The sequence below is a fragment of the Leucopleurus acutus genome (genome assembly GCF_964270905.1).
Source record: "Leucopleurus acutus genome assembly, chromosome: 1".
NCBI classification, from domain to species: Eukaryota; Metazoa; Chordata; class Mammalia; order Artiodactyla; family Delphinidae; genus Leucopleurus; species Leucopleurus acutus.
This window is the reverse complement of record NC_139142.1, coordinates 166768309-166896196: the sequence shown is the minus strand read 5'-3', so window position 1 is coordinate 166896196 and position 127888 is coordinate 166768309. Positions and strand designations below refer to the sequence as shown.

At 44.0% G+C, this 127888-nt stretch overlaps 2 protein-coding genes across 2 annotated transcripts; both read left to right on the top strand.

Annotated features, from left to right (window-relative positions):
• The first annotated feature begins 6980 nt into the window (after positions 1-6980).
• On the top strand, positions 6981-106830 carry CRTC3 (CREB regulated transcription coactivator 3). Its single transcript, XM_082839621.1, has 15 exons — positions 6981-7246; positions 14753-14851; positions 67018-67137; positions 74650-74711; positions 76055-76117; positions 78221-78321; positions 85676-85711; positions 88617-88702; positions 90632-90681; positions 96121-96338; positions 96804-97102; positions 101036-101236; positions 101324-101404; positions 102842-102944; positions 103384-106830. Exons 1-15 carry the CDS (start codon positions 7115-7117, stop codon positions 103590-103592), a joined length of 1860 nt encoding a protein of 619 aa, XP_082695747.1. The 5' UTR covers positions 6981-7114; the 3' UTR covers positions 103593-106830.
• LOC309960538 (cytochrome c oxidase subunit 7C, mitochondrial-like) lies at positions 31518-57216 on the top strand (the record flags this gene model as incomplete). Its single annotated transcript, XM_082837390.1, has 2 exons — positions 31518-31528; positions 56876-57216. The coding sequence occupies 2 exons, from the start codon at positions 31518-31520 to the stop codon at positions 57099-57101; spliced, it is 237 nt and encodes a 78-aa protein (XP_082693516.1). The 3' UTR covers positions 57102-57216.
• Positions 106831-127888: the final 21058 nt, after the last annotated feature.

Below are 127888 nucleotides of genomic sequence, written 5' to 3'. Positions count from 1 at the left end.
GTGGAGATACTACCATCTTGTATCATGAAGGTGAGGGTGTGAATGGCAGAGCAACAGGATAGTACCTTGACTTTTACACAAGAGAGAAATAAATTTTCTTATTGTCTAAGGTTACTTTTTGGGAGGTTTTCTGTTACAGCTAAATCTAATTCTAAATGATATAGGTATTCAGATTGAAATATACTGAGTTCCAAACAAGATAAACAAAAAATCCATATCTTGACATATTGTTACAAAACTGCAAAGTAACCAAGGAGAGGAGACAGATTGTCTACAAAGGAACAGAAATTAAGCTAAGAGCAACAGCAACAAAAGAGACCAGAAGACCAAAAAAAAACCAACAACTCTAAGTTCTGAGTTTGACCTGAAAATAACTGATACAGATAACGAGCAATTCTCTTACAATCTTTATTTTTTTATTTTATTTTATTTTTTGGTTGCGTTGGGTCTTTGTTGCTGCACACAGGCTTTCCCTAGTTGCGGTGAGCAGGGGCTACCGTTTGTTGCGGTGCGCAGCCTTCTCATTGCAGTAGCTTCTCTTGTTGCGGAGCATGGCCTCTACAAGCATGGGCTTCAGTAGTTGCAGCACGCAGGCTCAGTAGTTGCGGCACGCAGGACCTAGGGCATGTGGGCTTCAGTAGTTGTGGTGTGTGGGCTCAGTAGTTGTGGTGCACAGACTTAGTTGCTCCATGGCATGTGGGATCTTCCCAGACCAGGGATCGAAACTGTGTCCCCTGCATTGGCAGGCGGATTCTTAACCACTGCGCCACCAGGGAAGTCCTACAATCTCTATGAAAAATGAAGAGGTATGAGAACAACTTAGACAACTAGGGGTCAGAAAACTATAGTCAATGGGCCAAATCTGTCCCACTGTTAAATAAAGTTTCATTAGAATTCAGCCATGTCCAATTATTTATGTGTTGTCTGTGGCTGCTTTCATGATATGATGGCAAAGGTGAGTAGTTACAAGGGGACAAGACCAGATGACCTGCAAAACCTAAAATGTTTACTATCTGGCCCTTTACAGCAAAAAGTTTACCAATCCCTGACTTAGACAAATTATACCTCTCAGTGAGTGTGGATTCCCAGTTTCCCTTCTATTCCTCTTAGGGGATGCTCAGCTGGCGGTAGCAATGGTCAACAGGCCTGAGGAGCTTCAATTTAAAGCTCCCAGTTTTAAATTCTACACCTGCCAGAGCTGCCATATCAGCACTTGGAAACAACTTAGGTTACGGTAGCACATAGGGAAATAATTTTGCCACTCTGCAAGCCAGGTCACTTGGGTCCTGATTCTGGGTCCAGGTTCATGGTCCTGAAATTCTTAGTGTGTCCAAATTATGCAATCTCTCCTTGCCTGTGCCTTTACTTTTAATTTTTTTTTTAACCCTCCCAGCACTTCTATGTATAACTTTTAAGTTTTGTCCAGCTAGGGGCTTTCCCATAGCAGGCCTAGCCATGCTCCCCTCCCCCCATCCCATGGACCAATGGTAATTGACAAAGCAGAACATAAAAAGCTGAAACCAAAGTGCCTGAGAACCAGGGGAAAGGGGAAAAACTAATAAGAAGCAAGATGATTTACACCAAAGAACTTCAGAAAGAGGACTAGAGGCACCAGAAGAGGGGAAGGATAGAGCTGAAAATACAAATGTTGGTCAAAAGCGTATACGAGGAGCAGTTAGACACACAGATCTCCTCCCCAACTGCTCAAAGCAACCTGATGACTCCTTTCCACCAGGAGTGTAAACAGGAGGTTAACTCTGGGGAAGCAGAGCTAGAGATGTTCTGGACTCAGGGTGAGGCAAAGAAAAAGCTAGAGTGAGGTGCTGTCTGAAAACAGAGAGAGTAACAGCAAGTCAACACATCAAATGGTGAGACCCTTAGCTCTTCTTTTTTCCCACATGACTCTCAGAAAGCCAGCAGTTTATTTATACTCCTGGATAGTCAACTGGAAGATTCTTTAGGCGGGAGAAACTGACCTGCCCAAGAGAAAAAACAAAACAAACAAATTTTAAAAACTCCCCAGGGACTTCCCTGGTGGCGAAGTGGTTAAGAATCCGCCTGCCAATGCAGGAGACACGGGTTCATGCCCTGATCTGGGAAGATCCCACATGCCACAGAGCAACCAAGCCTATGCACCACAGCTGCTGAGCCTGTGCTCTAGAGCCTGCAAGCCACAACTACTGAGCCCACATGCCACAACTACTGAAGCCTACGCGCCTGGAGCCCATGCTCCGCAACAAGAGAAGCCACCACAGTGAGAAGCCCGCACACTGCAATAAAGAGTGGCCCCTGCTTGCCGCACCTAGAAAAAGCCCATGTACAGCAATGAAGACCCAAAGCAGCCAAAAATAAAGATTTTTTTAAAAATAAAAATAATTGATATTTGTACCATCTTTCTTTTTTCTGATTTTACTAGTAATACACACTTGTCTTTAGAATTGCATATAATTTAGAAATGTGTAAAGTAGAAGGTAAGTTTCCCAGTAGTCCCTACATCCCCAAAGACAACTGTTGTTAACCATATCTTGATATGTTTACAAAATTTTTTCTATTTAAGTATAACAGGTACTGGTTTGGTTGCTGTAACAAAGACCAAAATAACAGGGCTTTAAACAAAACCAATGGTTATCTCTCAGTGATGTTATAGTCTAGAAACAGTTTAGAGCTAACATTGTGGTTCCCCAGGGCTGGGAACCCAGGTGCCTTTGCTACCATCATTCTGTCATTCTCAACACATAGTTTTCATCTAATGGTCTAAGATAGCTGCCCTTGATCTAGTTACCACAACCATATTCCAGCCAGTGAGAAGAAGAGGAAAAAGGCCATTCTCCTTTACATTTAAGGGCATGATCCCAAAGTTGCCTATATTTCTTCTGCTAACAGCTGTTGGGTGGAACACAGTCACATGACCATACCTAGCTGCAAGGGAGAATGGGAAATGTAGTCTTTAGCTGACTTTTGCTGGGCAGTGAAGCACCCAGCTAAAGCTCAGTATTTCTTTTAATAAAGGAAGGAGGGAAGAATGAATATTGGGAGACAATCAGCAATCTCTGCTACAGAATATATAAAAATATTTATTTTAAAACATTTTAATTTCCAGAAACAAGGAATCTATACATATTTAGTGTCTCTGTCTTAATTATGAATGGAGTCAGGATCACCAGAGGTTTGAGGAAAACCTCTAGATGGAGACCAAAATGAACAAACTGAAAAATAAACTCAGACAAAACAGGGACAGACAATACAAGGAGTAGAAGAAAATGTAAAAACAGAAATAACCTATAATTAATAGCACACCCATGAAATGAGTACAGGATGCTATTTTTTTTAATTTCAGAAATCAGGAAAGAGCATTCAGAAATTAAAAATACACTAACAGAAATAAAAGTTTAACAGAAGGGTTGAAAGACAAAGTTGAGAAAACTTATCAGGAAATAGAACAACAACAACAAAAGACAGAAATAGGAAATAGGAGAGAAAAGATGAGAAAATTAGAAGAGCAATCTAGGAGATCCATTAACTGACCAACAGAATTTCCAGAAAGAAAGAACATAAAGAAAATAAAGAGAAGAAAATTATCAAAAAGATAAGACAATTTCCCAGAACTAAAGGGCATGAGTGTCCAGGTTCCACACACATACCAAATGCCAGTGCAATGAACAACAAACAACAAAATCCTCACACCAAGGCACGGCATCATAAAATATCAGAACACAAAGTCTTCAGAGAATGGGGGGCGGGGGGAATGAAAATAAATAAACAATAACAGCCCTCAAAAAAAAAAAAACCGAAACAAACAGGTCATCTACAAAGGAAAGGGAAACAGAATGTGAGTGGCCTTCCCAATAGCAACACTGGACATGAGAAAACAGTGAAGCAACGCATTCAAAGAACTAAATGAAAAGGATTTCCGATGAAGAAGAGTATTCTTAGCCAAAATATCAATTAAGTCTGAGGGAAAAATAAAAACATCTGCATACACACAAATTCTCAAGGATTTTATCTTTTATGTATTCTTTCTTTCTCAGGAAACTATTGGAGAATGTCCTCCACTAACATGAAGCAGTACACGGAGCAAGAGGACAACTTGGGACGCAGGAGGCAGAAGTCAGAAGACAGGAGATGAAGGGAGCCCTCAGGATGATGGTGAGGTCAGCCAGCAGATAGCAGTGCAGCAGGCCTGGAGAGCAACCAGTCCAGGATGCAGCAGGAAGGCAAAGTGCTCTAGGAGAGAAGTTCCCCCCCAAAACTGATCATTCATGGGTTCAGTAATGTCTTTCACAGTTCTGGGAACTTTTTAGAAAGAAGACCAGAGGCACCAGAAGAGGGGAGGGACAGGGCTGAAAATCCAAATACTATAAATCAGAGTTTGGGAAAGCATTTCTAATGAGTTGAGAGAAATCTAAGCAAATAAAAAACAAAGGCAGTACTCAGAAAAGTTGTATAAAAATGGAACTATAGTACACTGTGTAAACACTTAATATTGACTTACCAAGAATTATCATATAACTACATTGAAAGAATGGGAGCAGGGAAAATCATATTTTTGTTGGGGGGCACAAAAGAGCCAGAGCATCCTTTCCCATAATAGAAAATGAATAGTCAACATCTAAAACTGAAAAATAATCACAAAACAGCAGGAAAAACTTATTACAGTGGGATTGGGCATTACTTCTTTTTAAAATTGTATGTCTTGTAAAACAATTGTTAAAAAAATCCACATGGGGCTTCCCTGGTGGCGCAGTGGTTGAGAGTCCGCCTGCCGATGCAGGGGACATGGGTTCATGTCCCAGTCCAGGAAGATCCCACATGCCGTGGAGCGGCTAGGCCCGTGAGCCATGGCCGCTGAGCCTGCGCGTCCGGAGCCTGTGCTCCGCAACGGGAGAGGCCGCAACAGTGAGAGGCCCGCCTACCGCAAAAAAAAAAAAAAAAAAATCCACATGTATTTATTTGATTAAAAAATTAAATAGAAAAAGATTAGATTAACCATAATAAGAATAGAAGTAGGATGACTATCTTCCAAATTAGATAACAGAAACATGGAAATAAAAAACAGTCATTCAGTGCAATAGAATTCGATATGATAGATCCTTGCATTGGTGAATTGGTGGATGAAAATGGAGGATTTAGCTCAACACCCATTCCAGTGTCCTCCTGTGCCTACCTATATTTCAGAAGCTGAAAAGCTACATTTCCTAGATGTTATTGCAGCTAGAATTCTGGATGCAGTTTTGGCACTTCCAAGCCAATTTTCTCTCTTATTGGATTTGTAAGGTGGCAGTGAAGCTGAGACTGTGTATGTGCTGTTTCTATTGGTGAGGACTGTCAGACTTTTCTACAGTGGCTTCTTCTCATATGGTTCAGGTGGTGGCAAGTGTAGTGACAGCTCTCCAATTCAGTAGGTGGCTTCCAGATTTTAGAAGAGGCAGTGGCTCTTTTGGTGCCCTGGTTCTGCAGCATGTCTCTCAAGGTCATTTCTGAACCTTTCAACCTGGAGTCTGCTTCCTCAGCCCTCCAAACAAGTCCTTAAGCCATTTTATACCCTATACCCTTTTATACTTAAACTATCTAGAATGAATTCTGTTCTCTGAAACTGAACCCAATGTAACAGGAAAGCAGAAAATAAAATATAAAGAAAAAGGATGGTAGATGGCACAAAATAAAACAGAAGAAATAAATCCTATTATGCTTAATAAAACAAGCTAACCTCTAGCTAATAGAGATATGTTCTCATATTAAATTTTCTAAAAAAAATCTCAGACATATGAAAACTACAATGAAATACTACACAGTAATTAAAACAAATGAATCAATGCAAATGAATTTCAAAAAGAATAGTAAATGAAAAAGGTTGCAAAAGGTTATTCAGCATGATGTTGTTTTTGTAAATTTTAAAGCCAAATTTGGTATTTCATATGCAGTTGGTGGAGCCGTACATCGTATGTAGTAAAAGTGTAAAAACATGAATATGAGTGATACGTACCAACTTGAGCCCAGTGACAATCTCTAGGGAGGAAGGAGAAAGAACAAGGGTCGGGTTTTACTTCTGTCTAATTTTCTATTTCTTTAACAAATACCAAGTAACTGAAGCAAAATGTTTTGATACATTTAATCTTGATAGTGGAGGGAGTAGGTGTCGCTAACATCATTTTCTGCACTCTTCTGCGTGTCCCTAATAGTTCCTAATTTACAAAACGCAGACACACTCTTAGAGCCGTCCAGGACATCTTTACACACAGCCACATCTATACGGAGAGGAGCTCCTGGGCTGCAGGAGAGGGAGAAAACCGTTGAGGCTGAGAAGCTAGTTATAAACGGGGAGTTGACGTCTGACGAGCTGGAGTCTGCAGAGCCCACGGATGCTCAGAAAGAGCCTGGAAAAAGGGCCGGGGCCGAGGAGCGAGGAGGGTGCCCACGGCTCAAGTTCGGGCAACTCGGGAGATGGTTTTAGAAACTGAGATCCAGATTTAGTAACTTTTTTCTTGGGTGGGCCTGAGCGGACTGTCAACGACACAAATCGAGGGAGGAAGCGGGCTGGGAGGCGGAGGACGGAGGGCAGACGTTAGGCCCCAGAGTGTGGGAACTGAGGGAGAGGATTGCTCAAGCGTAGGTCGCCCCGTTTTCACCCCCTGAAGGAAATCAGCATAACTGGAGGGAAGCCGGGCGAGAAGGATGTTAAAACTGTTCTAAAGTTGTAACGTAAATCCAAAGGCCAGGACGTCCCTACGAGGGAGCGTTTTGGAAAAATGGTACCCTAGCTGCTCCCTCACGTCGGATGCGTTTTGCTCTGCTGACGGGGTTTCCTCAGTGTCTGCGTGGCGGGTCGCGAGCCCGGCTCGGGACGCCGGGGAAAGCCCTCCGGTGGCTGGCGCCGAGCCGGGTCGGGGCCGGGCGGCGGGCGGGCCGCGCCGAGGGCGGGGCCGGGCGCGCGGGGGCGGACCTCGGCGCGCTCCCGGCCGCTCGCTGGCTGTGGGGCCGCGGCGGCTCCTCTGCCGGGTCGCGCCGGAGGACGGGCTTCGGGCGGCGGCCGGGGCGGCCTGCGGACGGACGGGTGGGCCGAGGCGCAGGGCCCGCGCCCGCCGTCTCCCCCTCCTGCCTGCGCCGGGCCCGCGCCATGGCCGCCTCGCCGGGCTCGGGCAGCGCCAACCCGCGGAAGTTCAGTGAGAAGATCGCGCTGCACACGCAGCGGCAGGCCGAGGAGACGCGGGCCTTCGAGCAGCTCATGACCGACCTCACCCTGTCGCGGGTGAGGGCCCGGGCCGGTGCGGGCGGGCGGCCACGGCCGCGGGCGGGCCTCGCGCGGCGGGTGAGAGGTCGCGGGGCCGAGGCGATGGCGGGGCCGGGCGGGGTCGCGCCCGCGGAGTGGAACCCGGGAGCGGGGCCGGCGCGGCCGCGGCCTCGGCGCTTGCCTGCCTTCCGACACCCGCTGGAGGTTTGCTGTCGCCGCGGAGGTGGGAGGGTCGCGGGGCAGTGTGTACGGGGAGATGGGAAGGGGCCGAGCCCGGGAAGGCGGGCCGCCGAGTGAGGGCGGCCTAAGGGGGAGGGTGACCGGGAGCGCGGGGAGGAAATCACAAACAGCTCGGAGGCGGGCGGTGCGGCTTCTCACTGCTCCGAACATCCACCACCCGCGAGTCCTCCCGGACTGCTCGGCGTGGAGGGCCCGAGGCACCCACCCGCTCCTTCGGGAGAGCTCCGCGCACCAGTGAATCCAGGGTCGGCCCCGGGCTGGTTTGGGGTCTGTCTGGGTATCGAGATGTGATTCCATGTCGAGTGTGGGACTTCGCTACTCTTCCTCCATGGAGGTGCTGTATCGGTCCGGTTTACTGACTTCAGCCCCGATGGTTCATGAGAACTGGGAAGGTGTACCGCGTTGCTGGTGACGGAGGAGGGTCCAGGAGGAATAAGGCGCCAGCCTGGACAAACACTCGGCGAGGTTAGGTAACTGTCGAGGGAGGCAGTGGAGGATGGAGAGCCAACAGGAGTGTCCGCGCAGAACTGCAGAGAACGAGGGTCAGCATGAGCGGGGCAGGCAGGCCTTGAGGATCCTGAATGCTGACCTTGAAGGACCATCAGGAGGATGGGGGAGGATGTACAGAAGCGGGGGCGGGGTTGTGGGCATCCTGAAGGAGAATTGAGAGCCGAGTCGCAAACTGGTGGTCCCTGGCTCGCTGAGCTGCAGACGCGATATTTTTTGGCCATTGGTGCTTGGGAAAACTTCTGGAATCTGTCGCCAGAATTGGGAGATTTTTCATAGAAATCAAAGTTGGAGATTTTAATGTACAGTCAAAATTTCGTTCTTTCTCTCTATTTTAAATATATATATTTATATACATTTAAAATTGGGAGACCCGATAACACTCATCCTGATTTCCCATGTGACAGCTAGCTGGCTGGAGCTGGGTGATGGCTGCCCCCTCAAATGGAGCATGTATTCTCTGGTTGGCCACAGTTCACCCCACAGCCTGTCATGTCCCCCACTCCTGAGGCTAGGTGTCACTTGCCATTTATCATATTTTTGATGGTGTTTTCTTTTAGCGAGGTTAAGGAGAAAGTGAAATATCTCTTGTACTTACACTTCTATCATGATGAGAAGAAATATATATAGATAGTGCTAAACCCTGTAGCTCAGATTCTCTTGAGTTTAGCAAGCCTGACCAACTCTGCCCCATATGATAACTCAATTCAGCCACCACTTTTCTCTATTCTAATTGCTATAAAATTATGATGTCATTTTGTCCTTCACCTTGTACAGGGCATTATTTACATGTTAATTCTGCCTGTGTTCTTTTCTACTCTCTACCAATTGCAAGTAAAATAATAAATACTGCTTGGCTCCACTGTGTTCATACACACAAAGGCAAACGATAACACTGAATTTGCCTAGTAATCTTTGCTTGTTTAAAATTTTAAGGGTAACTTTCATAATGAAATTATAAAACTGAAACACTTCTTGTAGAGAACTCGTAGATCCCCAAGCAATTGTTCCAAGGGTCCAAAGATCTCAGATGGAGAAGAATCTATCCAGTTCATTATTGATAACCAGATGGCAGACATACTGATTTTCCATTACTGGCCCATGGTGGGCATGCTTATAAATGGAACAGACATCGCTAATCAATCTAGGTACTCTTTCCTTTCTGAGTCTGTTGGGCTTCGACTTTTTCTCCATATAATCAGAGTCAGCCCTTCAGAGTTGGAGTTAAATCCTATTTGTTTAGTTGGTGGGATAGATTAGATTATGGAGAATTTTTCACTCTAGCTTTAGGGGTGCAGCCTTACCTGGAAGCAATGGAAATTTTTTGAGAAGAGAATGCTAGGAGGATCAGTTCAATGGTGGTACCTGGGATGATAAGGAGAGGGAAAAAAATGGAGGCAGATATGCCTGGAAAGAGGCTGGTCCTTTGTTCATTCATTAATTTGTTGGTACTTGAGTCCCCAGTGGGGGTGTAGGGGTGGGGGGAGGTGAAGACGTGGTACCTTGCTTCAAAGATCGTATTAATTTGTTTAGCAAATACTTTTTGAGTCTCTAGTGCGTGCTGGGGGTTCGGATGGACACTGGGGATATAGTAGTGTCTCGTCATAGATTTTAGGGTTTAATGGGGAAGACATTCATTTGACAAGTCAGGACACATTTTGATGAATAGTACGAAAGGGGAACAGTTGGGAGTGTATGGTAGGGAATCCTCACCTATTCTAGTGGCGTAAAGGGTTAGTAGGAGTGGGGAAGGCATGTGAGGGTATATGCTCGTGTGTTGAGGGAGGGGAGAGTGTTTTAGGCACAGGGGACAGAGGTTCAGCAAGGGGATGAGGAGGGTAATTTGAGATGAGGCATTCATGGGGATTTGGGACTTGATCCTAAGGACAATGGAAAGTCATTGAAGGGGTTGAACCAGGGGAGATTTGCATTTTGAAAGAATGCCTCTAGCTCCAGAACGTAGGATAGATCAGAGGAAGAGGTAGCAGGGAAATGCTTTGGAGTCTAGGAGATGTGATGGTGGTGGCATTGGCAAGGGTGGTAGCCACAGGGAGGCAGAGAGGTGAACAGATTGATACTTAGGAAGTAGAAAGGACCAGACTTGGTGAATGGATGAGGGAGGTGAGGGAGAGGGAGGACTCAAGGATGATCCCCAGCTTTCGGACTTGAGCCATTCCAGGGTATCCTCTGCTAAGAGAGGGAGCGCTGGCAGGAGCAAGGCGGGAGCTGACTCAGTGTCAGGAGATGCTGAGTTTGAGGTGCCTGTGAGGCATTTAAGTAGAGATGGGCCAGCAGATAGTTGTATATGTGGTCCTGGAGCTCAGGAGAGAAGTCTAGGCTAGTGGGAATCTTTGGTGTGTAGCAGCAGGAGTAGATTCTGCTGCCTAGGAAGAATTTCTAGAAAAGATCTTAGAAATTGGTGGCCTAAATTCTAATTTGGCCCTCTGATTTTTTTTTTTCTTCAATTAGGGCCAACAGTGAATATTGTGATTTTACATTAAAATCTGGACTCTGGCTTCTTTTGAAAAAAGAGATCATCTAACAACACTTCCCTACATTTCCGCATGGCAGCGATTGCCTGGAGTTGAATAGCTGCTGCCCCCCTTAGACAGGGCACAGTGTGTCCTTCAGTTTGCCACAGTCCCCGTCACTCCCTATGGTTTCCTCACAGTGATTCTAGGCTGCTTCGCTTACTTATCTTCCATACCTGGCACCCATAGGCTTTTGAGTTTGTAACCCCTGCTATACACAGAGTGAAACATGGAAAGGGCCTAGGAGAAGCCCAAGGAGCTCCACCATTTAAAGGGGAGGTAGAGGAGGAGGAGCCAGCAAAGAAGACTGAAGAGCAACCAGAGAGGTAGGAGGAGAGCCAGGAGGATTATGGTTAAGAGGAGGGGATGTGGACCAGCAGCCGAACCCCGTGCTGCTGACTTGGTCTGATGTGATAAGGACTTGTTCTTTGGTCCAGTCATGTGGAGGTCGTTGGTAACCTTGGTGGGAGCCACCACGTCCACAGTGTGCTGGGTGGAAGGGAGGTTGTGAGGCACTGAGGCCTTGAATGGAGGAAGTGGGACAGGGTTGGGAACTTGTTCAAGAAGTTTGGCTTTAAAGGACAACTGGTAGTGTGGAGAAACCACACGATCAATAATAGCACATCAACCTGGAGTGTTAATTTTGCTGGAATATTTGGGAAAAACTATTACTTTTATATTAAAACAAACAATAGATATGTTATGGCATAGTGAGGCCTCAGAGAGGAATAGAGGAGACTAGAAAGATTAGATTTGGGCTGAATATGGAGCGTTCTCTCTTTGCCAGCCACTGTGCTGATCACTTTACGTTCATTATCTCATGTAGTTCTCACAGTAACCCTGTGGACTGTGTATCTGGAGCGATCCTCATTTTGCGGGAGAGCAAACAGACTTGAGACATAAGGTTGCGTGGCTGGTAAGAGGCAGAGCTGGGGTTTGATTATGGTTGTCTCACTGAATGTCTATATGCTGAACTGCTTTTTCTCCCCCATTAGGATATCTAATTGTACCAGCGGCATTTGTTGAAAACGGTTTTCTTTCTCCATTGAATTGCTCTGACACTTTTGTCAAAAATCAACTGGCCATGTATACATCGGTCTATTTTTGGACTCTCTCCTGTTCTATTGATCTGTTCATCTCTCTTTTGAACAACAGCACATTGCCTGGATTACGATAGCTTTATAGTCAGTCTTGAAACAAGGTAACTTAAGTCTTCCACCTTTACCGTTCTTAAAAATTGCTTTGGCTACTCAAGGTCATTTGCACATCTACAGATTTTAGAATTATCAATTTCTGTGAAAAGGGCTGCTGGGATTGTGCTGACTACTACAACACTTCTTCAAAAAGGAATTAGTGAGACTTAGATCTCATTTCATATAGACATTGGAGAAAATTCCACTAAAAGTGTGTGACTATAGGCTAAAAGTTGCTAACTCAAGGTACTGGGTGAGGCAGGTCAGGAAAATGAGTGGAGGGGCGCGGAATGAGATGGTAAATGGTAGCTGATCTTGGGCCATAGTGGAGGAGTAACAGGGTACAGTGAGGACACGGGCAAACTGGAGAACCCAAGCCCTGTCTAAGGGGGCAGGCATTTCTCAGCTCCACGCACTGTTGCCATGAAGAATATGGGTTCAGTGTCATTAGATCTTTCAATCAAGACAAGATGGAAATCCAGATGTTTGTGGCTTCTTGCAATTTAAAAATTTAAAACATTGAGTGGGTCAGTAGCATGTGGGTCAGACAGAACTCTGTAGGCTAACCATGTCCTGTCGCCTGCCAGTCCATGACCTCTGCCTCAGGCTAATCAGCCTTTTGTCCTCATTTTCCTCATCAGTAAGCATGACGGTATTGAAGACAGTCTCTAAGGTTCTTTCTAGCTCAATGGCTCTAAATTTCAAAAGAGAAAAGTGTCAGAATTACTCAAGGGTTTAGGAGGTAGTTGAGGTTATCAACAATAATGATAATATTTTGAGCAGTTGTCCAGACCTGTACACTTTACACACCACTGTCATGTCTGTTCTCTGTTTTAATCCTTCCACCGTCTTTGTGAAGTAGGCAGCAGAATAATCTGTGCAACCACATGGGAGCTCCGGTTTACAAAGTCAGGTCTTCCTGTTCCAAATCCAGTGCTCTTTTTACTGTAGCACAACCGTCTCTGAAGACTCCAGAAATGGGCAGTTTGGTAGGGACAGCAGATATGGACGACCGCTAAGAGAGCCTCAAGCTCAGTTGAAGGCAAATCTCTAGCTAGATTTAGAACTTAGCTTGGTTGAAGTGTCAAGGCTTTTGGGTAAGAGTTGAAGCCTTTGTGAGAACTCCCTGCAGGTAGGGAACTTTGGCACGTATTCATCTTAGTAAGCTGGCGTCTGGCACAGTACCTGACACACAGTTAAACGTTTTTATGTAAGTGACTAAGTGGATGGATTGATGCAAGAAGGAATCAAAGCCTTTAGATCAAGGGGGCTGAGAATTTTGTCGAGAGACTTTCAAGGATAGAGAGTCAAATGCTTCTGGTTGAGAATGTCAAGATCAAAAGCTGAGACTTTATAACTTAGCTGATAGATGGGAAAAGCTCATCATGGCTTCCTTCTCATATTTGGCTCTCAGATCTGGGTTTTGATTAATAGAGTTTTACTGTGCAGTATGTTTGAGAAATCAAGTACAGTGGGTATAAGGAAGTTAAGGCTGCCAAAGGGTTTTATATGCCTTTAAAACTTCCAAACAGATACAAGTCCTTATCTTTGGAGATGCATATTGAAATATGGAATGCTAGGATGCCTGGATTTCTTTCAGGGGAGTGCAGTGGGTGATGGAGGAGGTAAAGATGAATCAAGATTGGATGTAAGTTGATCATTGTTGGAGCTGGAAGATGAAGAGATGGGGTTTCATTTTACTTGTCTCTATTTTGTACGTATTTGAAAATTTTCATAATAAATGTAAAAACAAAAAATCAGAGCGCTTCATAGGTGCAGCGATGCTTTTGGTCAATCAAACTTCACTTTTCTCTGAGCTTGTGAATAGTATGATCATTGAGGGAGAAATGGAACAAAGGAAAGGTACATGGCAGAAATAAGAATGTGGGTTTTGAGTTAGCCATAGCTCAGCCTCCTCTAGCTGTGTGACCTTGGGCAGGTGTCTGAACTTCCCTGAGTCTGGGTCTCCATGTTCGTAAAAGCAGGATCATGTGGTCTCCCTTGGTGATTGCTGAGAGGGTTAGGGATAAAGTGGGCAGAGCGTCTGAGGACAGCATCTGGCTCATCTTAGGGGCTCATATCTGGTAGTTTTTATTATTATTAGACAAAGACAGAGAGTAATGAAAGGGTAAAAACCTGCCTCGGAGTTCCTATCTACCCTTTCTTCCCTACATGAATTACAAGTGCCAAGGGTTACATAACCACAGAGGTAATTTATTATTTTAGAAGCAGAACTCTTAAAGACCAAATTGGACCACTCTGGGGTTTACAAGAACTGTAACCAGTTTACTGCCTTTTGAAAAATGAAGCAAGGAAGAACTTACAGAAGAAAAGCATATTAAAACAGTGGGATACCATTTTATACCTGTTCAGTTGACCTCCTTCTTTTCCCCAATTAATGATAATTTCCAGTGTTAGTGAGTTTTTGGTCAAACTGTTTTCTCATATATACATTGGTATACCCTCTGGGAAAACATTTTGGCAGTGTGTATGGAGAGCCATCAAAAGGCCCAAACCCAGAGACTTAGTAATCACTCTTTGCAGTGTGTTCTAAGGAAATAATTCAGAAGAAGAAATGTCATATAGCCATTAAAAATGCTTATGTAATATCATAGAAAAGAGTTATGATGTAAGCATGCAAGATTGTACCTATGTTGTGGTCACCACTGTGTAGTTATTACACATAAATGTAAAAGGAGACTGGAAAAGAGCATGGAGAAGGGAAGATAGTCAGTGTGTTAGAGTCATGGACAGTGGCTTAGTTTTTTTTAAGAAATTCTTTTGTTGCTGTGCCTCCACACACATACACTCAAAGACCATGCAAGAGTACCTCACTGTCATGGCTGAGACATTTAGCACAGGGGTAAATTCTTTCCAAAAATAGACTAATCAAAACCCAGAAAGCACTGGAAACCTGAAGGTTTTAAATAGAGAAGAAACTGAAGCCAGGACTTTCACTCTTGAACCATTTCGCTACACAACACCATACTTTGATGCTTCTTTCAGATCTTTGCTGTCATCTCTCAACAACTTTCAAATGTCTTTGTTCCCAGGTTCAATTTCAGAAGCTTCAGCAACTGCGCCTTACACAGTACCATGGAGGATCCTTACCCAATGTGAGCCAGCTGCGGAGCAGTGCCTCCGAGTTTCAGGTACCTGAGATACTTACTTTCTTTGAGCTGAGTGGAGTGTAAAAAGAGAAGCAAAAATTTTCCTTGAAAAGATTAGATCTTGGCTTCCCTGGTGGCGCAGTGGTCGGGAGTCCGCCTGCCAGTGCAGGGGACATGGGTTCGAGCCCTGGTCCGGGAGGATCCCACATGCCACGGAGCAGCTGAGTCCATGCGCCACAGCTGCTGAGCCTGCGCTGTGGATCCCACGAGCCACGACTACTGAAGCCCGCGTGCTTAGAGCCTGTGCTCCGCGGCAAGAGAGGCCAGCACCATGAGGGGCCTGTGCACTCGCCACAACTAGAGAAAAGCCTGCATGTAGCAACGAAGACCCAATGCAGCCAAAAATAAAAGAAAAAAAGAGATTAGATCTTGAAGATAAACTGGGCTTAGATACAGTTCAGTGTTCTTCTGGGAAGTCCATTGTTATTCTTTTTCCTAGTTACTGCAGCATAAGATAGTGTTATTTCATAAATGGTCTAAGGCAGCACTGTCCATTGGAAATATAATGTGAGTCACATATGTCATTTAAACATTTCTAGTAGCCACATTAAAGAAAAAGAAACCAGTATAATTAATTTTAATATTTAAATGATTTAAATAATTATTTGACCCAATCTATCCAAAATATTATTGTTTAAACGTAGAATCAATATTAAAAAACATTAGTGAGATATTTCACATTCTTTTTTTTCTTTTTTTTAAATTAAGTCTTTGAAATCTGGTGTGTATTTTGCACTTAAAGCACATCTTAATTTGTACCAGCCATGTTTCACTACCTTCATGTGGCTAGTTTCTACCATGCTGGACAGGACAAATCTACAGCATAGATAAGTGGTCTGTACTGCACTTATTTTTAAATTAAAAAAAATTTTTTTTTTGGCTGTGTTGGGTCTTCGTTGCTGCGCGTGGGCTTTCTCTAGCTGCGGTGAGCAGGGGCTACTCTTTGTCGAGGTGCGTGGTCTTCTCATTGCAGCAGCTTCTCTTGTTGTGGAGCACAGGCTCTAGATGCATGACCTTCAGTAGTTGCAGTATGTGGGCTCAGTAGTTGTGGTACATGGGCTCAGTAGTTGTGGCTTGCAGGCTCTAGAGCACAGGGTCAGTAGTTGTGGCACACGGGCTTAGTTGCTCCGTGGCATGTGGGATCTTCCCAGACCAGGGATCAAACCCCTGTCCCCTACATTGGCAGGCGGATCCTTAACCATTGCACCACCAGGGAAGTCCCTATATTGCATTTAGATTAGTGCAGTGTCATAGGGTGCTTTAATCATTCATATTAGTGAAGAGCCTTGTTCAAAACAATGTGGAATTGGTGATTTAGACAGTGGTATATGGTACTGTTTTTAAGATCTGAATTAGATTTAGATATCCTAGTCTTTGAATAATTAGGAGGCTGACAGTCTAATTATACAATTTAAGATTCAGTGTTAAATTTCTTTGTTGTGAAATCTGGTTCACTTGTTTGATGATGTCCCGTAAAGCAGAAATATTATTTAAATGGATACTTCCATTTGGGAGTGCTAATAGGAACTCTTAAATGTAATGTGATTAGAAAAAGTACTATATGAACATATTTGTACCTTAGTACACTGGAATCTTGTCTTTAATGAGTTTGAAATCTCACTATAATACTGCCTATATTAGAAACCTACCTCTATAGATCAAACTATCTTACATGTTGGCCATTGGGTCATTCAGTATCCAAATAAAGTAGATCTCTGCTTTATGCTGGATTTCATGCTTCAGAAGATAGAACTTTGTCAAGATATGCTGTGTTTGAAATCCCGATTTTGTGGTACTTTCCTGTCAACTTTAGAGGAATATAGAATGTATTGTAGTGTCCTTTTCCTTGTGTATTGGGGGATGGGATGAAGTGACAGACCCAGGGCTTCCCGGGATTCTTTCTCTGAGTAATTTTTAAACTTTGAAACAATCACAAACTTACAGAAAAGTTGGATGTACAGTAAAAATAACTGTATTTTTACCCTTGAGAATAAGTTGCTGACCTAATGCCCTATCAACCCAAAATACTTCACCGTGTATTTCCTACAAGCAAGGCCGTTGTTCTACATAACCTGAATAGAACCATCAAAATCAGGAAATTAACAGTGATGCATTATTACCATTTGATCCTGAGACCCCATTCAGGTTTCACCAGATGTCCCATTACTGTCCTGTACAGCAAAAGGATCCAGTTCAGAGCACACACATTGTCTTTAGTCTCCTTCAGTCTAGAACAATTTTTCAGTCTTTTATTTTTGACATTAAAGAAATTATTTTTGACTTTTGTGACCTTGCCACTTCTGAAGATCACAGGCCAGTTCTTTTTTAGAATATCTCTCTGTTGGGGTTTGTCTGATGTTTCTTCATGATTGGATTCAGATTACACATCTTTGGCAGGAATAGCCAAAGGTGGTTCTGTTATTGTATCCCATTAAGTGGGTGATTTTTCATTTTCATGATGTTCACTTTTCTCACGTAGTTAAGGTGGTGTCTGTCAGTCTTCTCCACTCTGAAGTTACTCTTCTCCTTTGTAATTAATAGGTATTTTGTGAGGAGATACTTTATCCTGATTCTCATCAAACTTTCAATTTATACATTTATTTATTTATTTCTATATTTGTGGTTTTGTGATTTCTTATTTTTTTCCATGGTTTATAATCTATAACTATTATTGTTATTTTGATCCTCACATTATCCCTGATTAGGCCAATAGGAGCTCCTTCCCAGGATTCTTGTCAAACAGAAAAAAAGGGAATCCCAGAAGCATAAATTTTTTTTAAGCAAACATTTTTGAAGTGTAATTTATATGTAATACAATTGACCTTCTTTAGATTTACAGGTTATGTTGTATAATTACCACCACAATCAAGATACAGAACAGTTTCATCATCCCCCAGAAGTTCCCTTAATATCCCTTTGTAATCTATTCCCATCCCCTACCTCCAGCCTCTGGAACCACTGATATGTAGTTTTGCCTTTTCCAATGTATCCTATAAACAGAATCAGAAGTAGAGTTCTTCTTTCACTTAGCAATTGCATTTGAGACTCATCCATGTTGTGGCATGTATGAGTTTCCTAGAGCTGCCATAACAAAGTACCACAAACTGGGTGGTGTACATTTTGAACAGCAGAAATTTATTCTCTCACAGTTCTGAGGCTGGAATTGTGAAATCAAGGTGTCCGTAGGGCCATGCTCTCTGGGGACTCTAGGGAAGAATCCTTCCTCGTCTCTTCCTAGCTTCTCTTGGTTGCCTCCAGTCCTTGGTGTCCCTTGGCTTGTAGCTCCATCATTCTGCTCTCTGCCTCCATTCCATATGACCTTCTTCCCTGTTTGTGTCCAAATCTCCCTCTTCCTTCTCTTATAAAGACACCAGTCATTGGATTTAGGGCCCACCCTAATCCAGTATGACCTCATCTTAACTTGTTTACATCTGCAAAGATTCTCTTCCCAAATAAAGTCACATTCATGGGTACTTGGGGTTAGGACTTGAACAAATCTTTTTTGGGGAACATGATTCAACCCACTACGTTGCAGTTATCAGTAGTTGACTCTTTTTATTGCTGAGTAGTATTCCATTGTATGGAGGTACTATAATTGGTTTATCCATTCATCACTTGATGAGCATTTGGATTGTTTCCACCTTTTGACAATTGTGAGTAAAGATATTCACATTCAGTTTTTGTGTAAACACCTAGTAGTGGAACTGCTGGATCAAATGTAAGTGTATATTTAACTTTGTAAGAGACTGCCAAACTGTTTTACAAAGTGGCTATACCATTTCACATTCCAGCAATGTTCCAGTGACTCTGCATTCTCTCCAGCCCTTGGTATTTCATTTCTTTTTTTTAAAATTGTGGTTAAAAAAACACAACATAAAATTTATCATCTTAACCATTTTTTTGACTTTTTATTTTATTTTATTTTTTTCACAAACACACACTGTATTTTATTTTTATAAGAGATAAATAAACTGACACCAAGCATTGTAAATGGATGACCACAACAAAAACAACGATTGCAATCACCAAACACGAAACACACTCATACTATGTCATAATATTGACATTCAGTCCAGCAATCCTCCACTGTAACAGCGCCTTTACTTTGCAGTGAAAATTGATTTGTATATTTTTTGCCTCTGAGTCCTTGTGGGATTATTTTTTTTTTATTCAAACAGAAAGTCACAAATATTATAATCATCCTCATCAGTCCACTCAGTCCCATGTAATTAATTTTCTTTTTCATCTTGATCTTTTGTTAGCACTTTTATGAATTCATCAGTTTTCCATTAGAGTTCTGAAAATGCTTATTCATTCAGTTTAGCAATATAGTCAGTTACCAGAAACCTGTACTTGTCAGAGTCTTTTCCATGAATTCCTTGAAGATGAAACCCTTTTATAGAAACATTTTTGTGAAAGCTTCAGAGTACACCCAGAACTGTCTGTAAATGACAAAAGACTTAAAAATGACCATGGTTAAAGATTTGGTGAAAGTTCATAATAATGCAATTGACAAGGAAATTTAGTTATTTCTGAGATATACATTTTAAAGTAATAACTAGAATTATGACTTATAACATTATACCAGAACATATAAGATTTTTAGAAATTTCATGTAATGTCTGAAACATTTACATTAACATATTTCCATATAAATAACGCAAAGAAAGTTTAGCATTAGTTGTTTTTTTTGTTTGTTTTTTTATACTGCAGGTTCTTATTAGTCATCAATTTTATACACATCAGTGTATACATGTCAATCCCAATCGCCCAATTCAGCACATCACCATCCCCACCCCACCGCGGTTTTCCCCCCTTGGTGTGCATACGTTTGTTCTCTACATCTGTGTCTCAACTTCTGCCCTGCAAACCAGTTCATCTGTACCATTTTTCTAGGTTCCACATACATGCGTTAATATACGATATTTGTTTTTCTCTTTCTGACTTACTTACTCCGTATGACAGTCTCTAGATCCATCCACATCTCAACAAATGACTCAATTTCGTTCCTTTTTATGGCTGAGTAATATTCCATTGTGTATATGTACCACAACTTCTTTTTTCATTCATCTGTCGATGGGCATCTAGGTTGCTTCCATGACCTGGCTATTGTAAATAGTGCTGCAATGAACATTGGGGTGCATGTGTCTTTTTGAATTATGGTTTTCTCTGGGTATATGCCCAGTAGTGGGATTGCTGGGTCATATGGTAATTCTATTTTTAGTTTTTTAAGGAACCTCCATACTGTTCTCCATAGTGGCTGTATCAATTTACATTCCCACCAACAGTGCAAGAGGGTTCCCTTTTCTCCACACCCTCTCCAGCATTTGTTGCTTGTAGATTTTCTGATGATGCCCATTCTAACTGGTGTGAGGTGATACCTCATTGTAGTTTTGATTTGAATTTCTCTAATAATTAGCGATGTTGAGCGTCTTTTCATGTGTTTGTTGGCAATCTGTATATCTTCTTTGGAGAAATGTCTATTTAGGTCTTCTGCCCATTTTGGGATTGGGTTGTTTGTTTCTTTAATATTGAGCTACATGAGCTGTTTATATATTTTGGAGATTAATCCATTGTCCGTTGATTCATTTGTGAATATTTTCTCCCATTCTGAGGGTTGTCTTTTCGTCTTATTTATGGTTTCCTTTCCTGTGCAAAAGCTTTTAAGTTTCATTAGGCCCCATTTGTTTATTTTTGTTTTTATTTCCATTACTCTAGGAGGTGGATCAAAAAAGATCGTGCTGTGATTTATGTCAAAGAGTGTTCTTCCTATGTTTTCCTCTAAGAGTTTTAGAGTGTCTGGTCTTACATTTAGGTCTCTAATCCATTTTGAGTTTATTTTTGTGTATGGTGTTAGGGAGTGTTCTAATTTCATTCTTTTACATGTAGCTGTCCAGTTTTCCCAGCACCACCTATTGAAGAGACTGTCTTTTCTCCATTGTATATCTTTGCCTCCTTTGTCATAGATTAGTTGACCATAGGTGTGTGGGTTTATCTCTGGGCTTTCTATCTTGTTGCATTCATCTATGTTTCTGTTTTTGTGCCAGTACCATATTGTCTTGATTACTGTAGCTTTGTAGTATAGTCTGAAGTCAGGGAGTCTGATTCCTCCTGCTCTGTTTTTTTCCCTCAAGACTGCTTTGGCTATTGGGGGTCTTTTGGGTCTCCATACAAATTTTAAGATGATTTGTTCTAGTTCCGTAAAAAATGCCATTGGTAATTTGATAGGGATTGCATTGAATCTGTAGATTGCTTTGGGTAGTATAGTCATTTTCACAATATTGAGTCTTCCAATCCAAGAACATGGTATATCTCTCCATCTGTTGGTATCATCTTTAATTTCTTTCATCAGTGTCTTATAGTTTTCTGCATACAGGTCTTTTGTTTCCCTAGGTAGGTTTATTCCTAGGTATTTTATTCTTTTTGTTGCAGTGGTAAATGGGAATGTTTCCATAATTTCTCTTCAGATTTTTCATCATTAGTGTATAGGAATGCAAGAGATTTCTGTGCATTAATTTTGTATCCTGCAAATTTACCAAATTCATTGATTAGCTCTAGTAGTTTTCTGGTGGCATTTTTATGATTCTCTATGTATAGTATCATGTCATCTGTAAACAGTGACAGTTTGACATCTTCTTTTCCAATTTGTATTCCTTTTATTTCTTTTCCTTCTTTGATTGCTGTGGCTAGGACTTCCAAAACTGTGTTGAATAATAGTGGTGAGAGTGGACATCCTTGTGTCGTTCCTGATCTTAGAGGAAATGCTTTCAGTTTTTCACCATTGAGAATGATGTTTGCTGTGGGTTTGTCGTATATGGCCTTTATTAGGTTGAGGTAGGTTCCCTCTATGCCCACTTTCTGGAGAGTTTTTATCATAAATGGGTGTTGAATTTTGTCAAAAGCTTTTTCTGCATCTATTGAGATGATCATATGGGTTTTATTCTTCAATTTGTTAATATGGTGTATCACATTAATTGATTTGCATATATTGAAGAATCCTTGCATCCCTGGGATAAATCCCACTTGATCATGGTGTATGATCCTTTTAATGTTTTGCTGGATTCTATTTGCTAGTATTTTGTTGAGGATGTTTGCATCTATATTCATCAGTGATATTGGTCTGTAATTTTCTTTTTTTCTAGTATCTTTGTGTGGTTTTGGTATCAAGGTGATGGTGGCCTCATAGAATGAGTTTGGGAGTGTTCCTTCCTCTGCAATTTTTGGGAAGAGTTTGAGAAGGATGGGTGTTAGCTCTTCTCTAAATGTTTGATAGAATTCACCTGTGAAGCCATCTGGTCCTGTGCTTTTGTTTGTTGGAAGATTTTTAATCACAGTTTCAATTTCATTACTTGTGATTGGTCTGTCCATATTTTCTGTTTCTTCCTGGTTCAGTCTTGGAAGGTTATACCTTTCTAAGAATTTGTCCATTTCTTCCAGGTTGTCCATTTTGTTGGCATAGAGTTACTTGTGGTAGCCTCTTAGGATGCTTTGTATTTCTGTGGTATCTGTTGTAACTTCTCCTTTTTCATTTCTAATTTTATTGATTTTAGTCCTCTCCCTCTTTTTCTTGATGAGTCTGGCTAATGGTTTATCAATTTTGTCTATTTTCTCAAAGAACCAGCTTTTAGTTTTATTGATCTTTGCTGTTGTTTTCTTTGTTTCTATTTCATTTATTTCTGCTCTGATCTTTATGATTTCTTTCCTTCTGCTAACTTTGGGTTTTGTTTCTTCTTCTTTCTGTAGTTCCTTTAGGTGTAAGGTTAGATTGTTTACTTGAGATTTTTCTTGTTTCTTGAGGTAGGCTTGTAAACCTCCCTCTTAGAACTGCTTTTGCTGCATCCCATAGGTTTTGTTTTTATTTTATTTTATTTTATTTTTGCGGTACGCGGGCCTCTCACTGTTGTGGCCTCTCCCGTTGCGGAGCACAGGCTCTGGACACACAAGCTCAGTGGCCATGGCTCACGGGCCTAGCCACTCCGCGGCATGTGGGATCTTCCTGGACCGGGGCACGAACCCGTGTCCCCTGCATCGGCAGGTGGACTCTCAACCACTGCCCCACCAGGGAAGCCCGGAAGGCAGGTTCTTTACCACTGGACCACCAGGGAAGTCCCCTCCATAGATTTTTAGACTCAGCTTTTTGACTTCTACAAAAAGTCGTGTTGGGATTTTAAGTGGGATTTCACTGAATCAGGTTGGGGAGAACTGATGTTTTAATACTGAGTTTTCTAATCCATGAACATGGAACAGAAGCAGAGATTTTTGATTCAAGTTAAGTTGCTTATAATTAGTTATTTAAACACAGTCCACTTCCTTTTATGTTTATAGATCATTTTGGAGTTTACAGAATGTTTTCACAACTCTTATTCTACTTGATCCTTAATACATTAGTTGGTAAGCATAGCACTATATTAATATTGGTTAAAGACCAATTTTCTATCCTAATGGAGGATCTAAAAGTACATTCTTTTCACCTAACCCATTGGGCCCTTATTCAGAGAACACAAACTTACCAGATGAGTAAACCAAAGTAAGCTTTTCAGGCTAACTTCTGATAATCCTTAGCAACGGACAGGTCATTGGTCAGGGGTGGCTAAGGTTACAGCCCTCCTATTTCTAAGCAGGGCCTGGCCTGTGTACACTGAAGGCAGAGAGAGGAAGTGGCATTATCTTCTTCTCTGAGGGCTAGGGCTGTCTCTTCTGGTTAGGGGAGGGCCTGCCGTTCTCCAGTGCGTTGCAGCCTGCATAACAGCGAGGGCGCCTGTTGGCTGTGCAGCCTGATTGTCAGGCAGCTACAGAGAGAGGGACAGAGGGCATCTCTTTGTATAGTGCTATCTGGGTACAGTTGTAGCCTTTCACATCCTTCACATAACCTCCCTAGTTCTTTCAAATTATATCACTAAAAACTAATCACACTTTTTTACATTTCTGACTACTACATTTTTAAAAAATTGGGTCATCTTGTTTATAACTGAGAGTTTATAATTTAGGGAGCAGTCTGGCAGCCAAAGGGAGAAAGCCCTATTGCAAGCAGAAGGGCTTGGCCAGATGCAAAATGGTGATTTTTCTGAGACCCACCACCAATACAAGTGGGTATAGTGAGGCCCAGAGTTTGCATAGCAAGTATTGTTGGAGAAGCAGAACTTAAAAATCGAGTCTTTGACTCCTAGTTCAATTTTAGTGGCTTTCCTTTGCTGAATTTCCTTTAAAAGTTTTATAAGATTCTTTAAAAAATGACTGGCAGGGAATTCCCTGATGGTCCAGTGGTTAGGACTCCACGCTTTCACTGCCGAGGGTGCGGGTTCTGTCTCTGGTCAGGGAACTAAGATCCCGCAAGCTTCACAGTGCAGCCAAAAAAAAAAAAAAAAGATTGTCAAGGTACATTTGTTAAATTCAAACAAATGGAAAACAGAAGTAGCAATATTAACCTCAAAATACTGCTGCTAATAATAGCCAACATTTGTTGAGTATGAGCTATGTGTCAGACACTGCATTAAGCTCACTACATAGATTATTTAATTTTCACAAAAACCCATTCGGTATATGTATTTGGTAATTGTCATAGCATTATTTGAGTTGTATGTGATATAATAACATAGCAACAAATTGCAAAAAGCAAAAACTAGTAAAATTAGGAGAATGTGACAGCACAATTGTAGATTTTTAATTCACTATAACAGTTGAGTCAGTACCCAAAATATAGAGTGATATCATTAGCAAATGAGGATTACTATATACAAAATGATTTTTGATAAAAGTCCCTTTTATTTTCTACTCAATATAACATATGTAAAATCATATATCATTTCTTCAGCCTTCTGCCAGTGAAGCCCTGGTCCTTGAAATACTTTTTTATAATTTTTGTTGAAATACAGTTGATTTACAATGTTATGTTACTTTCAGGTATACAGCAAAGTGATTCATTTACCCATATATAAATATATATATATATATATATATATATATATATATATATATATATATTCTGTTTTTACATTCTCTTCCCTTATAGATTATTACAAGATATTGAGTATAGTTCCCTGTGCTCAAAAATTTATTCCTATAATTTTTTTCTCTAAAAAGGTAAGATAACCTTTTTTACATATTCATAGACAAATTTTAAAAACAACATTTTTTTTCCTGATTGTAAAAGTGATGCTTATTATAGAAAACAGGTAACATTCCTGTTCACATTTTGGCTGTTTTCTTTCAGTAGTTTTGTTTTGACTGTAAATATTTTTAACAAAATCAACATCATACTGCATGTATAGTTTTGTACCTTTTTGACGTCATGAACACTTTCTTATGTTTAAATGGTCTTCAGAAACATTATTTCTAGTGATTTATCATATTCTATCACATGGATGCACCACAATTTATTGAACTGCTCCCTTATTGTTGGACATTTGGGTTGTTTTCACTATTCATAGGATGTGTGTGTGTGTGTGTGTGTGTGTGTGTGTGTGTGTGTTATATGTATAAATCGATCATATACTAGGCCAAAGAATTTCTCAGTAAGTTAAAAAAATGTTCCACCGTGATAATCCCAAACTCCTCCAATTTCTGTAGTCGAAGTGCATCTCTCAGAGCTCCTCCAGGCCCTTGTCCTCCTCACTGTGGGCTATGGGGCCTGACAAGGGGGAAAGGGCAGCAGAAGCAGGTTTGGATGAAGGGTGGAGATCTGTGCACCCACCACACAGCACAGGGAACACTCTGAACTTCGAGGAACTGAATTCCAAGGTGGTGAGAAGCTTATGTAGTGAAACAAGAGAGGCTGATTCTCACTGAATATCCTTGCAGATTGTGCAGGGCAGAAAGATGAGATGACAGGGATCTGTCCATCTTGTACTTCTTTTTTTCTGAAGGAAGAGCTGAGGTTCCTGGATGCTACCTTGTCAGCTTGGAGTTAAATGACCGGCGGGCCTGCAGCCCATCCTCCTACTGAGCGTCCTCAGGCAAACCATGGAATTCTCTAAACCTCATCTGTGAATCATGATAATGACAGTCACTTGATGGGGTTGTTATGAGCATCTAGTGAATGCAGAATAAAATGCAGAAGAGCTTTGGAAACTGTCAAGTGTGAAACAACCATCAGTTATTAACACAAATAGTGCTCAGGAACAATTTTGAAGTCGGAAGTTTGTATTTATCACTTTCTACCTCTATTTTTCCTCTGCTCTTCCCATTCTCCCGACCCCACTGAAACCTGTGCTGTCCAGTATGGTAGTCACGAGCCAGATTTACATCTTTAATTAAGATGAAATAAAATTAGAGATTCAGTTTCTCACTCACGCTAGCCACACTTCAGGTCTCAGTAGGCGCCACGTGGTGGGTGGCTGCTCCTGCGGTTGGCCCTCTTTATGCTGTGCCCGAGTCCCCATTTCAGCCCTGGGTTAAGGCTTCACCTGGCCCTAAAAACCAGGTGCTTTCAGATGATCCTTCCCCTCCTTCCTTTCCTTCATCAGTCAGTGAGATTTTTGTGTCTTGGCTAAAGTGCTTGTTTGGATTACAAGAACAGTTTTCTGGGGGAATTCCCTGGCAGTCCAGTGGTTAGGACTCGATGCTTTCACTGCTGAGGGCCCGGGTTCAATCCCTGGTCTGGGAACTAAGATCCTACGAGCCACGCAGTGCGGCCAAAAAAAAAAAAAGAAAGAAAAGTATTCTGATTAAATTTCATATAAAAAATTTAAGGATGGACCTAGAGATTATCATATGAAGTGAAGTAAGTCAGACGGAGAAAGAAAAATACCATATGATATCACTTACATGTAGAATCGAAACTATGATACAAATGAACTATTTACAAAACAGAAACAGACTCACAGACTTAGAAAACAAACTTATGGTTACCAAAGGGGAGAGGGAGTGGGGAGGGATAAATTAGGAGTTTGGGATTAGCAGATACCAACTACTATATATAAAATACATAGGGACTTCCCTGGTGGCGCAGTGGTTAAGAATCCACCTGCCAATGCAGGGGACATGGGTTTGAGCCCTGGTCTGGGAAGGTCCCACATGCCTCGGAGCAACTAAGCCCGTGTACCACAACTCCTGAGCCTGTGCCCTAGAGCTTGTGAGCCACAACTACTGAGCCAACGTGCCACAACTAAGGAAGCCCGTGTGCCTAGAGCCCATGCTCCGCAGCAAGAGAAGCTGCTGCAACTAGAGAAAGCCCATGCGCAGCAACAAAGACCCAACGCAGCCAAAAATAAAAAGATAAATAAATAAATTTATTTTAAAAATAATAAATAAAATAGATAAACAACAAGGTCCTACTGTATAGCACAGGGAACTATATTCAGTATCCTGTAATAACCATAATGGAAAAGAATATGAAAAAAATATATATGTGCACATATGTATAACTGAATCACTTTGCTGTATACCAGAAACTAACACAACATTGTAAATCACTATATTTCAATAAAAAAAATAAAAAATTTTAGCTTCCACTTCACTACTCTGAAGCACATTTATCAATATTTCAAAAGAGGATGCCTGCAAAATCACATGTCTCCAGTTGGCAGAATTCCACACAATAAATGATGGAAGTTAATCTGAAAGGCTGTGAGGAAGGGCTTATCCTTAAATAACTGGATGCACACACACCACACACACACACAAACACACGTGTGTGTGCACACGCAGGTGGACATCTGAATCAGCATACTGACCCTGGGAGGGCTTTGTGTTCTCCTGTTCCTTACTTCATCTAAGAGAGGATTAGCTACTCTTTCACTTCTCATTAATTGATAGATAATCAAAAAATAAATTCAAAAATTTCTTGAGCACCTACTGTGGTGGCAGAAACATATTTCTGTATGAAGCAGAAGAAAGATGGAAATGAGTAAGTTGGCCCCTCCACAGAAGAAGATTGTGGCCCGGTTAGTCCTTGTTGAACACCCCTCAGCTGTGGTCCTGAAGTCTGGGCAGACTGCATTTGGCCACTGCCCCCATGGAAGTAGGGCTGCTCTGCCTTAAGCCAAGAGTGATCATCATGAAGAAAAAGAAATAAAAGGAATACAAATTGGAAAAGAAGAAGTCAAACTGTCACTTTTTGCAGATGACATGATACTATACATAGAGAATCCTAAAAATGCCACCAGAAAACTACTAGAGCTAATCAGTGAATTTGGTAAAGTTGCAGGATACAAAATTAATGCACAGAAATCTCTTGCATTCCTATGCACTAACAATGAAAGATCAGAAAGAGAAATTAAGGAAACACTCCCATTCACCACTGCAACAAAAAGAATAAAATACCTAGGAATAAACCTACCTAAGGAGGTAAAAGACCTGTACTCAGAAAACTATGAGGCACTGATGAAAGAAATTAAAGATGATACAAACAGTTGGAGCAATATACCATGTTCTTGGATTGGAAGAATCAATATTGTGAAAATAACTATACTACCCAAAGCAATCTACAGATTCAGTGCAATCACTATCAAATTACCAGTGGCATTTTTTACAGAACTAGAACAAAAATTCTTAAAGTTTGTATGGAGACACAAAAGACCCCAAATAGCCAAAGCAGTCTTGAGGGTAAAAAACAGAGCTGGAGGAATCAGACTCCCTGACTTCAGACTATACTACAAAGTTACAGTAATCAAGACAATATGATACTGGCATGAAAACACAGATATAGATCAATGGAATAGGATAGAAAGCCCAGAGATAAACCCACACACCTATGGTCAACTAATCTATGACAAAGGAGGCAAGGACATACAATGGAGAAAAGACAGTCTCTTCAATAAGTGGTGCTGGGAAAACTGGACAGCTACATGTAAAAGAATGAAATTAGAACACTCCCTAATACCATACACAAAAATAAACTCAAAATGGATTAGAGACCTAAATGTAAGACCAGACACTCTAAAACTCTTAGAGGAAAACATAGGAAGAACACTCTTTGACATAAATCACAGCAAGATCTTTTTTGACTCACCTCCTAGAGTAAGGGAAATTAAAACAAAAATAAACAAATGGGACCTAATGAAACTTAAAAGCTTTTGCAAAGCAAAGGAAACTACAATCAAGATGAAAAGACAACCCTCAGAATGGGAGAAAATATTTGCAAATGAATCAATGGACAAAGGATTAATCTCCAAAATATATAAACAGCTCATACAGCTCAATATTAAAAAAACAAGCAACCCAATCCCAAAATGGGCAGAAGACCTAAATAGACATTTCTCCAAAGAAGACATACAGATGGCCAAGAAGCACATGAAAAGCTGCTCAACATCACTAATTATTGGAGAAATGCAAATCAAAACTACAATGAGGTATCACCTCACACCAGTTAGCATGGGCATCATCAGAAAATCTACAAACAACAAATGCTGGAGAGGGTGTGGAGGGAAGGGAACCCTCTTGCACTGTTGGTGGGAATGTAAATTGATACAGCCACTATGGAGAACAGTATGGAGGTTCCTTAAAAAAACTAAAAATAGAATTACCATATGACCCAGCAATCCCACTCCTGGGCATATACCCAGAGAAAACCATAATTCAGAAAGACACATGCACCCCAATGTTCATTGCAGCACTATTTACAATAGCCAGGTCATGGAAGCAACCTAAATGCCCATCGATAGATGAACGGATAAAGAATATGTGATACATATACACAATGGAATATTACTCAGCCATAAAAATAGAATGAAATTGGGTCATTTGTTGAGATGTGGATGGATCTAGAGACTGTCATACAGAGTGAAGTAAGTCAGAAAGAGAAAAACAAATATCGTATATTAACGCATATATGTGGAACCTAGGAAAATGGTACAGATGAATCAGTTTGCAGGGGAGAAATGGACACACAGATGTAGAGAACAGACATATGGACACCAAGGAGGGAAAGTGGGGTGGTGGTGGTGATGGGGTGAATTGGGAGATTGGAATTGACCTATACACACTAATATGTATAAAATAGATAACTAATAAGAACCTGCTGTATAAAAAATAAATAAAATTCCAAAATTCCAGAAAAAAGAGTGATCCTGGAATCTCAGAGACCATCCCAAAATGGTTATGGCTTGGGTCACAGATGAAAGAGTCTCTGCAGAGACCTCAGAACAGCCTCTTGTGCCATCTATTGGTCTTCAGAAATTCCGTCTATCTCTACCTTCAGCTCCCTCCCAGCTCCTCATATTTCCTGACCATCTCTCCTCTAGTTCTCTCTCCTGGAATTTTGGCAGTGACTTGCAAGGTGAACTTGCCCTAAGCCTCTGCTTCCTCTGGGTACCACGCAGGAGGAGGCTGTGGTGTGATGAGGAGTATGGCTTGGGTGTCCGGCTGACCTAGGCTTGAGTCCTGGCTCTATCACTCTTTTGATCTGTGATCCTGGGCTTTCCCTCAACCTCTCTAAGCATTTTTTTGGTATATAAAATAGGGATAATAATAATTATCCATAAGATAAACTGAGATAATGGGAGGTATGGAAGCACTGACCAAGGGATTTGGGAGCTGGAGTGAGTTAAGAGAACTAGGGTGTAAAGATAACTGACTCCTTCCCAAGCCACTAACTAAATTCTGTTTATGTATGCTCCTTCATCAGAGTTTGTGGCATAGTCATCTGCTCAAAACTTAAAAGTGAGAGGGAATTTTGTTCCCAAGGTCATAAATCTTAGCCAGCCCTGCTCTTTGATACAGCATGGTCTCTGTCAGCCCCAAAACAATACCCTTTTATCCAAATACTATTAGGTAAAATGAGATAGGGCGTGACCTTGGGCTTCTGCGTGAGATGTAGAAGACCACATTTACTAGTTATTTTAGCGTGCGTTATTTCCAGGAAAGATTTTCACTGATTACTAATATCTATTTTATGTTATGGCTTAGTTTCTTTTTCAGCGAATGTTATTTTTCTGAATTTGTCCCTAAACTCTATTTAGGAGTCTGTACCTCCCAAACTATGTGCACTTTACAACTGTGATTTTTTTTTTTTTTTTTTTTACTATCATTCTCTGTGCTTGATTTGCTCCCTGGTTTACCTTTGGTTTTGACTTCCAATGAGATGTTCTTCTCTTCTGCCTAAGGAAACAGTGAGAAGCACAGAAAGTTAGGGGCTTACTTAATAGTTTTGGAATGTGCATCTGTCCCAAAATAGGAACTGTGACCAAGAATATGGTTGTCGTATTTTTAATACAGATTTGAGTAGTCCTTTTTTCCCCTTTTTATCTAACCATACGTGTTGAATAGAAAACTTAAGAGTGAACGAGTAAAGTAGACAACTCATGAATCTCTAGTCATCCAGAATAAAGGCCTTTGATATTATATAAGGGGCAAGGGCACATTGGCTCCACACACTGAATTAGGAACATCTGCATCCATGAGAACTTGAACAAGAGACCTGGAATATTGCCACTTTCATTCTGCCTTTCACGTGCTCCTAAGTGTTCATGTAATGGAGGGTCAGAAATAGCGTGGATACTCCAAATAGTGCTTTAAAGACTGAACTGTATTACATCAATTTAAATTTTTTATGCCGGAAAAGTAGGAAAAGATGGGAATTTCTCCTGAGAAGTCCATCTATTGGATAAAATCAGAGGTCTGTTGGAAAAGAAATACCACGAGGACTGAAGTGCCAATGGACATTTTGCTTTAGAGTAAAAGCTTTAGCGCAACACAGAGGCTGCGTGGTATGATGGCCGAAAGGTAGGACTCTGATTTCAAATCCAGCCTCTGCCACTTTCCAGCCTGGTGACCTGCGACAAGTCACTTACCATCTCAGCCTCAGTTTCCTCACCTGTAAAGTGAGGATGGCAGTAATGCTGATATCAGAGTTTTGTCGTGAGGAATAAGTGAGTTAATATATATAACACTCTTAGAGCAGTGTCTGGCACAAGGTGAGCACGTTGCACGTCTTCCCTCTTGTTATTGGTTTTGTTCCTACCGCACCCCCATCAGGCCGCTACCACCACTCTAATTACTTCTACCAACTCGTCTATGGCTACCTCTACGGCCATACTACCTCTCGGGTTTTGGCATCGGCTTGGGTTGAGTTCTAGCTCTGACTAGTTAAGTCTAAACGTCTCCGTGTCTGCATTTGTAAAATAGCAGTGTTAATAGTGTGCTTCCCAGGGTCCTGGTGAAGGTGACACCAGGATAGTGCGTGTGGGGCACTGTGCCCGTGCCTGGAGCCATCGGTGCTTGTTGCTGTCTTATCGTTACTGCGGTGTCTCGCAGCCAAGGTGTCACCCACAGAGCACTGGGCTCCGTGGTGAGTTGTGTCAAAAGCAATTTGTTTTTATTAATAAGCTGTCAGTGCTTGAGTATTATTTTTAAAAGGTAATTGGAACTAAGTCAAGGTTATCCCCACATAGCATTGCTGTTGGCTTCTGTATTGAGAAGTGGGCAAGCGCTTGGAGGGTGGGAACACCCCGGGTATACCTGCTGGAACACGGGTCCTGCATTTGAAAGTTGAGTGCTTTGTGTGAGGCAGAAAGCAAGCGTGAGAACCACTGGCCCGGGGGTGCTGGCCTTTCTGCCATAGAGGATACTGTTCACAGTCTTCCATGTTCATGGCAAACCTCTGTTCCTGTGCTTGTCAGACCAAAGCGCCACCCTCCCCAAACCCAACCATTTTTATCCTGTCCAAGCATATGTAGGTACCAAAGAAATACTTGTTTTTACTCTTAAAATCACTTTCCTTATACATTAAACAGCTACTGTGACTTGCCCTGACTTTACCCATTAATAAATATCTACCGAGTGCCTGTTAAGAGAAAGCTATTATTGGGCTTATGAAGATAACTCAGAGAATGTCCGTTTAAGAAGCTTATAATCAAGTTTGAGAGACAGGTTGTGTACACAGAACTGTAGCAGAAAAACATTGGTTCTAGTGTTCTTTTTCTTTTTTAGCTTCCATTTTTAAACTTTTACATTCAGGAAAAGTAATACATTGTTTATAGCTTGGTCCTTAATTCTTTGTTGTTCAGTGTAAAAGTAATACATACTCATTGTATAAAATTTAGAAAATATATAAAAATGAAAAAGGAACAGAAAACATTATCTATATTTCATCAACTAGAAATAACCATTTGAATGTTTTTAGTTATTTTTCATCTTTTATGTGGATGAAATCATTATCTGTATTTATATCCTTTAAAAAAAATTTAGCCATTATATAATCATTATTTCCCTAAGTTAAGATACTTTATAAGTATAATTTTAATAGTTTAATAATATTTCTTCACATATGACTTATAATTCATAACCACTCTCACTATATGTTGGATATTTTGGTTGATTCTGATTTTTCTTTATTATACATAATATAGTAATAAAATCTTGGTGTGTGAGTCATCTGTATTTCTGAAACATAGATTCCCATACGTAGAATTATTCAAAGAGTAGAAATATTTGTAATGTTATTAATACATGTGGCTTTGTTGCTTTTTGGCAAAGATATTTAACCTGACAAAAATTTTGACTCTGATTTGAATATTTATTGCCTTAGCCTGAATGTTTATTACCTTAGGTCCTTAGCCTTTGCAGATCTAACATCCCAAGTATTGACTATTCAAGAATGACTCCAAAGGAGGGGGGGGAAATATACATATGTGTGTGTGTGTGTGTGTGTGTGTGTGTGTGTGTGTGTGTGTGTGTCTGAATCACTTTGCTGTACACCAGAAACTAGCACAACATTGTAAATCAGCTATACTTTGGTTAAAAAAAAAACTAAAAAAAAAAAGAATGACTCCAAAGTTCATGACATAAGTAGTTTGCATATTTACTGAAGCACAAAATTTAATCACAGGGGCCTTGAGGCTGGTGTACACAGTTGAGTCCCTTGACTAGTGAGTGACCAAGGCTGCCTAGCACATTTCGCTGGGGCTTCATGGTTCTTTCTGCAATACCTCTCATATATTGCTTTAAAAATTAACTTTTTTAAACATAGAGAACTTTTGTGAACACTGAAAAAGCCATTAATTTATAGTATACAAACATGCATAGAAAATCCGTGACTGTCAGAGAAATGTGACTCAAGAAAAAACAAGTTTGTACAGATATTTTCATATTAGAAAATTGAAGATTTACTATCTAATTGTTTGATAGCTTGTATTAACCTGTCACTTCTAGAAAATAAATACAATTTCATTTTTAGTGCCAGCTGAAGAAATTATTGTCTTTATAATAAGTCATGTGAGGGTTATATATATCTTTATAATAAAATATGAAAATAAGTACATTAATGAAGTCATCAGACAATGAGCTGCAACAGATATTTCCCCACTTGCATTAATTTTAAAAGAAGCTCTTTGTATTTTGGTGGGAATGTCTTACTCTAGCTAGGAAGGAAAGTGTGTGGAAAACAGTTTAACCAGTGTCTAGGAAGGAGTCAGAGAACACACGAGACATTGCTTAGACCACTCACAAGTTAGTCTCTGCTTCATCTTGTACTTCTAAGTGGAACCACCCACCCTGCCAGCCCCCAGCATCACAGTCTAGAGCAGCCTCCCCGCCTACCCACTTTGTTTGAACTATTCCCCTTGAAGTTGCTTTTTCTTCTTTTGGTGACAGGGAGGTGGTGGTAGCTACAGTTGCTTCCTATCTGGCCCCCCAAATGTTTCTTTTATTTCACAGTCCCTTGGCAAACTGTCACCCCCAACTTTTCCGATCCTAGGACCTGCCTTTTCTTCCCTCCCCTGATAGGGTCTCAGACATATGCAAAATGGGGCCCCCTCTTTGTTGGGACTCATGTTTCTGCACCTTTCATATAGTGATCTGGCCTTGTGGCCCTGCACAGTATGTTAAAGGACTGGAATCAGTCTGTAACGTGCCGACATCTCCCTAATGATACAGCTGTGGACAGAAATGGAGTCACATCTGTCCGGTTTCTGGCTTCTGGTGTAGCCTTCTTCCCCAGGCTCTGGGGGCCACGTGACCTCTGGCTAGCCAGCCTCTTGCCGTCTCTAAGACCCAGCCGGAGCTGAGCAGAGGGACTGAGGCTGCCTCACACTCTGTAATTTGGCTTCAAGTCACCATTGTTGGCCTTGTGCCTCGGTTCTGATAACTGGACTCTTGTCTGGTTCCTGAGTGCCAGAATCCCATGGTAACCTGCCTTGTATCCCTGTGCCTTGTTTTTATCAGCTTCTCTCCCAGGGACTGAAGTCCTGCCCTGAAACAGTGACCGATGCACTTTCCTGATGTCAGCCACCCATTCTGCCTTTCTGGTTGGATTCCAGAGCGCCCTAGATTTCTCATTGTTCTACAGTGCCTACAGTCAGGAAGCCTCTGTTCTGGACACTTATCTCAGCAAATGGCAACTGTGTTCTTCCAGTCACTCAGGCCAAAACCTTGGACTCATCCTTAGCTCCTCCCGTTCTCTCACATCCCACATCTGAACCATCAGCAAATTCTTGGTTCTACATTAAAAATATAGCCAGACTCTGACTGCCCTGGTCTGAACCAGTGTCTTCTCTGCCCTGCATTCTTACAAAGAGCCTCCTGACTGGTGTGCTGGCTTCTGCCTGATCCCCTTTCAGTTATTCTCAACACTGCCATCTGAGTGATCCTTTAAAAAGATGAGCCAGATTATATCACTTCTCTTTTCAGAATCCTCCCGTGGCTTCCCATCTCACAGTGTAAAACCAAAGTGCAAACTGCGGTCACTGCCCCATAAGGCCCATTACCTCTCTGCTCTTACCTGCTGCACATCTGTCCAGCACCCTTTCTCATTCGCTCTGCTCTGGCCTTTTTCTCTGCTCCTTGGACCCTCCCTAGCATCTCGCTGCCAGGAATGCTCTCCCCCCAGAAATCTGAATGGCTTACTTCCTCACTTCTCTTAGCTCTTTATTCAAATATCTCCCTTCAGTGAGGCCTTCCCTCTTTAAAATCATAACCCCTCACCCTCTTTCCTGTTTTATTTTTTTCTCCTTCTCATTATCCAACATACTGTATATTTCTATTTATTTATCTTATTTGTATTCTGTTTCCTCCATTGGAATGTAAGCTCCATGAGGTCAGGGGCACTTTGGTTCACTGCTGTAATTCTAAAGTCTGGAACAGTGCCTGGCCATGGTATGAGTTCATTAAATATTTACTGAATGAATGAATCAGGTAGTTGAATATTTGCCGTGTGTAAGCGCTGTTCCAAGCATTTTATAAGCAGTATCTCATTTAATTCTCACAATAACCTTATGTGATGGTACTTTTGTGAATCCCATTTTGCTGATGAGAGAAGTGAGTCTAATTCGAGAGGTTAAGTGACTTGACCAAGAGGATGTGAGCACACACAAATAATTGGATAGGGCAGCATGTTAGAACAAACATAGACTTTTTTTACTAGACAAATCTGCATTCGAGTCCCAGCTCTGCCAATTATTGGTTGAGTTAAAACCTCTTCAAGCTTTTTTTCTCAGTTATAAAAAATGGACAATGATTCTACTTCTCAGGTAGAAGGACTGCATGAGATCATGGGTATGTTATTTTCAAACATATTTTCTTGATTGCAGGTAAGGTTGACACTTTTTTCATATATTTATTGGCCATTCAGATGTCTTCTGGGAATTTCCTGTTTATAACCTTTGCCCAGTTTTCCTTCTTTTCCCCTTATCAAGTTGCAGGAGTTCTTTGAATATTAGATATACACATTGTCCTATGTGTTACAAATAATTTTGCTCACACTGTCATTTGTCTTTTGATAATGTTTTTGGAATACTCTTTTATTCATATATAGGAATACGTCAGAGATATTGCAGGTTCAGTTCCAGACCACTGCCATAAAGCAAATATTAATAAAGCACTCACACAAATTGTTTGGTTTCCCAGTGCGTATACAAGTTATGTTTACACTATATTGTAGCCTATTAAGTATAATAGCGTTATGTCTAAAAAAACAATGTACATACCTTCATTAAAAATACTTTATTGCTAGGGCTTCCCTGGTGGCGCAGTGGTTGAGAGTCCGCCTGCCGATGCAGGGGACGCGGGTTTGTGCCCCGGTCCGGGAAGATCCCACATGCCGCGGAGCGGCTGGGCCCGTGAGCCATGGCTGCTCAGCCTGCGCGTCCGGAGCCTGTGCTCCGCAACGGGAGAGGCCACAACAGTGAGAGGCCCACATACCGCAAAAAAAAAAAAAAAAAAAAAAAGATCAAGGGATAAAAAAAAATACTTTATTGCTAAAAAATGCTAACCATCATCTGAGCCTTCAGCAAGTGGTGATCTTTTTGCTGGTGGAGGGTCTCTGTATTGATGGCTGCTGACTGATCAGGGTGGTGGCTGCTGAAGGCTGGGAGGCTGTGACAACTTCTAAGAGAAGACAGCAGTGAAGTTTGCTGCATCAGTTGACTATTCCTTTCCCGAATGATTTCTCTGTAGCAGGCAATGCTGTTTGATAGCGTTTTACCCACAGCAGAACTTTCAGAATTGGAGTCCATCCTCTCAAACTCTGCTGCTGTTTTATTAACTAAGTTTATGTAATATTCCAGATCTTTCATTGTTATTTCAATAATCTTCATAGCATCTTCACCAGGAGTAGATTCCACCTCAAGAAACCCCTTTCTTTGCTCATCCATAAGAAGCAACTTATGTTAAAGTTTTATCATGAGGTTGCAGCAATTCAGTTACATCTTCAAGCTCCACTTCTAATTCTGGTTCTCTTGCTATTTCCACCATATCTGCAGTTACTTCCTCCACTGAAGTCTTGAATCTCTCAAAGGCATCCATGAGGGTTGGAATCAACTTCTTTTAACATTGATATTTTGACCTCTTCCCATGAATCATGAATATTCTTAATGGCATCTAGAATAGTGAATCCTTTCCAAAAGGTTTTCAATTGACTTTTGTCCAGATCCATTAGAGGAATCACTATCTATGGCAGCTATAGCCTTATGAAGTGTATTTCTTTCTTTCTTTTTCTTTCTTTTGGCCGCACCATGTGCACCATGCAAGATCTTAGCTCCCCAACCAGGGATTAAACCTGTGCCCCCTGCAGTGGAAGCATGGAGTCTTAACCACTGGACCACCAGGGAAGTCCCTGAAGTGTATTTCTTTTTTTCTTTTTTTTTTTCTTTTTTTTGCGGTATGTGGGCCTCTCACTGTTGTGGCCTCTCCCGTTGCGGAGCACAGGCTCCGGACCCGCAGGCTCAACGGCCATGGCTCATGGGCCCAACTGCTCTGCGGCACATGGGATCGTCCCGGACCAGGGCACAAACCCATGTCCCCTGCATCGGCACGCAGACTCTCATCCACTGTGCCACCAGGGAAGCCCTGAAGTGTATTTCTTAAATAATAAGACTTGAAAATTGAAGCTCCTCCTTAATCTATGGGCTGCAGAATGGATGTTGTGTTAGCACGTTCATACCTGCAAACACAACATTAATCTCATTGTACATCTCCATCAGAGCTCTTGGGTGACCATTTACCTTGTCAGTGAGCAGTAATATTTTGAATGGAATCTTTTATTATTTTTTTTCTGAGTAATAGGTCTCAACAGTGGGCTTAAAATATTCAGCAAACATGTTGCCAACAGATGTGATGTCATCCAGGCTTTGTTGTTCCATTTATAGACCACAGGCAGAGTAAATTTAGCATAATTCTTAAGGGCCCTAGGATTTCGAGAATGGTAAATGAACATTGGCTTCAACTTCAAGTCACCAGCAGCATTAGCCCCTAACAAGAAAGTCAGCCTGTCCTTTGAAGCTTTGAAGCCAAGCATTGATTTCTCTCTAGCTATGAAAGTCCTAGATGGCATCGTCTTCCAATAGAAGGCTGTTCCAGCTACACTGAAGATCTGTTGTTTGGTGTAACCACCTTCATTAATTATCTTAGCTTGATCCTCTGGATAACCTGCTGTAGCTTCTCCATCAACACTTGCTGGCTGCTTCCCCTTGCACTTTTATGTTATGGAGGTGGCTTCTTTCCTTAAACCTCATGAACTAACCTCGGCTGGCTTCAAAAGTTTCTTCTGCAGCTTCCTTACCTCTCTCAGCCTTCATAGAATTGAAGAGAGTTAGGGTCTTGCTCTGGTTTAGGCTTCGGCCTAAGGGAATGTTGGGAATGGTTTGATATTCTGTCTAGACCACTGAAACTTTCTCCATACATAAGGCTATTTCGTTTTTTATCATCCATGTGTTCACAGGAGTCGCGCCTTTAATTTCCTTCAAGAACTTTTCTTTTGCAGTCACAACTTGGCTAACTGGTGCAAGAAACCAAGCTTTTTGCCTTTTCCGGCCTTCATCATGCGTTCCTCACTAAGCTTAAGCATTTCTAGCTCTTGATCTAAAGTGAGAGACATGAGACTCTTCCTTTCACTTGAACACTTAGAGGCCATTGTAGGGTTATTAATTGGCCTAATTTCAATGTTGCTGTGTATCAGGGAATGGGGAGGCTGAGGAGAGGGAGCGAGATGGGGGAACGGCTGGTCAGTGGAGCAGTCAGAACACGCACAACATTTACTGTTTAAGCTTACTGTCTTATATGTGCATGGTCCATGGTACCCCAAAATAATTACAATAGTGACGTCAAAGATCACTGATCACAGATCACTGCAACCAATATAATCATAATGAAAAAGTTTGAAATTGCGAGAATTACCAAAATGTAACACAAAGACACAAGCGAGCAAACGCTGTTGGAAAAATGGCACCAGTAGACTTGCTCAATGCAGGGTTGCCACAAACCTTCAATTTGTAAAAAATGCAATATCCGCGAAGCACAATAAAAGCACGGTGTACCTGTAGTTAGCGGTCAAGTGTTAGTGATTGATCAAGCTAACGAGAATACAGATTTATTCATTCAACAAGTGCTGACTGAGTGCTAGGACTTTGTGGGATTCAGTTAGGACGGCTCTAAATCCTGCCTTTCAATTTGTGTCACTGGTGGTGGCTCTCAGCTTTGGTTTTAGCAGGTTCTTGAAAGAGAATGTGTTTTCTCAGAGTCAGGTAGACCCAAACATTTCCCAGACTTTGGCCACATAATCAGAAATTTCAAGAGTCTTGAAATTTGTGGGTGTGGCTCCAAATGATCGGGTCTACACTGTCTTCTCTGTGGGCAGAGTCTTCTTTCCCCCTGCAACTCCGCGGCATGAATAGAGCAGATAACGAGGACTTCAGACTTGCCCTGTGGGGTGAGCTCAGGGCAGCGTCAGAAACTAGATGCATAGTTCATATGGTCAAAACCTGGGAGGCTCTTCTGAAATCGTGTGACATAGTATCAGGCCGCCAGCTCTGCAGGTCCTCAAAGGTCCGCATGGTGCAGCAGTGGGGACTGAGGGCAGCAGCCACATACCGCCCACCCCAGCTGCAGGTCTAGGTACGTCTGAATAGTAAATGTCCCGTGAATGAGTCACCAATGCTCCTGGTTTCACCCTCCAGTCCAGGTTTAGTTTGTGGAGACGTCTCACACAAGAACTGTCTTGTGAGCCTCTTGAGGGTTAAACAAATGGGTCTCTCAGAAACCTTTAATAATACAAAAGTCCTTTTTTTGAAAAAAAGCATCTTCAGTAAATCTCTTCCATAAATCTCTACAACCTGCCATCCAGTGCATCAAAATAAACACAATTTTCACGCTCTGTCTTGGTATCTCTGCGTGCGGTCAAGAGTGCAGTCCTTGGAGTCAGTCTGGGAATCTGATTACCAGTTTCCCCACTAACTGTCACTGGGACTTTAGACAAGATCCCTAACCTCTCTGTGCCTCAGTTCACTAGTCTGAGATGTGGCTACTAAGTAGTACCTAAGGGACTTCCCTGGTAGCTCAGTGGTTCAGACTCCACGCTCCCAGTGCAGGGGCCCGGGTTCGATCCCTGGTCAGGGAACTAGATCCCACGTGCATGCTGCAACTAAGGAGCTGGTGAGCCACAACTAAGGAGCACGGCTGCCGCAACTAAGGAGCCAGCCTGCTGCAACCAAGACCTGGCACAACCAAATAAATAAAATAAATATTAAAAAATAACAATAAAATAAAAAAATAGTACCTACTATAACGTCGTTGTGAGGATTAAATTAGTTAGTACACTGGTGTCTTTAGAACAATGCCCAACACATAGTTATTGCTCACGAAATGTTGCAAAGTTCCTGGTACAAACTCTCCTGTTGAGTGAAATACTAGAAGCTAGGCATACCAGCCTTCTAATTTAACTTCAACAAATTGTTGGTATCATTTTTCCCTCTTTCATTGCAAGTACCCTTTCTAGGGCTAGAGAACTAAGAATTTTTGCTGTTTATATAAAGCTGCTTAAATTCTGGACAGGCTAGTTACGTCTTACTCGTTCTTCACTGACTAGATGAAAACGCTTTTGTGGAGAGTCTTCATTGGCTTCTCATGGGGTCAGCTAGGCTATGTGTTGATCCCCTGACCCAGTGCAGCTTCTAGGAAAGGTAGAGGGAATATTCACGTAAAGAAGACAGACCTGGGTGGTGTCAGAGCCAGCACCAGGACAGAGCCCAGGTCTCTGGATTTCCTTGCATTTTGATTTCATGTTAAGTTCATACCGTATTAATATGAAATAATCCTCTTACCTTTGTCCTTGTTCCAGCCTCTGACTGCTGAATCATAAAAGAGAGTGAGAAGAGGCACTACATTTAAAGCAGTGATTGTCTCTAACTAAACTTAAATTCTCACACTTTTTGGCAGTAGAAACAACCAAAGTTTTGTTCTGATTTCCTGCAAAGTTTCACAATAGTCAGGAGTCAGAATTGGTCCCTATGTTATGAAACAGCCAGTTTTTATACTTTAGACTTTAAAAATGAAGCTTTAGTTGTTTATGATTACTTTGGATGTTTTCCAGGACTCAGGATAACATCTGTAGAAGATTCTACACAGGCCTTGATGTCAGGTACCAAGGTGTTTTCCCATTCAAAGGCAATAGTCTGTGCTTCAAGGAACTCCCTGGGTATAGAAATTGGCTGCCTCAGCAACAGCTAGCTAACTAACAAATTAGCCCTCTTCCGTCTTTACCCCCAGCCTCTTGGGGACGTGACCTCAGAAAGCTCTCCCCTATCCATGTTCTCCTGGAACCTTGGCAGAGACAGTCACCGTGGTAACTACCTTCTTTTATGCTAGTTTGCCTGAGTACAAGGGAAAACACTTCCCCACAGGCGTTAATTAGATAGAAGTTTAGCGTTGGTGAGGAGAAGAGTACAGTTACTGAGTACCTGACTATGCTTTGTGAACCCCGTATCATTTAATCCTCTCATTAGCCCTCTGAGATAAGCATTATTATCCCCATCTTACTGACATTTAAACAGTAACCGTACCCAAGGTCACCAAAGTGTTAAGTGTTGGAGTCCGGACTCAAACCCAGGTTTATCTGTCCCAGGCTTTTGCTTTTATTTTGCAAATTAAACAAGTATGGACACACTAAATCAATTCATTTTCAGTTAGGAAAGTGTTTTTTTGTGGTTTTTTTGCGGTAACGCGGGCCTCTCACTGTTGTGGCCTCTCCCGTTGCGGAGCACAGGCTCCGGACGCGCAGGCTGAGCAGCCATGGCTCACGGGCCCAGCCGCTCCGCGGCATGTGGGATCTTCCCGGACCGGGGCACGAACCCGTGTCCCCTGCATCGGCGGGCGGACCCTCAACCACTGCGCCACCAGGGAAGCCCAGGAAAGTGTTTTATTCTTTCTTTTTCTCATCTGGGTAGATGCCTTTTTCTAGTCCCCGGGGGCCAACAGACGCCCATTTCAATGTGACTTTTGCTTGGTTCCTTCTGTTAGGTTATATCTGTTTGTTCACCTGTCAGCCACCTGAGAAGTCTTTTGCCTAGTTTAATCCTACTTTCCGCCCTTCCCTTGACTATCTAGGAAATCTCTCATTGGGTTAGTCTTAAGTCTCCCCTGAGCTGAGATTTTCATACTGGAACTTGGTCAGGAAAAGCTAGAACTGGGATGCTAGAGCCACAAAGAAAAAGGTGGCTCAGATAACAAAAAAACACACAAGACCAAAGGCAAGCAGGGTCCGAAAGATCAGGGAGCTAGTGAGGAAGTGGACAGGGGTGGTCAACAAAAGCAGATATGGCCACACAGGTCGTAACTCTTCCCCAGCTGCCGTGGCTGCCGCATCTACCAGGATGCCTATGACCTAAAGAGCTCAGGGACTTGCTGTTGCATTAGAGGCTGTGCTTATCTCTTCTCAGTATCTCTCACCCACCATCTTGTCGTTCATGAAATTGCTCGACATGCTTTCTACCAGTCTGTGCCTGTTGGTCTCTAAGTAGTTTTCAGGGTTAATTTAGAATTAATTAATTTAGAACTATCATTTGAAAGGTTTGAAGCGGCTTATAAATTAAAATGTAACTCAAAATAAAGCAGAGAGAAGGACATTAAAAGGGCAACATTTATGGGAAGCAAAGCATAGCCTTGACTGGGCTTCTGCCAATAAAGGACGGCTCTAATTTGGAACAGAGATCTTTCCATATTGACTGCTTGCCCTGGCAGATGAAGCAGAATTTTTAGAACCAGAACAGACCCTGTAGCTCTTTTGATGCAACACTCTTATGTTATAGGTCAGAAACTTGAAAGCAAGAAAAAGTAGATGATTATCTTAATGTTTCTCATCTAGTAGGTAGCTGATACCAGAATCAAATTCTTCTTACTTTGTCTAGAGTTTTTTAGCCACTCCATACCATTTGACCAGCACATTTACCCTTTATTTCTGAGTGCAGTGGAAAAGGAAATTTACTCCTTACTTCCTCCCTCCTTCCCTCCCTGCCTTCCTTCCTTCCTTCCATCCAAACAAGATTACTACTGTTAGTATTTTAGTGCTACCACTTCTACCACTGCCTCTCCTGGTGAAAATGTACCGAATTTGTACCAGGCATCAGGCACTATTGCTAAGTACTTTGCATTCATTGTTTACTCTTCCCGATAACCCCGAAGGTAGGTTCTGTTACTGTCTTTATTTAAGCGGGGGACAGAGGAGGCTAAGAAGGATTACGAAGCTTCCCTAGATCTCACAGCCATAAATGGTAGCACCGGATTTCAAGTCCTGGCTGTTTGATTGTGGAGTTTGTGCTTGTAGCTACTAGCAATCCTTCCGGCAGTTTTTTTATTCTTTTGTTGAATTACTAAAACAGAACTGTTTTCTCTAAATGCAGAAGTTGAAACCTGTTGAGGAAATTCAACCAGAGTATTTTTTGAAGAAAAAAGAAACCATTTCCTGATTTCTTCATTTGTTAACCCTGTGACATCATTAGGGCTGGTACTAGCCGCCCTCTTGCCTTCACACACCAGAATGGAGTGAGATAGTTCTTTAGGAACTTCTGAGGCTGTTTGGAGGGCCAGAAGCTCGACCCGCCTCTTTGATTCTCTCTGCCCTACATCCGGCCCTTGAAGCCTTACCATCCCAACCACTGAGGAAAGGCACATGGCAAAGGCCCCACATCCAGTCCCTGCAGTAACTGTAGACAGTCTTCTCTTGATTCCGATCTGCTTTACTACAGACCCTGTCCTGCCCATTGTCAAAACTTTGGCTCTGAAACCCTGACTTTTAAGCTACCTCTGACCCTTTGGACTTGTTTGTATTTGCCATGGATAGAAAAATCAGGAAATAGGAAATTCACCCAGCAAAGAGATCTTTGGGAGTGTGTTTGTCACTATAAGCAATGATACATAGATTAAAACAGTAATGAGATACCATGGGCAGGAGTGGTTGGCATATGGACTCAGGCTTTAGACAGCTTCGGTTCAAAGCCTGCTTCCACCCTTGCTGAGCTTTGCACTCAAGAACGTAAGCTTTCTAAGCCTCAGTTTCCTCATCCATAAGATGGAGGATAACATCAGTACCATCTCAAAAGGTTGTTGTAAAATTAAATGAGATGATGTATATGAAGCATATAGCACTGTGCCTGGAACATTGTAAATGCCAATAAAGGTTAATTATTATCAAAGTAATAATTTAGCCTTTTTGTTCATTAAATTAGGAAAAAATTTGAGTTAATACTCAATGTTGGTGAGGGAATAATAAAATTTGTTCTTGTATATGTTATTACAGACATTGTAAATCGGTATACATCATTTTAAAAAAAAATTTATTTATTTCTGGCTGTGTTGGGTCTTCGTTGATGCGCGTGGGCTTTCTGTACTTGTGGTGAGCAGGGGCTACTCTTCGTTGCGGTGTGCAGGCTTCTCATTGTGGTGGCTTCTCTTGTTGCAGAGCACAGGGTCTAGGCGCGCGGGCTTCAGTAGTTGTAGCGCACGGGCTTAGTTGCTCTGTGGCATGTGGGATCTTCCCAGACCAGGGATCGAACCTTTGTCCCCTGCATTAGCAGGCAGATTCTTAACCACTGCACCACCAGGGAAGTCCCAGTATGTATCTTTTTGAAAGCAGTTTAAGAATATGCATGAGGTGTTAAGATATTCATATTCTTTCATGAATTCTACTTTTGGGACTCTAGCCTAAGAAAGTAATCCAAGGTGTGAAAAGAAAACTTTAGGTCTGATAATGCTGCAGTATTATTTGTCATAGTGAATAATTGACTTGAATAAAATATGATACATCTGCTCAGTATTAAAATTATGAGTTAAAGACTCTGCAGCTACATGGAAAAATACTTGTATTACTATATTAAAGGAACAATTTAAAAGGAGGTACAAAATTGTATGCACTGATGGCTGGAGGAGTATATGAAGTTTCTACACAGCTGCTAGGACATAACTGGTTTTTCCCTGGGGACTTTTTGACACTCCCACTGAGACATTAGTTTTTCTTGTTTTTGTTTTTTTAATGTGGCAAAAAAAAAAAAAAAAAAAAGTCAAGTAATGACCAAAACACAGAACCGAATCTCGTGTCTGAGTCTTCTCCCTGTTGCCAACCTCTAAACTCAGGCTGAGGGTAAACGATGGAGGATAGTGAGGGTTGAGGCAGGGCTCAGAGATGCTCTGAGGAGTCACTTGTGTCTTACATGGGCTTCTTCTCAGATTCTCAAAATTCTCTTTATAGACCTGGGGAGAGGGGTGTGTGGGCATTAGTGTGATTTCTTATTCTTGACCTCACCACTGTCAGGGACATCCTCAGTGAAGTTCTTAACAGTTTCTTCAGCCACGCATAATTATATTGATGTTTTAACACTTCTTTATAGTGATTATTTGGGAGAAGGAGTACTAAATTTTAGAAGTTAACCAAGTAGGCTGTAAATAAATCATTGCTTTTTTTTTTAACTTTTATTTTTAATTTAATTTATTTATTTATTATATTTTTGGCTGCTCCGCAGCGGCAGCAGCATGTGGGATCCCAGTTCCCCGACCAGGGATCGAACCCACGCCCCCTGCACTGGAAGGGCAGAGTCTCAACCACTGGACTGCCAGAGAAATCCCAAATCACTGCTTTTTAAAAACTTATAATAGTAATCCATCCTCATACAAGTTCAAACAATCCAGTAATTAATGGGGTACAAAGTAAAAGTCCTGGCGAATGAGAGGTAGGTTAGTGATTAGAAAGAGTCTGGGATGTCTGTGGTCTCTTGTGCACATTACTTGATTATAAAAACAGCAATCTTTACTTTGGCTGATAAAAGTCTCATGTTTCCACAGGATGTAGCAAAACGTTCCCTGACCAAAATGTCTCTGTCAGGAGGGTCTTGTCAAAATGTCCAGCTTGGGAATACAGCTATGAAAAAACATGCACAGGAACAAAAGCACTGAGTGGAAACAGTGCTTGTGTTTGGGTGGTAGGTTTATAATTCTACCTCCCCTCTTCTGTGTTCCTAATTTGTCTATAAAGTGGTTATAGTTCTTTTGTAATGAAAGTCCAACTTGACAGATATGTATCAAACACTATCTATGTGCCAGACATTGTGCTGGATGCCAGAGATAGGGCAGTGACCCAGACAGGCATGGTCACTGCTTGGAGAAACTTCAGTCCAGTGGGAAATTGCAAATGATTTTACAAGTCATTGTGAGACCATGTGATAAACCCAGGGCGGAGGGGTTTAGAGAGCGTCTGGAACACATCTGAGGGGTGCCTACCCCAGACTGGGGGTAGGGGGAGCTCCAGGGAAGATTTCCTGGAGGAAGAGATGTCTGAGCTGGGACTTGAGTGCCATGTGACTGAAGGTTAGAGTGGGGAGTGTTCCAAGCAAAAGAAACAGCATCTGGCAAAGCTTGGAGGCGAGAGAAAACGTGTCCTGTTTGAGGAACTGGAGGTTGGTGAGACTGGAGCATAGATTGCGTGTGAAGTGGGGGTGGTGGTGGTGAGAGGTGAGACTGGAGGGTAAAACAGGGACCAGATTGCGAAGGATTTTACTTTCTTTTTAAGGGATTTAGATTTTGTCCTAAGGGCAATGTAAAGATACTGGGGAAATATTTCTTTATGTGCTTGTCTGCTTGCTCACTTATTTATTCTTCCAAATTAATTTTTATGTAAAAGTAATACATGTTTGTTAAAAAAACTCAAATAAAATAGAAGTATATAAAATGAAAAGTAAAAGTCTCCCTTTCTCTCCTTGACACTCTCCCCCAGTCTAATCCCCAGAGGTACTTATTGCCAAGGGTTCCTTTTGCACCCTTCCAGGAGTTTTCTGTGTATATGCAAGCATGTATTGTGTGTGTGTGTGTGTGTGTGTGTATATATATATATATATATATATACTTTATCTTTACACAAATGGAACCATGCCATAATAAATAACTTCCACCTTGAAGGCAAAACTTGAATGTCTTGGACATCATATCCGTACATAAAGATATGTATTCTTTTCAATGGCTGCATGGTATACTTTCACATAGCTATCCCATCATTTACTTAACCAGTCTCTTATTGAGGTCTAGACACCTAGACTGTCTAGTTTTTCACTATTACAAAGCAAACTGCAGTGAACGTTCTTGTTATATGTATCTTTGGGTATTTATGTAAGGGTAATACCTGTAGGATATGTTCCTAGAAGTAAAATAGCTGGGTAAGAGGATGTGTACATTTACAATTAAGGTAGATATTACCGAAATAGTCTCTATAGAGGTAGTTACACTTTCTGCTCCCACCAGCATTTTGAGAGCGTCTGTTTCTTCATATTGTCTGCACCACAGAATATACCTACTTTAAAAAATTGTGGTAAAAAATTTAAAAAAACCATAACATAAAATTTACCATCTTTACCATTTTTAACCATAAGTTCAGTAATGTCAAGTGTATTTGCACTGTTGCGCAATCAGTAGCCAGAACCGTTTCATCTTGCAAAATAGAAACTCTGTTCTCATTAAATAACTCCCCATTTTCCTCTCCTCCCAGCCCCTGGTAACCACCATTCTACTTTCTCTCTGTGTGAATTTGACCACTCGAGGTCAAATTAGTGAAGTCTTACAGTATTTGTCTTTTTGTGACTGGCTTATTTTATTTAGCATAAGGTCCTCCAGGTTCATCCATGTTGTATCATGTGACAAGATCACCTCCTTTTCACAGGCTGAATAATATTCCATTGTATGTATATAACACATTTTGTTTACCCATTCATGCAGGGAAGGACACTTGGGTTGCTTCCACATCTTGGCTATTGTGAATAATGCTGCTGTAAACGTAGGTGTGCAAATATCTCTTTGAAATCCTACTTTCAGTTCTTTCCAATATACTCTTAGAAGTGGGATTGCTGGATCTTTTGGCAATTCTGTTTTATATTTTGGGGAACAGCCATATGGTTTTCCATACTGTCTATACCATTTTATATTCCCACCAACAGTGTACAGAGTTCTAATTTCTTCATATCCTCTCCAACACTTGTTACATTCTGTGGATTTCATAGTAGCCATCCTAATGTGTGTGAGATGATATCTCATTGTAGTTGATTTGCATTTCTCTAACGAAAAGTGACGTTAAGCATCTTTTCATGTACTTACTGGCCACTTGTATATTATCTTTGGAGAAACATCTATTCAAATTATATCCATCTTTCTAATCTTGGCTAATCTATTGGGTAAGAAATAGCATCTCATTGTTTCAATTGACATTCCTTTAATTATGAGTGAAATTTATTCATTCATTCAACAAATAAATATTGAGCAGCCCCTACTTGTCTGGCACTGTTCTAAGGTGCTAAGGACAATAACACAAAGGACAGGTTGAGCATCTCTATGTTTCTTTGACGGTTTGTATATCCTGTTCTGTAGACTATGTTTTTAAGTCTTTTGCCTGTTTTTCTGTTGAGTACTCTATCCTTTCATTGGTTTTTAAGACTTCTTTATTATGTATTAAGGAAATTGGCTTTTTGTGTATTGGGTTTCTGTTACTGTGTAACAAATTACCATGAGCTTCTGGCTCAAAACCACACGCATTTTATTATCTGACAGTTTCTGTGGGTGAGAAGTCTGGTACGGGTTATCTCGTTTCTCTGCTTCAGCGTCTCACCAGTCTGCAGTGCAGATACTGGCTGAGTCTGTGGGCTCATCATAGGCTGAACCAAGAATGCGCTTCCCAGCTCCCTTGGGCAGAGTTTATTTCCTTGTGGTTGCAGGACTGAGGCACCAGTTTCTTGCCTGCGACTCCCCTCAGCTCCTACAGGCCACCCACACTTGCTTGGCACGTGGGCTTCTCCAGCATGGCCATTAATGTCATGGCAGCTTACTTTTTCCAGGCCAGTGAAGAGGAGTCTCTCCAACGCCTCTGCTAGCAAGACAGAGGCTTTCAAATATCAAAACGGAATCACTCCATTGCCATATCCTATTGGTGAGAAAAAAGTCACAGATCCTGCCCACACTTAAGGGCAGGGAATTACACAAAGGCATGAACCAGGAGGTGGCGATCATCAGGAGACACCTTAGAGTCTGTCCACCACAATCTGCCATATATATGCCAAATATTTTCTCCATTTAGTAATTTTTTTTTTGTTTGGGAGTTTTCTGTTCTGATTTTTATGAGGCAAATGTATTGATCTTTTTGTGACTTCCGTGTTATAATCTGTATGTTTAGAATGGCCTTTATCATGTCAAGATTTCTCAAACACTCACCCAATTTTTTTAACCCATATTAATACTAATACTAGTATTCTAATACTGTTATTACTTTGGGATTTATTTTGTCTTGAGCCTTGAGACAGAGATCCCACCCTTTTTCTTCTGTGTCCAACCTGTTGTCTCAGTTCTTGAATAATTCATTTTTTATATGATTCTTTCTGCTTTTTTAAATTAATTAATTTTATTTATTATTTATTTTTGGCTGCACTGGGTCTTCATTGCTGCGTGTGGGCTTTCTCTAGTTGCGGCGAGCGGGGACTACCCTTCGTTGCGGTGCACGGGCTTCTCATTGTGGTGGCTTTTCTTGTTGCAAAGCATGGGCTCTAGGTGTGCAGGTTTCAGTAGTTGTGGTGCACGGACTTAGTTGCTCTGAGACATGTGGGATCTTCCCGGACCAGGGATTGAACCTGTGTCCCCTGTGTTGGCAGGCGGATTCTTAACCACTGCGCCACCAGGGAAGTCCCTTTCTGTTTGGTTACATTGATATGGCTGCCCATTTCCTCTGTCCATTTCCATATCAGTGTAGTTACTGTAGCTTTGTAATATGCTCTTCAATTTTAATGTTAGTTGTTTTTTGAATATATATGTATTTATATTCATGTGGTTCAGAATTAAAAATAATCAAGAGTGTGCAGTGAAAATACCCCTTCCATCTCTGTCCTAGTCACCCAGTTCACTCCCTACAGGCAACCCCTGTTATCAAGTTTGTTTATTCTTTCAGGGATATTTTATGCAGTATTAGGAAATGTGAATATATAATTCACTTCACCCCACCCTTTTACCCAGAAGGTAGCTAACCATACACATTCCTGTACACTGCATTTTTCACTAATATATCTTAAAGATCTTTCTATATCAGCTCCCCAAGAGCATCCTTATTCTTATTTTGTTTTGGTTGGTTTGTTTCTGAGTGCACAGTATTCTATTGTATGGATTTACCATAATTTGTTCAATTAGTTCTCCAATGATGAACATTTAAGTTATTTACAGACTTTAAAAAAAAATTACAAACTAAGTTTCAATGAACAACCTTATACACATATAATTTTATACACATGCAAATATAACTGCAAGAAAAATTTCTAGGAGTGGAATTGCTGGGGCAATGAGTATACGCATTTATAGCTTTGATAGGTGTGTCAGTTCACACTCCATAGAAGTTGCACCAATTTACATCCCTACCTGCCATGTATGAAAGTGCCTGTTTGCCCACATCCTCCCCAGCTCAGTGTTTTATCAACTGATCTTTGTCAGTCTTATAGATGAAAAATTATGTCTCTGTGTTCTTTTAAGTTACATTTCTCTTACTATGAGTGAGGTACATTTTTTCTTATGTTTATGTATTATGTATTACCTTTACTGTGAACAAGCTGTTCATTTCTTTTGCTCTTAATTCTTTAGGGTGGTTGATCTTTTTCTTATTGACTTTTTAGGAGCTCTTTATATATTAAAAATGTAGACATTTATCTGTGTTATAAGTTGTAACTATTTTCCCAGTTTGCCGTTTGTCTTTTTTTGTGATGGGATTTTTTTTTTCCATGCAGACATTTACATTTTTTTATGTATCAAACTTTAATGTTTTTCAATGGCTTCTAGGGCTTTGTAAAAAGTCGTCTTCTCTTTGTTTCTTTTAATACTTTGTGCCTTCATCTTTAGATTTAAAATCTTTGATCCATCAGGAGCTTATGCTAACGTAGGGTATGCAATGTGAATCTGACTTAATTTTTTTTCAGTTTGCTAGCCAGTTGTCCCAACACTGTTTATTGAATAATCATCTTTTCTCCACTAATTTGAAATGCCACTTTTATCATATACTAAATTCCCACGTGTTTGCTTATATTTCGAGACTTCCCATTCTCTTTTATTGATTTATGTGTCTATTCATACACCAGAATCACAATGTTTTAACTGATTACTGTAGCTTTATATTACATTTTTAAATTCTAGTAGGATTAATTCACTCTCATGCTTCTTTTCAGTGATTTTTCCAAGCTATTCTTGCATAGTTATTTTTCCAGGTGAACTTTAAAATCGGCTTGTTAGGATCTATTTTTAAAAATCCTGTCATTAATGGGTTTTATGTAGCTGAATGATGTGATCAGATTTGTGTTTTAGGAAGATTACTCTGACTGCATTGTGAAAGCTAGATTGGAGGAAACAAGATTAGAGACAAAAAGACCAATTATAAGGCTGTTACAGTAATTCCGGGGAATGGGTAGATGGGAAATTGAGGATAGTAGTAGGTTTGAGAAGTGTTTGGAAGGTCAGAGTGACCAGACATGGAGATGCCTGGGATGGGGAGGGGCTGGGAGGAGGTGCTCAAGGAGGACCCCAAACTTCCAGGGCTTGGCTGTGGGGTGGTGCCATTCCCAGACATTTGAAATACACGAGATAGAGCTGGTATGGGAGGAAGATGGCAGATTCGTTTCTAAACATGCTGGGTTTGAAATGCCTGCCAGGTAGTCCTAGAAGAGTTGTCCAGTGGGCTGTTGAACTACAAGTCTGAAGCTTTGGTGAGAGGTCCCTGCTGAAGATAAAGAGTTATACGACAGAGTCCTGAAGAAGGCCAGCCAGCACTTAAAGGATGGTCGGGAAGTTCAGGAGTCAGCACAGAAGACTGGAAAGAAATACCACAGTGGTAGGAAGGAAACTGGAGAGCATGGAAGCCAGAAGAAGAACATTTTCAAAAGAGAGTGAATTGTCAGTAATTTCAGATGGTTCTGAGAGGTCAGGTAACTTAAGAGCTGAAAAACGTCCAGTTGCATTTAGTAACAAGGAAAGTCAATGGTTATCTTGAGGAGAGAAGTTTCAGTGGAGTAGAGGGGTCAGGGGCTGAGGGGTGAGTGGGAGTTGAGGAGGTAGTTGAGGCAACTCCTTCATCAGGAAACTTAGCTGTGGAGAAGGGAAGAGACACAGGGGTGAGAGGAGAAGAACAGAGCATTAAGTTCTATTTCAAACACCACCCCCGCCCCCCAGGGGAGAGGCTTGGCTGTGGTTAAATGGAGATGAGAGGGAGGCAGTGAAAGGGGAGAGAGTAGTGATCGTAGGCTTTGAGGACCAGGTAATTCTGAGATAGATATAAGGGCTTAGAGAAATTGGCCAAGATGAACTGTCTAGAAGGGAGTGATCCAGTTATAGCCTTGGTATATGTTCTCTGATGGTTTTTACTTTTAATTTTGTTGAGTTTTCTAATATTTTTGTTTGGCTATTTTTTTAAAATTAATTAATTAATTACTGTATTTATTTTTGGCTGTGTTGGGTCTTTGTTGCTGCGCGTGGACTTTCTCTAGTTGCGGGGGCTACTCTTCGTTGCGGTGCGCAGGCTTCTCATTGCGGTGGCTTCTCATGTTGCAGAGCGCAGGCTCTAGGTGCATGGGCTGCAGTAGTTGTGACACGCAGTCTCAGTAGTTGTGACTCACGGGCTCTAGAGCGCAGGTCCAGTAGTTGTGGCCCACAGGATTAGTTGCTCCGTGGCATGTGGGATCTTCCCAGACCAGGGCTCGAACCCGTGTCCCCTGCATTGGCAGGTGGATTCTTAACCACTGTGCCACCAGGGAAGTCCCTGTTTGGCTATTTTTGTATCTTGAGAATTTAGAGAAAGAACTTCTAAGAAATTGGAATCAGGTTTAGAAATTTAATTGGCAATTAAGTTAAAAAGGTACAGAACAGTGTATTAGTGTACTACCATTTGTGTAAAAAAGGGTGGGGGTAGAAATAATATGTATTTGCTGTACATGCATAATCAGTAGTTGGAAGGAGTCACAAGAAACTAATAATGTAATTACCCATTGGGAGGTGGGGACTGGAGAGAGGGGAACAAGGGGTGGAGGTTGTCTCTTCACTGTCCATCTTTTATTTAAGAATGTAAATATATTTCTTATTTAAATAATTTGATCTAAGCGGGTTGGTTGTCTTTAAAAGTAATGGTTCCAGCAGAGCCTGAATTTTCTTAGTTACTCATGGCTCTAAGTGGGGTCCATCTGTTCTTCCATATCTAAGAACCACCAAGAAGCAAGTTCTTGCTTTATGCCTGTGAGGTGTGGACCTTTGCCTTTTCTCTACTCTTCCCCACTGGAGAACAGCAGCGCTGGGGAAGTGGGCAGTCCTAGATTTTGGTTTAGGGAAAAAGACTGTGCCCTGGCCTGGCATGTCCTGGCCCTACTATCCATAGTTCGACTGAGTGGGCTATTAAGGGTTCTGCACCCAATTCCACCATGGGCAGAAGGGGGTTCCCGACACCAACAAGCAATTCTCCTACCATTCAACTCAATTCTGACACCATCTTCCCAGAGACAGCATCAAGTGACACAGGTTAAGGACTCAGTCCTATATAAGACTGCCCCGCCTCTACACTTCAGACACCAGTTACAAGTCTAGGTCCCCGAGTTACCTACAACTTCTGTCCAACTTGGCTGTAAATCGGAGGTTCCCATGACCTCCTCCTCCTCCTTTGGATTCAATTAATTTAATAGAACAGCTCATAGAATTCAGGGAAACATTTACTTACACTTACCAGTTTATTATAAAAGAATATGATAAAGGATACAGATGAATATCCAGATGTAAGAGATGTGTAGGGCAAGGTATGTGGGAAAGGGGCACAGAGCTTCTGTGCCCTCTCCAGGACACACCACTGTCTTCACATCTCCATGTGTTCACCAACCCAGAAGTTCTGCAAACCCTGTCCTCTTGGGTTTTTACGGAGGCTTCATTACAGAAGCATGATTGATTACATCATTGGCCATTGGCGATTGCTTCAACTTCCAGTCCCTCTCCCCTCTCTGGTGGTGCTGAGGGGGACACTAAAAGTTTCAACCCTCTAATCACAGGGTTGGTTCTCCAGACAACCAGCCCCTACCATTAGGTGTGTTCCAAAAGTCACCTGATTAACATAACAAAAAACACCTTTGCTGCTCTCATCACTTAGGAAATTCCAAAGGAGCTCTGTGCCAGAAATGAGGAGGAAGACCAAATATGTTTTCCTTATTAAAAGTCACAACCCCACAGCTGTAAAGCTGGTTTATAGGGAAGAGAAAGGAGAAAGTGGACAGTCATTATCCTGACACAGGCAGAAGTCTCCCACTGGTTGTCCCCTTCCCAGCTGTGGCACATCCCACTGACAGTTAATCCCATGACTTGTCAGTCTCTCCATTACCACAAATTATTTCCAGAAACTCCAAAAATTTTCAAAACATATCAGAAATTCCCTAAACACAAACAAGTGAAATACACAGAAAATGAAAAAAAAAAAATTTTTTTATCATTTCTCAATAAGTTTCTTGGTGGCTTTAGAGGGAACATCTGAATTATTGCATTGATGAACCATTTTACTTTTAATCTCTGTTTTATACTCCATGCGGATTGCACACCTCCACCGTTGGAGCATCAGATGAAATACAGTCACCTCAAAACTTTGAAATCCCACAAAAATAACCAAGTTCACTGATGATAATTTTCCTTATCCATTTTTTAGGGTACCAGGTAAAGTAGTTAGTTAGGGCTGTGTTAATGGTGGCTAATCTGAGCAGCTGAACCATAACATTCTGGCAGTTGAGGAAGCTGATTGATCGCCGTTCCCTTTTCTGGGTTCTCACTGGTGGGGAGCTGACTCAGGGGGCCGATGGAGGATCAGATCATTAGCTTTATTACTAGCTGCTGGGTAGCTCCCAGAGCCCTTTTGGGCGGGGCTCTGAGATCAAAATGGGACATCCCTCCTCACGCCTCCCTCTTCCTGCAAGTGAGGCCACCTGCGCCTGCGTAGGCAGGGCTGACCAGGCTTACCTCACCAGTCACAGGCCAGAGCTGGAGAAAGGCCCACCTTCCTTGTAAGGGAGAGACCCTGCCCTACTGTTGGGAACCAAGAAGCTGTCGGTAGCACATTCACCCATCCAAAGGAGGGGCCCGGTTCAGGATGGCAGCTCTCGCCAGCTCACGTCTGAGTGGTTGGATTTCTCTCCCCTGTCTGTAGGCAGAGGGGAGCACTTGCAGGTGAGAAGAAAAGACTCCCTCCTTATGAGCCCTGCCAGTTTTTGTATTAGGTGACAAAAGGAATGCCAAACCCACTTAACCTGGAGTCTCCAAACAAGCACCCAGACTCATTTGCAGTTTGAACTCAAATTAAATGGAGAACCTGGTCCCACAGGCAAATCCTCCTACTTTTGGTAACTTGGTTCCTCATGGAGAAGAATGACCTTATAATGATGAATTTTTAGAAACCTCTCATCTGGGCAGATTCCCCCAAGAGATTCCCCCAAGGATACTTTACAGCTCAGCCTAAGGGAAGATATACCAGAAGCAGGGCTGTATGAAAAAGGAGTGGCCTGCCTGGGAAAGTCATCGGGTCCCATCTCCTGTGGGGTCTAGTACAGGCTGGATGGCTGCGGCAAGGGTGCTGCGTAGTGGGATTGACAGGCCTGTAAGGGCGTTCCTAACTCTTGTGACTGACTGTATGAAGGAGGAACAGGACACTATGTGTGCCTCTTCATGAGCAAGTAGTCGGGTGAGGAAAAGTACCCAAGGCTCTTTTAAATCAAAAACAGGATGTACATTTCGTTGTCTTTTTTAAAACTCAATATGCTTTGTTTAGAATTGCCATGTGCTGTTATATCTAACTAAATATTCCAGATTATTTTATTCCCTCTAGAAACATTTTCTTTTATGATATACCTTCCTAGTTCCTTTGTGAAATTATACACTTATTTTGTCCTTTAAAGTCATGTGAAGAAAAGTATTTTAGTAATAATTTTTGCAGGCCATATGGTAAAACACTTAGCTTTCATCTCTTTTTTTGCATGTCTGTAAGTTATTGGGTTAAAGCTGAAAAAAAGACACCCTTAATTTACTATAATGTCACAATTTTAATTTTAAAAAATTAAACTTTTTATTTGAAAATGTAAAATATACCCTAAAGTAGAGAATAGAATAATGAACCCCCTTATACTCATCACCAGTCTTAATATTTTCCAGTTTTATTGAGGTATAATTGACATATAACATTGTATTAGTTTAAGGTATACAACATAATGATTTGCTCTGTGTATATATTGCAAAAAAACAATACACAGGGGAACAAGGTCATGAGGAAAGGCGGGCTTGGTGTGCTGCTGCCATTTCTTCCACCTTCAGTCTCTGCGCCTTTCGCCGAGCTTTCAACAGCACTGTGTTGGGACAGAGCATTCGGAGGTTCACAGCCTCAGTGGTCCGTAGGAGCCGCTATGAGGAGGGTCTGGGGAAGAATTTAGCATTTTCAGTGGAAAACAAGTGGCGGATACTAGCTATGATGACTTTGTACTTTGTGTCTGGATTTACTGCACCTTTCTTTATAGTAAGACACCAACTGCTTAAAAAATAATCCATGAGACAGATATGAAGAGGAGCATTTTGAGATGTGCTGTCTCTTTGAAAAAAGGATCAAACTCTTGAACTCAGCATCCTAGATATGTTTGTAAATAAACTTATGGCATAAATCCTTAATATCTCTTCTCTGAAATATAGAACATGATAATTAAGCATGTGCTTACTTTTATTTGGGTAATATTGCATTATTAGTTTCTTAATTAAATATGTATGTGATTTTTAAAAAACGATTACCACAATAAGTCTAGTTAACATCCATCACCACACACAGTTACACATTTTTTTTTTCATTGATGGGAACTTTTAAGATCTACTATCTTAGCAACTTTCAAATATGTATTATGGTATTATTAGCTCTAGTCACCATGCCATACATTACATCCTCAGAACTTGTTTATCTTAAAACTGGAAGTTTGTGCCTTTTGACTGCCTCCACCCATTTCCCTCAATAATTTTCAACACTTTGTCAATTTTGTTGCATTTATCTCCCTTACTTTTTTTTTTTTTTAATTCCAAATTACAGATCTCTTTTAAACTCAGTGAAGTGTCTTACCAAGTTTAATCAGGGTGGTGTATCTGGCGTGATTCAGGATGCAGCGAGACTGAAAGGAGAGGGAAGAAGGGCAGTCCGTGCCCACACATGACTCTTCCTCACCTCCGTCTCATACGGCAGGAAGAGGCAGGTGATGGGGTAAAGCCACGTTCAGGTGCTTTGACTCCTTTCCTACCGGACCTAAAATACCTATCTGACCCCTCTGGCCTCTGAGGACACCATTGGCCTTACTCTACTGGCCAGTTGCTTTCCTGTTTAACCTGCCTCTAGGCCAGGCACCTGCTGCCCTGCCCTGTCACTGCTCAAGTCTTAGCTCACAAAAACCAGTTCCTCCCTTCCACAGTTCCTTTCCATCATTCCATCATCACATAAGAAGCAAATCACCTTCTTCTGGAGGAAATAAATGGGCAGACCCAATTTACCCAGAACTGATTTCTCTAGTCATGATCATATTAGGAGCCAAAGGGGAGCTGCACTCAACAGAAGGCCTCTCTTTCCAGTGAAGACATTGCACCAGGCAGGAAGGTGGGGATGGGAATGGACAGTTTAAAACTTCTACCTCTGTGGGTGCTTGTGTGGTATTTCCTGGAAAGACAGTAATATGCCTGCAGGGGCTTGGGGTCTGCATTAACCTCTGCCATGCCCATGCCCATCCCTGAGGATTTGAAGTGGAAATTCTTTTTATTATGGAAAATTTTAGCTATCCCCCAAAGTAGAAAGAATAGAATACTATGCTCCCATATAGCCATCACCAGTTTCAATAATTCTCAACATTTTGTCATTTAAACTTTTTGATCATGCATCCTAGTAGTAAAAAAGAGTTTTGTATCCCCAATCTGGTTATGTTTTTGTTTGTTAGTTATATATACATACCCCTGTACTGTTATATTATTACACAAAAAAATAGAAAACTGAGTGGTGGAAACAGGGCTTCTAATATCTTCTCTACACCCTATATACATCACACACTCTGCTTTGGATCCTAATTATTTAGAAACATAATAATAATTCATCAAACGTGTGTTGGAACCCACTGTCACAGACACCATGTGGGGGCCGAGAGGGAAGGTGCTGGGGCAGAATAACAGGTCTCACCGCTTGCGGTCCGCTAGGTCAGCAGAATGTCACCCACCAACCTCTCCAGGTGAGATGCCTGTGCGAGCCCCACCTGGGATATTGACCTTCTCAACTGCCTCTTCCGGGAACAAGAGCCCCGCTATGAACCCTAAACCCTGCACTCTGGGCATGTTTTATGCTTTGTTGTTATTTCTTATTTTTACAGATTATTCCTCCTGGTCCTCTGAGATAATTTTGACTGCTTTGATTTTTTTTTTTCTGTTTGGACCTTTGCTGCCTTAAAAAACAAACTGTTTTATCAGTCATATTTTAGAGTAATCTTTATCCTTAGTTTATCTTATTAACTTTTCTTCCCTTTTACCTTTCATTTAAAAATAAGGACTAGGAAGGGGCAACACATGGGATACAGATATGGTGACAGGCCATGTCACAGGTTAGAAGGTTTGGGTGCCAGCACCTTCTCTGCTCTGCTCTGCTCTTTACTGTAGCTTCTTTTCATCCTCACAGCAGGACTCATTTGGTCCTTGGGAGAAGATTGGATCCCAAATTCAGTTGTCAAAAAAGGCATGGTCTCAATGTTAAAAATAAAATAAAAACTACCCACTCAGGTGATTCAGGGGCTCTGAGAGTCAAAGTACCCTGTAAAACTGGAGTAAGACCAGCCTGAAGATAGTGTAGCACTGGGCACCTGCTGGGAGAAAAGCCTTACCTTATTCCCAGAAGTTAGGAGCCTTACAGTTTTGTGAACTCAAGATCTAGCCCACTGGCGTGGCTGAGCACCAGCTGCTGCCCAATTTTAACACTGCAGAGGGCAAAGGAAGAGGCTGGGGAGCTGAGGTCAGGGAGGGCTGGCAGAGCGCTGGCACGTCTGATCCTGGAGATTTGTAAAGTATTTTGAATTACATTTTAAGGTTGTTTTGTTTTGATGGTGATATAATAGGGTCTCTAACCAAGCTATGAAATCCTTTTTATTCTGCTCGTTTTGTAAGGCAGAATTAAAATGCTCCATTTAGCCCCCAGGGAGTGAATTAATAGCCTCTTCTTTGCAGTGGGCAGGTCTTCCTGACTCCCTCCCTCCCTTCATCATGAGAACCAAAGGAAGCCCTGGCAGTGGCTGGAATGATCCTGGAATGTGGCTGGGTTCCCAAGAGAGGCACAGTTGTCCCTTTGTTAGACTCTTTTTTAAAAGAGGGGACCTATAACGTCGTCCATTAACTATAGCCTGCATATAAATAAGAAGCGCTGCAAACTCAGGGAATCTGCCTTCCTGCCCTTTTAAAGTCTCCAGTCTTCCCCCCAGAGAAATGTATTCAGAACCAGGGGTTAGTCTTTCATGATCGAAAGAAGAGCTAAACAGCATTGTGGGCGGGCTGGAGGTCCTGTAGAGCAAATTAGTGAGTGCGAGGGTGACCTCAGAGCCAAGCATTAACACACCACGTCTAGCAGTGCCTTTATGATCTGTTAAACTTCTACCCAGTCTCCTGTTCCACCTCTAGCTCTACTGGGGAGGAGGGAAACAGATGGGAGCTCAAATATATAGAGTAATTTAGAAGGATTGAGGTAGCATTTTAATTCTATAGGAGGAAGCATGGGAAGGTCAATAAATAGCCTTGGGACTTGTAGCTAACCTTTATAAAATATTGTCGGACACTTAGCCCAAATGAGACTGTTGGATCCAATATAAAAGATAAGTATGCTGTTTATACTGCAGGATAGCCAGATACCCTAGCAGGGCTCTTACCCTTTAATTGAATCTTGGGTCGTCAGTAGATTTATGAGAACATAATAAAATTTTGTCTGGAACATTTCTGGAAAAATATTTTTTATTTTTTCTGTATATGTCAGCAAAAATCCACTTACAATCTCAAAAATAACTGATTTTGTGTGGGTGACTGAGCAAAGGAGGCAAAATGGTGAGGTGAAGAGAACCCTGAAGGAGACTCAGAATCCTGAGTTCAAGTTGCCAGGCTGTGTGACGGTGAGAAAAAAATCACTTCATCTCTCTGGGTCCTGGTTTCTCATCTGTAGAAGGAAAGCACGGAGCTGGATTCCATTATGGTCAGCAGTCCTTTTGCTTATCACTCCGATAAGCCAGCAGCCCTGTTCCCTTGTGTTGCTCATCCCCACCTTATTTTCACCTGCTCTGGGCTGAAAAGCCAGGTGGTCCAGTTTATTAGGCTCAGGTAAGGTGTAATGGAGAACCTGAGGGGCTCCCTTCCAAGTGCTCTCCTGGAGGGTTCTGTTTTTGTTGCTTAGAGACTCTCTTTGCTTCCTGGTTTGCTGCTGAGATGGGTGAAGTTGTCACATAAATGACCCCTGGTTCAGGCTAGCACATTGTCCTCATACCGTAAAATAACGGTATCATCACATCCAGTGCAACTCCTGTCAGTATGTGTTTCTAGTATTGACAGTGGTATTCCAGAAAAATATCTGTTGCTCTGACAGGATTTTTTTTTTTCTTGCGCTTTAGTTATCATAATGTCTACAAATGATGCTACTGAGAGTTGTCTTATGTGGAATTGTTTCTGTTTGAGATAGTGATTGGGCATCCCCTTGTAAAAGATACTGAGGTTATGGTATTCTGGATCAAGACTTTTCAGAGGAACCATTAATATGCTTAATCTCTGTCTTCTCAAATGTTTTAAATATTTTTTAAAAACTCAGTAGAACTTCTTACAGTGCAGGAATGTACTTGGCCATCCTACTAGCATTTAGAAATCTATATTTCACTTGAGAGAAGTTGCAAATTACATTTCTCCTTTTTTTAATAACATCGTATAGAAACACAGCTGTAAGTGAGAATTGATTTTGCTGCAAGAAAGAAGTGTGGCTTGGTCATTCACGTATAAAGAATATGCTATAGCATATATACCTTTAATAATGACAGTCTCCTTGAGTTGGCAATAAGCAGCTCTCCAATTCTCAAACTTCAGCTCATTCCATGACTAAACATGGGCTTAGTAGTAGGAATCTGCTTGTGGTTTGTTAGTCATGTAAGAAAGATCTGGGGTTTCTAATTAGCCACAAACTTAATGATCTGCCAGTGATGCGGTACGTCTGCTAAAAGAATCAATGCAAATGTAGGTCACATTGATAGATCAATAGTGTCTAATTAGAGGAAGTAATCTTCCTCCCAGGAAAGGTAAGGAAATCCAGCTGCCACGTTCAGCCATTCACCCCAGGCTGCAGCTTTCACAGGTGATGTGAGGTGACTGCATATGGTGCTGCATGTAAAGACACCTGCGTGAGGTCTCGGTCCTTGGGGGGAGTGCTCTGAGAGTGTGGTCCTGTCTGCCGTTGCCCTGCAAATCCACAACGCTGCTGCTTTTGGAGGGTTCACGTGTCCTGTTTCATCTTGGAAAGAGTTCCGCTATCAGCATTAGCCATGTCGCCCCCGCCCTGTCAGCCACCCTAATACCTGGAAACCTGAACCAATTTGCCATCCACGTAGAGGTATTTTCAGAAGCAATCAGGAGCATGCAATTCTGCAAAGCGGGGAGAGCCTGAAATGGGGGCTCTCTGCAAGTGGACATTCAATTCCCAGAAGTACCTTGAACCGCTTTGAATTCGCCTCCTCCCCCCAAAGCCCAGCCACAGAAACTAAGTAAGAATTGCCTATGGCTAGCTACTTGCCAACTCAGGAAGCACCTGTACCCTCCCGCCCCGGCCTCATTGTCCTTCACTGTTGAGGTCCGTGGAACCTTGGTGTTTGGTCTGTGCTCCGCCTAGACTACCCTCTCTCAGATTTGGGGACCTAAGCCCAGAATCCACCTTTCCCCTGCCTTGGGTTACCACTCGGTCATTCCTCTCCATGCTCAGGCCCTGGCAATTCAGTCACAATGTGAAACAGAATTCTCTGGCCACCCCTTCACTGCTCAGTTTCCTACTGAGAGCCTCCTGGTGCTAACCCTCACCCCTGCATTACCTCAGGCAGCCAGCAAGGACACTGCCACTCCCCATGTGCGGTTCCCATCCGCTTTCTAGTGCCTGGGGCCCTGCAGTAACACCAATGCTGGCCTGGGCCTTGAAGCGGTTATTGGACCTCCCATCCCTATGTATTTCAGAATAAAAACTGTTAAGCCATCCAGAACAAACAAACAAAAAGATAAGGAAATCCAGCTAAGTTCTGATTTTTCCCACACTGAATACTTTGAATGTTATTGGACAGTCTCTCAAATAGAGTCTTCCTCTTCTGGGTTGTCCTTTTCTTGCTTGTATCCTAAGAATGTGCTCGGTCTACCTATGGGTTGTCCAGCACCGATCCCAGATATCAGTGTGGAGGAGCTTTTGTATACGGGTGTGCAGGAGTCCTGTCTTCTCTACTTAGTGTCTGGGTCCCACGTTTTCAGATCGGGTGGTGCTTGTCAGAGCCTGAGCCTGAGGCCCTCCTTAAAACATGTAGGCACCAATTTGCAGGCTCTTTTGACTTTACACTTCCCTCGTTGCTCTTCGTGAAAAGCAGGACTCTCCCATCTACTGCAGTCTCTCTGCCATCACTGCCATATCCGTCAGCTTTGCTACAGTACCAACCAATTCAAAAACTCTGGGACTTTCAGCAAACCTTTGTTTTTCACTCATATTCCCTGCTGTGCTCTCCTCCCTGTATCTTCCCCTTCTGCAACTGAGGTTGAAGCAGCATCCGCTCTTTGGTACATGGCATTCTCATGGCAGAAGGAAGGGTGTGAGAGTTTCTGTTTGGACAAGATGTATATCACGTGTGCTCATGATCCATTGATTAAAGCAAGTCACAAGACCCTGCCAACGTTCTTTTTAGGCATTCATCCCAGATTGCAGCTTTCAGAGGTGACATGGCATGGGCAGCAGATGGGTGTGGGAGGCTCAGAATGCTGGAGGATGCCCCTAACGATGATGTCACTCCTGCTGTCCACAGAAGGGCTCTGTGGGGTGGCCTCACCTTTAACAAGATGCTCTCCAGTGTCCCACCACCTGGATATCCATCCTCCTTCTGATGCCCAGTGTATTGGCCTGCTTGACCTTCCCTAATAGAATACTACAGACTGGGTGGCTTAAACAACAGAAATTTATTTTTTCATAGTTCTGGAGGCTGCAAAGTTCAAAATCAAGGTGTTGGTAGTTTGGTTTCTATTGAGGACTCTCTTCCTGGCTTGCAGATGGCTGCCTTCTTGCTTTGTCCTCACATGGCCTTTCATCTGTGTGCGTGTCCTCCTGGTGTCTCTTCCTCTTCTTAAAAGGACACCAGTCCTAAAAAAAAAAAAAAAAAAAAGACACCAGTCCTATGGATTAGATCCTACCTTATGACCTCATTTAACCTTAATTACTTCCTTAAAGACCCCATCTCCAAATACAGTCACATTGGGGATTAGGGCTTTAATGCACAAATTCTGGGGGACACAATTCAGTCTGTAACACCCAGTTTCCTTGGGATAAGGCAGCTTTCACACACATAATCTAATTTCGTTTTCTCAACAAGCCTGTGAGGAAGTTATCAGATGATCATTTCCACTTTACAGATAAGGAAGACGAACGAAGTAACTTGTTAGTAAGTGGAAGATTCTGGACTGAGACTGTTTTCTTTGATTCCAAACCACAAGTTCTTTGAACTGTATAATGGAGTTTTGGCCTTATGAATGTTGGAAATGAAATACTGTACGCTTATTGAACTAATAACTGTAAGGATTACATAATATATGGAAGATTGTTTACAAAATGTTAAGTACGGAAAATAGATCACAAAAATAAATGTGCTATGGGTACCACCATGTAAAAACTATGGATAAAACTTGAAAAGGAACAGAAAAAATGAAGTACTTGACCTTCAGGGTGGTAGGGTTTTATTTCTTTTTTGTATTAAAGTTAGCTTAAGAAATACATTTTTAAATAACAGAATTTTAGCTCTTATCAAGGATGAGATTGGAAGTTGGTGGGAACAGGAGAACTGTGTGTCTGTTTGTCCCTAGCTTTTTGGGATCCAGAGACTTAGGCCAACTACCAAACCCCATGGTGTTTAACAGACTCCTTCACTGTGAAACCTCCTCCAGTTCCAGCTTCCTGGGCTGAACTGCTCTAATTCATTTGATGGGCAAGACCCTGTGAGTTGAGAGGGCTAAAGTCAAATATAGTGTGGAAGAAGATCAGCTACTACAGGGGCAGAGAGTTGAATTTGTGCCACGATGAGGAAGAGAAGAAAATTTCAAATGTGGCCAGAGATTTCCCCCTCCACACACACACACACACACACAACACACACACACAGAGTCCAAGTAATAATAGAGGATTGGGCCAGCAGGGGTTAAGGCAAAACAGGCAAGTGTAAATAGAAAATATATGTGTAGTAGGAAGTTCAGAAGACATTCCAAGAGCTTTCTGCTTTTTGGATCCCCCCCCCCTTTATTTTTAATTTTATTATTTTGGCCACGCCGTGCGGCATGCGGGATCTCAGTTCCCCTGCAGTGGAAGCACAGAGTCTTAACCACTGCACCGCCGGGGAAGTCCCCTTGGATCCCCTTCTAAAGACCCTCGGTGCCCCTTCTGTAGGCTGGCCTCTGGGAGCTCAGTCTGGCAGTAGTTGTGCTCTACGACTCCTAGAGGAAAATGTTATTTTCAAGTACAGTTAACATTCGTGTGATTTTATTACCAGAGAGTCCTCCCTTTTCTTTTATCCTGGAACAAAGTAATCTGTCTCTTAAAAATTATGTCTACTGTGTAAGCAGGTCCTGATAAAGTGTGCCTTGGGTATTCATCCTCTTGATCAACAAAGGTGTTTCAATTTATCACTCCCTAGATTAGTGTGCTGTCTTGTCTGAGATCAACATCCATCTTACCTATCACAATGGATGTTTTTCTTCCAGTACCAGAGGTTGTTCCTCAGTAAGATCTCTTTATTTTAGGAGTTAATAGATTTGGATTGTAAAACTAGAGAACTGAGACAGGCTGGGACCTGGGACCCTTTGCTGACAGAACTGTTCAACTAAACTAGTCCAGACATTTTATCAGTCCACTCGGGAGAAATAGGAGTCATTCCCAAATCCGATATAAGAAAATCTGTGTGTTTATAACAAAGAAAAATTAGCGACCAATTCTTAACTAAAAGAAGCTCCCCCAGAAAGACATACTCCGTCAAAGGATTCCTTTCATAGTAAGCTAGGTATTTGACATATGATTCAATTTACATAAAAGAAAATCTGTTTTCATGTATTTCACAAACATCTCTGGCATAATATTGTATACACATTGCCCCATTATGTGAGGTAGAATGGTCCAGCCTAGGATTTGGTTTTTGCTTGTGACCACCTAGAGGGGTGAGATAAAGAGGATGGGAGGGAGACGCAAGAGGAAGGGGATATGGGGATATACGTATGCATATAGCTGATTCACTTTGTAATACAGCAGAAACTAACACAGCACTGTAAAGCAATTATACTCCAACAAAGATGTTAAAAAAAAAAAAAGGTTGCCTTTTATCATGCCAAACTCAAAAATGTTAAGAATGTCACCCAAGCCTCCATTAATAAAAGATTTTGTATTTATTGACCATGGATTTATCTTAAATCTGTTTGTATTTTCATTTGTGCCATTTGGGGTATAAATGAGTTGATAATGAGTTGTGTGTTTCCCACTTGTATTCAGGTAGTATTCTTTTTTCTCGCCTTGACTCAGGGGTCACAAACTCAGATGTCTAACATAAGAAGTCATTTGAGTGGTCCGGTGTCCCACCTGCAGAGAGCAGCTACTCTCAATTTCAGTCCCCATTGCCAAGTGGGAATTTGGGACCAGTGTGGCCAAGATGTTCAGATTTTTCACTAGAAGCCCCAAACCTGAATTTTTAAACATTGTCGAGTCAATCAAAAATATAAAAAGACACCGTATAGAGCAAGTAGTCCCCAGTCCCCAGGAGGTATCCCATTTTATTTCTGGATGCCACATCTATGTTTCTGCACACTGCACGCTGTAGGTACTCAGTTTGCTTCTGTCTTAAGTATACCTCTTTTACATTTCATGCTTATCTCCTAATTCCTGGGATTTGATGTATGAGTCCGTAGTCTCCAAATTGTGACAACTTTTAATATATCATTCTTTCAGCTTTCATCTTCACACACTAAAGACTATTTTAAATTATTCTGTAATGGTGTAGAAACAGCTCCATGTGCTGCATTTTATTTACCTTGACTCAAGGCACAGTCATAGACACCAGTAAAATTATAAACTCAGCCTTGTCATCTGTTGTTGTGATCAGTTGGTGTTCTTGAGGGTGAGTGGCAATGTCACGGTCACAGGCCAACTCTCTCCCTTCTCTCCACAGCCGGCGTTCCACCCAGCTGACAGCGTGCGCGGAACCCGCCACCATGGGCTGGTGGAGAGGCCGTCCCGGACCCGCTTCCACCCCCTCCACCGACGGTCTGGGGACAAGCCAGGACGACAAATATCCTTTTTCATTGTCTGAGGAGAGGATAAGTTTTGAAAGGTTTTCAGGATGTATCTTCCCTGTCATTCCCCTTTGGCCTCAAAATCTTCATTTTATCTGATGAACAGAGGCAAGAAAAATAAGTGAGTTGGAAACCAGAAACATCTCCGCAGGTAGAAATTGGAAGGATCATTGTAGACGTTTACTTTATGAAAGTGTCAATAAAGTTCAGTTTAATGAAGTAACTGAACATAAACAACATGTAATTCAGCCCCACTGCAAGGCCTTCTCAGCATTTTCTTCAGAAATCAGCAGTCAGAATTAAACGTGACTTTGAATCAGGTTAGATAGATTTAATCTGTCCAGCCAAAACAAACAGACAGATAGGTGATTTGTTTTTATTTCTGTTGACCCACTGACCTGCTGCTAGAACTTACAGAAGAAATTTTATATGATTTTCTATTTATGGAGTTTCAAACTCAATAGATGACAAGTAAAATATAAAGCTGGTATTTAGGAAAATCTTACGTAGTGTTATTCACTCACACCAAATCCTAGGCTATTAAGTAGGAAGAAAGAAAAGGAGATTGTGAATTCATCTGACAATTTTATTTTTGAGGCCAGAGTGGGGTGTGCTGCTCGGGGTCCAGCATTGTGCTCAGGGCTTTTGGAAACAGACCTGAGCTGGATTTTGTGGGAGGAAGGCCTGCGTTCTCACTTCACTCTTCTCACCCGCAGGGGTGGAGGAAGACGAGAAAGGCGGGGTAAGTCTTACTGCAGAGCTGGATTCCTGGCAGTGATGGTAGAGTTCGCTTCACCAGCCTAGAAACCAGGAAGTGGGAGGAGGACGCTTATGTTTACTGAGCACCTACCCATGCCAGACACTGTGCTGGGCAGTTCATATGTCATTTAGTCCTCAATACTTACTGAGCAGTTTACTTTTTTTAACCCCCATTTTCCAATGAGGAAACTGAGTGTCAGAGTAACTTGCCCAAAATTCCACTGCTGAGGTTGGAGGGGCCCAGATTCAGCCCAGGTCAAGCTGACCCCCCAGCCTGAGCCCCTCCCTCGCTACAGCACTCAGTGGTCCCCAGGACCACACTCAAGAGAGACCCCCTTGGAGGAGCTGCGGTGGAGGGGGGGGTCCGCACAGAGGAAACCACTGCTTCTTTTGCCCTTGGGCTTCTTGCAGTTTTCTGTCAATGTGAGGCGAGGGTAATGACCCCAATGAATGTTTACTTCTCCTCTCTTCCACCCCCAGGGACACACCACATTTGGTCCACTGAGATACCTTGACTTCTAATTTTGTGTATCATGTGACCATTATCTGGGAAAATGAAGTTGATAACTGATTTTTCCAATTTCTTTCTGGGAGGCGAGAATTCTACCATTTAACCACCAATACCCCTCAAATTCCTTTCTGGAATGTGTAGTAACTTTTACATAGAATGCAAAAGGAAAGGAGAATTCAGGCAGTACTTCAGCTAATTCACATGTGTGCGGGTGGAGTAGTACCTGGAACCATTGTCTAAATTGCTTGGAATTTTCAAGTAAAAGAGTGTTTCTTGATGTAACTAACATTGTATCTTTTTCTAATTTCTCAATTCCCTCTTTCCCTTGTAGGTGTTCTCTCTAAATATTATAATACATATAGATATATTTATAGCTATTTCAAATCCTTTTTGCAGCAAGTATAGTCTAAATATATGCATATACTCACAGCTTTTTAAACTAGAGGACTGTCTAGAAGAGGAGGAGATTGAAGAAAAGCAACGGAGAAAAATGTTCATTCACTTAACAGTTAGTGTTAGGCACCATTTAGACACTATAGATATCATGGGAAACATAATGTAATCCCTGCCCTCAAGTTGCTTGTAGTTCAGTGGGAGAGGCAGCTGGCCAAGCGAACGGTGTCAGCACAGTGTGGTGAGCTGCAGGTGATGCAGCTTAGGGGCTGTGCAAGCTCAGAGTAGCACAGCCTGCACCAGTCTTGGGGAGATGGAGAAGGCATCCCAGAGGAAAATCTGAGGCTTGAAGGATAGGTAACAAGTGAGGGGATAGCATGTTTATTTATTTAACAGGTATTCACAGAGCCCCTTCTCTGTACAAGGTACTGTTCTAAGCACTGGGGACTCAGAGGTGTATGAGACAGACATGTCCCTGCCTTCTTGAGTTTACAGTCCTGTGGGAGATGACAGACAACAAACAGGGGAAAAAAAAAAAAAGAAAAAATTATTAAAGGAAAATAACTTCAGGTGGTTGTGATATGCAGGGAGGAAGACAGCCGGGAGGAGATGTTTCAGGCGGAGGGAACAGCTTGTGCAAAGTGCCGGAGGGAAGACTTCACTGTGTGTTCAGGTGACTCTATCTCTTTTCAGGTAATAAGTCATAGGTTAGAACTTGACTGTGTATACGCGTCAACTCATGAGAGCAGCAGCAAAGCAGATCAACTCCTAAGGGCAGGAGAAACAAGAACCAAATAAATATACAGATGAATTAAAGTTGTTCATCAGACAGTGCAAGTCTGATTCACCAACCATGAGATGTCTCTCTGAAGCACCTAACGGGGGTCCTGGGACTGACATCTGCTGACTCAAAAGAGTTCTTTAACGTAGGCCTGCCCATGAATAAACAGCGAGTCTCTTTTGAAGAATCAAGGGACCTTGAGCTCCTAGTAAAATATAAAAGTGGGATGATTTTATGTCGAAGATATGAATATATTCAGGAGAAGATGGGGAAGAGGGCTGCAATTCCACCTTTCCTTTCCTGGCCTGCATTCATTTGATTTTGCAATAATTTGCTTAAAATGGTTGCCTTTCTCACCGATCTATTACTTCCTTAATGAAGTTTTATTATTCGGAAGTATTAACACCGGTTTGAATCTTTGCTAGAACAAAGAGAAGAAATGTATTCAGAATTTTCTTCTTCCAGCTGTTTCTTGGCTTGGGTGTTATTTTAGAACGCGCACACTGACTTAGAGAAGGGTTCAGTCCTATGATCTCAAATGAACATTGTTAACAGTGTGGGCACCACAAGCAGCGGAGATCTGGCACAAGGGCATTCCTCCCGCGGTGGGCAGTGGGCGGCCACCATTGCAGGGAAGGCTGGCACAGTGGGCTCTGGGCTCTGCTGTTGGCATGGGGGCCGCCACAAGCAGAGACCAGGGCACTGCCCACCTGAGATCTGGCCCAGGGCTGTACTCAGGGCAGCAGAGAGGCGCTGCCTGGTCCCCAGCTGGGGGCCTGGGCCTGAGAACTCGGAGGATAGGCTCTCCTACCTTCCTGCAGCTGCTCGTGTCTTCAGCAGCCCTTCTCACTCCTCAAAGGCAGCAAACCTGTATCCCAAACACCATCCTGTTGAATTTCTGAGCTATTAACATAAATTTACAGCAAATATAATATTATCTCAGACCTGTGGATAATACATTGAAGAAAAGGGGGACACACTGAAGAATCATAAGAAACGCCTTCCTCTAAAAGAGATGTGTTTTTAGGAAGAAAGAAAAACAAATGTTTAGAAATTTTCTGATTTACATTCCCAGCAAGGTTTGAGAGTATATTGTGTCCAGAAAACTAGGGTGAACAGTCACGAAGAGATGCCTTAAGACCCGCCAAAGTTAGGAATGGCTTTCCTCTTTGGAATAGGCCTTGCTTTGATTCTTTTCATACAATGAGATGAAAATTTTAGGATGTCAGTTTATAGAACACTGTTTCTTTGAAATGCACTGCCTATTATATTTGAGAAATGTCGGGTTCTCTGTATCTTCTGGAAGCTTCACAGTTTATATTAGGGGTCTGAGAAGCCTGGCAGTTAAGAAACTTCTTGTCTTTAATCCAGGGTTTCCAAAACTTAGTTGATCACAAAATCCAGTTTTTACCTACCACCCATTAAGGATTTCCATCTCGGAGGATAAGGAAATGCTAGTTTTTAGAGTTTTAAGGGGAAAATAGTCAGACTTTAAAATCCCACATTCCCCCTATTTGTCACTCACGTGCTGAGGTAAACAGGAGGACATTTTCATACACACAGGGACTCAAAAAAGATCTCACTCATGTACCTCCCTTCATGTTTGACTTTTAGATGTATTCTGGCAGGACATAGTTGGAGGTAAAAGGACAAGAGGAAGTTGAGCGATGGTGAAGACATGGTTGAGAAATTAGGAAGGAACCAAATTGTGGTCAGTTTTATATGTTAAATCTGACCCTGGCACTTGTCTTGGTGGGTGGGTTCTATTAACCCACCAGACCTGGAGTTCACTTACCCCACCAGCTGCGTGGACCATCATGAACCTGCCCCACAAACTCTGTGCCTGGAGGAACACGGAGTTGCAGAGGGCAGGAGAGAACATGGTCGCCCCTAGGCTGCTCAAGAAGGCAGTTCCTGAGCCCTGCCCCGGGTGCCCTTACCTCATGGGAACAGGAAGCCAAAAGAAGAACCCGGCTGTGCTCACCAGCCACGAGCAGGCAGCGCAAGAAAGAGACAGGGTCGGACTTGTTTGGAGCTTCTGAGGCTCAGTGACCCCACCCATGGGGAAATGGGCCAGCAGGTGTCCTGTCATATCAACAGAAGGGGCTACTCCCCTTCCTCTGGGAAAGAGTGCGTGAGAACTTCCCCTCTGACCCTCCCCGAGCTGAGAAGGAGCAGGAGCCCCCTTGTCGATGGACTGAGGCAGGAACACGAGGGGAAGGATTCTCCGCTACAGAACTGCAGGGACTTGGGGAGAGAGAGCAGCCCGAGATGACTGGCATTTCCACCTGGAGCACCTGGGTGGATGGCACCCTCCATTACATACGATGGACTCCTAACAAGACGAGCAGGCGAGACGCAAGATGATGAGTGGGGTTTTAGGTAGAATTTGAGGTACTTTTGGTGGAGAAGCTGAGTAGGCAGTTGGAAATTTGAGCCTGAAGTTCATGAGAACTGTTGGGAGCTGGAGGTATGGATTTATGAGTTACTGGACTGTGGATGATGGATGGAGCCAGAGGCATGGGTGGGACCGACCAAGGTGAGCATGGAAGGCAGGACACTCTTCCCAAAGCGGCTGTGCCCGGAGTCCCCAGCCTCCCGCCCTGCTCCCACTCTACATGGCACGCGTGATACTGAGACCCTTCTCCCCATCCTGTCCTTTTGAGAGCAATGTAAGCAGATGTCGGCTGAGAGGCTGTGAGGCCACAGAAACTCTGGGCCATCAGGGTTGAAGGCAGAAGAGGAGGAGCCAGAAGAGGAGTGCACAGGGGGATAAATAAAAAGGCCCATTATAAGGTGGGATTGTTTGTTTTTGGATTTTTTTTATAATGTGGACCATTTTTAAAGTCTTCATGGAATTTGCTACAATACTGCCTCCATTCCATGCCTTGGCTCCTTGGCCGGGAGGCATGTGGGATCCCGGCTCCCCAACCAGGGATCGAACCTGCACCCCCTGCGCCAGAAGGCAAAGCCTCAACCACTGGACCGCCAGGGAAGTCCCTGTGGGACTGTTTTTTGACTTAGGCTTAACTAACGTAGTGCTGGGTGAGGAGCTGATCTGGCTTGTTAAAAACCCTGTCACCTCTGCTGCTGTTCTGTTTGTTTGCTGGCAGCTAGCAAGCACTCTAGAAATGTTTGTTGAATTAAATGGTAAATTCAAGTTTACAAATAAGGGTATTTTTTCTGTCTTTAGGATGTTCTTTAGGACATATTAGTGTTGTAGAGTAATTAAAGCCACCTGAACAAAATTTTCTGAAATCTTCAGAAGAACAAATAAACCTTTTGTAGGTTTTCTTCTGTTGAATTTAGCTGTAAGCTATTGACATTAGTGGTTACTAACATTAGTGGTTCTCTTGGTGCCAACAATTGTTGGGTTTTCGAATATCCATTAAGTGAGATGTGAATGGTGAGAACTGGGAGAGCTCAGAGGTCACATCTTTTAACTTTTGAAGCCTCGGCCTACTCATATTAAAATTTCAGGAATTTACTACATTTCTGTGTTGTTAATACACATCAGAAAGGCTAAAATGCTGACTTATACCTCAACATTGAAATAATCGATGTTTGATCATTGCACTGCTATTACACCACTGCATTCTAATTTGTATTACAGGTTCCAGATAAGTGGACTTAAGGACTTTAAGGGTGGCAGTGTCCTGAGGGAAGTGGTAAACTTCTGCTTCTGAAATTTATCTTTTCTGGACAGAGATTCATCAAACTCTGCAGGAAAGAGAAAGGCTCAATGCCTTCTCCCTAATGGCTCTGCCAACTGAGATACTGCTGTGCTTCCTCTCAGAGGGCCTTCTTATTTCTTTATCACCTCTTCCTCTTCTGTCTCCTTCTGCAGTCTGTTCTCATCTGTACTTTGCATACATTAAGCCTAATATTTGGTGTTGAAGAAATGTCTGGTCTCTCTTTTGAAAATAGTTCTGTTTTATTGCCTTGACTAAGATTCAGATTAAGAAAGAAGGTAACTAGACATGACAAAACTAATACACAGGAAGTGAACCTTGTGATCTTAATGCTTCTGGCAAAGGAAATATTTCATGAAGAGTTCATTAGTGCCCATGTTTTACTAATGCCAGATTCTGCCTGTAGGATAGGGTCCTTCACCGTTGGTTCCCATTTCCTTCTGAGCCCTAGCTCAGAAGCCCTGGCTTCCTTTATACAGAATCATTGAAGATTTTTTAGCAGGAGAATAATATGATTTAAAATGTTTTAAGAAGGCTATTCTATATGTATAATTAACTAAATTAACCAAAACGGCTCTACTGTGCTCAGCATGTATAGTGTAGCATCACATTTGTTTTTCCGTATTTCCATTTCACCTGGAATATGTTCTAAGGCAGGCTAGACCCAGTGAAGAATACAGAAATTATAAAACGGGGCCCCTGACAACCCAAGGAAGTTCACATTTCTCCACAAACCTAATGCCGCTCTCTTTTAGTTATAAGAAACAGAAACCCTCAACTTGGAAAAAAGGAAATTTATTGGCTTATGTCACTAGAAGCCCAAGGGGCTAGATCCAGGGGTTTGTACAATAGCATCGAGATTCAGCATCTGTGAGGGGCTCCCTCTGAATTGACTTCCAGGGAGGGAAACCCAGGTCCATGTGGTCCTCGGGCTCACCACGTCAGCTGGGGGCACTCCTTTTCCCCCTTGTTTGTATCATGAGCCCATCCCTGAACCAGTCGCAGGGGGATAAGTTACCTTGACTGGAAATATTGGGTCTGTGTACATTTTGTGGGGCAGGCAGGCCCACACAGAATGACAGCCTTACCAGGTTTCAGATCGGGGTGGAAGCAGTTCTTGAAAGTAAAAGATGTTGGGCAGGCAGAAAAAAAAAAAGAAACACCCCATGTGAATCATGCAGAGATGGCACTGGTTAGAAGATAGAATAGATTTTTCCAGAGGAAGTTGATAAGACAAAGCATGGAGGAAGAGATGTCGGGTGTAGAGATAAAGATAAGAACCAAAAAAGTTGTTGAACTCCCCACGATTCCAGCCTCTTAGTTCTGCTTCAACTTTCCATTCATTATATTTTTCCTTTATTGAAAATTCTACTTTGATGGTAGTACATTTGGAGCTAATTACGCCTCGCAGCCCCTGGATGAGAGTTGGCCAAGGTAAGCAAGCCTTATTTTCAAAGATAGGAGGGGCATGTGCTATTTTTGGATGGTTTCGCTTTATTGTATCCACCTTGAATGTTGTTTTAGAAATTTCTAATCTAAAGCACAGGCTCTTGTTTTCTCTTATAAAACTTAAGTCTTTCCATGTATAATCATAGACTTATATGAAAGTCTAAAATTAAGTTATTTAAATCAATCTAGATCTTCATTTTAAAGACCAAATAGAAACACATTTGGAATACAATTACCAACATACTACTCTGATTTTTTATTCTTATATTTGAATATATAATGTGTCTTGGTAAGCTACTGAAAGAAACATAAGACTTTAGTAAGCTCCTGAAACTAATTTGCATAGTGGATTTGACCAAGGGTCTCTCTGAGTATTTTTGTATATAGAGAATATATACCAAAAAGTTGCGTGTTTTTGAATACTGAGGGTGACAGAATATAAAATTAACTGAAAAGATTGTTACATCCGGTGGATGCATGGTATCATTTTCAGATCACCTAGTCAGATTTAAGAGGCATTTGAAATGTACGTATTGAGAAAATTTAGCTCTCTCGGTTGAGATCTATTCTCCATCCATTCTCGGGGCAAACACTGGCAGCACTTCCTGTGGCTAATGTAGTCAGGACCTGGAAAAGGTCGATATGAAGATGAGTGACAGCTGGCCCCTACCTCAAGTAGGTTTTCAGCAGCGCTTAAGAATCTTGGGATCCACGGTTGTAGGATAAGCACAATATTTTATTTTAAATCATGAAAGGATACCTCCAAATTGAGATTCTAAAAATTTGTATTCAAGAAAAATTGTCTTAGGCTTTCCAGAGCGGGAGGATTAATCAGATTCATAGTTTCATAAACTGGGCTACTGCAACAGTTATATTCCTCTTCATGGGAGTCTGTGTGGGGTTGCAGCATTTCTGCTTCCAGTCCGGCCAGGCACCCGCATGCACACACTCCACGCACTCGGGGTATGTGACAAGGGGTAGTTTTTCACACATCTGGAGTAAGACCTCACATCCCCAGAGAGGAACTGGTCATAGATTTGAAACATTTCAAAAGGCATTCAAAGGTGCTTGTTTGACCTTTTAAAAAAAACCAAAAAAAAAAAAACCAAAAAAACCTTGTTATGTGCCCAGCTATCTCATTTGCTCCCGCTGTTCCCATGGATTTGTGATAGTTTTAATCATGGAAATCAGAAATCACAGGAACTGGAGAGGTCAGCCTTGCAGCTGGGTTAATAGAGGAGCCAGTTCTCAAACCCAGGCCGGAGGTTCTCCTTTGCTCCCCGTGGATTGAACTTCTTTTTCTTTTTATGTTATTCTGGTTTTTAAAGGCAGCAGCCTCCTTGGAAGGAAGAGAAGCACCCTGGGTTCAGGCTAACATCTGCACTTAACAGGTACATGGCTTGTTTTCTAGTAGAAATAAACTTTAAGCCAGTGGCCTTGATTGTCCTGATGTTTTCTAATATATCATCCATTTGCCAGAGTACGTTTATATCAGTTGTGTTTATATGAAGTGTTTAAAAAAAAGAAAAAAGGAACCCAAATCTCCCACCAGGTCGTGAACGTCTGCTCAGGACACTGCAGCAGTGTGAGAACATGAGGTCTGAGTGGATAACAGGGTCTGCCTCTCTTAATCTGTGACCTTGAGCAAGTTATGTAGCTTCCCTATGCCTCAGTTTACTCATCTGGAAAAGGGAGATAACAGTGCCAATATCAAGGGGTGGTTGTGAGGATTAAATAAGATACATAAGGAACTTGGGAATCGTAAGTATTCAATATACATTAGCTATTAAATGATCACTTTGAGCTGGACCCCAGTGGTAAGTGTTCTACACAGGTCATTTTTTTTTGATCCTGATAACATTCTACAAGAATGAGTAGTATTTTCTGTTCTAAGAGGTTATAAACGACTTTTCCAAGGCCACTTAGCTAATATGTGATGGAACTGGGATTTAAAAAATTAGTGCAAAATTTTAACATACAAAAAAGAGTTGGAAAGGAAAATAGTTATAAGAATTCCGTGTGCCCATCCTTCAGCTTCTATTTCTACCCCGCCGTCCCCCACACCCCCATCCCAGCACCGGCCAGATAAAGTATTTCACCTGTAAATATATCTAACAGTATAAGCCTGATAGGAACCTTTTTTAAAAAAACATAACCACAATGCCATTATTACACTTAACAAAATTAACAGTAATTTCTAACATTATTTAATACCCAGTCTGTACTCAGATTTTCCCAGTTGTCTCTCTGCATTTGATTGACATTCTCCTGAGTCTTTTTGAATCTGTAAAGGAGCTAGAATCTGAACCCAGGGCTCTCTGATCCCAGAGTCCACACTCTTCCTGTTTTTCATGTAGGTTCTGAACCGCCTCTCCCTTTGTCTGAACACAGCACAGCCATGGTGCACAGTCAAGCCACATGGCTTGGTGGCCACAGGAGGCCATCACCTGGAACAGCCCACAAAGAAGCATTTTAGATTAATTTCAGGTCTCTCACAAGTTCTTTTTATGGCAGACAGTTTGACCCTTGGATGAGATAAGTAACTAATATCTCTTAGAGTCGAAGCTAAATATAAATTGGAGCTGTCTGGGAGAATTCCAGAAATTTGCTATAGTTCAGCGTTTCCCAAAATGTTTGTCTTAAGACTCCTTTGCAATCATAAAAGCCATTGAGGCCCTCAGTGTTTGTTTGTGTGAGTATATTTGTTTGTATTTCGCTATTGATATTGGAAATTAAATTGAGAGATTTATAGAAGATACTTATTAAATGCATTTAGAAATAAAATAACAATAATAAACTCATTACATGTCGATAAATATCTTTTTTTAAGAAGCACAGTTATATTTTCTGAAACAAAAAAAATTTACTGAGAAGAGTGGCATTGTTGTACCTTTTACAAATCTCTTGAAGATAGCTCGATTCTCTGCTTGTGCATTCAGCCTGCGGTGACATCACAGGTCACAAGGCTGCTGGAAAACTACTGTGCTCATGAGAGAGCGAGAGTGAAAGGGCAAAGGACACATTAGGGTTATTTTGAAAGTTGTCTTGATCTTGCATTCTCCCTGGAAGGGTTTGAGAGTCACTGAGAGTCAGTGATCCTTCGTATAGGAGGAGTTATTCTCAGATGGGGAAAAGCTAGTGCAGCCACAGAGAATATACTGATCACAGCGATCTTCTGAGTTGCGAGGAAAACTGGGAAGTTTCTTAGAGGAAGCCGTGAATCCAGGGTCTGCCTTGTTGAACCAGATCATTATGCCATTAGCTTCAAAGGAAAAGATCATACAAGTACAAATTACAGTCTTTTGGGTATGGGCCATCCTCAGAGGCTGTTACTGATCTAAGGGACTTCAGGTAGGTCCAGACCCCTCATTTTATGGATGATTGCAAATCTGTTATTCTTGCCTTCTTTCCTGTTGGTAATTTTCAGCAAAGAACATTGCATTTTCACTAAGGAAAAATGGATTTTCAGCCAGACTCTCTCCTCCCCCCATTAGGACCAATTCTGACTCTGCTCTTCACACGAGTGCTCTGAGCACCAAGCCCCAGGACCCCTATGGAGGAGGGGGCCAGTCGGCCTGGCCTGCCTCATACATGGGTAAGACATGCAGGCCCGATGCTAACAGCATCTGTGCCTTCTCATTCTGTCCTATGGGAACCGGGAGAGAGAAAAGCTTAAACCGCAAGTGCATTTCCCCAATTCGTGGTCCTCAGGGAAAAACTCCTGGCAGGGGAGATGTGTGTGTGCTCACGATGAAATAAGAATGGAGCTTCTCTCCTGCCTCTTCCTCTGCAAATTCTCTCTTCTTGGCATCTCTTGACCCTCCAGCTTCCTCTGCTCCACACTATTCCATTTTCAGGCCCTCATCATTTTTATAGGGACTCATAACAACTTGCTAACTGGTCTCCTTATTTCCAGTCTTATGTCCTCCCAATCCAGTTTTATGTTGGGTTCTCTGAAAGTCCTTTTTTCCCATCCAGAATCTGGACAAACTGAAAAATAAAAGTAGAAGTGATGGGTGGAGGTAAATACCACCTTTCTTCCTGACAAGAGGAAGTGACTTCTCTCTGTGGGTCTGTGGCTGTTAAGACTGAACCCCAGAGGGAGACTGACTTCCCCAGTGGCCAGCAGCACTGGCCCAGGGCGCCCCCTGCCCCTGCCCCCGCAGGAGCACTGAGGTCAGACTGCAGGGCAGGGCCGGCAGGGAGGCTGCTCTCCGAGGGAAGGCGCGCCCCTGGCCAGGAGGAGCGCGAGCCAGAGTGGAGCCGGCACACCCCCCACCCCACCCCCCCCCACCCCCCCCCCCCCCCCCCCCGCTCACTTGTTCCCCTCTTTGCTGCAGGTCATCATTCCACCTCCCTGGGGCCAGAGTGAGTAAAGGGGTGGAGAGAGGCCAGCGGGGACCAGGAGTGGGGAAAAGATTCATGCTGTCTGCTTCCAGAATGAACCCACATCTGATCATATTCCTCTCCTGCTTAAAATCTCAGTGCCACCCCCTCACCTCCCAGAGAGAGTCCAAATCTCTGTTTGGAATGACGCAGACTCCAGGATCTGGCCCTTGCCCACCTCTCTCCCTTCTCTCCTCACTCACCAGCCCCTCCCCACAAGTGGGTGAACTACTTCGGTTTCTATTACTGTTCCATCCTCTTCCCATCTCTTCCTCTCTTAACTTACTCCTGGCTCACCTGACCAGGGCCCTCAGCTTTGTCCCCACGTCTGTGGAGCCATCCTTGACCTTCCTCCCTTTGCCAGCCCAGAGCTCCCCATGCCCTTCTAACATCCCAAAGCTCCTACCTATAGATGGCCATCTCGGCACCTGTGTCACTTGACTGCCTTTCTCGTGGATGTGCTTCTCTCCTTCTGCTCCCAGGAGGTTTCTTACAGTCAGCATCTTATGGTCTTACCTTCCGCACAGTGCCTGGCACAGAGGAGTCCTCAGTGACGGAGAGTGTGGAGAAATTACTCAGTGGCTTATGTGTACAGAGCACACTCTAGTTGCTGAATCTAACCTGCATGTGAACCAAGTCTGGTTCACTAAGACAAAGACCAAGCCTGCCTTTCTGGAGTTTATAATCTAGTAGGAACAATGGTCCTGAACTATCCATTCCTTATGCACACTGACTCTTGTCCATAAATAGGGCTGTGTGTTTGGTCTTGAAATGGGATTAAATAAATCTTTGGCCAAGATAATGCTAGCTTTTCTAGTTTTCTTTACTTTTTAGGTAGTTTAAACCCTAAATAGTCTCTTTTCCTTCTGAGGAGAATATTCCAGGTCTTAAGTCCTTGCATATAGTAGGGATGGGATTTAATAATCCCTATATTGTTGTAATAATGCTGCATTTGTTCCCCTGGTGAAATTCAGAGATGCTGCATTTTCCGAACAGTTTGTCAAGTATGAGCTCTTATAGAATTGGTTAGGACCGTCTAGCTGTTTCCACACATGGGGATATGAGAGTAAAGCTGGCAGTTATGTTGGAATTGGATATGGGTCCACTGCTTACCACTTAGAGAGGTAGGATATACGGGAAGATGGAGTAGTTTAGCTTCCAGATAGGTAGGGTTATAGGTAGACTATAGGCATGTATAAGCCTAAACAAGGTGCAGCAAGCGATTAGTCTCCCCGGATTGGGAGGGAACCAGACTGATAGGCTTTAACCTGGAACCCCCCAAAAAGAGCTGCATTTCTGCTCCTGACATTCCTTCATTCGTGTCACCCTCTGTTTAAAGTTTCCGCTTCTCTAGAAAGGGCCAAAGGCCTACAGAGAACAAGGTAACAAGATCTTGAGGCCTGCATGCAGAGAGAAAAAAACCCCACAAAACTATAAAGAAAGTGATTAATTGAGTGAAATATTTATGCCAAGAGTGATGTAGCCTCTGAGGGAAGAGGTGAGAAATGTCAGAAGGTGTGAGTGAGGATGAATAAGAAAAGCAGAAGAATGTCAGTGTTGATCCTAGTAGACAGAGCAATACAAAAAGCAGAAAGAAAGAAATCCTGGAGCAGAATTCCTGGGTCACTCCTTTTCACATCAGCAGTTAGAAACCGTTGGGCCCCAATATCTCTCAACCGTGGAAGGTGGGCCGACCTCCAGCTTGAATGTCTGAACTGTGTGCCTCCTTCTGCAAAGTTGCCTTGCAAGTATAGCAGAACTCAGAAACACATCCAAATATGGATGTGTTTACATGGGAAAGCCAGTGTGTTTAAAATATTATTCAAGTCTCCAGGGATAGGAATTATTTCTGGAGAATTATATTTGTTGGTGGAAGCTATTTTAAATAGTTTCATGTACTTTTCCCCCTGTCATTCATTAAAGTTTTTCATTTTCTTTCCTTTTGGACTTTAAAAATATCGACTAGCTTTCCAAAAGGTATTTCTTATTATAGGACCAACCAAATAAAGTAAAGATTTAAAAAGTGATGGGAAAATATAATTGAAGCCCAGAATTAGGCTCCATAGCAGAAGCAATAACTGCTCTTTCCCTGGGAATCTTTCCTGAGCATAATGATGTAACCTCAGTTAATGTTCCCATTATTTATTTGCTTTTTATAATGAGCAGATGATAAGGGAGCATCTGCTCACAGCTTAACTACATAAACAATAAACTATGATACATTCATGAGCAGAGGTTTGTGTCCCAAGAAAACAAAGCCATTAGACTGATACGTAGTTAGTAATTTTCATAATGGTTATTGGGTTGCACGGCAATTAGGCATCCATGGTAAGCAGTTGATGTAAATTCTAGAAATAAACTTTTATACATCCAAACAAGATTTTTATAATTTCTCTCTTCTTGTTTAATTATCCAGAATTTATAAAGAGAAATATTGATCATTTCCCTGGCAGCATGTGCAGTTTAATTATCGTTTCACAGGCACCCCCCCCCCCCACACACACACCCCCAGTGGGTAAGCATGAGGGCACTCTGTGGCACTTGCCCCGTTTCCCTGTCCCATAGCCTAGGGACTGTCCCTATCTCCCCTCCACTCCTCACCAGCGAGTGGAGGAGGGGGCTGCGGTGGTCCCTGTCCTTTCAGGGGGCAGTCTAGAGCTACGGGCAGAAGAGGGCATGAGGGTTGTCGTCTTTGCACCCAGAGCGGTAGATGCTGAGTGTCACCAGCTTTGAGAACTACAGCCCTGAGCTCCTCCCCAGGAAAAGAGGCCTGCCTCCCACCTCAGTGACCTTGCCAGAGGCAACACCTTTGACCAGCGCAGTTAACTTTTTTTTTTTTTTTAAACATCTTTATTGGAGTAGAATTGCTTTACAATGGTGTGTTAGTTTCTGCTTTATAACAAAGTGAATCAGTTATACATATACATATGTTACCATATCTCTTCCCTCTTGCATCTCCCTCCCTCCCACCCTCCCTATCCCACCCCTCTAGGTGGTCACAAAGTACTGAGCTGATCTCCTTGTGCTATGCGGCTGCTTCCCACTAGCTATCTATTTTACGTTTGGTAGTGTATATATGTCCATGCCACTCCCTCACTTTGTCCCAGCTTACCCTTCCCCCTCCCCATATCCTCAAGTCCATTCTCTAACAGGTCTGTGTCTTTATTCCCGTCTTGCTCCTAGGTTCTTCATGACCTTTTTTTTTTTTCTTAGATTCCATATATATGTGTTAGCATACGGTATTTGTCTTTCTCTTTCTGACTTACTTCACTCTGTATGACAGACTCTAGGTCCATCCACCTCACTACAAATAACTCAGTTTCATTTAACGTTTAAAATGCAAGTAACCCTGAAAGAAGCTTGACTGCACGGATAGGAGGAAGAGGGGGATGGCAAAAGCATCCCAGATCTAAAGCGGGGCAAGAGTGTCACCCGGATGACAGGAGGTCCCAGAACGGGGAGGCTGAAGCCAGAGGCTTCTGAAAGGACACACGCTGGTTAAGGGATCTACCCCCTGCCTCTGCCTCTATTCAGCAAATCAAGGCTGTGCTAGGAGTTATTTTAGATTCGTCAGGCATGGGAGTAGGGAGAGGGAACATGGTCTCCGTTACACTGGGTCAGCCCTCAGTGGCTCTGAGACTTCAAGGTTTCTTGGAACACAGATGCAGCCTTGGTCATGGCTGTTCCATCCCCTGTGGAACTGATATGAGTTTCCTCTGTTTCTAGATATCCAGTCACAACTCGTTCCTTTTTATTTTTATCCCTTTCTTTATAGTTGTATCATATGATATTTTTTATCCAGTAGTAAAAATCCAGCCGTGGATATTTTGGTTATACGTTAGCTTGATGCTGACATATCAGTTATTGCCACCACCATCCTTCTAGTTACCTAGACTCTAAACCAGGAGTTAGTTGTCTTTAAATTACTCTCATTCCCATACCCCTCACCAGGTCTGCCGCCTCTTTTCTGTCCTCACTGGCAATAAATACCCTACTTCTTTCCTTCTTGCCTGGACTATTACAGTGGATTTTCCACTTGGTCTCCCTGCCTTTAGGCTTTCTCCTTTCAATCCATCTCACACTGCTGCAAGAACAATCTCTCTAAAGCTTAGCTATAATCATGTCACTTCTCTAACCAAAACCTTCTATTCCCTGCATCAAGCCAGATTACTCACAGACACCTTCAGTCCAGCCTCATCTCCCCTTCCTCCCATCCTGAGCTCCAGCGAGACTACACCATTCTCTGCCCCTGCTGCACCCTCCCCCTCTTCCTTCTCCTCCTGTCTTTACACTGGGGCATCCCCTTCATCCTCATTCCTGAGTGTCTAAACTCCTCCAGGTGAAGCAAGTTGGACATTCTGAAGGCACACAGGCCGGAGTTCTGCTTCAGACTTCCTAGTGTGTGATCTTGGGGGTGATAATAGCCCCTGCCTCATGGGGTTGCTCTGGGGATGACCTGAGATCATCCATGTAAGTGCCTGGCACGTAATAAGAGAACAGTCACAGTGGCTCTTGTTATTATCATCCCCGTCATTGTCCTTCAGTGGCTAACTCAGGTGCCACCTCCTCCACGAGGCTTTCTTTCTGTCCCAGTCTGAGAGGATATTATGTGGGGTGTCTGCTCCCCACTCAGGCAGTTCCACAAGGTAGCCATCAGTTGAGTCTGTTCCAGGGACAGGTCAGACTTACTACTTAAATGGAAAACTGGCCTTATTTATTAAACCCAGAGTGATTGGTGCCTTAATGATAAAGAGATGCTTCAACATACTATACCAGATTGCTGTGTCAAACTTAGTTTTTTATCTGTAATAGAATTGTCACCTTTTAAGTGATCTCAGTGGTTAAGTTCCCAATATGAGGGTCCCAGGGAAACCAAACCAGGAATCAGAAGCTTCTCCCCCTCCTTCTGATGTGCTGATCGTAGAGCCACACCTTCCGTCTCTCCGCACCTGTCTCCTAGTGTTCTGTTCACACTGCCTGTCTTTAGTAGGCGTGTTAGATCATGACTAAGCTACAGCCTAGTCCAAGTCTCTCTAAGAGACCATCTGCAGTAAAGTCCTCTGAGCTGATTGTTTAAAATGTAGATTCCCGGGCCCATTCTCACAGCTTCTGAACCAAAATCTGTGCAGTTTGGACCCACGAACTTGCATTTTAGCAAGCTTACCCAAATAGTCTTTATGTGCACTAAACAGAGTTTTAAATCACTAACTTGGATTCTGTTCTGTGGGCCTGAGAGAAATGCTGTCTTTATGAGTGTTCTTAATTTTTAATTTTAGTGCTTCTGGGGATTCTCAGTATTGTCCAGCCCCAGGGTGCCACTAAAATTTTATATCTTCTGCCTGTGTTATAGAATTTGCTTCCGTGTTCTATCTTCTCACCTACACTGTATCGTCTGGCCACACCTAGCAGTCAGTGCAGGAACTTAATTATGTTCAGTGTATGGTTATTAGACATTTGGCTTAAGTTTTATAGACTAATCAGGTTAACTTATAGGTTAGGCTTATTCAGAAACATATCTAAACCTGAAGTAAGTTATATTTAAAGGCTTAAAACTTAAAAATTTGTCCTGATCTTAACTGAAAACTCATATGGTATATTTGATTGCTCCACAGAGAATGCTAACGTATTACATTCTTGGCACGATTCTTTGGTTTTAGCTTAGAGCAATAGGATATACTCTACTTGTCATCTGCAATATATTTTATGGATCAGAATTCCTTACAAGTCAAATTTTTAAAACTTTGTGAATAGCTATCATATATACGATTTAAATTGACTGAGACTCCAGATAAGTTTCTTTTAAAAAATATTTATTTATTTAATTTTTGGCTGCATTGGGGTGTCTTAGTTGTGGCATGCGGGATCTTCGTTGTGGCATGTGGGCTTCAGAGCACATGGGCCCTGTAGTTTGCAGCACACAGTCTCTAGTTCTGGCTCCCGTGCACAGTAGCTGCGGCGCTCGGGCTTAGCTGCCCCACGGCATGTGGGACCTTAGTTCCCCGACCAGGGATCAAACCTGCGTCCCCTACATTGGAAGGTGGATTCTTAACCACTGGACCACCAGGGAAGTCCCAAGTTTCTTTTTAAAATGACTGTTTGTAAGAAATAGAAATAACAGTACACAGCATGGAACTTCCAGTTTGTTTCTCTAGACACGCATGGTGAGTGTGAAACAGTGATGTAGACTTTTTTAGTTACCTCCCCTTCCCCCCACAATAAAGCATTTGGAAGAGAGTTTCGATCTATATGCTTCTTTTCTTTGTGATTTGGTTAGAGGGTCTCAGACTTTGTAAATTGTTCTTCTTTCAGGACAGAGGCAGTAAAAAATTTTAAGATGGAGATAATTTTAAATAAAAGTAGATAGGCACCAACTTGAGACTTAAATTAGCCATATCTATTTTAATTTTATTATAAATGCTAATGTACACTGATTTGACCACCAGTGTACCGAAATTGCCTTGGAATTTTCGAAATTCTATTTTGAATCAGAAAGACTTACTAATTCATGAATAAATAAAGGTGAAAGCACCACATAAAAGTGTTTTTTTTTTCTTTCCCACTAGGTTTCTGTGATGGTGAGAACGACGTACATGGGGAAGGTATGAACTGATTTCACCTACCTGTGCTGAGTGAGATACTGACTTTAGTATTCATAACCTTCTTTCAACATCTGAACTAGTTAATACTCATGTTTTCAGGACTTCCCAAAATGCTGACAACTGCTGATGGGTTTAGTTTTCTGAGATGCTCTATAAAATTAAGACTAGCCATGATCAAGGCCACGAAAAAGGAAATGTGTGGTTAGATTACAAGGCTCCTCATCATCTGAGTCCCACAGCCCCACAGTCACAAGGTTGTGCAGGGAAGCAAAAGTTGTAATCACGTGAAAATATTAATAAATTGGTCACTTAAGCCAATAGTTGTTCCAATATCCTTCCTTCCTCAGCTGTCTTTCTCTGCCTGTTTAGAAAGTTTTGTGAGTCAGTAATTGACAGATATAAATAACGTGAGGAAAATGCAAACTGATTGCAGAATGAAATTGCAAATCTTGCAGAAGATAATGAGTTTCATAAAGCTGATTAAAGTAACGTTGGAGGGCTTCCCCGGTGCCGCAGTAGTTGGGAATCTGCCTGCCAATGCAGGGGACATGGGTTCAAGCCCTGGTCCGGGAAGATCCCACATGCCGTGGAGCAACTAAGCCTGTGCACCACAACTACTGAGCCTGCGCTCTAGAGCCCGCGAGCCACAACTACTGAGCCCACGTGCCACAACTACTGAAGCCTGCGTGCCTAGAGCCTGTGCTGCGCAATGAGAGAGGCCACTGCAATGAGAAGCCCATGCATCGCAACAAAGAGTAGCCCCTGCTCGCCGCAGCTAGAGAAAGCCCACGTGCAGCAACGAAGACCCAATGCAGCCAAAAATAAATAAATAAAATAAATTTTTTTAAAAAAAGGTAATGTTGGAGATCTACTAAATGACTCTCGAAGCCATTGACAAATGAGGGTCTGACACAGTTCATTTATTCATTCAGTACCAGGCACTGTTTTCTTTTCCCTAAAATTTTATAATCTGGAATTTAGTTTTCATAATCTAGAAGTGAACAACTAAATTAGGTTTGTGTATTGCAGCGGTCAGGACTCGTGGGGAATATGATAAATGAGGAGCATCTTGCGCCAGAGGCACAATTCTCTTTCATCATCTTATATACTCGTTTCTGGGCAAGCCATTTTAGGCCATGAGTCAAACCATGAAAAGTTGAAACAGCAATAAATATCTAATCCACTAGGACAGAGATAAAGAAATGGCTTCAAGGTTGTTTGCATTCCCCCAATGACTTCTCTGAAGAATTCCCAACCAATCTTGGATATGAAGAGACTAAAAACAATGAACTACTCTAAGGAAACAATCCCCTTTCCGGTGCTGGAATACACTCCAGCCATACTCCTGTGACCAAACTCTTACAAGAAGTAGCCTTGAGTCATGAAGCTACCTCACTCGGCCCTTGAAACTTTTCCTATCATCTAGCAGTACATTACAGAAACATTTTTTAATTCTTGAGTCATTGTATGGCTTTATAAAGGCTCTCAAACCTATTATTCCTGTCCTCCAGTTTGTTGAGAGAGGGCTGTAGGGCCAGTGTTTACCAGGTACTATTTTAAGCACTGCCCACCAGTGCACAAAATAAAGGCCCTGCCATCATGGAACTTACATTTCTGAAGCAGTTTACGTTGACAGTTAGACAAGTTAACAAGGAAGCCAAGAAAAGGAAGAAAACAAGAAGGTTGACAAAATAAGCTTTTGCAAAGAGAGTGGTTTGACGATCAGAATTAAGACACACCTGGGCTCATTGATAAAGCCTGGAATATTTGAGCAGAAATGACTGCTGTTGTGATGGTGCTGAGTAGGTCACCTGTAAAGAGCATTGCCTCATTCTCAGAATTTACTCTGAAATTTCAGTCTGTTTGAAGTGGCTTCTCTCTGGGGTCTGTCATCCTGTGTGGGGCTAAGACAGGACAGTCATGACAGTCACCCTGGAGCTTACATGGTCACCAGAACCTAACAGCACTCGTAGTTCTGAGCGTCACCCGTCTCTCTAATGAATCCCCTTCCTAACATCAGATCCCTTAATTCCTGAGGGTTGGCCCTTTGTCTTCTTGTCTCTCTCTGAGAACAAGAAGTTTTCCCTTTTTCATGGCTCAGCACTCCTGTTTTACCTGGCAGAAAGCCCTGGATTGGTCCCTTGATACAAAGCCAGGCTGTTTTACAGGCTTTAAGAGCCAGGAGAGGGCCCTTCAGCTGCCCAGCCTTAGTCCTCTGGGTTCTCAATTCCTCTTTATCCCCCACTCCCAGCCTATGACCAGGTAGCTTTACTGCCACCATGTCTTCCATGTAATATTCCTCTTCTCTCTTTGTTATCTTCCTCATTTCCTCTCTCCTGGATTTTTGTGGGTCTCTCCTCATCCCTTTTCTTCCATCCTCTCCTCGCCAAGTTTGAGGGCCCTTCCTGATCTGGCCTCGACCTTCCTACCCTTCTCCTTTACTTTCCCTACACTCCAGTTGAAAAGAGCAGCTCTGCTCAGTAGTCGTCCACCACTTCCTCTCTCTCTAGGCCTTTGTTCTTATTCCTCCCTCTCTGGGGATGTTCATTTCCTGTGTCTCTAAAGGGCTCGCCTCAGTGCCGAGCCCCAGAGGCCAGCGTGGGCTCTTCCTGGTCTACCCTTGAGCAGCACTGAGCCTTCGCTCTTGTGGGCCTCCCCCGGCTTCTCCTTCCGGACATGGGTATGCACATTTTGTCCTTTCCCCTGACTAGAGTATAAAGTCCTCAAGGGCTGAATCCATGTCTTACTCACCTATGCCACACCCATGGTAACGCTCAAAACACCTTCCCTGGTAGACAGGCAATAAATATGTGTTAAATCAATCATTTTTACAAAGATAATTGGTTCGGCCAAAGGTGGGATGGCTTCCTTCTAACACAGTGAATGTGCTTCTTCTCCCTTTTAGTTGTGTCTTTCCCCAGCCCACTGAAGGAAGAGAATCTGCTAAACATTCCCAAGCCACTGCCAAAACAGCTGTGGGAGACCAAGGAGGTGGGTGGACAGCTATGTTTGTTGTCACTGAATATTTGTACTTCAGAGGTCATCGTCAAATTCTGCTGAGGAGAAAACAAGAGGAATTGGGGAAAAAGGCAGAGCGGATGTCTGGGGACAGAGATAGGAAGAATGTACTAGGGAATGATGGTTCAAATAAAAATTATCATTGTTGATGAATTAGTACAGCCATCTCTTGCCTTCCTAATTTTCTGAATTTACTCATTCAGAAAAACCTGTTGGTCCTTCACATCTCATTTGTATTACAAGAAGCACTGAAACCTGGTTACAAGTCACAGGCAGATTTTTCTGTTTTGTAGCCAACACTGCCTTCCAGTCACCAGCTTCTGTCCAGAATTGCTGGTTTACCAGATACTACTTTCTTTAATCAAGGCCATTTGACCCGAGTCCTCCAGAAGTCAGAAAGGAAGTGCTCTGTTAAATGGTTTCTAAGAGCCTTCGAGTACTTGTCCCTGTCTCCACCATGGCCCTCTCTGTAAACTCACCTGCTGTGGAAGGGAGGGAGGTCCCAGCAGTACCTGAGTTGGCCTTTCTTCCCATAGAGAAGCTGTTGCCTTTGAAAGAAAACAGTGTGTCTGCCCTGGCCCTGAGATGTGCTGTTGCAGTTGCTTGTATTGTCTCGTGCTTGACCATTGCCACCTGTTCAGGCTTCCTTTAGTCAGTTCCAATTTCTTCTGCCAAGTCTACCAAAGTCATCATTAGCATTAGGGTGGGCTTGAATGGTCTTTTGTAAAAGCAAGATGTTTTGATGTTTAGTCTTTGGGGGAATAAAAGAGACTTAAAATTCACATACTTAAACATAGGAGAAGCAGCCCACTGTCTTTGGCTATGGAGGCCCAGGTGGTTTTGGAGGCTTTTATCGGAGGACAACTGTATCTTCCCCACAAAGGGGGCAGTGGCATCCACTCTTCCCCAAGTACCAGGGAAGATGTGCTCTCTCTGGGAAGAGGTGTTCGTCTCCTCTTTTAGTTCTTGTTTTGCCACACCACACGGCTTGCAGGATCTTAATTCCCTGGCCAGGGGTTGAACCCAGGACCATGGTAGTGAAAGCGCCGAGTCCTGACCACTGGACCGCCAGGGAATTCCCCTCATCTCTCTTAGTTCTTATGGATTTGCAGTTCTCCATAAATCATTTCTGGGTGAAGAGTTGAGTCAATAGGTTCATTCATTTTATATATATATATATATATATATATATATATATATATATGTATAGCACCTGTTGCCGGCATCCTGGGTGCAGGGATACAGCAATAAACAAAATGAAAATCGCCCCCATCCTGGAATTTAGATTCTAGTTGAAATATTTTTTTTCTTCTGACATTAATTTCCTCTTTCTTCATCCTGTTTTATTTTTCTCTTTTCTTCTTTTCCTCTAAGGCCAACTGGAAAATGAATGTTTATTTAAAAGCTCTGTATGAAAAACATTGGCCTTTTATAAGAAAATAATATTCATCTAGAAGATAAATTAAGAAAGCATCAAATTAAGAAAATTTGTTAATATTATGCCTCCGTTATGCCTGGAAAAGTCTAGTCAAAGCTTAAATGGCGGGCTTCCCTGGTGGCACAGTGGTTGAGGGTCTGCCTGCCAATGCAGGGGACGCGGGTTCGTGCCCCGGTCTGGGAAGAGCCCACATGCCGCGGAGCGGCTGGGCCCGTGAGCCATGGCCACTGAGCCTGCGCGTCTGGAGCCTGTGCTCCGCAACGGGAGAGGCCACAACAGTGAGAGGCCCGCGTACTGGAAAAAAAAAAAAAAAAGCTTAAATGACTGCCTTGTGGGGATGCTGTTTATATGTGCTGACTCTCATTTGCACTGACTAGAGTCCCAAGGTACCTGCAAAGACGCTTTTTAAAAACTTGAATTTGGCTTGACAGTGAGTAAGCCCAGCTTTCTGTGTCTCTCCCCAGATCCAGCCCCTGTCAGGGCGCCCTCGATCCTGTGATGTCAGAGGTGGCAGGTAAGTAATGTTCTTTCAGTTCTTGGCTTGGAGGGCATCCTGAAGGTTTTCCCAAAAGGGAAGTCTTACTGCTTCATCAGAGAACTCTTGAGAAATTTCACTTGTTATACATAAGTTGAAAGTCAACTGAATTTTCACAAAACAACAGCTCCCTTTTGGTACTCATATATCATTTAAAGTAATTATATTACATAATTGCAATAACAAATAAAACCGCCATAAATACATTAGAGAATAACACAGCTGACTCTCAGTAAACACACAAATCCACGGGTAGAAGCAGCAGCGTGCCCGCATTGAGAGGGGCCCACCAGCCTCGCACCTTTGGCAGCTGTGGGCCCCTGGCAACTTGCTGACACAGAAGTTAACTAAGAGAGTTTGTACAAATGTACTGAATGCCACAGAACCATACACTTAAAAGGGATAAATTTTATGTATGTATGTTTTACCACAATTTTTTTAAATTAATGGAAGATGCGTAAATAGGAAAATTTGCAATATAAAAAGAATTTCTATGGAACAATTAATTAACGTATTTAGGAGTATACAACTTTACTCCCTGAAAGATTTGAGACAGCTTTCAAAAATATGTGTAGTACTAAAAGATTAAGATGTTCTTGAGGAAATTGGGACCAAGGAAGAACACGGAGACGACAGTTAGGGAAGCCCACACGTTGACAGACACTGTGAAGACGCAAAGACAGAGACCATCAGTGCCATCACTTGAGTGACACAGACGCTGGGCAATTCTCGCGCGGGTCTTCGCAGAGAGGACCGAGCCCTTGGGACGCACAGGCGGTGTCCGGAGAGCACCAGGGGAGCCACCTGGGGCTGTTGACCACAGCATCCCTCAGGGCTGCCCCCCGGGCTTGGAACCAAAACCCGCTCAGAAGCGGCAGCTCTTTCCGGGGCCAAGATCATGTGGCTTGAAATCAGGACCCTTGCCTGATCTAGCTGAGTACAAGCACGCATTTCAGAGGGTCTGCAGAGGAACTAAATCTACATCAGGCCATCCTATTTATCATTCTCCCCGGTAAAGCCTTTTCTGGGTATCTAACTGCAGTGAGTTCAGGGCACTCCATACTCAGTAGCTGGAGTGCAGGCATTCTTTTTGGCTAGTTAAATATAAACGCATGTAATTAACAGCCCGCTGAGCCGAGATGATCGGAAATTCAAAAAGCCAGCCAGGACACGTGACTGGAGAGAAGACCAGCACCCCTAGAGGTGTAGGATGTCCCCACAGATAGGGCTGAGATTCTTCTCAAGGGCTCATTTTGGCTCAATCCTCAGACAAAGGAGTGATGGAGGCCCCGAAGGCCTACATTTCAGAAGGGGGCTACGGTACTTTAAACCCCTTGTCCCCACCCCCAAGAATCTTGAAGGAGCTGTTTCTTAGATAAGGAAAGTTGCTTTCTTGTTCTTATGTTAGAGATAGAATTCTATTCAGTGGTTCCTATTCATTCAGGTATTGATTGACCCCCTAATTCTAGGCACTGGGGTAGAGCAGTGAACAAAACAGATCAAGTCTCTGCTTTCAAGAAGCTAATGCTCTAGTGGAGCGAAATAGGCAAAAACAATTAAGCAAATAAATACATGTCATGCGTTGGTAAATGCAGTGAAGAAAAAGCACAGTAAGGAGAGAGGCAATGAAGGGTGTCTGGGATAAGATGATATGTCACCAGAACCTGGATGAAGGGGAGGGAAGGGCAGAGGGGACAGCAAGACCCTGAGTGCAAAGACCCTGAGGCGGGAGCATGCCTGCAGAGTAAGGAGGCTGGTGTAGCCTGACTCAGAGTAAGGTCAGAATCATCAGAGGGTTTTGAACGAGGGAGAACATAATCTGCCTTATATCAGATCCAAGAGATGACTCCAGCAGGTCGCAACTATATTTGGAAAGTTACAACTTGTATTCCTCTCAATTGGAGAGAAATTGCTTTGAATGTCACTGACGACCTGGGTCGTGTTTGTCACAGTTACCTTCTCCATCCTTGCTCTGTGCCGCCAGACGCTGTTCAGCCTTCCCGCCCGCCTCCTTCTGCCTTCATTCCGACCTAAGCACCCATGGAGCTCTCTTCTCTCAATCAGAGAGCCCATCTGCCCTCATAGCAAGCAGCTCTGGGTTCTCAAGTTTATTTCCTAGTCCTTGGCCTTAACACTGCAACCAGCCATCCGAGAGACAAAGTATCACATTCAGTTTTTCTACAACCAAAATCATCCTTCTTCCTCATCCATCAAATCGGACACCTTTCCTGCTTCCCCATTTCTTTTCAAGCCTCCACAGTTATCCCAGTCCTACTTTTACTAAGAAAAGAGAGACCATCAGGAATGAGTGCTCAGCTTCCCTCCCGCCCCTACTTCCCCCCTCGCCATCCATTTTTGTTTCTAGTCTTAGGGACACAGGTGTCCCTCTGTTCAAGACTGTTAGCCTCACCCATGTCCCTGACCCTTCCTGAGGCCTCTCTCTCCTGCTTATCCTTCCCTCTTCTATGTTTTCAGCCTTTCCCTCTCTACAAGGTTTTCTCTCTGCGTTTAAATATACTTAAGGATTCTGCACTAAAAAGTCCTTCCGTGACCCTGCATTCCCTTTTAGTTACTTCCTTCTCATTTCCAGAATTCTCAGCCACACTTTCTGAAAGAGTGTTTACTCTTGAGGCCCCCTCACTGCTTGTCTATTCCTCAACCCACTATGGCCGGGCTTCCACCCCCACTGTTCCGATGGAGCTGTCCTCAGGAGACATCCCATGACAGGTCCTCCCGTATTACAGAAACTCAGTGTCTAAAGCAGAATTCGTTGTCTGACCCCACCACCTACCCTTATCCCCAGTCTACTGGTGTGCCTCCGTGTTCCCTGTCCTGGTAGGGGTGGTTCCACTGGTCCCCATGGCAGAAAATCGGGAGTCATTCCCGATCGGGAGTACTTGCTTAAATATCTCCAGAAGTCCTCCCTGTCTCTCCACCTCCACGCCCTCATTATGTCTAGTCTGATTTTCAGCAGCAGCATAACTCACCTCTCTGCCTCCAGGCTCTGCTTCTCACACCCTGTCCTCCCTCCCCCAAGTCTGTCCTAAGAATGATGATGTCTTTTCCCTGCTCTCAACCTTCCACTGGCTTCTTGTCATCAACGCATCAGTTTAAGCCTCATGTGCTTTCTGCCTCCTCCTCCAGGCCCATCTCCCATCATATCCACCCCTCCTAAACTTGACCTTCCTGCAGCAGCTAAGTTCCTAGGGCACACAATATAGTCACGTGCCTCTCTGCTTTGCCTGTGCTGGGAACTCTACCTGAAATGATTTCCCTGTTTAGAGTGTCTGAATTCTCGAGCCTTCCAACTCAGTTCAGAAGTCCTCCAGGAAGCCCCCTCCAGCCTGCTGGTCATTCCCTCCATACCTTATACCATCAGGTTCTGTCACTGTACAGTAAGTCCCCTACACACGAACCTTCAAGTTGCAAACTCTCGAAGATGTGAATGTGCGTTCACATGTCCAGTCACGTAAGTTAGTTCACGTATCTGGTGTACATGGTCACGTGTGTGCATCCTCTACAAGTGGTTATGCTTTTGTGTTCTTTACAGTACTGTTTAGAGTACAGTCCTACAGTGTCTTTACTTCAAGCCCAGCATGTCCGGAAGCAAGCGTAAAAGCAGTGGTATATAGCCAGTAATGGTAGTTGGGTATCTAGGCTAACTTTGTTGGACTTACAAGCAAATTGGACTTATGAATGCGCTCTCAGGATGGAACTCATTCGTACGTAGGGGACTTACTGCACTACTGCATGGTATTATGTTGCAAGTTGTTTTCTTTATGGCTCTTTCTCTCTGCTCTGTCCGAGTCTCTTGAGGCCCTAATGCCAGTGGCTGGCACCCAGGAGGCGCTCTGCTGGTGTGTGCTGTATTGAGTCCGGTGTCCTCAATCGAATTCATAATCTCTCCCTGCCGCCCCATTCCTGGCTAACGGCACTTCCTCCAACCATTCTCCTCCTCTTCAGCCTCTTTGTTCTCTTCCTAGATCATACCTGAACCACACAGGCGCTTCTGACTGGTTCCCCGCCCCTCTCTTTCTGCCCCCTTAAGCCATCCTCCACGCTGCAACCACAGTGGCGTTTCTAAAATGTGATTCTGATGCTCCAATTTAATCCCGGGCTCCCTGTCTCCTGCCTTCCCTGACCCAGAGTCTTCAGAGCATCATGTCATCATGCCCTTGGTTTCTCCCTTACCTGCCTCCCCCACCTCATCTCCTGTCCCCTGTTCCCCACTCTGCCCCGACACCTTGGCCGTGCTGCGCTGCTTGCAGTTCCATGTGCACAGGGTCATGTGCTTGGTCAAGGCTTCCCTTCCCCACCCATCCTCACAACCCCAACTCCTGCTTCTGCGTTCCCAGCGTCACTTGTATCAGACCTGGCCCAGCGAGCTTCCTGCCGTACTGCAATCGCTTGCCTTACCGGTCTGTCTCTGGCCTGCCCGCGAGCTCTAAGAGCAGTGCCCCCTCAGCCTGGGCCACGCAGCCCCTCCCTAGGCCCACACTTCAGAGGTCTCTGCTCCCGTGGAGTAAGGAGTCCAAGGAGCCACAGGGGATGCGGAGCTTGGCCAGAGCTGGCCCCCAGGCTGGGACATCCATAAGCGTGCCCTGCGGTGCAGAACAGGGCTGGGGGGAGAGATGGTGGCATGGACTGAGGGTCGGGGCTGCCTCTCTGCACGTTCTAGTGTGGAGCTCCGAGGAGTCGGAGAATTCTAAACTTGAATCTGGCCTTCCAGGCTATTACAAAGGTACAATTTGTCAAGACAGAAACATAGAACATAATTAATTTAAAGATTTATTGATTTGATTTATAACTTAAAAAAATTTAAACTAGACGGTGTACTAGGCCTCCGTTTGTACTCTTGCTCCAGGCCTGCACACACCCTGCTCATTCATCATCCCACCTCCAGCAGCTAGCCCAGTGCCTGGGCACAGAGTGACCACCCAACAGATTCTGACAAAGGAATGGTCACATCTCTTTCTCACTTTAAAGTTTATGAAAACTGTAATTGAAAAAATATATCTTGGAAGGCATCTGGTTGATACAGAGATACTTTTTTTGGTAGGAAAGATAATTTAGCAATGTAGCAAAAGGAACGGAATAAATAGAAAGCGGTGCCTCACATTTTATATAGTGCTTTATAATGTTCAAAGTACTTTTGCATCAATAATCTACTCTTATCTCGGAAAATATTCCTGTAACGTGGGCATCCTTAGTCCAACATACCAGGTAAGCAAATCGCACTTCAGAGAGGTTAAGCCACGGATGCAAGTTTTCAGAACAAGGAAGAGGCAGAGTCTACACAAGGACTTAGGTCTTTGGCACCAACTGCTTTTACTGAACAAGGAAAAGTATCATACATGTCCTATTCCCCAGAGCAGCGGAATGCATTTTAGAAAGTAATACTTATCTTTCTTTTTTCAGTGCTTTTCCACACAGTGGTCAAAACATGGGCCTCTCACCCTTTCTGGGAACCCTGAACACTGGGGGGTCGTTGCCAGATCTAACCAACCTCCACTACTCAGTGCCCCTGCCCGCCTCCCTGGACACCAGTGACCACCTCTTTGGTAGTATGAGTGTGGGGAACAGTGTGGGCAACCTTCCCGCTGCCATGACTCACCTGGGCATAAGAAGCTCTTCTGGTAAGTATTCCCCACTCCATAAGGACCTTGTCTTTGTCCCCTGGTGGCTTAACCATAGGTGGTACCTGGCCAGGTGGTACACTGGACAGAGGCTTCCAGGGGCCCTGTGCGGAATTGGTTGTCCAGCCCTGGGGTCTGTTCCTTGGGTGGGAACAGAGTACACTGAACATTCACCTCTGCTGCCCCCACCCCGCTTACCTAGTCCTGCTCTCCCAGTGTGATTTACACAGTCTCCTTCCTGAGAAAAAGCTATTCTCATCTTGATGGCATCGTCCCTCTCAGTCTGAGTGTACCTTTTCTTTGCCGTTGGTACCATTTTCAGTAGGAGAGTTGCCCAGAGCTCCTTCTCATACAGAATCATCATCAAATACAAATAGTAGGAAGTCGAGTTTTCTCTAATCTTTGGAAAACAGAAGATTTGGTCTGAAATTATGACAAGTAACTTGTGAATGTGTTGTCTTCTAGGTCTGCAGAGTTCTCGAAGCAACCCCTCCATCCAGGCCACGCTCAATAAGACAGCGCTTTCCTCTTCCCTAAACAGCCGCCCACAGGCATCTGCTCCCAACGCCTCTGCGCTTCACTCTTCGCTCCGTCTCTTCTCCCTTAGCAACCCATCTCTTTCCACCACAAACCTGAGTGGCCCCTCTCGGCGTAGGCAGCCTCCCGTCAGCCCTCTCACGCTTTCTCCTGGCCCCGAAGCGCATCAGAGTTTCAGCCGACAGCTCTCTTCAACCAGCCCACTGAAGCCGTATCCTGCCTCGCAGGTAAAAGCAAACGAACAGCGAAACAGACTGAAGCAGTTAGGAATTGGATTAGGTCCTCACACCGAGCACTGTCTGGTGAGGTCTGAAATGCGGTCAGTTCTCACTTCTGTGCGAAATCAAATGATTCAGAACGCACTAATGATTTTCCAACAGCAGATTTGTTGTGTTGATTGCTCTTAAGCAAACGCTGAAGAGTTTGCAGTACTCTGGTGAAGTTGGAGCTGGAGGGAAGGGTCGGGTGTAGAGGGCGCAATCCAGGCATGTCTGAAATAGCTAAGGGAAGCCAGGTTGGGATTTTAAATTTGGTATGGAAAATCAATAATTGACTCTATGAGCACTTTGAGCCACAGAGGAAAGCCAAGGAAGACATTTAAATACCTTCCTGAAGCTTTGGTATTGGATTAGACCTCTTCCCTAATTACAGCAACAGATTTCATCAACAATACTTCTATTGTTGATGAAATACTAGGTACAATAGGATCATATCTCTGTAAAAGGACCCAAATAAATCTGTTTAGAAAGAGGGACATTTTGAAGTCACAAGCCTGTTACAGAAATTTAGGGTGGGAAGGTCATATTTTGACTTGTTGACTTTGTTTCTATTCTAAGTTCTTAGGGTGGCTCTTACTACCATCATGAATGAATATGTTTTTAACCTGTTGGTCACTCCCTAGATACATTATAACATCACTTACCACTTCACAATAAATGAGTAATGATTTGGCAAGAAAGAGTTGACAGAGCACAGCAGAAGGAGTTAGCAGGTCCAGTTATTAGTCACTCTTTACCAATTAGTAGCTACGGGATTTTTATTATATGAGTAATCCCTTTCGGGAGAGGGTAAGAGGGTATTTCATAATTGTTTTTTTAGTGCTTATTTTCATGTTATTGGATTGCCTTTAATTCTATTTTGCACGATTATTTTATAGGATATAAAAATATTACTCCTTCTTTCTAGTTACATTTTAAGGAGAGATAAAAAGCATCCTTTTAAAGATATTTTTGTTTGCTTAATATTTTAAAATATTTTTTTAAAAATCAGTGTTATTCGTGCACATAATTTAAAAAGTCAAATACTTCTAAAGGGCTTGTTGTGAAATTACAGTTGTCTTCCCCTCCCTCCCCGACTAGCCATATTTCTCACTGCCTGGAGATGGCTACTTTTGACCATTTTAGCTACTCTCTTTGGTATATCAGCATTATTTCATGCTTATTTTGTTCTAGATTTTTAGTGTTAGGTACTATCTAATGACATCCTACCATGGAAAATTAGGGGTTAGTTCTCTTTCAGCTCCCCCAATCCCCTCACTCCCCACTCCCCACACGTATTTCCTACTCACCCTCCTCATCTTCACAATGTGGTTTATTATAGTTTTGTTTAGAGCAATACTCAGTGTTTAGTGTTTTCATGGTTATAATAATGCAATCAGAGTTGAACCATAGTTTACTGTGAAATAACAAAATGAACATCTTTTTCTCCTGGGAGTTAATAAATGTCTTACTTTTTTCTCTGTATGTATTACTTATTCAATCCCAAACTCTCAGGGTTGGGTAGATCTCCTCTCAATACAGTTAAAAATGAATCCTCTAGTAGCTTTACAAGAAAGAGTACATGTGACCTGGTGTGACTTCACCGTGTCTTCATTCTGCCCACCATTTAACTAATAATTGGCTAAGCATAGAATTCAAATTTTAAATAATTTTCTCTTGAAATTTTGAAGGTATTAATCCATTGCCTTTTAGTTTCTAGAGTTGCTATTGAGAATTCCAATGACATTCTGATTCTTTTCTTTTTTTTTCTTCCATTCTGATTCTTAATACTTTGAATTAAATCTCCTTTTTTTTTCCCCTCGAGAGGCTTGTGGGATCTTCTTTTTGTCCCTAGTGTTCTGAAACTTGAAGATAATGTGGCTTGATATGAGTCTGGCTCTTTGGTGAGTTTCTTCAATCTGGAAACTCATTGCCTTCATTTCTGGGAAATTTTCCTTAATTATTTCTTCAACGATTTCTTCTCTTCAGTTTTCTCTGTTTTCTCTTGAATGTATGAATGTTGGATGTCCTGTACTTTTCCTCTAACGTCTTATTTTTCTCTCCTCTTTTCTCTCTCTGTCTTTTTTCTCTTCTTTCTGGAAGAGTTTCTCACCATTATTTTCCATGCTTATGTTGAGGTTTTCATGTCTGCTCTCATACTTTTAAATTGCCAAGAATTTTTTTGTTCTTCTTCTCTGAATGTTCCTTTTTTATAGCGTCATACTTATTCCATGAACGCCATATCATCTTTGATCTCTTTGAGGTTTTTAGTGGTAATTTTTATTCCGGTTTCTTTTATTTTTATTTTTTGTAATACGAATTTTCCAAATTGCATAGAAGTAGAGAACATAATATAATGAATCCTCTATACCCATCATCTAGCCTCAACAATCATCAGCATTTTTATAATCTTGTTTTATCCGTATCCCTACTTTTTTTTTATATGTATATATGTTTTGGCTGTGCCGCACAGCACGTGGAGTCTAAGTTCCCCGACCAGGGATCGAGCCCACACCCCTTGCATTGGAAGCGTGGAGTCTTAACCACTGGACCACCAGGGAAGTCCTCCATATCCCTACTTTAAAAAAATGTATATAGAGGTACATATTACATATAGTTTAATATGTATTTCTAACAGATAAGGATTTTTTAATAGCTCTAAATATTATAATGATAATGTTGTTTTTCATGACTACTTCTTCCTACATAGACTTCTCCAAGTTTCTTTTCTCAGTTTGTCTGCTTGGGTCTCTGACTTTCATTCACATGCTTTCCTCATGGTCTGGTGATCCTTGGCACCCTGCTCGTGTTTATGAACAGGACAGACACACACAAAAACTGATTGGAAGCTCTGTGTAGGTGGGTGGGCTTGTTGAGTATGGTCTTCATGGTAGAGTGATCTAGCTCAGCCATTTCCTTAGGGAACCTCTGGTGTCATAAGTTGGATTTTCTCCCAGCCTGGTCAGATCCCCAAAGGATGCTATCCCGATCTTGCTCCTGGCATGTGCCTGGATCCCAGCACTCTGAGAGCTGAGTTGGGAAAGAGAGATGGAGGACTCAAGATGCGATAGTGGGCTTTCTCATAAGCCCTGTGTTTTCAGGAGTGCCTCGCCTTCTAGGGTCTGGTGCACCCCAGCCAGAGACCCTGAGCTGTACTCTCTCCAGAGCACAGCCCTCAGTCTCCCGCCGTGCAAGGGTCCTGGAACCTAACTGCTGCCCACGAGCTCCTCCAGGTTTAGCTCCATCTTCACCTGCTGCTGCCTGCTGCCCCAGTTCCAGACCCCTTTAGGGATTCTGTGATGTAAACCAGAGTGTCTCTTGGTTTTCCCCACGGCCAGCTTAGCATTTGGCTTTCTCAGCTCTGCTCAGCCTGCTACTACTTGTCCATCTGCTTTTCATTTTCCAAATTTTGTTGCCATTTTCTTCTTTCTCATTATCTTTGTCCTCGTGTTGTTACTTATCCTTTCATGTTGTTTATGTTTTAGTGTTGTTTATTAATGTTTATGGTTGTTTAATGTTGTTTTAGGGGTTTTAGGAGAGTTTTGGGAGACAGCAGAGCTAAATGCTTTTTTCAGTCTTCCATTTTTAACCAGAAGTTTTGGCTGTGAAAAAACAAACACGATTTTCACTGAGAAAACTGAGATGAAACTGGTTAACTTGGCTGGGTTTTGTTTTGTTTGTTTTTTAAGACAATAGAAATTGTCGTTGAATGGAAAATGTTTTGTGGGGAAGTGAGATTTGAGATATACTTTGAAGGATACAGAACTGGGCTTCTCAGAGCATAGTATAGACTATCAGGGTGAGGAAAATCTCAGGGTTTTTCCTCACTTTGACATTTCCTAATCATAAAGGACTTACTGCTAGAAACTCAGAAGCTAAGTAGTTGGTGGCTTTGTTTTTCAGATGGTGTCCTCAGATCGAAGCCCGCTCTCCTTCCTGCCCACAGAAGCTCAAGCCCAAGTGTCACCCCCGCCTCCTTACCCCACGCCCCAGGACCTCCCCCAGCCTCTGCTGCAGCAGCCCCACGCCCAGGAGCCCGCTGCTCAGCAGCCCCAGGCAGCCCCATCGCTGCCCCAGTCAGACTTCCAGCTCCTCGCGGCCCAGGTGAGTCCCACCGGGAACACCAGGAGGAGGGAACGCTTAGGTCTCCCCAAGTTCCAAGCTAAATGGTCCCCTCCTTCTTTCCTGAAGGGCTCATCTTTGACCAACTTCTTCCCAGATGTGAGCTTTGACCAGCAGTCCATGAGGCCAGGCCCAGCCTTTCCTCAGCAGGTGAGTGGTCGCCAGGGCCTGCCTCTTCCTCGGAGCAGGAACTGCCACAGTCAGGCCTCCTCCATGCGTGGAACCCACACCAAACAGACTCGGTACTGCACTTCTCTGACCTCAGGTGTGCTCAGCGGCTAGGAGAGCCTGGCATCGCCCCGAGCCCTAGAGGCTGGTGCTGGCTGCCTTAGTTAATTGTCAGGCCTCAGCAGAGGACCTGTTTGAACAAGTGGTAGAAGACTTGTGATGACACTCTAGCCATAGAATTGTAGAGTCATTGATGCTGGAAGGAGCTGTAGCAATTCACAGATCTATCTATCATGTTGAGGAGACTCAGACCCAGGGAGGGGCCTTGCCTCTGCCTGAGTTGCTGTGCCCTACACAGTGTGTGGCCTCCTGGGAGCTCGTCCTGGCTGGCGCAGGGGTCAATCCTGAAGGTACTTTCATTCAGGCTTTTTCTTTTGCTTTTTAGTTTCCCCCTAACACAGACCATTTTTTAATATCCCTAGATTTTATAATATTCAATAATTATGGTTTGGGCTCCAGGATATATTATGGAGAGAAGGAAGAGCACTTTCCAGAACTTAATAATAATAACAGTAAAATAAATAAAGACAGATGTTTCCTGAATAGGCCATGGGGAAGCCTCGTGGTAAGAACCAATAGTCCCTGCCTCCCCAATTTCTAAAGAAGCCATTTGAGTCTATGTGAGTCAATGTGTTTCTGAAAAAATGATGGAAACTCCTACTTTAGAAAGATTTTTTTAAATGGTTTAAAAATTAATTTCAGGAACGGCACCTAAAGTAGGCCCCAGAAACTGGGAACTTCATGGTGATCTGTACATATTGAAGTTTCTCTGGTACTCAAAGGTTATATAGTTAATAAATTTTCATTAACAAAAAATAAAAATAAAAAGATAAAGTAGGCGCCAGTTCTAACCCATCCTCATAGAGGCTTTCTCACAGAGAGGGGCTTGCCTGTGGTTCCTCCCTCTGAGTGAGAGAAGGAGAAGGTTCTGCTTTCTCATTTTTCTAGAAACCAGAGAGGAAAAGAGCCCATCACTTCCTTGGTTACAGACAGGGCCTTTGAAGGGCTCCACAGGTGGTAGTTTCCAGAGGCCTTTGTGTGCTGAGCAGGGGAGGTGGCTGAGACCAGAGGGCCCGCAGAAACCATGGCCAGTGGTGTCTCCTGGGATGGGATAGAGGGCCAGGCAGTGTGCAAACAGGGACAAGTGTGGCCCTCAGGGACCCCTCCTCTACCGCAGCATCCCCCTGCCTGAGCAGAATGTTCTGTGTAGGCTGTCACAGCGGCCAGGCACTCTGGGATCCTAGAGAGAAGGGACTGTAAGAGAGCGTTCACATCTGGTTTTGCTCCGGGAGCACACTGCACTGTTCTGTCCTTGGAAACAGAGACCGTCCCTTACAACGTGACCTTTGTTGCTTCCAGGTGCCCCTGGTGCAACAATGTCCCCGAGAACCACAGGACTCCTTTCATTTGAGACCAAACCTGTATTCCAACTGCGGGAATTTCCCAAATACCATCCTGACAGGTGAGTGCTGCTTCTTTTATTTCACTGTGTTTCTACAGATACCACTGTAAGATAGTTTAGACAACATAACATTATATGAAGCAGAAAATGAAACTTTACCTTTCTGAGATGCAGGTGTCCAGCCTCAGAGACTGTGAGGCAGTGGGGAAGGGGCCTGGTGACCCAAGTCTTTTCCGAACTACGTAACTTCCTGTGATTGACAACTGTTCCAAGGGAGAATACCTGCAAAACTGGGAGTTGTGGGACTGACTGAAAAGAACATAGATTCCAGAGCAAAACCGTAGGCCCAGGAGTGGTTGGGACACAGGTGATGACTGTCCTGGTTGGGAAGATGACAGGAACGGCATTTTGGGGGTTGTCATCAGTTGTGTCCTCTTAGTGACCTGGGCCCTCACGCCTCCTAATCCGCATTGTTTTCCCCTCCCGCTGCCCTTTCCAGAAGACTCGAGCACCAGCCTGTTCAAAGACCTCGGCAGTGCTCTGGCAGGCATGCCCGAGGTCAACCTAAACGTGGACACTCCGTTTCCATTGGAAGAAGAGCTCCAGATCGAACCCCTGAGCCTGGACGGACTCAGCATGCTAAGTGATTCCAGCCTGGGCCTGCTCGACCCCTCTATTGAAGAGGCACTTCGAGCTGACCGACTGTGAACAGAAGGGAACGGGGCGGGAGGGCTTGTTTCTGAGACAGAACGGAATAGGACGGAGCCAGCTCCAGCCCTGGGCGTTAGTTATCGCGGGCTCTGACACGGAAAGAACCAATTCCTTGGCTCCCAGCTCTCAGACGAGGTCCCATCTCAGACGCCGTGGCTCATTCTAGACCACAGAGCTGGGCGCCGCCCCTCAGGCCTGCGGCACAGGTCCTGTTGCTGCAGGCAGGCTGCTCTGGGGCTTCCGATGAATTGGTCGTCACCACAACCGTTACATCTTTTACTGGCCATCTAATGGGTCAATGTGTAAAAATATAGCGAGAGGCCTCAGTAGCCTTGTGTAGTGCTCAGAACCACTGGTCTCAATCAACACTGAAGAAAGGACCCGGAGTGGGGGGCGGTTAGGGGCCACAGGCCTTCGGAAGTTGGCTCAGCGTCCAGCAACGGTACCACAGCCCCACGATGCCTTCTCTGATCCGGCCATCGTGCCTCAGCGGCGGCAGGATGTTCCAGGGCAGAGCGGAGGGCCAGGGCTCTCTCAGAGGCCTCAATTCTAACATGAAGAAGGCTTTTTACCACAAGTCCAAGAACAGACTTGAGTTAAGCAAACTGAATTCTAATTTGTCCCCCCCCCCTCAGTTTGTAATCTCTTTTCTGCTGCTTCAGAACCCCTTTTCCTATGGACAAGAGGAAAAGGAAGACTATTTTATTCAGTCACTGAAAAAAAAAAAAAATCCCCTGGTGATAGATGAGCCTGAAGAGAACGGTGCTTCTTCTTAGAGGCTGGGGAAGAGAGAAAGGGGGCTGCAGGTATCTCAGAGACACACGAAGTCCTCCAGACAAGTTCTGGACCGTACAGGCCTCCCTCTCTACAGACCAGCTGGAGGGAGTGGCTGGAGGTCTGGATTGGGCCCACCCAGCAGCTGCACAGCAGCAAAGGGAAGCTGTTTCTCTGTGGAATGGGGGTGGTTCATATAACCCCACTAGACCGTAAGCTCCTTGAGGGCAGGGACTGTGCCTTAGTCATCATCGAACCCCTAGCACCTAACAAGTGCCTGGCGCTGGGCAGGTGCTGCAGAACCGTGCGTCGAATGCACACGTGAATGAGTGAATGAATGCACGAATGAATGAATCTGCTTTGCTGTGAGGCAGTCTAATCTTTCACTGTTCCTGTTCCTTACCAAATCTTCTCAGAGCTTCAGCTTTTCTAACACTTGTGCCTGTGGTTAAGTTAAGCACGCACTTTAATATGCTTTTAACACTAGGTGACCAAATCCACGGTTAGACTGCACGCCCTGTTCTCCTCCAGAGTATGCAGGTAGGTGGAAACTGTCTTCTGGGTACATCCACAGTGGTTCAGCAAACTGAGGCCTCCCACCTGCCGGGACCTCGGGGGTCCTGGCCACCTCAAAAGATCTTCCCTCTCAGACCCAGGTTTTGCTCTCGATTGTGTTAGGAAGAGATTCATTCTTTGAGGTTGAAGAAATAGTCTATAGTAAAATGAAGGCCTAATTTATGAAACCGTCATTAGTCATCAGTTTCTTAGCACAAAACAGTATTACTATATTTCCACCACCACCTGCCCCCTCTGACTTAGTCCAGGCCAGCCCTTGACCAGAAACCTGATGGGTGGGATTGGAAGCCGTCTGGGGAGGAGGGTGGGCAACGGGGCCAAATGTGGGCATGGGTAGACAGCACAGAGAGGACAGACACACTGAAGGAGGGATGAAGATGCCGGAGCCTTTGCCCAGACAGCCGGTGTCCTTCCAGGAGACACCAGGGGTGTTGCTGAAGGGTCCAGACTGCTCCCACCCAAAGAAGCAAGGCTGCACCTTGTGGGTCTGAATCTGACACGTGTGCCTGGTGGCCGGAGGGGTCTGTCACAGCGTCCTGGGCTGTTAACCTCTCTAGACCTTGTCCCATTTCCTTCTGTCTTCAGGGGGATCCCTTCCCTCCAGTCTTTCCAGTAACCTCGATCGTGCACTGCTCCATCTTCACTGTGGAGCCCAAGTCTTCCCACCTCACGTTCACCCTGAACCCCTGCTACTGAATTAGGAAGTCAAACCAGAGTCCTTCCTGCCTGAGCTCTGGCTCAGGGAGAGGCAGTTGGCCTCCCCTTCGAAGCCATATTTCCAGTTAAACTTCCCAATCTCAGAGGGCAGTGACTTTTTGTTAAAGTAAAAGGGCCTTTCATCGTACCCAGCACCCCAGTGTGCCAAAAGAAGCCAGATCCTGGCTGCCTCTCCTGTGTCAGAGACCCCCAAATCCGATCTGGCCTTTCAGACAGGGAGGAGTGCTAATGTTCTCAGAGGTTTTTTTTGAACAATGGAGGTTCCAGGATAATCTGCTCTTTACACAGTGCCTTACCCACGGGGATCACTAGTGTCAGGGTCCCAACTCTCTTTGCACAGCAGCCCAGTCTTACAGCTGGAGACCCTGAGACCTACAGGACGAAGTGTGCTCCCCCTGGGCATTCGCCAGGGACTCGTGGAAATGGAGGCTCCTGGGAAAAGTGACTTGTTTGGGGTAGTATAATGATGACAGGTTTAGCACTGAATTCAATTTGTCCTGAGGTCCATCCATCCCATCTTTTCCTGTGAAAAGGTTTTGGGCATTATATAACCCACGTTGCTTACATGGTGTCAAGGACACCCATGGACAGGCGTCGCCCTGACCTTCTCACTGCTGCCTTTGCAACAAACCAGGCGTGGTCCTCGGCATCTGAAGTGGCTGCAGACTTCAGAGTAAACTATTTTTCAGTATTTAGTTTTTCACAAGAAATCGATGGTTGTACTACTCTCATTTACTAGCAGTTAAACAGCATAGCACTAAAAACCTATCTGTATTTTCTATTTTTCCCTTCTGTACGTTTGTGGTTTTCAGGACATACAGTGTCAGGAGAAACTTTGATGATGTCAAGATCAACATGAATTCTCCATTGTCCTGTTTCATTTCTCCTAAGTCTGCTGTATATTACCCGAGCTGAAATCTATATTCCAGTCCATTTGCATATTTGAAGACATTTCAAGCTCCGCCTCTCATCGCTCTTCTGATTCATGCACAGACGGTTCCGAGCGTGTCTTCCACTGCTTCGTGATGGAACCATCACAGCAACTAATCAGACTTCCCGCCAGTATCCTAGTTCCCAGGTCCCTTGTTAAACAATATTTAAAGATTGGAATTTGTACAAAGTAGCTTCCAAGTTTTATAATGCATCATTTTACATCTTTCGTAATTAAAAGCAGCACAATAAGGTTGTATGTGCATTTGGTGTTTTTCTTCAGCCTCGGGTGAGGTGAACTGGCGGAGAGCCCTCCTCGCTCAGCTCAGCCTGCAGTTAGAGATTTCTGGTCCGTGGCCCGCTTCTCACGTGTTCTTAATACTTGCTGTTGCGCCCAGTCCTGAGAGAAGTTCAGAAGGAAGTGGAGGCACGCTGTTCCTTTGAAGCCGCGTGGACCCAGGACAGAGACATCATTGTAGGGGCTCAGGATTCTGCTCCCCCTGCTGGCGCCCCTTCCAGACCCCCCGCCTGCCCTCCCCTAAAACCCCTCCCCTTCTGAGGTTCAGGCCACTGATGCTACTTTGCCTCATGTACCGGGTCTTTAGCCCTTTCTCCCGTTTCACCAAAGACTTGGACTCTGTTTTCTACCCCCAGACCCCCTCCCCATGTCCCAGCAGGGCCCACAGCCCCGGCCTATCCAACAGCAAACAGCCTCGGCTGCCTTCAGAGACCCACTTCCCCAGCCACATGCAGGGCTTGTCATAAAGGTGACTCTTCTGAAATCCTAGAAATCCCTTCTCTGACCCCAACTTCCTGAGCCACCATCTCTACTCTGGTCCACACACACCCTGTTATTTGACCCCACCGAGGATTCTGTTCCTTGCCCCTCCTCTCAGTCTGCCTGTCCTCTCCTGTCCCTTCCTTCCCCGGCCTAGCCCACGGGGTCAGAGGCCTTCACGACACCCTCACCAGCCCTCCTCTGCTCTGATCCTGAAAATTTCTCTGCCAGGAGTCCCGCCAGAACCAACCACCACACACTGTCCCTTAACCCCGTCCCTCTCCTGCCATCCAGGGGCACTGCAGACCTCTCCTCTCCTCAAGGCCCTCATCAGGGCCCTGCTCTCCTCATGACCAGGAACTCCAAGCCCTCGGGGCAGCTCCCTCCGCGTCCCAGCTGCTCCCAGCTGCTCCCCACTCCATTCTTTTTCCTGGTAAACTTGCCCAAATCTATACCCATCCTTCCCACCTTCCCCTCTGCCTTACCTGGTTCTCCTTTTTCATGTGTGATTGATCTGTGCTCCCTCCAAGGATTCCCTGCCCTCCGCCAGGCCTCCTTCTCATCCTCTCCAGTGGCTCTTTCCCCTCAGCCTGTAGATGGTCTCCTCCTTGCTAAAAACAAACAATGAAACAACACTCTCCTCCAACCACGGCCCTGCCTCCCTCCCTCCCTTCCTGGAAGAGTCGCTCATGCTCAGCTCCCTTCTCAACTCCTCTGGCCTGTCCAGTCCCTCTCCTCCTTGGCCCTCCCCTGACATTTGAGCCCTGAGGCCGCTCCCTTTCCCCCCAGATCCTCTCTCCAGCTCTAGTAAATCCTTTTCCTCTTGTTCTCTCAGGGCATATCCATCTCCGATGTGTACCCTCCTCCCCTGCCATCTCCTCTCTCAGACCCACTGTCCCCAGGCCGTCACCTCCAAGCTGATGACTTCCCACATCCAGCCTCCTACCCCACGTGCCTGTCAGCGCAGGCCCACCCGCACTCCACCCCGTGCGGCCCGCTGCACCATCCTTCACAGATCTGTGGACACCGGCAAGCGTTCATCATCACCTGGGACACCGGCCTTCCCCACGGGGCTCTCGACTCTGCAAGGACAGGGGCCGTGTCTTCTACCTGAATTCTACAGCCACGGTGCCTGGCATGTAGTAGGTGCTCAATACAGTAAGTCCCCTACATACGAGCGTGTTCCCTTCCGAGAGCTCATTCTCAAGTCCAACAAAGTTAGCCTAGGTACACAACAAACACAATCAGCTATATCGTACTGTACTGTAATAGGTTTATCATACTCTTCACACAAATAATACATAAAAAACAAAAACAAAAAATAGAACTTAAAAAATTTTTTATTTATTTTTGGCTGCCTTGGGTCTTTGTTGCTGCGCGCGGGCTTTCTCTAGTTGCGGCGAGTGGGGGCTACTCTTCATTGCGGTGCACAGGGTGCGCGGGCTTCTCACTGCGGTGGCTTCTCTTGTGGTGCACGGGCTCTAGGTGAACAGGCTCAGTAGTTGTGGTTTGCGGGCTCAGTAGTTGTGGCTCGCAGGCTCTAGAACGCAGGCTTAGTAGTTGTGGCGCATGGGCTTAGTTGCTCCGCGGCCTGTGGGGTCTTCCCAGACAAGGGCTTGAACCTGTGCCCCCTGCATTGGCAGGCGGATTCTTAACCACTGCGCCACCAGGGAAGCCCAAAGAAAACATGTTTAATCTTACAGTACAGAACCTTGAGAAGTACAGTAGTACAGTACAATAGCTGGCATCCAGGGGCTGGCATCGAGTGAACAGGCAAGAAGAGTTACTGACTGGAGGAGGGAGAGGAGGTGGGAGACGGTAGAACTGAAGGATCATCAGCAACAGGAGACGGAGGGCGAGCTGCAATTTCACTCACACCTGACGCTGATGGCACAGGTTCCTTGCTGCAACCAGATATATGTTTGCATCTTTGAAAGTTCGCAATTTGCAGGTTTGTATGTAGGGGACTTACTGTAAATATGTTCAAACTGCTAACTACTGTCCGCCCTCTCGGATCACAGCCTCTAACTACCCTGATGCTCAAGCTGGAGAGCGAGCCCTTCCGCATAGCTCTCCTCCTCCCCTCAGATCCAGCCTGAGTCCCTAAGGGCTGTCTCAGCCCCCATTCTCCCTCTCCTGAGCCTGGCAGTAGCTTCCCATTTGGCTCCCTCCTCCTCCCTGGCCCACTAGGCAGCCTCTGCCTCCCCTCAGAAATTAGCAGAGTGACAGGTTTTACGTTTACCTTTGTGTGCCCCAGGGTTCTTATCTTAAAGCGAAACAATAAGCACTTCCAACCCCACCCTGGTTTCACAGCTTTGTGGAGGATGCAATGAACTCATAATGAAAGCACTTAGAATTGTGCCAAGCACATCATAAACACTCAAGAAATGTCAATTATTATAAATATCACTTGTTGCACGAATTTGCTGTCCTTTCAAACAAAGGATGCACACATCTTTATAAGTGCTGAATTTGTATAATGCTTGCTTTGAAATACCAAACCTTTGTATGGGGAGGAGTGTTTTAAACTGGTCGTATTTAGGTCCTGTTTGCCTAATGAGCCCTTTACCATTTGCAAGTATGGAAATTTTACCCTAAGCCAGTTATATGGGCCGGTGTCCCCATGTAGACACTAGATGGCGCTGCAGCATAGAGTGGCTGTTGGGACCTGGGAAAAGCCGGCAGTGCCACCTGACCCTCTCCTCTCCAATTTAACCTTTAGCCTGGGGTGGCGGCACCGTGGCTTAGAATCGAATCCTATGATGGCAGAGTGTATTAATGTCTCTCTGGTGACCGCTCCACTGTGGACACTCAGACCCTGCACATCACACATCCCTCACAGCAGCCTGGACGTGAGGCAGGCCAAGGATGGCTTCTCGGGTTTCCGGATGAGGAAGCAGGCCCAGAGCAGCACAGAGTCACCCGGCGACACGTGGAGCACAGACCCTGCACGCGGCCGGGTCCCCAAGGTTCAAACGTGCTGGTGGAGCTGGGGAAGCGGCGCCGCCGGGCCTCCGGTTCCCCGGGCCACGCACCCACGCCTCCCAGGGGCTGGACTGACCCCCTCACCCACCCGGGAACCAGACGGTCCGGCAGCGCACGCAGGAAGCACGAGTCAGAAGGGAGCGCCCGATTTTCTCTTTTCCAGAAATGTATTTTCAGTTTTTAAATAAAAGGCTTTGCTTCTACAGTAATAATGAACGCACATTATAAGAAATTCAAGGGACTTCCCTGGTGGTCCAGTGGTTAAGACTCCCAATGCAGAGGTCCCGGGTTCGATCCCTGGTGGGGGAACTAGATCCCACATGCTGCAACTAAAAGAGCCCTGCAACTAAAAGAGACCACATGCAGCAATTCAAAGATCCCGCGTGCTGCACCTAAGACCCAGCAGCAGCCAAATAAATAAATAAATAAAAAGAAAGAACTTCCAGTAACACTGAAGAGCACAAAAAAGAAAATTTTCAAGTGCTCTGGAAGGCCAGCACCCCCAGAAGCATCGAGGGAGACATCTGTCTATGCACCTATTCAGAGAAAAGGACAGGTAGATTGATGGAAATTTTTACCAAAAAGTGTTCACATAGTACGTGCTCTTTTTGGAAAAAGTGTTTAACAGAAAGGAAAAAAAAAAAAAGAAGAAGAAGCCTAAATGTAACTAAAGAAATTGCCAAGCTGCAAATAATTAAAAGGAAAGAAAAATACCCAGGGACTGAATTCATTCTTGAAATATGCTTCAACTGTAGATGGCATCTCTTGACAGCCTGCGGATTTAGGATGAGGAAATGAGCTCACCCACTTCCTATCTCTTCCCCCCTCCCAAATGTTGTGAGTTCTTATTTTTACATTGTCAAGGTTTGTAACTACCTGCATCCTGTCCTGTAACCATCCTTCCCACCATTGTTTGGCCCCTGTTCTGTGCGTGCGTGGGTCCCCTGCTCACTGCCAGTCCTTTTAGAGTGGGTTTCCCAGCCCTCCATTCTTGAGTTCTTGACTTTGATTCATCTCATGTTTGACTTGACTTGTCCCCAAGAAGTCTGTTCAGGGAGGGCTTTGGTGGTCACAGCCAAGAGGGGTGGCTGCTAGGAGCAAGGTTGGAGACCTCAATTCTGAAAAGGGGGTGGGCGGGCTATAAAATCGGCTGATTTATGCCCAGTGAAACTGGCATAAATCCCCAATGTAGGAACAAGCACTAATACTTTCCAGTGTGACTCCTTGCTGAAAAGAGTCTTCAACTTGTATTTGGTTGCACATAGTTGAAGTCTTAGAATTTGGAAATAAAGAAAATGACTAGGGTGGGGAACCCAGAGAGTATTGTTTTCTTTTTTTTGGCCGCACCATGCAGCATGTAGGATCTTAGTTCCCCAACCAGGGATCCAACCCATGCCCCCTGCATTTGGGAGCACAGAGTCTTAACCACTGGACCACCGGGGAAGTGCCTTGTTTTCAAAGAAAGGACATGCCAGGTTTCTGGCTCAGGGGGCCTCTGTGACCAGGCCACCACCACTACCCTAACAGCACCCGCCCCCAACACACACACACACACACACACACACACACACACACACACACACACACACACACACTTCATACCTTTGACAGCAGTGCCTAATCCCATATTCACCTGGAAAAACCCAACTTCTCCTTCAAGACCAAGGTCAAATGACACCTCCTCTGTGAAGTCTTTTGTATGTTCTGGATTATTGCTTGGCAAATATTTACTTCTCTGCCTTCCCACTTTGGCAGTGGTATACCTCCAGGCCCCTTTGCTCTTGGGCTCTGCTATGTGACTTGCTTTGGCCAATGAGATATTTGGAGACAAAACGTGGAGTACTGCCTTGGCATGAGCTGGTGGCAGAGCCCACCCACTCGTGTTTCTGCCATTGCCACAAGCACACCTTTCCCTGCATGGCCTAGTGGTTCCAGGAGAATGAGAGGCAGGGTAGACCTCCATGTAATCCATGCCCAGGAGCCAGTCTAACCAGGCCCAGCTGAAATTGTCAGGGCTGCCCCAGTCAGCGTGCAGACACATGAGCCAGAAATAAATGCTTGTAACAGTAAGTTATTGAATTATGGGGTCATTTGTTATGCAGCATTGTTGTGACAATTGTTGACTGATACACGTTCTCTGTTCATTTCCTCTTTCGTGCTTGAGATGCACTTTGTGCCCACAGCTTTACTTATTAACTGTAGGGCTGATTTTGTAGCAGAGTCTGCCCTCCCTCTGGCCTGTGAACAGTTTGAAGAAAGGACTGCATCTCATTCAATTCTGACTCCCCAGTACCCAGCTAGATGGCACCCAATATCATTCTTTCCATCAGCACTCTGTCCAGGATAGCCAAGTCCAAGTGGAGAGCCCAGGCCTCTGCTTCCAGGACTCACCTGCAAGTATGGACAAGAAGGTTCCAAAGCCCTAATCTTCGGCACCCACTGCTGGGGAAAACACTCAGGGCATAGCTGCTCTTACCTGGGAGCACCAGGGACCACAGTGGCTGCTTTCCTAGCCAGGTAGTGTATGAAAACAGGGAGAAGACCCTGGTAAGTAGATGTAGGGGGGTGGGAGAAAACTAAGCACTTTGTCCAAATAGAAACAAAGAGCCTTGGGGTATGGAAATCCTGGAAGCCTTTCTTACAAAGTGCCCGAGTATCCAGGGGCAGTGAAGACCATGTCACTAATATAATACAGACTCACCCTGGGAGAATGAGTACTGAGAGCCAGGGTTCTGGCACAAGGAGAGCAGCTGTGGACTGGGTTTTCCAAACTCTGCCCATCAGCATCTTGCGATGCTAATCCTGGTTCCACCTACCCTACTTTCCTTAAAATTGGTCATCCAAACCAGAACACATTGTTGAGTGAAAGGAGACACTGTTAATAATTGTGCCAGGACAACCAGCATACGCAGGGACATATGGTCAGCCTGTGTATCGGACCAAGACCTAGACACAGTACTGCTCAGGGGCCAAGGGTGTAGGCTCCAGAGTTAAGAGACCTGGGTTCAAATGTGCCTCTTTGTGGCTCTGAAGCCAGGGCAAGCGAGTGGCCTCTGTGTGATTCAGTTTCCTGATTTATAAAATAGAGATGATGGGGTTGTGCCTGCTCCTGGTAAGCACTTCCTAAATGTTAGCTATCCTTTTAACTGTTACTCTTTTCACTAAATGGGTCCTTTATTGCTAGATCTCAGAAACACAACAAAAGGATTTCTTGAGAAGAACAAGCCCACGTTCTGAAAGGAGCCCTGAATAGTTTTCGCCACGCAGAGGGCTCCTGTGGTGCCTCCACCCTCCTCTCTAAGGAGCTGGTGTGACTGACACTGACCAGTCTGGCCAGGGCACCTGCAGCCAAACTTGGATCTTCTGGACGCACCAGCTTTCCTGATTCAGGAGCCTCAGGACTAACCTCAGATGATGCTTATTCCTCACCTGCTCAAAACCTGGCCTTGTAAGTACTGGATCTTCCTCAACTGCTTTCTGCAGGGCCTTGGTTTCCCTCCAAGAAGCCTGGCACACTGCCAGGGGCCCATTTACTGGTTGCAGGAGGAGCCAGGCAAACCGGAGGCTGCTGGGCCCTCCCCTCCCAGAAGCCAGGCCAGCGCACACAGGGCCCCCTGGCATGTTTGCTTGATCCACTTGGCCAATCAGATGTTCCCTCCCAGGACTTTGAAGCTTGAATGGGAGATCCGGGTGGGGGTGGGATGTCAGTGAAATTGAGCCACATTAATGGCAGTGCCTTGGAGAGAAGGTTCCCCAGGCCCCTGCGTGGCCATTATTCTGCCATCGGGAGGCCTGGTTGTTCAGCAGTTCTCCCAGGCTGTGTGCTGCCCCACTAACTTTCTCATAAGTCCCCTGGAGCGAAGAGTTGCTTCAGTTCACCAGCTTGTGAGGCTGAACTTCCCAAGAAGCAGCCTGGGAATCTCTGCAGCTCTGTGTCTTCCCCAGCCCGGGGGGCTGGTCTGCCATCTGGGCTCCTGCTTCTGACTCTGCCTTCTCTTTCAGATCAGCCGGTAGCAGTGGGAGTTGGTAAAACGTGTCACTTCTGGCTCCGGGTTCTTTCTGAAGAAAGAACTCCCTGGGCATCCATGGTTACACCAGCACACACCTCTAGCCACTGCAAATAGCGCTGTTTAATCACTTCCCACCCGGGGGGCCTGAGAACCAGCGCTCCCCATGGCAAGGCCTGGCAAATGCTAGTTCTGCAGAATGCTGATAAGGGGTGCACAGAGCAGTGCTCCTGCAGTCCTGGGGTACTGGCTGCTTAAGCACGGTGAAAAGCTGTCTTCACTGAAGGACTTCGCAAGGGGCCCTCACGTGCCAACCCACCTCCAAGAGGTTGACTAAGTCGGCATTGCTCAAATGTGTTCAACCCCTGGGTCCTTTTTGTCAGGACCATCTTGTGAATCTGATGTTCTGTGGAACACACTGGGAAAGGCATGGAGACAGGTAGAGATGGATGAGAGCAGGAGAATCAGACTTTGAGAGGTCCAAAGAAGGAGAAGGGAAAGGATGGAGCACAGAAAAGAGCACAAGAAAAGGATGAGAGGGCACCCAGAGTTTCCAACATGGAAGATCCAGTGGGCCCAGGCTCCGGGAAGCCTGAGAGTTGCCTCTGACCAATTCAGGGATATTATTATTACATCTATTGATGGCCAGTATTAATACAAATAAATGACTGCCCAAGAAGCCACACCTGAGACTTTAGTATTAACTGGAGAAGGGGCTGTGGCCTGTAAAGAGTGCCCCCTGGCATTCTTCCACCTCCTTGTGGTCAGGGTTACCGGGCGCCCAGCCCAGGACGGGTTGATTGGCAGCCTCTGGTCTAGAAGCTGATTTCATTCATTCATTCATTCATTCACTCATTTATCAATTCAAAAACGTCTCCGTGGTCATCTGGTTTGTGTGAATGAGAGTGTGGCTTGACAATGCAAGCTTGTTAAAATGTCTTGGGTAAAATAAACATTTTACCAAATGATTTTAGACCTGAAATCTTGGAGAAAATACAGTTTAAAACCCGAAGAAACAGACTTCCCTGGTGGTGCAGTGGTTAAGAATCCGCCTGCCAATGCAGGGGACATGGGTTTGATCCCTGGTCCAGGAAGATCCCACATGCCGCGGAGCAACTAAGCCCATGTTCCACAATTACTGAGTCTGCACTCTAGAGCCCGCGAGCCACAACTACTGAAGCCCACGCGCCTAGAGCCTGTGATAAATAAATAAATAAATAAAACCAGAAGAAACAACAGGAGAAATCAGTTATGTGATTAGGTAAGAATTAATGGTGGAGAGATTGAATCAAGATGGCAGCCTGAGCACCTGTTTCAACCCGATCGAAAAAATATGTATTTTTAAAAAATCTATCAGGACTTCCCTGGTGGCGCGTTGGTTAAGAATCCACCTGCCAATGCAGGGGACACGGGTTCGATCCCACGGGAAGATCCCACATGGCATGAAGCAACTAAGCACGTGCACCACAAGTACTGAGCCTGCGGTCTAGAGCCCGCAAGCCACAACTACTGAGCCTGCGCACCACAACTACTGAAGCCCATGCTCCTAGAGCCCGTGCTCCACAACAAGAGAAGCCAACGCAATGAGAAGCCTAAGCACCGCAACAAAGAGTAGCCTGCACTCACTGCAACTAGAGAAAGCCCGCGCGCAGCAACGAAGACCCAACACAGCCAAAAATTAATTAATTAATTAATTTTAAATATATATATATTTTTAAAATCTATCATGGGCTAGAAACTACAAAGGGATATCCTCATTATCAGAAACTATGAGGAGTAAAGGATGCTGAAGAGTGAAAGGCAAATAGCTGGAATTGAGTTGAAGGTGAAAGTCTAGCCATAAATGTTCAGAAGAGGATTCTGTAAAGGGAGGGGCTGGCCTTTGGGGTGCACCAAGGGCAGGGCAGGCGGGCACAGGAAGCAGGAGAGGCCCAGGCGGCTGACAAGGTGACCGGGGGCGTGTGGCTCCTCCCCCACCCCACTGCACCAAGCAGCTGGCAACAGATGCTGCTAGCAGACAGCAGAGATATAAGGACAAACCAGGGGGACTTATTTAACACACGGGGCCGGACTGTTTCCTTAAGAAACAGTGAGCCCTTTATCAAAAGATAAAGACTGACAGCCAACAGAAAAACCAGGGTGAAGATGCCATCAGGCAGGTCACAGAAAAAGAAATACAAATAACTAATACTCATATGAAAAGATTCTGGATCTCACTGATAATTAAAGAAATGCTAATTAAAACAACAAGATACAAATTGTTCACCCCTGGCAAGGATTTGGAAAGATTGCAGATGCTCAGGGCTGGTGAGGGTGTGGGGAAGGGCTCATACACACGGCTGATGGGATGTAAACTGGTAAACCTTTCTGGAGGACAATTTGACATCAGCCATCAAACAGAATTATTAAGGCACTGGAAGAAAATATGATAAAATATTTTTTATATTCTTGGAGTGGGGAAAACTTTCCTAAGCAAGACAACATCTAGAAGCCCTAAAGGGAAAAGTGGACAGATTTGACCTCATAAAAATGTAAAACTTCTGTAGGGCTAGAGACCATATCAAAGACAAAAGGCAAATGATAGACATTAGGTACAACATGCATAATAACCTGAAATATGCAGAGTCCCTTCATATCAAAGGATGAAGCTTTATTTTCCAAGATATAAATGGTCAAAGGACAAGAACAGGCAATTTGCAAGAGAAGAAATTCAAATGGCCACTAGTTGAGAAATGACATTTATGCTCACTAGGGATCAGAGAAATGCAAATTTTTAAAGTGATAATATCTAACAAGAAAGGCGTGCTCCTGTATAGTGTGGGCTTTTGGGCTGGTACAATCTTTTGAAGGACAATGGGGAGAACCCATCAGCATATGTAAAATGTGCAGATAAACTTCTATGAATCTATTCCTTAGAAATACTTGCTCAAAGGTTCGTGGAAATGTGAACAAGTATGTGCATCACAGAACTATTTGTATTAGAGAAAAACCAAAGATAATCTAAATAATCAGAGAGTGGGAAGAGTAAGGGGAGTTCACTTTTTATATTTTTGTATTGTTTGAACTTTTTCTATTTAGTGTTTTTTAAATTAATGCCATGTGTCTGATTTTCAAGAAATTATTTAGAGTGAGCTGAAATTCCAGCACCTCCCATCCCTAAATCCCATTTAAATGTCCTTGAAATCAACCCCAACAGGAGCCTGAGTGCCACAACTAAGGAGCCGGCGAGCCACAGCCAAGAAGCCCGCCTGCTGCAACTAAGACCGCGCGCAACCAAATAAACAAATTTTTTTTTCCTTTTTTTAAAGAGGAGCATAGCTCAGAATCTGAGTCCATATAATCCAGCCCCCCCTAATGGGAAGAGATGAAGACATGGATTCCCTTCACACAGCCCCTCTCCCACCTGGCTGGGGAGGCTGACGTGCGGTGAGTATGCGGTCATAACTGCGTGGAGGAAGCTGGCCGGTGGCCGGTGCCCATATCTGGACTGAGCGCTCTACTCAGCCCAAGAGAGGGAACCAGGACAACAGCCCCATCCTCCAGCCTCAGGTCTGAAATTGCTCGGAGTGGAATAAGGAAGAGAGCTCACCCGTCTCACCCAAAGTCGTGGGGCGTTTACAGTGAGGACACAGACTTGGGAACCCAGGAGAACAACCTGGATGCAGGTCTTTGCTCTGTCCTCCCCCAAGTAGCACGAGTGACCCAGCCCTCCCCAGGGTGCTGCCCTTCTCTCTGCCTTCACCATTTGGTCTCCTCTCACTAATGACTCTACCTCCTCTCTGTGTCATTACTCCTACTCAGGGCTAATAGTCAAGATACCTAACAACTACTAAAGCATGGGCCTCTGCCAAGCAGAACAGACACCAGCCGTAAGAATGGGTAGAGGTAGCAAATTATCCCAGAACTCAGTGGCCTAGGACAACAAATATTTATGATCACACACACGTATGGGTCAAGAATTTGGAGCTGCTTACCTGGGTGGTTCTGGCTCGGGGTCTCTCGTGAAGTTGTGGTCAAGATGTCGGTTGGAGTTGTAGTCATTTGAAGGCTTGACCGGGCCTGGAGGATCTGCTTCCTAGGTGTCTCACTCACAAGGCTGTAGGCAGGAGGTCTCAGTGCATCACCAGTGGGCCTCTCCATCGGGCTGCTTGAGCATCTTCACAACATGGTAGTGGCTTCCCCAGAGGGAGTGACTCAGGGAGCAAGACAAAGTCACAATGTCTTTTTTTTTTTTTTTTTTTTTTTAGTATTTATTTATTTATTTGGCTGCACTGGTCTTAGTTGCGGCACGAGGGATCTTCACTGCAGCGTGCAGGCTCCTTTAGTTGCGGCATGTGGGATATTTGGTTGCGGCATGCAGGCTCTTAGTTGCGGCATGCAGGATCTAGTTCCCTGGCCGGGGATCAAACCCAGGCCCTCTGCACTGGGAGTGCAGAGTCTTAACCTCTGGACCACCAGGGAAGTCCCAAAGTCACAATGTCTTTTATGACCTAGCCTTGAAAGTCACATGCTCATTTCTGCAGTATTCTAGGGTTACACTCATCAGCTATATTCTGTGTGGGAGGGACTACACGAGCGTGTAAATACCAGGAGGTGAGGATCAATGGGAGCATTTTGGAGACTGGCTACCACAGTACCCTATCACTCCCTGCTTAAAGCCTCTGATGGCTTCCCACCGCCCTTAGAATCAAACACAAATGCCTGGCGATGGCCTGCAAAGCCTGGCATGAACTGGCCCCTACCTACTGTCCAATCTCATCACGTCCTTCTTTTCTTTTGGCTGTGCCACTCGGCCTGTGGCATCTTAGTTCCCCAACCAGGGATCAAACCTGTGCCCCCTGCAGTGGAAGCTCGAGTCTTAATGACTGGACCATCAGGGAAGTCCCTCATCATGTTCTTCTTTACCCACTAAACACACCAACCTTCCATCTATCCCTCAGCTTCCCCAATTCATCCTTTATATTTTCTGCTCCCTCTGCCTAGAATTCTCCTTACCCAGATCTTTGCGTGGCTGGTTCCTTCTCATCTTTCAGGTCTCAGCTCAAATGTCACCTCCTCAGACAAGCTTCCCTGACCACCTTATCAAAAATAGCCCCAGCCCTAGCCTGTCACTCTCTTTCACATCACCTTGTGTTTTTGGTTGTTGTTCATTGTTACATGTGTGTAGATGCTACGTGAGTGATGCTACATAATTTGCCTTTTATGGTTTGCCATGCAGTCAGTTGCAATGTCATGCTACCTTTCCTTAGGAGATGCCCATCCACATCCCTGTGTGCTAACTTCTTCCTAGCACTGACCTCTATCTGAAAGTATCTTGTTTATTGCTGTTCTCCCTTCATGTGCCAGCAAGAGTTCTTGTTTACAAGCAACAGACTCCTCTCTAGCTGGTCTAAGCTGGAAAGGAATTTGTTAAAGGATATTAGGTACCTCATAAAATCTCCAGGAAAACAGAGAACCAGGCAAGGAGGCCATCTGTGTGGATAACCCCCATTGCACTCACACCGTCATTTGCCCTGGGGGTGCACTTGATGTTGGACACCACCATTGGGGTGCCTGCTCCTGCTGCCTCTGAGAGCCGGGTGGATCTGCTGTCATCCTCTCTAGAGAAGATGCCTTGGCACCTGCTTCTCAGTGACACTTAGCCTCATGCAAGTGCATCAGATTGGTGGCGTCTTAAGTCACATGCTCTGCCCCATCTGCAGGTGAGGCTGGGAAACGATCTGGCTTCCGCCATGGGGAGGTGTGAGTTCATTGGGTGGGGAATTCTCAAAATATAGGAAGCGTGTTCCTTGGTTTTGAAGCCAAAGTGAGTTGATGACGTTTATCCTCCACAATCTACCCCCTTAGTTACTTAACCTCATCATCAACCCTTCTTCCATACTTAATCTTACAAACAACAACAGAACCCAATAGAAAGCTGAGAGCTGTTTCTCAAAAAGAAAATAGTTACTTGCAGAGAAAATTCATGGCTTCACTCCAAAACTCAGGGCTTTCTGCTGTTCTCTGACCATCTTGCTCATGTACCTATTTCTTGCTTGCCTAGAGCAGCCCTCTGGGTAAGTGTTATAAAAGCCGGGACCTTGTTCATCTCTATATCCTCACAACCTAGAACAGTGCCTGGCACATCACAGGTACCCATAAATGTTAAGCTGGTGAATTGTGTCCATGAAGTTCCCTCCCAGTGAACAGGGCTGACCTGTGTGACCAGCAGGGAACTGCAGAAGTGGCAGTGTGTGACTTTCAAGCCTCAGCTGCCATGGCTAGCAGCCTCCTTCTTTGGTGGTTCCAATTTCAGGTTTGAGAGAGGGAGAATCCGATTGGCTCATGTGGCCTATTTGTACCAAGCCATAGATTATCGGGGGGGGGGGTGGGCTATAAATTGGGGTCTCTGAGGAAAGGGGTCTGCCCACTTTGGCCATCAGAAGGGGCTATGGCATCCCAGACACTGCGGTTGAGACGTCTAGTACAATGGGGTCACATCTTACATGAGGATTGGATTCGAAAATCTCCATGTAAGACTTTATCCCATATAGTCAGAGTCACTCATGAAAACCCTTTAAATTACCCATAAATTTCTCTACTGTATAGTACCATCTATTGAAAATCCACTTCAGCCAGTTTTCCCTTCAGTTGGGAAGAGGTAGCTGTTTCTTTGGTTGGGCAGATGAAGTAGTTGGTTTACCTTATGGGTCTTGTTTGAAAAACACATCTTTAGATATTAGAGTCATGATGAGATGCTCACATATAAGGGGCACGTGGGACCCTAGACCACGGAGAGAACCACAGGTTCCCACCACATCTCCGATCTCTGCTCATTGCGGGGCACACGCTCTCTGAGTAGAAGGGGAGGCCCTATTTAAATCGTCCTGTCTTCTCCCCTCCCCTCCTCTCCTTCCCGATTTCCTCTCTCTCCTCCCTTTTTTTTTTTTTTTTTTGCGGTACGTGGGCCTCTCACTGTTGTGGCCTCTCCCATTGCAGAGCACAGGCTCTGTACGCTCAGGCTCAGCGGCCATGGCTCACGGGCCCAGCCACTCCGCGGCACGTGGGATCCTCCCAGACCGGGGCACGAACCCGCGTCCCCTGCATCGTCAGGCGGACTCTCAACCACTGCGCCACCAGGGAAGCCCTCTCCTCCCTTTTGAACGAATATATGTTACAAGGTTTAATGATTTAAAAAAAAAATCCACTTGCTCTCATTGGATCTACACATGAATTGCAAGGAAGTCTGAATATAAGAGGAAGCAAACTAATCTGATGTCAGTGAGAAAGCCCGGAGCACAGAAGTAAAAGAAGAAAGCAGTGAAATTGTGTTGCTAATCCTATTCTCTGAAAAGGATGTCTCACGTGAAATGAAAGAAGATTTTAGAAAACAGCTATTACCAATTCTCAGGGTGATCAGACAAGGACAGTGCAGGGCAAGTGGGTGCCCATCACATTAGCTTGTCACTGGAAGCTGTGATTAATAGGATTAGAGGAGATTGGATTATTAAACGAGATAGGCAAGAGAAACCTCTGTGGCAAATGGGGGAAATTAATGGAGAGATGGAAGCAAAGCTCAGGGAAAATGCCGGACATTTAGGATAAAGTGTGAAAATTTAATATGGGGCGGGGGGAGGGGAAGTTCCTGAAGTTTATAAATAAATCAATGGAACGGGATCAGTAATCAAAACTTGTTTGTTTTCTCTCTTCCTATTTCCCTCTCCCTCCCTTCTACCCTCCCTCTAGCGCTCTCTCTCTCTCTCTCTCTCTCTCTCTCTCACACACACACACACACACACACACAAACACACACACAGGTACACACACACACAAGGGCAGAGAGTTTTTTCTGTTTTCTTCACAGCTGTCTCCCCAGAACTTAAAACAGTGCCTAGCACATAGTAAGCCCTTAACATTTGCTAAATTGTTACAATGAAGTAAGATGTACCATCTTGTACCAATTCAAATGAGAAGCGAACCCGACTCTAAGATATATTCTGGTGAAATTCCTAAACTTGATGGAAAAATAAAGGCTTCTCCCAACTTTCAAGCAGAAGAAACAAAGTCAGATGACTTTCAAAAATGTTGATAACCAGCACAGCTTTGAACTTCACGTGGCAACAGCCATTGCCTGAGACAATAAAGTGAAAACTACAGGATCCTTAGGGGACGAGGGCCCCCCAGGACTCCCGAAGCCAGGAAGAAAATTAAAGGAAATCGCGGACCCGGAAACTCAGGAAAATGGACTCGCCAGCCTTTGGTGAAATGCAGAGACTAAAGTACACCTGAAAAGGGAGAGCCCTTCGTTCTGCTTCTGATGCTTACGGAGCACCTTCTGTGGGCCACTGGACCTTGGGTTCTCATGGGAGGAGGCAGTCAGTCAATGAACAAACGACTGAATCAACACTTGGGAGAGCAGCGCTGGCCTTGCTGCCTTAACTTGGCAGGGCTGGTGGGGCTGGCGGGGCTGGAGGGGGCAGCCTCAACCCTCCCCCTGGGACAGCTGGGGAGGCTGCAGCCCAGCCCACCACTGGCAACTGCAGCTCTGTGACACTTCAGGTTACCTGGGTGGTGACCAGAGGGGCAGTCTCCCCAGACCCTGTGATCCCTCTGCACAGCCGGGATGGGCTTGGGCTGGGCACCCTCCCTTCCCTCCTGCCCCTGCAGAATTGAGGCAGGGACACAGGAAGAAATGGAGGGGGGGAGATGGCAGCGGCCTCATCGGATCCCAGCCTAGCATGTTCGCTGTGATGAGAAAAGGGCAGCCCAGGTCCCTCTCTCAGATCCCTGTGGCTCCCACCCTCGTGAGCTCCACCCTGGAACCAGCTTTATTCCTCTGCCGCGAGCCAGACCGGAAGTGAGCCTGCTCGCTCCCACTTCCTCCTGAGCCTCTGCTGTCCCAGGGCAGGCATAACCCAGTACCCGCCCTGACTCCATCCAGGCAGCGTCACAGCCAGCCCCACGGCAGGAAAGGGGCCACTGGGGCCCACCTGGAAATGGGGGAGACCCCTGAAGCCCAGGACCTCGGCCCCCTGTGCTCTCCTCCGCCCATTCCTGGGCCCTGGTTATACCCACAGGCACTTGTTTGTGTGTCCCTTGTCCATTCCAGGATTTATTGTCCATTCTAGGATTTATTGAGTACCTACTACACACTACAAGCTGGTGGACAGAACAGTCTCAAAACCTGCTGTTGCGGGGTTTTTACTCCACAGGGATGACAAAGGCAGAGCCCTACATGGATCAACCGTTCCTGACTCTCTGAAGTTGCAGAACAATCTTGGACACCTCACCCAACCAGTGCACAGTAAGAAAGTAGGCAAGAGTTTTCTACCTTGGGGACAAAAATAAAAACCCAGTCACTTAAGTGTCACACCTACAGCAGCATTGACTTAATGACTGCAGTTAGAGAAAAAATACCGTTGTCTGAACAGAGACATATTTAGCAAGTTTTGTTATACTGACTGTCATGCTTAATTCCCTTCCCTTTGGAGAAAAAAAAAGCACTGAATGCCCCCTTCCCCAAAAAGGGTAAAAATAAATTATCAGAACAGAAACAAAACTGAAGCCGAGCTCCCTTCAGTCCCAAGCACTGTCTGGTGACTGAATCACCCAGATTTCAGATTATTCTGAAAAGGACAGGAAAGTGGTGCTTTACCTCCTGGGCCGAGGAGCAGCCAAGCTGGGGGTGGAGGGACATGTGGGGAGCCACGGTGCCATCGCCCTGTCCCTTTGTCTTTCAGTCTATGACTCTGTCTCTCTTTTTTTCCTACTGTGTTCTGTGTCTTTGTCCATCACTCTGCTGCTTGGTCACTGTCTCCTGGCCTCTGTTGGTCTCTGCCCGATGACCTGTCTCTCTCAGAACACGAGATCTCTCATCTCTGCTTCCCAGTACATCTGCTTTTTCCCTTCTCTCTTTCTCTCTCACTCTCTTTCTCTCTCTCTCCCTGCAGACTGGCTTTCTCATCTCTGCTGAAACACAGCTGGTCTTTTCATGACCCTAAACTTTGGTGCCTGTACTAACTGACCCGTCTCTAGGTGACCCAATTCCTAATCCCCAGGCCAGGGAGGGCAACTGGCTCAGCTGCCTCTGGAGTGCTTCCTCTGGGTTGGCCACCTCTCTGTTCTGTGGCTCTGTGAGTGTGTGTGTGTGTGTGTGTGTGTGTGTGTGTGTAGGGCAGGGCCCATTCTTGGGAATGGCCAGGGGTGTGAAAGTTCTCAGATGAAGAGGCAAACCCTGGGGACACACCTCAAAAAATTCTTCTGTGTTACAAACCCCACAGAAAGAGGTGTTCCTGGAAATCCTCGGGGCAGACCCCACGTGTAATGTTCTCTTTTGCAGATGTTATAAATATATAAATTCCTAATGCTTAAAAAAGACATATTTCACATGTGACTGTGAAATAAGATAGTGAAAAATACATCCCTGTTCTATGTGATTCAGGCTGAAAGGTTTTCTAAATGCAGTAGGTTATATTACCATCTTCATGCAGCCTCTTCCTAATTTGAAGATACTATAATTATATACCATGCATTGACATTGCTGGAAATCTATCTAAAAACTTGGCCCAGGAAGGACTTAACCAAAATATGCAGTTTCCTTGATTTAAACTGGCCGAGATTGTGTCTGAAAAATTCTACACATTGTCAGAGACAGCTCTGGGAACAGGGCTTTTCCCTACCTGCTTTATCAAGACCTCCTCACATCTCTGTGAAGGACCAGAAAGGCCTTCAGCCTTCAGCCAGGAGTAGCGAGGAAATGGTGGGGGGGTGGGGGGGTGGGGGTGGGAAGGGCTGTAGCTTCGGGGCGGGGGTGACTCTAGCTTCTTCTAGATTCTGTGTGCTGAATAAACTACAGAAAGGAGATGTCTGCATTAGCTTCTCTGTAGAAACTAAATACAGCAAAATTCTCTCATCCTGAATCACAGAGAGATTAATTGTTGTTTAAGTGGCTGTTTTTCATCCAAGGCATTTGGCGGTTCTCTCTTGTTTCCTGGGAATTTTTTGAAAGCATGGTTTGTCTAGTTTCGAATCATGCTGTGAGAGTGCCAGGGATGGGCTGGTGCTGAGTTCTGCCGTCCTAGCCCAAGCAGAGAGGCTCTGGTTTGACCTGTTTTACTTATCTTCCTAATTTAATTTTTATTTGGTCAGTTGTACAATAAATATTGGTTAAATAGCAATAGTCTCGTAATCCAGCCCTGCAAAGTTCAAACTCTTAAGCCAGTTCTTTTGGTATTTACCTCCCTAATTCTCAATCATATGCTTGTATGATTACTGACTGATTTTTTTTCACTTTGAACCATCATCTGCTGATTTCCAACCTCCTATTCTAGAAGATGAAGATGAAGCTGTCTTATCACACACCTCTCTGCCTGCACGCTCCCGCACCCACACATCCTACACTTTCCTTTTCCTTCCTTATCTTCTCAAGACAGTTCATCACAATTTTAACTAATTCAATAGTGTTTATATTATTATGACTGCAGAAGAGGCTATTTTTTAACATCTTTATTAGAGTATAATTGCTTTACAATAGTGTGTTAGTTTCTGCTTTATAACAAAGTGAATCAGTTATACATATACATATGTCCCCATATCTCTTCCCTCTTGCATCTCCCTCCCTCCCACCCTCCCTATCCCACCCCTCCTAGGTGGTCACAGAGCACTGAGCTGATCTCTCTGAGCTGATCTCTCTGTGCTATGCGGCTGCTTCCCAATAGCTATCTAATTTACATTTGGTAGTGTATATATGTCCATGCCACTCTCTCACTTTGACCCAGCTTACCCTTTCCCCTCCCCGTATCCTCAAGTCCATTCTCTAGTACGTCTACATCTTTATTCCCATCTTGCCCCTAGGTTCTTCTGACCATTTTTTTTCTTTTTTTTAGATTCCATATATATGTGTTAGCATACGGTATTTGTTTTTCTCTTTCTGACTTACTTCACTCTGTATGACAGTCTCTAGGTCCATCCACCTCACTACAAATAACTCAGTTTCGTTCCATTTTATGGCTGAGTAATATTCCATTGTATATATGTGCCACATCTTCTTTACCCATTCATCTGTTGATGAACACTTAAGTTGCTTCCATGTCCTGGCTATTGTAAATAGAGCTGCAATGAACATTCTGGTACATGACTCTTTTTGAATTACGGTTTTCTCAGGGTACATGCCCAGTAGTGGGATTGCTGGGTCAATGGTGGTTCTATTTTTAGTTTTGTTTTTGGTTTTGGTTTTTTTTGTGGTACGTGGGCCTCTCATTGCTGTGGCCTCTCCCGTTGTGGAGCACAGGCTCCGGACGCGCAGGCTCAGCGGCCATGGCTCACGGGCCCAGCTGCTCCGCGGCATGTGGGATCTTCCCGGACCGGGGCACGAACCCGTGTCCCCTGCATCGGCAGGTGGACTCTCAACCACTGTGCCACCAGGGAAGCCCTGAGGGCTTGTTTTAGAAGGTGAAACACCCACGCCCTCCCGGGAGGGCCTGGGTGTCAGTAGAGCTCAAGATTCAAAGGAGGGGGAGATGCTTCAGATGATGGGGAGGTAGGTTTCGCAGGTGCCATGGCAAAATGAAAGGTAAAGGGGAGGAGAAGCCGATGGCAAGAAAGCAAGATGGCGGGAGGCCAGGCAAGGCTAACGTGACCCCTGACTTAGTACAACACCCCCACCGGACCCTTTGGCAAAGCCCAAGGACCCCACAGTGTGGTGTGATTAAATGTCGGGGAACCAGAGAAGCAGCCAGAATGCTGAGGACTGAAGGGGTTCCAGCAAAGGAGTGACAAGGGAGGTGGGGAGGCCCCAGGGAGCTCTGCCTCAGTGGGGGCCGAGGCCCGGCAGAACAGAGGCGGACGGACCAGGAGACGAGAAAGTAAAGCACATAGGTAGATGATGCTTTCCAGAATCTTGGCTTCAAAGATGTTCCAGGAGCCCCGTGGTTAAATTCCCTTCCAAAGGCCTGAAAACCCTGTAATACCACCATTGAGCTATATTGCTTTCTTCTCTTTCTGGAAAAAAAGATAAACAAAGCATATTGTGATGGTTTATGATTCAAAGTCTCACCAAACTCTGTGTTCCCCTTTCGCACGAAGACATATTTTACATCATTGGTACAAAACGAATATGCAGCGTTTTCAAAAGTTCCGAGGGAAATTCTCGTCCCAAAATCGTGCCAATGACTGAACAGAGAGGGGCCTGCCTCGAGGAGGAAATGGAGCTTTGATCGGAAGGTGACCTCCTCCTTCCCTTTGAAACAGGTTGATTGGTTGTGGACACTCTGGGGCAGCTCCCCTAAAAGTTAGGGGATCCAATTCTCCCCGGATTATTTTTTAAATACACCAAGGAGAAGACGGAAACCAGTGTGGTCACAACCAAACCTGCATGATGTTGTTTAGAGAGAAAAGGGAATGTATAATAAACCTTCTGGACGGGTCTCTAGGTTTCTTGGTGTCTAGATATTTTCACCTCATTTCTCATTTTTAACAGAACTAAAAATTAGGCTGAGCATAGACAAGGGGGGTCCTTCTTGTTTATGTGGAAGGGGAGCAGAGTGACT

Bases quoted from the DNA above. Each gene is read 5' to 3' on its own strand.
- CRTC3 (XM_082839621.1), top strand. From the start codon at position 7,115: ATGGCCGCCTCGCCGGGCTCGGGCAGCGCCAACCCGCGGAAGTTCAGT. The intron at 67,138-74,649 runs ATATCCTTTTTC...TGAAAATTCTAC, and splicing joins GGGACAAGCCAGGACGACAA to TTTGATGGTAGTACATTTGG. The intron at 101,405-102,841 runs GTGAGTGGTCGC...TGTTGCTTCCAG, and splicing joins GCCCAGCCTTTCCTCAGCAG to GTGCCCCTGGTGCAACAATG.